Source organism: Hyaena hyaena, unplaced genomic scaffold (genome assembly GCF_003009895.1).
Source record: "Hyaena hyaena isolate Hyena2069 unplaced genomic scaffold, ASM300989v1 scaffold_585, whole genome shotgun sequence".
In the NCBI taxonomy this organism is placed as follows: Eukaryota; Metazoa; Chordata; class Mammalia; order Carnivora; family Hyaenidae; genus Hyaena; species Hyaena hyaena.
Genome location: NW_024081217.1, coordinates 1132903 through 1277081, shown reverse-complemented (window position 1 = coordinate 1277081; position 144179 = coordinate 1132903). Strand labels below are relative to the sequence as shown.

Here is a 144179-nt window from a genome sequence, read left to right as displayed (position 1 = left end):
GAGATGTGGTAAGCTGGCCAGGCAAGGCAGGCTGCTGGACTTTTTTAAGCGCAGCAAGCAAGGATCTCGCCACTGTTTCAAACCTAATTCACATCGACCCAGGTGGGTTTTCCCCAAAAGAGAAGTTATCAGTATGATTTTCCTTGTCTTTTCCTTTAAAGGGCTCTCTGTATGGCTTTATAGTAAGTGGAAAATCCCCGCACAACTGGGTGATTCCAAGAGAAAAGTACCTCCATTTTCTGAATTATTCAGGTGGAGTTATCTGAATTCTGAGTGTGATGGGAAAGACATTGTCCCTGGACCAGGTCCTGGCTCTGAAATGTGAGCTCACTATTGCTAGAGGGAGAGGTGGGAGTCCCAATCCCTAAAGCGACATATGTGCGTGTGTGTGCCTGTGTGGGTGTGCAGTGCGTATGACACAACGCCAAGCAGGGCATTGCCCAAGAAACCTTAGAATGTCCACAAAGCCTAGAACTGATTTATATTTGTTTTTCGGTTAGACTGACTTAACCAGAGATCAGGAATATATGCCTAGATCCCTTTTGCTACCAACTTCTGCAAAGAACAAGTTTGAAGTCACAGAAGAAATTCTAGGGCTTCTGCTCATGATACATAAGATTTTTGTAGAAAATAATTAACAAAAATGGATTTGGAATCAAGTTCAGTAGAAGATACAGTCCCTTTGATCCTAGTATCAAGCCAGGCTTTACCTGGTGCATAAATATAAGCATTTTAAATTCCTGTCCTTACCTAAGAAAAAGATTTTAAATATTTCCCTAGAGGTTAATGTACAGGAAGATACTTTTGGGGGGGAGTGGGTACATAAGAAACTGGTTAGAGGAAGACCTAAGGATACTTGCATGCCAAAGGAGATTGTTATCAACAGAAGAAAAAATTTAATTCTTTGGTTTCCATAGAATGAGCCACAAGGAAAGGAATTTTCTCCCTGAAAGGTGTTGATTTGTATTTACTTATTTACTATACTTGTTGTGATCAGATGATCAGTTGGATTCATGTTCTTTACGAGAAAAATGTTGAAGGCAGTGATAAAAACCTACACCCATTCATTCTCACAAATGTTTTTGCTTAAGAATATATGGGGAAATTCTCACTTAAACACACTTAAACAAATATATTTCAAGATTTTTCTGGACCTTTAATATACTGATACATGCTATCAAACTCCAAGAAAGATACATGACATGAGGTATTTTCTACCCAACTTAGTTGATCATGAAAAGCCCTTTGCTCAGTTCATGGGATTCCTTTCTTTATGACATTCTCCTCAAAATGTGGTCTTTGGCCCAGTGCCAGGATAAGGTACCAGAACATGAATCATCACATCACCAAGCCACTGCCTAGGTCAATGGACACTTTAGTTTTTCATAGCTGGACGTTGTCAGCGAATGAAACCATGCACTGATTGGATTCTGTCTTTAGCTTCTTATGTTATCCTAGACATTAACAAACAGCTTGTGGATCTGTTATTTCAAATAGCACAGCTGTAGGCCCTACATTGGGAAATGCCGGCTGAAAAAATTGGGTCGAGCAAGGAGAGGTTCACCTGGTGGCATTTTCACTAAGCTCTTACTGCCTTCCAGTCATAGAATCATGTGATGAGGAAAGATTCTTTTTTTTTTTTTTACAAATAGTTTATTGTCAAGTTGATTTCCATATAACACCCAGTGCTCATCCAGACAAGTGCCCTCCTCCATGCCCATCCCCCCTCCCCCTCCACATCCATGAGTCCTCAGTTTTTGTCAGCATTCAAGAGTCTCTCATGGTTTGCCTCTCTCCCTTTCCCCCACCATTTCCCCCCTTCTTCTCCCCCATGGTCCTCAGTTAAGTTCCTCCTAACCCTCCTATATGTGCAAACATATGATATTTGTCCTTCTCTGCCTGACTTATTTCGCTCAGCATCACACCCTCAAGGTCCATCCATGTTGCTACACATGGCCAGATTGCATTGTTTCTCATTGCCATGTAGTATTCCTTGGTGTAGATAAACCACATCTTCTTGATCCATTCGTCCGTGGATGGACACTTAGGCTCTTTCCATGTTTTAGCTATTGTTGAGAGTGCTGCTGTGAACACTGGGGTACATGTGCTCCTATGCATCAGCATTTCTATATCCCTTGGGTAAATTCCTAGCAGTGCTGTTGCTGGGTCATAGGGGAGTTCTAGTGTTAGTTTTTTGAGGAACCTCCACACTGTTTTCCAGAGGGGCTGTACCAGTTTACATTCCCACCAACAGTGTAGGAGGGTGCCCGTTTCTCCACATCCTCGCCAGCATCTAGAGTCCTCTGATTTGCTCATTTTAGCCACTCTGACTGGTGTGAGGTGGTATCTCAGTGTGGTTTTGATTTGTGTTTCCCTGATGAGGAGGGATGCTGAGCATTGTTTCATGTGTCTGTGGGCCATCTGGATGTCCTCTTTGGAGAAGTGTCTGTTCATATCTTCTGTCCATTTCTTCATTGGGTTGTTTGTTTTTCGGGTGTGGAGTTTGGTGAGTTCCTTATAGATTCTGGATATTAACCCTTTATCTGATATGTCATTTGCAACTATCTTTTCCCATTCCGTTGGTTGCCTATTAATTTTCTGGGTTGTTTCCTTGGCTGTGCAGAAGCTTTTAATCTTGATGAGGTCCCAATCATTTATTTTTGCTCTTGATTCCCTTGCTTTTGGGGATGTGTCAAGTAAGAAGTTGCTGCGGTGGAGGTCAAGGAGGCTGTTTCCTGCTTTCTCCTCTAGGGTGTTGATCGTTTCCTGTCTCACGTTCAAATATTTTATCCATTTTGAGTTTATTTTTGTGCATGATGTGAGAAAATGATCTAGTTTCATTCTTCTGCATGTTGCTGTCCAGTTCTCCCAACACCACCTGTTAAAAAGGCTGTCTTTTTTTCCATTGGATATTCTTTCCTGCTTTGTCAAAGATTAGTTGGCTGTAAACTTTTGGGTCCAATTCTGAGTTCTCAATTCTATTCCATTGGTCTATGTGTCTGTTTTTGTGCCAATACCATACTGTCTTGATGATGACAGCTTTGTAGTAGAGGCTAAAGTCTGGGATGGTGATACCTCCCGTTTTGGTTTTATTTTTCATTATAATTTGGCTATTCGGGGTCTTTTGTGGTTCCATACAAATTTTAGGATAGTTTGTTCTAGTTTTGAGAAGTATGCTGGTACAATTTTGATTGGAATTGCATTGAATGTGTAGATTGCTTTGGGTAGTAATGATATCTTAACTATATTTATTCTTCCTATCCATGAGCATGGAATGTTTTTCCATTTCTTTGTGTCTTCTTCCATTTCCTTCATAAGTTTTCTATAGTTTTCATCATACAGATCTCTTGTATCCTTGGTTAGGTTTATTCCGAGGTATTTTATGGTTTTTTGTGCAATTGTGAATGGGATCCGTTTCTTGATTTCTCTTTCTGTTGCTTCATTGTTGGTGTATAAAAATGCAACCGATTTCTGTACTTTGATTTTGTACCCTGCAACTTGGCTGAATTCTTGGATCAGTTCTAGTAGGCTTCTGGTGGAGTCTGTCAGATTTTCTATGTAGAGTATCATGTCATCTGCAAAGAGTGAAAGTTTGACTGATGAAGAAAGATTCTTCACAGCACCTTCCTCTTGACTTTCAACTTCATCAACATTCACTGAGCACTTCCTAGTGCCTGACACAACACCAGGCACCTTGCATGCTTCCCTATTTAATTTTTACCTTAACCCCATGAGCGTAATACTCCTGTTGCCATTTCAGATGAGGAAACTGCTCCATGTGGAGAAAACAATTTGCGCACCTTTGCTTGCTAGCAGGTGGCAGAACTAGAGTGCACCCTGGCCTCTGACACTAGACTCCCCTGCTCTTAACCACTGTATCATCTGGCTTCCCAAAAGCACTGGTTTTCATTCGTCTGATGATGGAGGTTTTATCCCATCGTCAGAAAAACCTCTTGACGCAGAAATGCTGCATTAGCCAATATAGAAACCATTGCTGTTCACACGTTTCCTTCTGTGTAGCTTAACATCTGTCAAATCTGCATTTATGAAAAGCAGATTCCACATCTGTAGTCATAGATAGACATGTGTCCTCATGGGGCTGACGATCAGTGAGAAACTAGGTGGTTATGCACTTCAGTGTCAGAGTAGAATGGCACCCTTTTCCTGTGTCTGCACCTTGTATTACACTCAGTCCTGTTGTATATTTCAACTCTGCCAGAGCTCATTCTCAGCATTTTTTCTCTGCTCTGTGATTCCACTTCCTCTCATTATTTCAGGGGTTTAGAGTTCTGCAACTTTGAATTAAATAAGGTCATTGTCTGTTTAATGTCAAAAGGGGAGCAAACTTCATCCAATTATCTCATTTCGGTACCAAACAAGCAGCTGTTTAGAAACATCTGAAAGCTTCACTTTTTTAAAAAATTATTTGCTCTCCAAATTCAAAGAGCATCTGAGAAAAGTATTCTGGGGTGGACAGGGAGCAGGGAGTAGCAGAGGGACGTAAGATTCTCAACAGATTTAGGACTAGTAAGGTTAAATATTGGGACAGAAGTGACAAAGCCTTATTTGGTCACCATTGTTCTTTCCCACAGTAAAGTCATGTCTACACATGAACTCACGGTTGACTGCCACATCAGTCCTGATTAAATGTGCCTTTGCTCTATGTGTTGGTCAAATCAACTAAAAACAGACGCACCACCCAGGTCTCTTACTCATTTTCTCCGTAATTCTTCAAGTACATCTCGAGTCCCGGCTGTAAGCCAGGAACTGTGATGGGCCCTGGACTTGCAGTGGTCAACGCGAATGCCCCGTTCCTGCCCTTCTCTTTTGGTTGGAAAGGACATGAATCACATGCCCCCTAATGTGAAACTGACACTGGGCAGGGGCTGCAGAAGAGAGGTGGATGGTGCACAGGAGAACAGACCAGAGAATTTGATCCATTTAGAGAGAGCAGAGAATAAGGCCATGAGGTGGAAAGTTGCACAGGTGAGCAGGAGATGGAACGAAGGCCAGAGTGCCTGGAAGTCTGAGCACAGGGAGATATGTGTACCACCAAAGTGCAGGTGACAAGGCAGGCAGGTCACGGCCAGACTATTGTTGGGCATTGTAGACCTTATTAAGGAATTTGCTCTTTCTTCCCAAAGGCAGTGCAAGCCCTTTCTTCTCTGCAGTGGTCATTTTGGGAAACAACCCTTCTTTGCTCATATAGCTAGAGGTCCTGCACCCAAGACAGGAAATGCATCGTGGTAGAAAAGCTGTCAGCACAAACCAGGAAGTTCCTGGAATATAGGAAGCATTTTAAAAAAAGAAGGAAATGGCATCTTTTCAGTGTGGCCACGTGGCCCTCCAGCCCCATGACTGCCACTGTTTTCGTACATGTCAGGGCATGGCCTCCACGGACCTTCTCCAGTATGAAGGCGTCCTCCCTCCAAGGTGAATCCTCCTGTGAGTGATTGAATTGTTTGGAGGGTCATAGAACGTGACAGCTCCCTATTACACAAAGGAAAAGATAAGCTTCCTATTAGTCCCGGGGCTGAAGGAAGCCAAGACAGAGTGCACCTGTCAGAACTGCTTACAACATATAAATCATTACCTCAATTTTCCATGCAAGAATTGGGCCAGAGAGAAAAAAGTGACTGAGGTTGGTTAGCAATGCAGAACCATTTTTGAAGAGCTCTTGCCTGCCTCCAAAGCACGATTTGCTCTGCTATCCACGCAGAGAGAACAGCGCCCCGTGCCCAGAGGAATGACAGAGACAAATGCCCACTGGCTCCAGGAAGGGACGATTTGCTTCTCTGGCATTTACTAAGGGCTCTTATCACTCCTCTGACAAGATCAGCCACCAAAGCTTTCCCAGACCCCAAAGGGGAGCACATTTGGTACTGTGCCTCTTCTTTGTGTGGGCCTCGATTTCCCTGTTGTCCAATCACCATAGTTATCGTGGCTATTGTCATCATTTTCCTTCTCTCATTCACTGGCCAAAAATCTCCAAGACAGTCAGGGACCAACTGGGGCTAATCTGCTGCCCCATAGTCCAGGATATCAAGTTATATCTAGGGGCAGAAAACAACTAAAACCGAAAAAAAAAAAAAAGAAATAACTGAATGAAAGACAACAAGTCTGAAGATGCTCAATAAAAATGCAAAAGCTTAACTTGATTGGACAGTACCCAAATATTCATTGCCTTTTATGTTCTCTGAAATACCAAGGAACTAGCAAAAGGTGAGGGCCCAGAACACTCCAGTCGGAGAAGCCCTGAATAACCCATGGCACTGAGTAAACCCAAAATACTAACTTGTGCAGCACATCTCTAGAAATGCTATCTTGTGCTTCTTCCGGGCTACCCTAGGCTGAGCATACAAAACTGTGGGGGAGCTCATGCATTGTCCAGGACAGACCCAGTCCCCCGGGCTTTGGAAAGGGACTTGGGTCCGTGGCACGTGCATTGCAAGAGAACCATGTGTGTGTCCAGCTCAGATCCTCCTCTTGCCAGTGGAGCTTTTCTTCATTGCCATCTTCATGTATTTTAAAGAGAAGCAGATCTTCAGAATCACAACACAGCCCAAAATGTGTTGGCTGCCGGTTTAAATTCCCTAGGACTTCTAAATGCAGTTTATTTTCTCTGTGCAAACCCAAAATATGAGTCAAGACAGCACACAGAGGGATGTGGGAGCTGAAGAAACGAGTCACATGGATACTTTAAAATAAAACAGAATAATTGCTTGTTTGTTCAGAATGTGTGAGCAGAATGTTCTTCTTGCCAGAAGAAACGTGAGGCCGATTTAACTTCTAGTTACCCTCTGATGAGGGAAGGAAGCCCACAGTTGGCACTCTTCTGGGAGGGAGTCTAGTATAGGGGTTCAAAGTCTTTAGAGTCATAGCTCTGGATTCATATCCCAGCTCTGTCATTGTATGGCTTTGGGCCTTTTATTTAAGCTCTGAAAGTATTGATTTTATCATCGATAACATACCTACATCATAGTACTTCTTATCAGAAAAAAAATACTAGCATAGGATCTGGTGTTTAGTATTACCATTTGATAATAGGTAGCTAGTTTCATTTTGAAAGTTAGGAGTCCTCACAACAGAGATAACAGGTAGATAGACCCCAGATGTTGCTTTTGGATGGCCACATACAGTTCTGAGGACAGATAGGAAGGGAGAGACCTCTAACCTGATCCAGTGACCAGAGTTCATTTGGCAAAGCCACGTCAACCTCAATAGTTAAGGCTCTTCAGTGAATGTTCATAGCATCGGCCTAAAGGAAACGCCCATTAAAGATTCATAAGTATATGAATACTTTCATACGTGGCAGACAGACTCTCATGAGATGGAAAAAATTTGAAACCCTGTAAATGAAGATAAGGAGATAACAAAAGATAAGTCATCAATTTTCGACTCTGTGGATCAGCCAAGGTGTGTTCCCATGCTATGGTGCCCTTTTCTGAAAGACCAGTGAACTTTAAAGTTGTCACAGAGCTGAGAAAAGTGATGTGCTTAGTAGTAAGCCCTTTGTAGAGAAGAAGCTGTAGCCAACTGATGTGAATGGCCTCTGGAATAATAGCACTAATAGTTCCCCGCAAGATTGCCAAAAGTTGACTCAGGACTCTGGTGGCAAATCTTCTTTTAGATTCTCTGCCCTACCCCCCAACCATCAGTCATTAAAAGTGTAGAACTGTCTACCTAAGTCAAAGGATCCACTGTCAGATGTTAGACCTGCTCGCTTTATTTGCTGTCAGCAATGAGGAAAAACCTTCTGTGTGTGTCACTTTTCCTTAAGAAACAGCCAGAAAAAAAGTTCTCTTGCTGTTTTCTCCTTTCTCTTCACTACTGAGAAAAGAATTCTATTTTTTTTTTCTTCTAGCACAAGCTCATTATTAATCTATTTCACATTCACAAATTCAAATTCAACATTAGACATTAAAATTGACCTAGCAGAAATTTTCCCCTTAATTGGGCTGCTTTTCTATAGAAACCACGCTGCCAGCATCTGTGGTAAGATACGTTCTGGAAAAACAATGTGCCAGGCCAAATGATCAGGTGGAATTAGATTGCTCTCTCTTTCTGTTTGCTAACAGCGCTATGCCTTTGCATAATTCTTACTGATTATCAGAAGGGTAAAAGCTATAACTCAGGCAGAGATGAGCTTTATTGGCATTGGCCCCTTCTAGGGAAGAGAAAAAATATATATGAGCAGAAATATTTGCAAGTGCCTTATATGTTGAGAGATTGAAATTCCAAACAGTCTGTAAACTTAGCTTGCCTAAATCTGCAACCTTAAAAAATGAAAATGCTTCCCTATATTTGGTTTCATAACTCAAGATCTGGGTTTATCTCCTTTTCTATAATTAAAGACAAAAAAATTATATACCTATAAATATATCTGGAAGAGAATGTCAGTTTAAACCAGACAGTTCTCATGAAAGAAAAATAAATAGCTGGGGAGTCTTGAGTCAGATTCCTTCAAAGACTTGGAAATTAACAAGAGAGCCTTAAGTGAACACTCCAACCTGAACGGAGAGCATCAGGTTCCCCTTGTAAAGGAAGGGAGGTCTGTCTGCCACCTTTATTTGTTTATCCGCTGAACCTCCCTGTGGTTCCACTTTCCCTAGTGGCCCTTATGCATCTCCGTTTCCTCAAGTAGTTTCCCCTGTCAAGGTAGATCACGTAACTTTCATATGTAACATTTGTACAAATTCTGCTTAGTCTTCCTGTATCTTTTTTTTTTTTTTTTGTAAACGGTTTTGTGTTGATTTTTTTTTTCTTTGAAAGAGAAAGCGAGCACAAGTGGGGTAAGTGCAGGGGTCCGGGGCATAGGATCTGAAGCAGGCTCCACACTGACAGCAGAGAGCCCGATGCCAGGCTTGAACTCAGAAAACTTAACCAGCTGAGCCACCCACGTGCCCTACCTTTCTGTGTCTTTTGAGGCATCGCCCACTCCAGCACTCTCCTTGTTGAGAAGCTATTCCTTTGCCTCCAATTTTAGATTCCCTTCCTTTCACTGGGAGAGTCCACAGAAAGTCTGCTCCCTGAACAAATCTAGGTCACCTTTGACCCTGTCATTATGAGACTTAGTCTCAGTTTTCTGTACTCCAAATAGCTTCAGGTATCTGTCGGTATCAAAGCAAACTATGTTGTTTGATGGTTTGATGCTTGTTCGTCAACAAAACTGATGCTTTAAAAAAAAAAGTCAGGGCTTTCCTTTGGAGGACTTGAAGAATCTTACTTCGTAATCTTCTTCTCCTGTGAAATTTACATTTTTTGTCTCCTTCGACATCCCCCATTGTGAAAACTGCAGCAAATGATTTTCCTCCACCATGTGGGTTTTTTTTTTTTCCTTTGGCACATTCTTACTTGTCGATCAATAAATTACCCCCTGCCAAGCGCCAGCAGCCTGGCTTCCTTCTTCACCTCTTCCATTTTCTTTTTCTGTTTAAAAAAGAGCTCATTATTTTTCTCTTAACCTCCAGTGAAATCTTCTCTTTATTCTCTGCCTTTGTTTTGCTTATCATTTAACTTAATTCTCAGTCCAACTGTCCGCATCTGCACCTGCCTTGGTTCTCTGCATTTTCCCCTTTAATAGCCAGACGTTAATGAGACCATTGGAGTCACACACTCCTTTTCTGATCACGCCATGATAAGGAAATGGGATTTAAATCGCAGTGACAGGTGACACAATAGCAGCAAAGCCTTAGTAGGGTCATAGGTGGGTAGTTCTGTGCTTGCTGAGATGGATAGGGCCTGGTGTCAGAGCTGTGCCTCCATGTCCTCATCTGCGAAGTGAGGTTACCCCTCACGTATTGTTCTTGTTGCATTCGGCTGTTGCACAGATTAAATGAGATAAATCATGTCATGTGCTTGATGGAGTGGCATATAGTCAGCCCTCCAGAAGCATTAGGTGCTATCATGATTATAGAAAGCAAGTGCAAGACACAGTATCTCACACCTACCTGGGTGTAGAATCTGCAGCTACACATGGGTGAAGGAAGGATACAGTAATGGCCAGCCAGAGGTACCAGCTCTCTCTTTGTTTATACAAAGAGCTTGTCAAAGAAAGCATTTAGCACTTCCCAGCTGCGAAAAGACACAGAAAATAGCATTGAGTAGCCTAAAGACAGAGACTGTCTTATTTGTTGTCCTGTTACAAAGACCCAGTATTGTACCTGACACACAAAGTACATTGCCTGTAAATTTTTGACATCAATATATATTAGTCACGTAACATGTCCCCAGTACCATGCTGGTCACTGTCAAATATCACTGTGTTCCTCAAAGTCTAGGCTATGTTTTTCTGTTGGTACAAGACATAGCTTTAAGTAATATTGAATCACAAAGCAGTTTTTCCTTTCTCGTTTCTTTCTCTCTCTTTCTGTTTTGGAGAGTGAGAGTGAGAGAGAGAATGAAAGAGAGAGAGAGGGAATCTTAAGCAGATTCATGCTTAGCAGGGAGCCCGATGCAGGGCTCAATTCTACAGCCCTGGAATCATAAACTGAGCTGAAATCAAGAGTAAGACCCTCAAGTGACTGAACCGCCAAGGTGCCCCTCATTTCTTTTTAAAATCATCCTGATTACATCAAGCCCAAAGTCTTGGTTTTTCCAACCCCTCTAAATCTTGATTATTTTAAGATTGAGGGCTAACTAAGTCTTCAGGTGACCCTATCCGGCTAGAATGTAAGAACCTTTTTTTTTTTCATTTGCTAAGAGCACACCTTTAATTCCCATCACCTGTCTCAACCATCCCCCTCTGGTACCACCTCCCCTCTGGTAACCATCGGTTGGTTCTCTGTAGTTAAGAGTCCCTTTGTTTGTCTCTCTTTTTTCTTTTCCTTTTCTTATTTGTTTCTTAAATTGCAGATAGGAGTAAAATCATATGGTATTTGTCTTTCTCTGACTTACTTTGCTTCACATTATACTCTCTAGCTCCATCTCTGTGGTTGCAGATGACAAGATTTCATTCTTTTTTATGGCTCAGTAATATTCCACATCTTTATCCATTGCATCTTTCAGTGCACCCTGGGGCTGCTCCCATAGTTTGGCTATTGTAAATAAACAAAGGAGTACATATACCCTTTGAATTACTGAGGGTTTTTTATTTTGGGGGTAAAAACCCTGTAGTATGATTACTGGATCATAGGGTAGTTTTATTTTTTGAGTTTTTAAGCAACCGCCCTACTATTTTCCAGAATGACTACACCAATTTGCATTCTCACCAATAATGCAAGAAGGTTCCATTTTCTCTACATCTTCACCAATATTTGCTGTTTCTTTTCTTTATTTTGGCACTTCTAACAGGTGTGAGATGATAACTCATTGTAGTTTTCATTTGCATTTCCCTGATTATCAGTGATGCTGAGCATCTTTTCTGTGTCTGTTAGCCATCTGCCTGTCTTCTGTGGATAAATGTCTGTTCATGTCTTCCACCCATTTTTAATCAGATTGTCTTTTGGGTGTTGAATTTTTTATCAGTGTTTTCTGCATTTTGGGTACTAATCCTTTATGAGATATGTCATTGGCAAATATCTATCTCCCATCCAATAGGTTGTTTTTTAGTTTTATTGGTTGTTTCCTTCACTGTGCAGGAGCTTTTTATTGATGTGGTCCCAATAGTTTATATTTGCTTTTGTTTCTCTTGCCTCGAGAGACACATCTAGAAAAATGTTGCTGAGACTGATGTCAAAGAAATTACTACCTGTGCTCTCTTCTAGGATTTTTATGGTTTCAAGTCTCACATTTTGGTCTTCAATCCATTTTGTGTTTATTTTTGTATATGATGAAAGAAAGTGGTCCAATTTTGTGTTGCTGTCCAGTTTTCCCAACCCCATCTGTTGAAGAGGCTTTTTCCCATTGCATATTTGTCAAAGATGAATTGACCATATAATTGTGGTTTTGTTTCTGGGTTTTCTGTTCCATTCCATTGATCAGTGTGTCTTTTTTAATGTCAGTACCCTACTTCTTTATTACTACCACTTTGTAATATAACTTGAAGGCTAGAATTATGATACCTCCAGTTTTGTTTTCCTTTTTCGAGATCACTTTGGCTATTTGAGGTCTATACAGATTTTAGGGTTGTTCTGGCTCTGTGAATAATGCTGTTGTTATTTTAATAGGGATTGCATTAAATGTGTAGACTGCTTTGGGTAATATAGATGTTTTAACGACATTTGTTCTTCCAACCCATGATCATGGAATGTCTTTCCATTTCTTTGTATCATCATGAATTTCTTTCATCAGTGTTTTATAGTCTGCAGAGTACAAGCCTTTTACCTCTTTGGTTAAGTTTATCCCTAGATATTTTATTGTTTTAGATGCAATGGTAAATGGGATTGCTTTTTTAATTTCACTTTCTGCTGCTTTCTTATTAGAGTATAAGAATGCAATACATTCCTATACACTGATTTTGTATCCTGTGACTTTACTGGATTTATATGTCAGTTCTAGTAGTTTTTGGGTGAACTCTAGAGTTTTCTATATGTAGTATCATGTCATCTGCAAATAGTAAGAGTTTGGCTTCTTCCTTAACCAATTTGGATGCCTTTTATTTCTTTTTGTTACCTGATTGCTGTGGCTGGGACTTCGAGTACTCTGCTCAATAAAAACAATAAAAATGGATATCCTCGTCTTATTCCTGATCTTAGGGATAAGGTGCTCAGTTTTTCACCATGTGAGGGGTGTGGGTTTTTCTTATAAGGACTTTATTATGTTGAGATATGGTCCCTCTTGACCTACCTTGCAGAGGGCTTTTATCATGAATGGATGTTAGGCCTTGTCAGATGCTTTTTCTGCATCTATGGAAATGGTCATATGATTTTTAGCCTTTCTCTTTGTGATGTGATATATCATGCTGATTGTTTTGCAAATATTAAACCACCATTACATAACTGGAATAAATCTCACTTGATCATGATATATGATTTTTTTAATGTATTGTTGGATTTGGTTTGCTAATAGTTTGTTGAGAATTTTTGTATCTATATTCATCAGAGATATTGGCCAATAATTTTCTTTTTTGTGGTGTCTTTAGCTGATTTTATATCAGAGTAATGCTGGTCTCATAGAATTAATTTGGAAGTTTTCCTTCCTCTTCTATATTTTTGGAACAGTTTGAAGAGAATAGGTATTAACTCATCTTTAAATGTTGGGTAGAATTGTCTCTGAAGGCATCTGATACTAGACTTCTATTTGGGGGGAAGTTTTTGGTTACTGACTCCATTTCATTGGGGTAATTGGTCTGTTCACACTGTCTGTTTCTTCCTGCTTTAGCCATGGTAGGTTAAGAACAGTTTTTTTTTTCATTGTGTTTATTTTTATAACATTCTTTTGGGGTTCTTTAGCAATTCACAGAATACGTTTTTCATGCACTGATGTGATGTGAAGTTTCCTAGCAAAATTAATATAGTTAACTAGAGAGTGGACCCATTAAAGAAAATGGTAAGAGTTTGGGTAAAGCAGATAAGATTTTTTTAAAAAGAGGAGAAAAAGAAAAAGAAAATTGAAGGGGAAGATTTTTCAGAATCAAGACACTTAAGGCCTACCCCAGACTAGCTGAGTTTCAGTCTCAAAGTGTAGATGTAAGCAATCTGTAGTTTCTAATTCTCTTTAAGAGCTATTTGGTGGTTCTGATGAAAAACTAGTTTAGAAATTTCTGAATGAGAAGATCTCCAGCTTTTTTATGTAAAAAGTTTTTTCATTTGGTCACCATTTGCTGAGTACCTACAAATGTGTAATACTCCATTTCCTGGGTGCTGAGAATAAAATGGAAAACAATATAGAAGTAGACCCTGACTCCATGGAGCTTACATTCTAGTACAAGCTCGTAAATATTGTGTTCCCTGGTTTTTTCTTGCTTAAGAAAGTTGAATCTATTCTAAATCACAAACTGAGAGAATATACAATTGTCATAACTTGTTGACACTGGTTCCGTTACTGGTGTTGAGTTTACTGGGGCGGGAAGTCTGAAGTCAGTCTTTATTTTTACTTCTCATATATGAGTCAATTTAAAGATCTGCATAACCTGTAAATATTCTTTATGCCTAAAGTAACATAACTTCTCTAGGGTATGCCTTTGTACTAAATTTTCTCTAACAGTTGCTCTTGGATTACTATCTTCACTCTTTTCAGTCTTTTCCATCTTTTCAATCGTCGATTGAAGTCTCTGTTTCATGCAACTTTTATAAATTTTTTTTCAGAATTGCTTCTTTTGGTCATTTCATAACTAACAATTATACATACATTGGATCCTCCTTGTTTTGTGTATATATAATCTGTTCTGCATTGATTTTTAAATCTTAGTACTTTTTCATTTTGTTTTCTGTGATTTCCTCAAGCCTATAAACCATGTTGATAACTCTGATTTCTACATTTTCTGTTTTACTGTTGTTGCTACAGTGCAGCTTATATATGTAATTGCTTTATTTTCTCTTCTGTTTTGCCTTTCTGTGTTCTGCTAGTTTGTTTCTAAACCTGTATCCTCCACTACCATGTTAAAAAGCCTTTCAATTGTTCTTCGTACATTCATGTACCCCCCACCCTCCCATCCCCAAACCCCCAACCACAAAGCACTTAGAAAGAGCTTTTAAAAATGCAGATAAGGTCTTTCACTCCCCTTTTAACAGCCTCGGGTGGTTTCCTTTACCTTTATCACTTAGAATGAATTCTCAAGCCTTATCATGACTTATGAGGCCTATTATTGGCTCCTGCCTGCAAATTATTTGATGATTTTCTTATATTATTTGACTCTTTGTTTTCTCTTCTCAATTTGTTATCTCCTTTAGGAAAAAAGCTGTTCCATACCTAAAATATACCAGTAGCACCTTGCATTTAGTAAGTACTCAACAAATATTGCTTGGAAATAGTTATAATAACTTTTTAAGTATTAGAATATCATCCTCTGTGCCAAGGAAGAACTTGAAAATTATCAACTTTAAATTCCTTGACATAGTATAAAACACGAATTCAGACTGTGTTTGGATCCTATCTCTGCTGATCCTGACTGACCTCATGCTTATTACATCATTTAACTTCACTAAACCTCAGTTCTTTAAAAATCTATAAAACAGTTGTAAAACAATATCAACCATGTGGGATTTTTGTGAGACTTAAAGGAGGTAATGGCACATGGAAAATAGTAGGTATTTGTAAAAGGATCAGTAAAGTGACACTTTCATAGAGGGAGGGTTCCAAAGTCATCCCCTGCCTCTATCAAATTTGTTCAAAAATATCCCTGAAAAATCCCTTAATCACCCATGAGAGATCGTATAAATAGTTTTTGTAAACTCCTTAGAAAATAATATGTATATGTAAATAAGCACCATATAAAGAGTAGTGTGTAATATAAAGCTATACAAAAAATATGAATGGCCATTTCTGAAAAACAGACTTCTTTAAACCTTAGTAGCTCATTCAACATATCAAGATGCTAGGAGATGAGATCCACACAGACAATCTATCTGAGGAAAGAGCAGACTGACTCCCCTGATCTCATATTTGTGTGGGGGCTTCTAACCATTGAGTGGAATGCAGTTGCCACAGTCAACATTATTTAAATTTGTTTCCTTCTTTCATTTTTCTGTTTTATGCTAAGCACTTATAGTTGAATCCACATATTAATGCATACGTGATGCACTTCAGTCTATAATTATTACTCCTAGGTTAGATGCAAGATGGGTTCTCAATAGAATGTGAAATAAGTAGAAGTCAGGTGGAGCGACTTGGTGTTCAACTACAGTGATTTTAAATGAACTGCATACTTGTCTTTTTTTTCCCTGTGTATGATTAGTTTTCCCTTCCTTTTAACTGTTAGCCTGAGAGATTTATGATTTTTAAGCAGGTCCCCTGCTTTGGCTATTTGAGAAAATAATTCATATTCCTCCCTTCAGGAAGAAAAGAAAATTAATAGAGTTTATAGTCCTATGAGCCAGCCTCAAAGTCTATACGCTTCATCCTTACACCCTTCTTCCTCTTCCCCCCATTGTATAGGCTCACATTTTGCAAAACTAGGGGATAAAGAAGAGGTCAGGAATGAGTAAAGAAATGGATGGCAACCGTACAAACTTGAGGGAAACAGATAGGATACAGAGTTCTAAAAGGACAAAGCATAACGCTGAGCGAAGTCAGTCACTCACAGAAAGACAAATACCCTCTGATGTCACTCATATGTGGAATTTAAGAAACAAAACAGATGAACATAGGGGAGGGGAGGAAAAATAAGATAAAAAGAGAGAGGGAGGCAAACCATAAGAGATTATTAACAGTAGAGAACAAGCTGAGGGTGGATGGAGGGAGGGAGGTGGAGAATGGGCTAGGTGGGGGATGGGCATTAAGGAGGCACTTGCTGTGATGAGTCCTGGGTGTTCTATGTAAGTCAGGAATCACTAAATTTTACTCCTGAGACCAGTACTACACTATGTGTTAACTAACTTGAATTTTAATAAAAATAAAAATAAATCAATAGATGACAAATAAAATATAGTGCTGCTAGCAGCATGTGGAGAGAAAAATCAAGCATATATACGGAGAGTATGAAAAGAGGAAGTGAATGTGTGGGAAAACATCCCAGAGTCTTAGTGAAAAATAATTTAAAAGTGTTAGAACCAGAGCAGGCATAAGTCATCCGAAATAGTGTATTGTTCCAGAGGAAATAATTATCAAGTTTTATTCAGGATAAACTTTTATTCTAATACACTTTAACAATCTAGTCTTAAGAAGTGTGTGATTGCCACAGAAAAGTCACAACGTATAAGATTATTAGGGAATAGGAGGGAAATTATAAGAGAGAATTAAGGGAAAGTATTCATTGCCTGAAGAAGATTGAAAGGCAGTAATAGTGGCCAGTTGTGTTTCAGTCTTCTTGAACAAGAGACCGTTAGAAGTCTGAATTATAATGCCGGGACCTTTAGTCAGGAAATGATTCCAAGAAGGCTGTCAAAATAGTGCTAGGCTAAAGGAGGAAGCTAGAAAATTCATTCCTTTCTAAGGGACTCTTAAAATATCAGATGTTCCACTGGATTGAGTACATACATGGCATGAGAAAGGCGGGATGGGGTGGAGTTCTGTTAACTGGCATGGTCAGGATCTGGGGAGACTTCAGGAAAGAAGGTGGTAATTAGAAGTGAAGCATGGAGGTGATTATGAATGTGATATGTTCACGGGAACAGAGGAGACTTGTTTACAAGGGTTTGACTCTTCCATTCATCCTGCTTGGTTCTCCCCACTACTTGTTAACTTGTCTCCTTTCTAATAGTGATGAGCACTTGGTTTGAAAGCATAATGGAGATAGAACTAGAGAGACTCGCTGGAACCCACGCTCACACTCCTCAACAGAGAGAATTAACTTTCTCTGGTAAGGGGAGGAGAAAGGGCCACAAGTCCAGGAAGAAGCAAGTTAGGAGACCAGGTGGCCTTAGAGAGCCACAGAGACCACAAGACAAAGCATAGTCCCCGGTTCCTCACAGCTTGCCATGTCCCTGTTCTATTTCACACACTCCACTTCCAGGCCTGATAATCCCCCAGGTTTTTCTGTCTTACAATAATCCTTTTGGGTTTTTGTTTTGTTTTTGTTTTTTGTCTTTTAGGAGTTTTTTTAAAAAGTAAACTTGAGGAGGTTTCTGGTTCTTGACATCTAAACAGTCCAGACTAGATGATTACCTGCCTCTCACAACCCCTCCCACCTTCTTCTCTTTCCCCTTTCCTGTTTTGGAGGCTTGACGTACTTTTTCTCTTTGAAGTCCTGTGCGCTGCTGCTTTTCTCAGATACCCTCTTCTCTTCCTTGTCCCCTTCCTTCACCTCTTTCCTATTCCCGCTCTCTCTCCTTGGAACTAGCAAAACTTCTCTAGAGATACGTCTTCCCTCACCCACTTCATGTAATAGTTTTATTTGCCAGGAATATTATATTTCAAATTTAGCCCTGACATTGGGGAATGGAAGATTTAAGGTACCTTCCACTGTGTAGCCGGACTACAGGACACTATCCTGTCGTCTCCACGTTCCTAACTCATTCACCCATCTTCTTCATTATACAGAAAAATCCAGTTAGCCAGAATCCATAATTCATTCATTTCACACACACACATACTATTTCCCATTCCTCCATTTCACTCCTAAAAGGAAGGGAGAGGAGCTTCCGGATGGCTCAGTCTGTTAACCGTCTGACTTCCGCTCAGGTCATGATCTCGCGATCTGTGCATTTCAGAGCCTGGAGCCTGCTTCAGATTCTGTGTCTTCCTCTCTCTCTGCCCCTCCCTCGCTCACTCTCTGTCTCTCTCTCAAAAATAAATAAATATTTAAAAAGAAAAAAAAGGGAGGGATAAATCTGGGGAAGAACTGGGAGAGAATAGTCAGTAGCATAGAAGATATTTGACTTGACATTCATTTATTTGGGGGAAAAAAAAGACCTGAGAATTTTAATCGACCACATGATATGGACTCTGACAGAGGTAAATCAGTTTTAAGCTACATAAGTAAGAAGCACACATCCTGTATAGAAGAATGTAGGTCCCTCTATGTTCCGACTGGCAGATGTGTTCCATAAAGCAAAGCATCAGTAGAGGTGAAACAGCACTGACCATTGGTGGGGTATGAAGATTGGAGGCCAAGTATTGGTATAATTTGCTTAATGAGGAATGGGGTGGGTTGAGAGCTGTCCTCAAATATCTCAAGTGCTTTTGCATGGAGAATGGGGGTAGACTGGCTCTCTGGTCACCTAGGGAATTAACAGGTGAACAGTTCAAGAAAGCAGATCTGAGCTCATAGGAATGAGGAAGTCATGCTCATTAGAGCCACTTCAGTTTTCCCAGGAAGAATCCAGTGCAGACAGAAGAATCCTAAGAATCCTTCCCTGGCAGGACATTAGACCTAAGGATTTTGCCGCTTTTTCTTTTATACTCCAAAATTAATGCATGGTTACAGCATGGTTACAGCAACAAGTCAAATAATACAAAATTGTGGACCCACATCTCGATGTAATTCATGCTACTAGTTTGGTATGTGTCTTTCCATACCTTTCTCTTTGCCTACACAAACACAAAATAGCATTAATAGATGGATACGATTTTGTTTTGTTTTGTTTAATTTTTTTTATGTTTAATTTATTTCTGAGAGAGAAAGAGAGAGAGTATGAGCAGGGGAGGGTCAGAGAGAGAGAGAGACGCAGAATCTGAAACAGGCTCCAGGCTCTGAGCTGTCAGCACAGAGCCCGACACGGGGCTCAAACCCACGAACCATGAGATCATGACCTGAGCCAAAGTAAGACGCTTAACTGAGTTAGCCACCCAGGCGCCCCTGATTTTGTTTTGTTTTTACAAAATGGAGACCATACTATATATTATTACTCTGCTTAGTAGTATTAGCACCTTTTCAGGTCAATTCATCTTCTTTGAAATAGCTACAGATATTTTAAAGTATGTATGTACTATAGCTTATTAAATCATCCCCCCATTGGTAGGCAGTTGGGTTGTTTCCAGATTTTGCTACAGTACAATTATAACTAACTGCTGCAAAAAATGTTCTCAAACATATACGATCGCAAATTAATGTTTTGTATGTGTTGAATAGTTTCCATTAAAAGTGAGATTTGCTAAATTAAAAGATGTGTGCATTATTTTTGTTTTAATGGCTACTTCCAGATCACCTTCTGAAAATCTTGTTGCCATTCATAATCCCACCAGAAAGTGCCCATTTCCTCACACCATTTCCAGCATAAGGTGTTGTTAGTCATTATAATTTTTGCCTATTCATAGCGAGGTACTCCTGACAAGGCAGCGTAGTGTAGTAATTAAGGGTGAGGATGCTCTTACTACCTCAGCTCTAGCACACACAACCTGTGCAACTTTAAGCTACAACACATAACTGCTTCATGCTCCCGTTATCCTCATTTGTAAAGAGATATAACATGAATACCTACCTCATAAAATTGTTATGAGTATTACATGAATTAATAGTTATAAAGACTTAGAACAGTGACTGGCATATAGTAAAATTTTTATAAGTAAAAATTAAAGATTCATAAGATTAATGAATCTTATGAATTTAACTTGCATCTCCTTGACTACTAATAAGATTGGGCATATTTCTGTATATTTCTTCATCATTTGGTTTTCCTTTTCTCCCAATTTTCTGTTCCTGGCCTTTGCCCATAGTTTTACTGATTTGTGTTTTTATCAGTTTTTAGGAACTCTTTGTATATTTTGAATAGTAACCTTTTTCTTGTCATTTGTATCTTCCATAAATGATTTCCTCCTTCTTTGTGTATTTTAAAACTCGGAGGGTTTTTTTTTAAGTTATCATAAAAACCTCAGTCTACACAAAACTTTAAAAATGATTTTAAACTCATATAATCTCATACCCTGAAAGATATCCACTATTACAAGTTTGCTGTATGGAAACCATTCCATCTACCCCCTCAGATTCATTGGCTGTCAGCCTTGAATTGGCTCTACGTATTGGTCATCTAGGGGGCTTGTAAAACCCAGTACTTGGGTTCCACTTCACAGGCATTCTGACTTAATAGCTCAGTGGTCAGAGCCAGACATCAGTTTTTAATAAGAGTCCTCATTTGATTCTCATGTGCAATCAGGAATGGGAACTACAGGATGCAATTCCACAGGTAATTCAGAAGTCTATTTGTTCCTAAATTATAGTGTCATTTGTAATCACTACCGCCATCTGTTGGCGGGAGGCAGAACTGATACCAATGAGCTTTGTATAGCTTTGTTCTTATGAAAGGTCATGCTTCAAAGTTCTTTGTAAATTTCTACATCTTTTTAGTGTCTTGACTTCTCAGATGTACTTTTGAACCCTAAGATTCTTGAAGCAAATACCAAGTTTACATTTATCTTCTGGGTTCTGTATATTCTGTAGTAATAAATGACAGGTATTCTTGATCCCTGGTCATCGAAGATTCCATATTTATGCTAATCATTGATAGGAGAACATGTGTGGACAGATTTTAGAAATACGTTTATCAATAGCAGTTGAAAAACAAAACAAAAACAATTTCATGGGATTAATCCTTCCCAAACTAACCAAGAAATTAAGCCTCTGCCTCTTCCCATCCCATCCCCTTCCCCACCTATAGGCGCTAATTGAAATTTTCTCCTACTGGGATATTTTAAGATGTCTCCTTTCTTCCTGTAGAATTACACAATGTGAAACATCAAGGGAAATAACAGGAAAGGCAGTGAACAGGGAAACATGCTTTGAGAAATAGCAATGTTGGCAGAAAATGGAAGTGTCTGGGAGGAAAAAAAAATAAGATAAAACCAGCAGAATTACAGGCTGCTGCATGGACTGGTAATTAGATAGTGAGTTTATGTTCTGAGGGAAAGATATTTTTCCTCTCTTTTCCATAGAGAGGCCAAAAGAAGTCAAAGATACCGAGAGCATGAAATTGTTCCTCTGCCATAAAAACTATCTTTGATGCATTGGGTTTAAAAATATATATATTAATTCCTCAGGCAGCTTTTATGGGCTGTGTGTTGCAGTAGAGGATAAAAGTATTGCATGTGTGTTGCATGTGAATAAAAGTATTCATGTACAAAATAAAGATGTGTGTGTGTGTATATATACATATATATATAAAATATATATATATATATATGAGTGTGCATGTATGTGTGTGTATACATACATATACTCTTTAATTCCAAACATCTCTATGAACAGGAACTCTTTACTGCCTATTGTGTACATGAACAGTAGGGTTAATTTTCTCTATCCTAAATTTAGACATCTGTATCTGAAGGATTTCCTTCATAGCCTGGTTTCTTAACCTCAGAACTATTGATATTTTGGGCCAGATCATTTTGTCTTGCCGGGGACTCTTCTGTACCTTGTAGGGTAGTGAGCATCATTCTTGGCCTCTGCCCACTGGATGCTGGTAGCCTACACCCACTTGCAACAACTAGAAATATCTCCAGACTTGTTAAAAGGCAAAATTCTCCCCAGTTAAGAACCCACTGATTTAGAGGATGCTATGCCCCTGCTTTTGGGAGGTGAGTTTTCACTTCCTTAAAAACGGTTCACCTAAATTCCCTATCTGCATTAGAGCCCTTATATTTTTTTTAATGAAACAGTATTCTTTCCTCTCTCGAAACAATATACATCTCTTTATAACATCACTGGCAGTTGCAACAATATATCTGCCTTGAGACCTTAATGTCTTTCTTCTCTATTAGACTTTAAGTGCCACAAATCATCTGTTTTGTTCACTCTGTACACGTACCACCTAGAGCAGTGATTGGCACTTAATAAATGTTTGTCAAATGAAAGAATATAATTCTCAGATATTTAAGAACCTGAAGCACAAAGCCTGACTTGGTCCAAAGGGGTTTTTCCTCTAAGGCTTATTTCAATCTCCATGACAAAGCCAGTAAAAGAAATCAGGGACATATTGAGGCTGTTGAAGGGTGTGATCGGGAAATCTAAAAATTATATTATTTGGATAGGATTCCCTGGGGTTTTTGGCGGGTTGCTATTGAGTGGCAGTTTCATTCTGGAAACAAGAACTCTGATATGTCACTGTAAGCCAGAGCCAACCCATCGCTCTCGCTTTTTGAACTCCATCCACCATTGGTCCATGGAGGAAACAAGTTTTTTGACCAGGGTGAGACTTAATGCTTCATTAATTCTCTAAAAGAACATGCCTTAGAACCAGGAAAGAGGTGCCCGTGGAAAATAAACCTCAGTGCAGTCAGCACAAGAAACCTGTAATTCTTCTTTTCATGTTTTTTTTTTTAAATAGAATTAAGATGCATATTTTTTAAAATGAAAAATGACTGGCATTCTTCCCACTGAAAATGGGAAGTAATTTAATTTGTTAGTGGTTTATTTTATTTGACAGTCTTTGTACATACTCGATTTGGTTTGTTACACTGAATTACCCTTTAATAATGGGCACACATAACGCTAGACTCTGCCCCCCAGGTTGGTTTGATAATTGGATGAACAATCACATTGTTCCAAGGCTTTCATGACAATGTGGACAGAAGCTATTTGGAAAACTCCTAACCAGAAAAGCCTTCAGCTGTTTATTTATTTTTTCTGATGAAGTTAATTGCTACCCAGTGAACAGTTATTCCACTAGCCACTTTTCCTGAGCAATGCTGAGTTGTGTAATCACAGCTGAATTCCCTGGGTGGATAGAAGGGACGCCTAAACCAAGAGAAAAAGTCTGAAAATCTTCCCTAGGCAATCTCTCAGAATGTACCGTTTTTCCACAAAGGGTAGCTAATGGTCAAAATTCTAAGAATAACAACCGTAGAGACAGAAGCGAGACAGCCAAGTTCAAGGGCAGCTTCAGAGCTTAGTAGGTGTACATCCTTGAGCAAGCATTGTGACCTCCTTTGCTTCAGCATCCACATCAGGGAACTGGGAACAGTATCAGCACCAACCTCTTAATTAAGATCATTGTGAAGATTCAATAAATGGTATGCGTAAAGTGCTTAGCACAATCCTGGCCAAAGTAGGTTCTCCATAAAAATATTTTTTCTTAGTAGATGGTATGTATCAGGCCCTGTGCTAAGTTTTCTCAAAAAAAGCTACTCAGAGAATTGCTATCTTTAACATCATGGAAGGGAGCATTGACGTGACGAAAGGTAAAGTTACAAGCCCAAGGCCAGATAGCTAGAAAATGGCCCCCCTATGATTCAAATCCAGTTCTGTTTTAAAAATTCTCAAACACCATACAACTTCAGAATTTTTGTTTGCATACCCTGTAGAAGAAGGTTGAAAACTCGTGTGCCTTTCTGAGCATTTATAAGTAGATGAGTAATCATTTTCCATTGTAATGGTAAATAATTCCAGAAGATGATTTCAGAAGTATTTGGAACATAGGCAGTTTAAAATAAAACTTTTACAACACCTTGTTAATGCATCTCTTGGAATTTAAATACCATCTTAAGTGAATACCCACCAATTACCATTAAAAGAATATGTGAACAACTTCTTTAAAAAGTCAGAACTTTACATTGTTTCTTTTTCTTCTTAAAAAATGTATTTTCATTTAACTTCCCCCAAATAAATGTTAAAAGCTTTCTTTGATCATTTCTGCACCAAAAATAGACTCCTACCCCCACCCCATGTGTGTGTGACTGTAAAGGTTTAAAATTCTCTTGTGGATGTAATCGTTGCTAACAGTATTAATAGAACACAATTGGCCTGAACAACATAAATATGTAATTCTTACAAATAATGATTAAACGCAAATAGAAAAACTTTATTAGAAATTCATATTGCATTGAGCTGGGGGTGGTGGCATTTATGGGGCATTGATTAAAGTCATCATCCAATTACCCCTCTCAGAAGTGTTTATACCTTGGATAGTGCACCATCGTAAGATTTGAATATGGGTTAATGAATGTCTTCTGTGTTTTTCTTTCACAAAGAGGAGAAGGATAACTTAGGGTGTAGGAATCTCCTGAGACGATTTTGTTTCAGAAGGGAAAATATTTGGAAGCTAGAGATGGGGGAATGGTTTCCTTTAAAACTATCCCATATAGTTCTTGGGAAGCCATCACATACTCCTGTTTTTGAAGATGGCTTCTCTGCCACAAAGCTGTGTTGCTTTGGAATAAAGATACTTACAGGAGGACCCAATGACTCTCCCTTTTTCAAGACGATCTACTCTCTTCCTTGGCAATGAAGTCTCAGTTCTCTTTAGCTCTTGGCTTTATCCTTGACTTAAAGTAATTGTCATTGGAGTGTCATGACGGATTTTTGTTAAGAAAGCCCAGAGAAATGCATGGTGGCAACCTTGAAGTAAGGCTGGAATTTGTGACTTCCTAGCTTCCGCGTGTCCTTAACCGTGTATTGCTTCTAGATGGGATAGTATAATCACCGTAGATCCTCCACTGGCCTTATACCTAGAGCACCAAGGTCACCGTTTCCTTGCACCAAAGAGGAGGTAGAGAGCTCTCATCTGTTTCTTTTCTACGTTAAACGGCCGTGGTTTCAGCATCCCAAAAGGGCTTGTTAGTAGCAGAAAGAAAGGGTAGGAAGTTGTGTGTTAATTGGTCTCCACCAAGCTTCCTAAGGACCAACTGTGTGGTAAATGCTTAGCATGTAATAAATACTCAATACATGTATTTTTTTAATGTTTTATTTTGTATATGAGAGAGAGACAAAGACAGAATGCGAGCAGGGGCGGGCAGAGTAATGGAGACAGATTCTAAAGCAGGCTGCAGGCTCCAAGCTGTCAGCACATAGCCTGACACGGGGATCAAACTCAAGAACCGTGAGATCATGACCTGAGCCAAAGTCAGTTGCTTAACCGACTGAGCCATCCAGGCGCCCATTAATACATGTTTATTGAAGATTTTATCTGGGGCCAGTATGTGATCATAACATTCCTACATATACTTCTTAATTGATGATATGGAGACCACCTAACCCGTGACCTTGATATAGCCTATCAGTCAGAATGTAAAGTAATCTCAACTACTGGGAGAGTGGTGGAAGCACCTTTCAAACAATGACAAAGAGATATGGAACAAGCATGGATTTAAATGGACAGAAATTTTTTCAAAAGGCTCCATAATGTCACTTACATTCATTGTACTAACAACCAAGGGTATTCAAATGTCTCTCTGCCAAACTCAAACATGTCTGACCCAGAGTTGCTGAACAGCTAAAATCCATTCACATCCTTCTATGCATGATCATCTCTCCCTCTTCTTTCTCCATGACTCCATCTTCTTTCTGTTCTTTAGCTCCCTATCAGGCCATCTCTTCTCTCTCAGCCTTGCTTTGAATATGTCAACTTGCTGGGGCACTGGAGGTTGCCATGGTAAACACAGCTGTTGTTTTTTCTCTGTGAAGGAAGACACTTGAGTCCTCACCTCTAGCCTCTTCCTGCTGTGCATTTTCACAGATGTCGTTTCAAGTGGGGCCTCAGGGGCTTCAGAATTCTGCACAGCTTTCCTTGTGTATCTCTGAGTGGGTGGAGGGGTGGTGATTTGTGACCCACTGGCACCTGCTTAGGTGCTCTGGAAGATTGTGAAGAATCGCCCGCATGGCCACCAAATAAGCCAAATGACAGCAACATTCATTTTGTTAGTAAATGGGTTCTGGGAACTGAAAGATGATCTTGTATTTTCCAAGGGGAAAGGCAGAAAAGATAATGAGAAAGTAGCCGAGGCAGGAAGACTGAAGGAGGGGTGGGGAGAGACAGAAGGGGTGGTGAGAGGCAGAGGGAGCAAAGGGTTGCTGAACCAGAAGGGGAGTCTACATTGGACAGCTACCCATGCCTCCCTGAATCTTCCCTGTCCTCACAGTCACATCTATCATCCATTGCTCACTGCTGAGCCAACATCTGCCGCTGTTCGCTTACAAACCACTGCAGCCACAAAGATTACTTGCTGTTCTTCCTATACTGTAAGCATGCGCCACCCTCAGGTGCTCCAAGTTTTGCACTTCTTCATCCCTCCTCCAGGAATGCTCTTCCCCAGACAGCCATAAGACTCTGTCCCTCACTGCGTTCAGACCTGCACTCAAAAGTCTTTCCCTGAGAGAGGACTTCCGTAATCACCCCACCTCAAGTAACAGCCCATCTATGGTCTACCCACTTGCCCAATTCAGGTTTTCTTCATGTCTGGGCCAGAGCAGGGACTTCAGTATTTGTTGAGTGAATAGTTAAATCACAGACACCCTCCCCTAGAAATGCATGGAATCACACACTTCCATACTTGTTCTTTGCTCTCTTCCTCCTGAGTTTTTGCATGTGCTGGGCCCTCCGACTAGAGTACTCCCCACTCTGCCTGATGGGGTCCTACAAACCCTTTGCACCCTGCCTGCTTTCATAGCCCTCTCCTTTTGAAGTCTCCCTTGACCTTCCCAGGTAGACACATAACCCTTTTGACAAACACAGCCTGGGCAGTGCCCAACGACCTCCATTACAGCACAGATCCCCTACACTGAAATGTCTCTTTACTTGTCTCTTTCCTTCATACCCCAGTGGGCTCTTCCAGGGCCCAGAATAGAGAGCCACCAAATGCTTAGACCAGAGTCAAGAGTGCCAAGTGTGTATACCAACTGTGTGACTTTACACAAATTACTTAACCTTTTAACCTTTCTGGCCTCAGTCCCCTCATCTGTGCAACAGGGGTCATAATATCTACCAAGATAAGTCACAGGATATTGATGAGAATTCTCTGATGAGTTGATAAAGTGTTTATATTTTTTCATCTTTTTAAATTTATTAATTGTCAAGCTAGCTAGCATACAGGGTAGTCTTGTAATTGCTGAAGTGTTTTAAAACATCCTAAGCTGTCAGCTGGTTAAGGGAATAGTGAGTGGAGGGTGTCCTATTTGAGGTGAGCTGGGCACAGAAGGCCTCCCTCAGGGAGTGATCATTGAACAGAGACCTCAGTGCTGAGAGAGAGGCAGCCATGAGGTTCTTCTCTAAGCTCTTTATATCCCACTAACATTACAGATGAAACATATCTCTATAAGCTTTACGGCAAGTTAGACTCTGAGACCCCTCTCTTGGACCTGAGACGCTATCAGCTGATTTTCTAACACGATGCTGGTTGTCTTATCCACTGGGCTAATGTGTTCATCCTTTGGAATCAGGCTTGGGGTGATGAACTGAAACTTAATCAAGGTACCAGAAGGAATATGAGGCACCTGAGGGAGGGACATAACCAAAACCCCACAGTGCACTGCAGAACCACCTTTGAAGTCCAAAGACTCTCTTTTCATTAAGCACAATGCAGCACCTGCCCTTGTCTCAGAGTTGATTCTAGCCTCATCAACCACTGCCAACGTAGATCAGAAAAGAGGCTTTGAACTACAAGCTAAAGGTCCTGGCTTGGTCCTGGGTTTTGTCTAGTTCTGGTCCTGACGTTTGGCAAGAAGGGGGCTCTGGTCCTATGGAGAATGGTTCAGGCACATAGTATGGTGCTGGCAGGTAGGTGGGCAGAGGAAGCTCTGGGTTAAGAGGCAGAAAGCTGGGTGACCATAGATAATGCTCCTCACCTCTGGGGGGTCTTGATTTCCTCATCTGCCAATATTAGGTACTGCCTGGGCCAGTAGTTTTCAAACTTTCCTTATCCACAGAAATATTTATTTAAGCATGAAATGACTGAGAATCCAAATGTACTACCAAGAGCAATGAAGAGGGTAAAACCTAGACAACCACAGCTTCCCATTAAATTCCCCATCCCCATCACACACACGCACACACACGCACACACACACATGGTAGCCCTCCCAAGATTCATTGTTCCATGATTCAGTGTCATATGTCTATAGCACAAAGTCCTTCCAAGGTATTAGGCTGAACCAGAGGCAGTAGCTGAGATTTGGTGATTATTGACCTGCAAAAAATGGCAAGTTCACATTTCACTCTAATAGTTTCATCTGTATCAGAAACCAAATAGCCTAGGTTCAGCTCCTCAACGTACTCTGTGTGTGACATTGGACAGGATACTCCACCTCCTTGATTCTCTCCTGCAAAATGGGCAAGCAGAAGAATCTTCCCCAGTGCTTTGCCCAGAGAAGGCGGAGGGCTGAATGAATCAGAGCCCTGGAGTCGGGTCAGGGGAGCTCTGACACAGTGCCTGGCCCATAGCACGGAAGCCTCCATCAGTGTCTTACAGAGAAAGCCCGAATAGGGCCTGTGGGCCCAACTCAGAGAACAGCATCCTATTCTTCTCCCTGCCTGACCTTGAAGGGAATATGCAGCCAGAGCAGTTGGAAAACACAGTCCCAACAGGGCTTCCTAATCAGTCATCCCATCCAGCTTGAATCAGACCCACCCCCACCCCCGATCTTCCTTCCTTTGAGGGGCATCACTAGGCAGTGGACAGGACTTGACCTGGGCATGGGAATGGTGCTGGCATACCATGAATGACATTCTCCCTCTGCCTTATCTGAGTAAGGCATTAGAGGCCCCCTCCCCAGACACCTGCACGGAGCCTTCCCTATTAAGTGGTACATCATGGAATATGTCAGCCTGAATTAGCAGGCAGGCCCGTCACGTTAATCTGACGCTCTGGACTGGCAGTTCCCACTTTGTAATGCCTCTTGATCCTGGCTGTCATGCTCCTTCCCTGTCACCACAGCCACGGGAAGCCTCTGCCTACAATTCTACAATGCGGGGGGGGGGGGGGGGGGGGGGGGGCGGGCGGTAATGAAGGAGGCTCAGGGGGGAGTTTAGGAGGAGCCACAGGAAGTCCTTGCAAATTCCACTTCTTCTGGGGCCCTGGGGAGCTCGCTTTGAGCTCTGCTACCTCTGGGGTGGGGGCGGAGAGGGGTGGTGGAGGAGGCAGAGGAAGCATAGGTAGCACTCAAAAGCTCCAGGTGGGGCGTTCCTTTCTGACAGACTACAAAAGCATGGCATGTGTTTTTGAAAGTACGCAGAATAGTCACCCCTATTCAAATGCCAGGAATACCTACATCACCTAATGAGGTTTGTAGAGGCAGCTCAACTACAAAACTTTGTGAGTACCACTCCAGTTACTGTTATCAGTAATAGTGTTGATTCCTTAAATTCTTCTGGCAGCTTATTTTCATGTCATTTATAGAGCATTTATCACTTCCTGCCATGCAGGTATTTGAGTGTGGTGTGATACTTGGGAAGGAGCACTGGGGTTTGCACTGGGGTTTGCAGTCAGGTAGGCTCTGGTATTAAATTCTGAAAATGCCTCATAGCTCAGAGCTGGGCATCCCTGGGCAACTGACCTAGCCTCTCTGAGCCTGAGCTTTCTCTTTGTGACAGTACTCACGCTACTACCAATTTCACAGAGTGGTTGAAAGAATTGCCAGACATAACATCCTCAGAATGATTGACACAGAGCAGTAAATGCCCAGTAAATACTTGCAGGCAGAGTTCTCAAGAGCAGAGTTACTTTGTTTATCCATTACAAAGTCTTAACTCACATGCACCCTTAACTGGTGTTGGATGGTATGTCACCTTCCTTTCCAATTTTTTACCTCATTTGTCCTCTAACTTGTTTTCCCCAGTACATCAAAAATGAACTAATCAAATTTTATCATACCACAGTCATTGAAAATCTTTTTAGTTCTCCCTACTTCTCTAAGGATAATAGCCAAAATTGGGGGGAGGGGGTAAGAGCTTACCTGTGACCTACCCTATTCATTTCTTACCATGATTCCCATCACTCTTTCTGTCTCAACCACATTGACCTATCGATCCTTCATTTTTGCCTTACCCGCTCTATAGGACCTTTGCACATGCTCTTTTCCCTGACTGGAACATTCTTTCCTCCTGGTGCAGTAAACCCGTTCTCATCCTTCGCAGTCATCCATCCAGTACTCCTTCAGCAACCGCTCTCCAGGGCTCCCTGACCTGTTAAATCCTCCTTTGCATCACACCCTCTCTTTCTGGGCACTTAATGCATTTTATTATGACGTGACTTCATATCTCCCTCCTCCATCTCGACCAGCGCAATGAAGGCAGGGAGTGTCTGGTTTGGTCCACCAGCTGGATTCCCCAGAAAGTTGTATGGAGCCCAGTAAATGTCGCTGAAGGAATGAGAGGGCAGGTGAACCAGAGAGCATGTCATCTCCACAGATCTCAGCCACTTTTCCTGATAACTAGGGCACAGTGGATATTAGCAGTTTTTCAGATAGTATACCCAAAGCCCAGAAGGGCTAAGTTAATCACCCATGGTCACACAGCCTTTCAGTATGTGGTCAGTCTGTGATGAGAACCAAGGTCTTCCAGTTCTCTCCATTCCTGAGCTTCTGCTTTAAAGCCGTTATCCATAATTGGTGTGGAGGGCACACAAAGACTTGCTTTCCCCTCCCTGTTCTGGTATTCAGAGGATCCCTGCCATCCGACATCCACATCTCAAGCCACCTCTGTCTTCCAGGGTATCTAGCGCCAGAGCTGTGTAGGACTCTGAGTCCTCTGAATTGCTTATTTACTTAAATTATTATATTTAAAAACTCCCCAGAAGTGAGCTAAGCTCCCTTCAAGATTGAACTGGAAGAATGATGTTTTGTAAAAGGCTGTACCGTTGAAGTGAGTATACTTCACAAAGCGTAAGCTTTGTTTCTGCCCTCTTCCCCTCCCTGTGGGTTGAAACATATTCAGAAGTTGAAGCCTTAATCAACCACCTGGTAGAAAATCAGTCATCAAGTCAGCTCAGTTGCAAGAGGTGACTTCCTTATAAAGGAAATTTCAGTCTGTTTATTTTCTTCTTTCTCTTAAAGGATGACATCTGTGTTTTGTGTTTGTTTTTAATCTGTCCCCTGTCAGGCATTGCTGTTCTCTCTCACTTTCTCAGGAACCAGTTCACCCAGGTGTTGTCCAGAAGTGCCCTTGAATTCAAAAGGAGAGTCGGGGGGTGAGAGGTGGGGGCGCCTGGGTGGCTCAGTCACTTGGGCATCCAACTTGGACTCAGGTCATGATCTCATAGTTCATGGGTTCAAGCCCTGGAATGGGCTCTGTGCTTACAGCCCAGAGCTTGGAGCCTACTTCAGATTCTCTCTCTCTCTCTCTCTCTCTCTCTCTCTCTCACTCTCTCACGCACATGTGCGCACACACACACACACACACACACAAATACATAAACATTTTAAAAAAGGGAAAAAAAGAGTCAGAAAAGTCCTGAATCTTCTTGTTCATATTTGCCAGGAAGACCTTCATGTGTAGGAAACTATTTAACTGCCTGATTCTTTGACCTGTGGAGAACAAAACATTTTCTCACATACCCTTATTCACTCATTCAGCATACAATCACTGAGGACCCTTTAGATATCAGTTAGATGACCATAAAGCTTATTGTCCGTATTAGGATAGTTTTGATGTGAAAGTGGACACTACCTGGTTGGTACACCATGACAAGAAATATAAACCAAGATTTCCCAGGTAAAACAAGTTGTCACTAAGTGCCATATATACTCATACGTATATACTCATAAACTATATATAGTTTAGAATGAACTATTAGAATCTTGGGCGGTTATATATTTTCACAAAATACCCTTAACGATCGAGAGAGAAAGCCAGGATGGGTTCTAGGCCTCCAAAGCCATGAAATATATAGTTAGATCAAAGTTGAACTACATACTTCTAAAATTTGCCCACAACTTCCTTTTTAAAGTACATTTCATGTTTAAAACAAACAAGCAAGCAGCTTGGAACAACAGCTCCAGAAGCTAATGACCCATCAGTAGCTTCTAAGTGCAGTTTTCTGAAGATGAGGTCACCTAGAGGGGCCAGGAAAAAAGCTTAGAATCTATAAAGTATGAAATTGCCCATGAGGGCTAAGTGGTGATGAAGTCTTTTGAGAAAGAAAGAAAACTACAAGAAATAGAGGGAAAATAAATTTTTTAAACAAACCTAAAAGGAACAGAGGAAACAGGAATATGTGATTTACCAGTCTGCTTCTCTTAACTTCAAGCTTCTTAAATGTGGTTGTGATTTTGTGTTGTGATGATAAAGGGCATAAACATGCAGACTTTTTCCCTGATAAAGAACTTTGGTTCTGAAGTGATTTATTCCTCTTTCATCCCAGGTGCCTGTCCTGAGACCCATGGACCTGATGGTGGAGGCCACCCCACGAAGAGTATTCGCCAACGCACACACGTATCACATCAACTCCATATCAGTCAACAGCGACTATGAAACCTACATGTCAGCTGATGACCTGAGGATTAACCTATGGAACTTTGAAATAACCAATCAAAGTTTTAGTATCCTTTCCTTGGGGTAAATAGCCAGTTGGATTGAATCCTAACTATTCAGGTATGAGCAGGCGTGGGGGGAAATAGAAGAGAGAGAAACAGTTACAACCACAAACTCCTAGCACTTGTGGAGAACTAGGCTCTTTTAAATTATGTTGGCGTCCAATTTTCATCGTAACAGAGTTAGAGAAGTATTGAATTACTGAAGTAGGTGGTCCAGGACCAGCTCTGGATTGAAAGTCTGAATCACCTCTTTTAGGCATTGGCACCTGTGTGTCATGAATTAAAATCAGTTGTGACTTTATCAACTATAAGACCCTAGAATTCAGTTAGGGTTCCTTTCTCTTGTTAAAGGATCTATAAATGGCCTGTATGGACAGCATGGACCACAGGTACACATGAGATGGTTTTCATCGTATCATGATGGTGAAAATAATACTGGCTGCCATGTATTGAATTCCAGGCACTGCAATAGGAACTATATGCATAGAATCTCATTTTTTAAAGTATTATGTATTTATTTTGAGAGAAAGAATACATGCAATCAGGGAAGGGGCAGGGAGAGAGAGAGAATCCCAAGCAGGCTCTACACTGTCAGTGAAGAGCTCAACGCAGGGCTCAAATCTATGAACTGTGAGATCATGACCTGAGCCAAAATCAAGAGTCAGATGCTCAGCTAACTGAGCCACCCAAATACCCCACATAGAATCTCGTTTTGAGAAGTACACATATCATAACATTAGGGCTTGATGAATTTTCTCAGAGCACCTGTGTAACCAGCATTTGGATCAAGAGATACTAAACTATTAGCAATCCTCAAGTCCCCAACCCTTCCTTCTAGTCTGCGTACACCAAAGGCATATTTGATATAAGAAACCCTAATGTAAGTATGACTATCTCCTCTGTTACCTAAAATCCACAGACATCAAGAAAATTGTTGAATGAGTGTCTGAGCCAGCATTCTTACTCCATTATAATGACCCAGTTTTTAATAATACAGATCGGTCGTTTATTCACCCCCTGTCCTGTGGTCTGTGCTACCACAAACCTGACTCTTCTCTTGAATTCCCATTCTGTTCATGTTTTCTCTACCCAAGTAGCTGACCAGAACTCAGTATAGGTTCTTTTCTCTCCCTCACCAGCCTCCATACCCCCAGCCCAATCTGTCCATGAGGCCTATCAGCGCTTCCTCTGAAATATATCTTAAATCAACTCATCTCTCTCCATTTTACTCCTACCCATCTGTGCTACCATAAGCCATTATTTCTTCATCTGTGTGACTGCAGTAATCTCCTACTCAGTCTCCATTTTTTCTTGATCCCCTACATAGTTCATGTTCTCATAATAAAGTGGATCTTTCAGTATTTAATTTATATATCATTCTCCGCCAAACACACACACACACACACACACACGCTTAAAACAGTCTAATAGCTTCTCAATGAATTTGGAATAAAATCCAAGTTCTTTATCTTGAACTGTAAGATTCTCAATAATATGGGCCCTGCCTCACTCTTTTTAAAAAAAATTTTTTAATGTTTTTATTGTTTTAAGAGACCATTAAAGAGCGCTAACAGGTGAGAGGCAGAGAGAGAAAGAGAAAGCCAGAAAGGGAAGCAGGCTCCAGGCTCTGAACTGTCAGCACAGAGCTTGATGTGGGGCTCAAACCCACAAACTGTGATATCATGACCTGAGCCGAGGTCAGACACTTAACCGACTGAGCCACCCAGGTGTCCCTCTGCCTCCCTCTTTGATATCCTATCATGTCACTCTCATTGAAATCACTCTGTTTCACCAACTAACCTCTTTTCTGTTCCTGGATAAACTTTGTTCTTATGTCTCTTCTTTGTATTTGCTGTTCCCTCTTTCTGGAATACTCTGTCCCTGGAGTTCACATGGCTAACTGCATGCCATCATTCAGACTTCAGTCTCATGTTACCTCCTCAGAGACCCTTTCCCCAGTAATTCGCAAGTCATCCCCAACAGCCCTCTCTCCCTCTTCACAGCACTTATCACTATTTGAAATTGCTTTTTTATTTGTGTACTTGGGGGTTCCCCATATTCGAGTATAAATTCTATGAGAGAAGGGACTTTGTATGATCCATTCCCGTATCCCAGTACTTGGAACATTCTGAGACCCAGAAAATACCATTTTGGTTGGACACGTCAAGTTTGAAATGCAATAGGTCACCAAAGTGCAACAATCCAGTACATAGTCGGTTGTGAAATTTAACCAGGAAGTCTCACTTTATAAGTACGGTGGTTATAGTAAAGCTCTGAATGTTTTGATATAAATAGACCTCATAGTGGCTCAAACACTTAAAAGATGACTTCTGTTATAATGGAGCCGTTATGATGATTGCCACCAGCAAACAGCCTCCTCCAGTCAGTGAGTCAGAGAATTAGGTCCTTCCACCTTCCAGCTCCCCAGTGTCACCTGCAATCAGGACACCAAAAGGAGAAGATCGTAGAGAACCACACATGGGAGGCTCTTTTGAGCCAGGCCCTAAAATAGCATGGATTCCATTGGTTAGAAGTCAGTCACATGGCTACCTCTAACTGAAAAGCAGGCTGGGAAATGTAATATAGCTCGGTGTGTAAGAGAAAAATTACCCCGGTTTTGGTACACAGCTAGCTAGCCTCCACCAAAGAAGAGTGCATGATACTTGCACTTTTTTTTAAGTTTTTATTTAAATTCCAACATACAGTGTAATGAATTTCAGGTGTATAATACAGTGATTCAACACTTCCTTTTTTTTATAATTTTTTTTAAATGTTTTATTTACTTTTGAGAGAGAGAGAAAGCATGAGCAGAGGAGGGTCAGAGAGGGAGACACAGAATCCAGAGACAGGCTCCAGGCTCTGAGCTAGTGTCAGCACAGAGTCCGACGTGGGGCTCAAACCCACAAACTGCAAGATCATGACCTGAGCTGAAGTTGGACGCTTAACCACCTGAGCCACCCAGGTGCCCCAGTGATTCAACACTTCCATACATCAGCCGGTGCTTTTCACAATAAGTGCCCTCCTTAATCCCCAGCACCCACTTAGCCCCTCCCCCACCTCCCTCCCCATCCTCCCTCACCTCCCTCCCCATCACTTTGTTCTTGGTAGTTAAAAGTCTGTTTCTTGGTTTGCCAGGGCTTTTTAAGGAAGGCAGCTTTAAGCAAGTAGTGGCAGTGATGGAGGCACTAAGACCTGACCCTCAGGACCATGACTGGCATCTGTTGTCATTCACAGAGCAGACTCTACATACTGTCTGAGCCTCCGAGAACCTGCCCATAGATTGTGCATGGAGGTGTGGCTGCTAATAGAATGAATGTGGGTGGTGGTTCCCTTTCTCCCTTCACATCTTTTCTGAGAGCCAGAAGTCTGCTCAGACTCAGCTGCTGTCACTCTGGGCACCTGCTGTCCCCAGTCTAGATGACATGTTTTCTGGATTTGCCTCTAGGCCTTCAAGAGGGAGGGGGGTTTCTTTAGGCATTTTGGGAGACAGATGCCTCAGGGAGAATGCAAAGGGGAAATATTAATAGCACAATTTAGGTTATATTCTGCAGATGTGTGACAGCCTGCCAGATGCTGGCATACAAATGAGACTGTGCCATTCACCCTTAAAACAGCCATATGTAAAATAATCATTGTCATCATGAGGACAATGATCACTGATATCTATATAGTTCTTTTCAACCAAACTGCCATAAGCACTAAGCTGACTGTACAAACTGGGAACCTTTTGCCTCTCATCACTGAAGTGAAGCCACCTCTGGGGTATGAAGCGGCCATCTTTCAAAACACCTGCAGAAAAACACCAACCACCAGGCAGGTCTTATGAAATCTTACATTGTTTTGTACTACTGCTATATTGCCGCTTATCCACTAAGAAGGCTGACAAACATAGTTCAGGACAGAATAATGTGGGGTTCCCAAAGCGTGATGTGAGTACCACCAGGGTGGTAAGCGAGGTGCTTCTAAGCATTGCGTGGACTTGTTTCATTTTCATAGTTAGGTATTTGCAGTCATGAATACTAGAAAATACAGTTCTATCAGTCTGATGATCTCCTAGATACTGAAAACACTTAAATTACAAAGTAAGTTATATGTGAAGAAAAGTAGATAGTAAGACAAGTGGTCTTGCAGTCTGGTTAAAAACTAAAGTCACAACTTCCGGTTCCTAGCATTTGGTGTGACATTAGCATCATGGCTGAGAACTCAGGCTCTGGAGTCCCAAAAGTCCTAGAATTTTTGAAGGTCCTAAAGCCTGAAGTTCACAATCAGCTCTACTGTTTACCGGCTGTGTACTCTTTAATGTGCTTCTTAACTTATCCACGCCTCTGTTTCAGGATCCTGAGAGAGAAGCCTTGCAGAGAGGATTGTGAGACTTTTTAAAGGTGTTTCATGTAAACATAGTTATCCATATATATAAAAGCATTTATATTTTAATATGCATATGTGGATAAATTCTGTATATACACTTGACTCTTGGATCACGGGTTTGGACTGCATAGGTCCACTGACACGGAGAGGTTTTTTGATAAATGCAGTATAGTACTATAAATGTATTTTCTCTTATGATTTTCTCAATAACGTTTTCTTTTCTCTAGCTTACTTTATTGTAAGAATACAGTGTGTAATATATATAACATACAGAATATGTGTTAATCAACTTATATTATCAGTAAGGTCAACAGTAAGGTATTAATCATTAGGTTTTAAGAGAGTCAAAAGTTATATGTGGATTTTTTACTGCGTGGGAGTCAGTAACCCTAGTCCCCACATTGTTCAAGGGTCCACTGTACATAAAATATATCCATATATGTATATAGAGAGAGAGCCCACACACATATGCTTGTGTGTGTATACATATACACACATAAATATATATGCTTAGGCCAGTACCCTGCTAAATAAATTATAAACAAGTTTCAAAAGAAGCATCATTATCCTGGAAAAGATTAGGAAACTAGAAAAATTGAGTCTTAGTGTGTGGATGCTATTCTGCTGAATTCATTATCTGCGTCATCTTCTTTCTAGATGCCTCCTTTGGTTCTGTAGTTGTATGCTCTTCTCAAGATGTTGCTCTTTATACCCTAGTTACCACATATTTGCAGGATCTCTGAGGTCCAGGGTTTTGCATTTAACACCAAATCAGATTGAGGCATTCCTAGCCTTGTGACACATGGTCTTGAATCCTACCCCTTCTATCCATAGCTCGTCTGTCTTTGTCTTGTGTAACAGGTTCTGGCTTAAAGTGGTCAAACTTTGGCCTTAATGGGTTAACTATTTCAAGACAACAATAATGATTAGTGATATTCGAAGGCAAGAAGCAGCCTAACTTTTCAAACTGTTTTCTATTGTATATTTAGGATCCTTTGAACTCCATTCCCAGGACTAAAAACGAGTCGACCTGGGCTCTTACGTAGTCCAATATGGGACCTATTAAATAGGCTCCTATCAAGTAAAAGTAAAGGTACAGCTCCCGACAACTGTATACTGAGTGCCTAGTCTGTGCCAGGCACTGCACTAAGCCATGGGGATGCAAAAGTGAAAAGAAATGTTCTGCTTTCAGAATGACATTCATCAAATAATCACACTAATGAGCATATAATTACAAACATAAGTAAGTCCTTTGAGGAAAGGAAATACAGTCCTGTGTATGCTTCTTTTTTTGAACTCTGATACAGATTTCAGGGAATAAAAGACTTTGCAGCGGAACTGATGACTGAGTTCAGATCTGAAAGAGGAAGAGTATGAGTTAACTTGGCAAAGAGATCGGAGAGATCGGTCTAGCGTGTACAGAGGGCATGTGGCAGGAGGGAGAGTGGCAATGTTGGAGAAACTCTAAAGAGTCCATTGTGACTAAACCCCAGGGAATGTGGTGGAGCATGGTGTAAACAGGGCTAGAAAGGTTAGCCATGTCTTACACAGGTCTAGTCTCTGGGCATGAGACGGATGATTTCTCTGAGAAAGAACATCTGAACTCTAGAGGCACTTCATCACTGACCTTGGTCTTAGCACCCCTGTGCATCAGCTTCATTTGTCAACTAAGCTAAGGTCTTTGGAACTTTTTCCTGAGGAGGGGACCATAAAACCTCAGCTTTTGGCTTCTGTCTCTTCATAGTACCATGGACAGTGGCCTTGTTTTACTCTGTGGGATTCTGCTAGGCAGGCTTTGAAGGAAGTTGTGGGGCCTATTACAAGTTTGTCTCCCTAGTTGGTGCTGGGGCTTTCATCCACAAATGTGCATACCAGTCTGAGGCTGGCATTTAGTGTAAAAGGAGAGTATGCCACTAACACATCCAGCACATTGGTCCGTGTGTCCCAGGGCAGCCTCCTCTTCTCCATGTTAAATGTAACCTTGGTAGGTTTTCCAGGTTTTCCAAGGCCTAGTGCTTTGCTTATGTGGAAGCTGACCTTCTTTGCCTGCCAAACCTAAGGCCTCTTGAGACAAGGGACTTCTCCATACACAGGGAAATCCCTTTGGACCTCATGTTGTCAGGGAAGAGGGCAAGAATGCAACTGTGCACACTTCTTGGGCTTTTTGAGCTTCCTCAGAGCAGTATGTATAGCTTAGTAGTTAGTAGTAGTTAGCTTAGTAGTTAGACTCTGGGGTCATATTCACAGGATTGGAATCCAATTTTATCTCCTAAAATCTTTGTGACCTTGACAGGCTGCTTAACATATCTCTGACCCTCCATTGTCTCATCAGTTAATGGAGATAGTAAATACGATCTATCTTATAAGATTGTTGTGGATATTAAAGGAGATAATCATGTAAATTTCTTAGCCAAGTGCCTGGCACAGAGAGAAGTCCTAGTAAATAGTAGCTGTTATCTTTGAAATATTTCCCCAGCCCCCTATTCTTCTAACATGGTTGCTTGGTTCCCATTCTTTCCTAAGAAAACCACAAGCTGGGTTTTACAGTATCCAGGCCTGGCAGCTTGACCCATTACTGACCTACTGTGGATTTTCTGCATTTAAAAAAACTATGCCTGCTAAATCACAACGAATTAAAGTAATTTATTAAAATTCAGTAAACTTAAATTTATTGAGCACTTACTATGTGCATGGGAAATGCCAAGATGAATAAAACTCCATAACTGATATTATAACTTTTGTAATCTAAAAGAGTGGATGTATCATTCAGAGTTCAACCAGAGAAGCAGAACTATTGGGAGAGGTGGGTGTTTGTGAGACAGAAAGGGGGGATAGGAGGGAGAGGGAGAGAGACTGACTTATTACAGTGACTTAGCCTTGCAGTCATGCGGCTGGCCAAGCAAGTCCAGGGTCTGTTAGGCAGTCAGGTAGGAATGGAAAATCACAAGTAAGCTGGAAGAGCGTGAGCATCAGTTGAGGCTTGTCCACATATGGACATCAAGAAGGGAGAACAGTTGTGGACCCAGCAGCCTTTTGGAGTCTCTTCCTCTAGGAAAACCAAAGCTTTCCTTTAAATGTCTTCCAACTGATGAAGTCAGGCTCACCCAGGCTCATCTTCCTTTGATTAACTTAGTCAACTGATTGGGGCCTTTAAGCACATCTGCAGAACTTCTTACAGCACCTAGATTACAACAGCATGTACCTTAGTGTTTGATTAAATACATGGGAGAAGGTGTGTGTGTGTGCTGCACAACAGTTGCTTTCTCCCTTTTGTCTTCCAACCCTCCTGAGCCCATGTTAACCCATGGTAACCAGACAGAAACATCCTAGAAAGGGAAATCTAAGGACTACAGTTCAGCCTGACCACGTTAATGTTCCACAAAACCAGCAGAGTGAGTAGGTGGACAGAGGGAGACAGACATGTGGCCATACTAGGGAAGACGAGACTAATAATTTTTGGAGCCTGTATTAAATACCAGGTATGTGATACACATCACCTACTGTAGCTTCCTTCCTCTTTTTGCAGATGAGTTCACAAATCTAAAGGCTCTCAAGATTATGTAACTGGTTACAGAATGTGGGATTAAAATCTGTCTCTCTTATTCCATACTCCAGTATAAATAATATACTCTATCACACCATGTCAAATTACTCAAATAATTCTAGTAGTATGGGTTACGTGTTAGGTGTATTCAAGGTTCTGTGGATGCATGAAACAGGAAGAATCATGAAGGAAAGGCTAGAATACTTTATAAAGAAAGTAACATCTGAAGTGACCTTGGTCTAAGGAGTATTGGGTGTTTCCTAATCGTGTAATTCAAGCTCTGCATCACATGAATAGGGAAGGGTCTGTGGTTATGGGATTTTCAAGTGCCCCCTTCCCCAAACCATGGATGCCATCTCAGCCCAGTGTCATTTGTAGCTCAGTACATCCTTTATAAGCTGTAAGTAAGGTGGCACCGTGACCTATTCATTATCAGCCTCTCCTGTTAAGCCTAGCAGTTGGCAAACCTTCCATAAATATTTGCACATTGGCTTTTTTTTAAGCTCTTAAAAGAGTAATATCCCTTAGAGTCCTCTTCAGAGATTGCCAGTATCTTACCATCAAGTGACACGTCCCTTCAGCTAACAAGGTCTGGATGCTTTGTGATCTGTACTTAATATCCAAAGATTACATTCAGACTTTGGAAAGGGAAAAAAAAAAAACCTCAAAGCAATTCATGTCCCCTAAAAGGAAATCTGACTCTATTATGATTAGTTCTCAGGGCCAAAATAAGTCTGCTCTCCACCTTCGTATCGGCAGACTCTAAGTGCAGAAACATGAAAAGCCTCACCTGCTCTTGAAGATAGGTATCTTTCCCAGGCAAATACAGATTTCACTCACCAGCCTGGCCTGCAGAAAGGCCTCTTGTTTGGCTTTCCTGTACTTCATTGTTTTAGGCAGTGCTTAGAAAGGAAACAAAACAAAACAAACAAACAAAAAATCTCATCAGTATCAGCAAAATCAGCATGGATAAAGACAGAAGCATATAAGGACATCCCCTTCAAAAGCCCACAGAACTAATGCATATAAAGCTCTCTGTGGAAAAATAGGTGCTTTCTGTGAGAGATGGGATTATCCAGTCCACTATAAACCCTTTTAATAACTTGCTCCATGAAATGATCTCATCATCAAAATTCTCAGAGGCTTTTGGAGTAAATAGAATGATGCCCATTCAAAGGCTAAACAAAATTGAAGGCTAGAGAGAGAGAAAATGACTTTCCCACGGTCTCCAAGCAAAACAGATTTGGAATCAAAATTGACACTCAATCTTCTGACCCAATTTTGTTATAATCACAGTATCAGAGTGTTATCTTCAACTTGACTCATGGTGATGAGGCTCCTGGTCTCTCAGCTCTCTCACAGATGGTTCTAACACAAGGAAACTACCTTTTTATGTTTATTACTTAAAAATAAGTATTTATTGTGGAGATTGTAGAATCCCCTAAAATCTCAGCACCTAATTTTGGTATAAATACAGGGGCTTTACATCACACTTTTAACATCATGCTAGCTAATTTATAAAGGGCTCAGAAAAATAAATAATTAACAAAAGGGGAAAAATTTATTTATCCAGGAAGTCTTCTCCTTTTCAGTTTAAGACCTACACATACCTTGTCCTCACAGACATGTATCATTTCTCTCTCTCTTCCCTGCTTTTTCTGCTTTGCATTTATTACTATCTGATTTATATTGTATTTATCTGCCTTCCTCATTGACCGTGTGGCCTGCTGGAATATAGGCTCCGTGGGTCAGGGAGATTTGGGTCTGCTTCAGCCACGGCTGTACCCCCTATAGTCAGAAAGTGTTAGCAGCTTCTTGGTGAACATTTGTGAATTACGTGAATGAATGAATGAATGAATGAATGAATGGATGGATGGATGGTAAAGGTAAGTTACCCTTTATAAACTAGAGATCCTAAAGGGTAACTTGCATGCTAACTTTCCATCTCATTCCCTGTAAGATAGTAATCATGTCTCCTTCCATTCTGTTTTCTCTGTCTCTCTCTGATTGTTTTTACATGACTCTGGCCAGACTATATATATATATATGTTGTATCTAACTTATCTCACTCTCTTTCTATATATATATTATCTTTTTCTATTATTAAATACTACTTGATTAAAAGAAATTGTGTAAATGATAACTGATAATTGAAAATTTAGAGACCCACTCAGAGCTATTACTAACATTTATTATCTTGCCTTTCAGCTCATTATTTTCAGATTGTAAGTTCTAAACATTACAGTCATACTATAGATACAGTGTTCTGTGGTTTTTAACAGAATTGGAATTTCATTGCGAAAGCAATTGAATGAGATTGATCCAAATTTACAGAATCATTTCCCTTTTTCTGTATATGTAGGTTATTAGTATATTTCCTTTCTCATGTTGCAGTAGACATTTTTTTGGTAGAAAGCTTTTTCCAAATTGGGGATTAAGGGAATGACTTTTGAATGGTCTCCATGCTACCCCTTACCAGGCTGCCATTACCCACTCCATACCCTCACCCCACTGCTGATGTAATTTATGACTCTGGCTTCTTATTTGTTTGAAGCCAGTCCCTTAAGGAGTGACCTCCCAGTGTCTTCAATTATTATTTTAAATGACGCCTTAGGCCCTGCCTGGCACAGTGATGCCCTCACCTTCCCTCCTGCCTTCCAAGCACAGAGCTCAGCTGCCAAACTAGCTATGCCCCCTCCTGTCCTCAGAGCTGCCTCCAGAGTCCCAGCAGAGAAGCAGATTAACCCCTTTTGTTAGCAGAGGTAATTTGTCTGGGCTCAGCATTAATAAGGAATGCCATAAGCAGTTGGGGTCAGGAAGAACAGATCTGTCAAGCCCCAGGGTTAATTTAATAGCAATCTGTTGGCTGTCTGCCTTGTATATTAGCCGTGAATCCATTGCTATGTTTTGCTTTTGCCCCTCAGTTCTTTGGGACAACAGGGAAATAATTTGGATAGAGAGCTCTGAAGGATAGGGAAGAGAAAATTGACTGTCAAAATGCATCATTCTGTTTCCAAGATAATACAGTGCTTATCTTTTTTTGCTCTCCCTTCCAGCATGAAGGGCAAAACCACATATGTTGAAAGTGTGTATCTCTCTTTAGAACAGAGGGAGAAGAAAGGCCTGGGTTTCTAGATGACACAGATGTGAAATATCCTGTTCCCATCATCCCCTTAAAGCCATTGAACTTGGTAACTAGTCTCCTCCCAAATGATTTTAGAGCTCAGCAAATCCTCCGTAAGTTAACAATTCAAGACATCCTGTATGTTTTTGTCCCAGTTTATGGTTCAAAAAAGAAGAAGATAATTATCAAATCATAGGACATAGAAGTCCCGAGTCAGATGCTGTGTCCAAATTCTGATTCTGAAAAATGTGGCCACCAAAGTGGTCAGTGAATTAAAAAAAAACAGGCTGCTCTCTCGGATTCACCCAGGAAATTTCAAGAGAGCCAGAATTACTGCACTCAGAAAGGCTGGCCCTGGAAAGGCCTTTCCTCAGGGGAGGAGAGTAGCATGTGGTCAAGAACCCAGGCTCTGAAGTCAGACAAACTGGGTTCAGATCCCAGCTCTGCTCCCTGCTAGTCCTACGACCTTGATTAATTTACCTCCGTTACTGAATAGCACTGACCTACTAAGGCTGAGATGAAGGTCAAATGAGATAATAGAGCGCACTTGGTGAACATTAACTGCTGGTTATTATTATCGTCCTTTTCGTCTTGTGATCATGGTTATTAAAAAGAGGATTAGAGTCATCCCTGAACCTCAGAGTCAGATATTCTAGTCAAAAGGGAGATGCTTGGGGATGACAGATGATGGGGAGGCTTGGGCAAAAGGGAGGATGGATCCAGAGGAAGTAGCCCTATGCAGACCCAGTGCTCATATCCCCATGATGGTGTTCTTGATGGTGGGGGATGTTCCTTCCTGCTTTCATAGATATCTTTAAGCACTTCGTTTTCACAAGTTCTGACTCTGGGGCTTTATTTTTAGGTGAGAAAAAAATAACCGTAGATGTGGCACCTCCCCCTCCCACACAGCCAAGATCGCTTCCAGTTAAGCTTGTTTTTAGAGCTATCCTGGTAGAGGTTGAGAAAGCTGACACCAGATTTTCTTTCCCTATTTTAGGAAAAGAGAAACATGCTCACTGTCATGGTAGTCTTTGGAGGCTCTTTCTGGAGGAAATCTGACAGCCGCTGAACACTAACTTCTGCTTACCCTATCCCATGCTGTGGCCACACAGCCCAGGGCAAGGGTCAGTGGGGCTGGAGGGAACATCAGAGATGCAGCTTGGGGCCTCCCAGAAGACTCAGCCTCCTGTTCCCCAGCATATGGTGCTACATGCAATAATATTTATAACTCAGGCAGCAGTTGAGTTGAAAGATGGTATGTTGTGACTCCAGGGGAACCACATACTCTGGAGACCCAAGTAATATTTACATCTGGGTTTGGTGGGGGAAATTGTAGTAAAATGTAGTGTCAATTCAGTCGCAAACTAATTTTAGAAAGAACCGACAGGACTTCTAAGAGATCATTGAAGGGGAACAAGGCACAACCAGATCCAGAGCCATTATCGCCCCAGAGTGCATGCTGGAGCACAGTTGATGTTTGATAATAGATGCCTGTTGGTGCTGGTATGACCAAAAATACCAGTGCACTCACTTGTACCTCATGTAAACTCTAAAGAGGGAACTGTGAAAAGCATAAGAAACTTTCATCCATCCCAGACTAATAGCATGGTCTGTTGGATCAATGCATTATTTCCCAAAATGGGATACTAAGCTCCTGGCACAGATATAAACATGTTTATTTTCATTGGTATGCGTTTATTACATGTACATTATTCAAAATGTAACTAGCTCATTAAATCCATGATTTTATGAATATTGGATTACAGCTTAAACAAGGCTAAGGAAACAAAGTGAGTCGATATAAACCAATCTAAAGAAAACATGTTAAGCAAATACCACCTGGTGATATACATATGGGGCCAAAACCCAAAGCGGCTCAGAAGTGATGAAGTCTAGGAAAAATGGGCAACATTTTAAATGGTCAGCTTTTCTATGTAACAGCATCCACATCACGAGGCCTGTTCTTCTGCAGGAAGTTTTGGGTCCTCAGACAACACATCAGCACCAGTCAGATGCCTCCCATCTGTACGTGGGTCCCCCAAGCTCTGGGTAAGGTATGAAGGAATTGACACAAACCCACAAACCCCTCATATATGCCAGACCTCCTCCTTGTGTCCTTGTGTCCATTGAGTCACCTCCATACTTAAAGGCCAGATGTTTCATTTCAATATACAAATATGTGGTCTTTAAAAATAGAATTATAATAAATCTTGATCAGAAAGGAAAATACTGAGGAAGAAAAAAACAGATGATAAAGATATATTCCCTGGGAGGCTAAAACTGTCCCACCATATGACTGGATGGCTTTTTTCAGGTGCTTGAACTCCCACACAAGCTCTACAACAAATCACAGCTTATAGAAACTTGAGATCCTCTTTATCTTCAATAAGAGAAATTTTGCAGTTACTCAGGAGCACAAATTTCATGCCTGAGATAAATCCTAGTGCTTCCACTCTAGCCATGTGATGAGGCCAGCCTCAACCTCCACCCCGATATATGGGGATAAGAAAAAGACTGGTTATAGAGCTGTTCTAAGGATTAAATTAGATAAAGTATATAGTGTGCCTTGCACAGCAATTGACCTGTTAGGATCGGTGTTCACTAAATGGTAATAGCTCTTATTGTCACCCACATGTTATTAAAGAAGATCTCAGTGGGCACCTGGGTGGCTCAGTCGGTAAGCATCTGACTTCAGCTCATGCTGTGATCTCACAGTTCATGAGATCGAGCCCCACATTGGTGAGCTCAAGCCCCATTTGGGTACAAGCCCTGCTTTGGGTAAAACAGGAGCCCCGCTTCTCTCTCTGCCCCCCCCCCCACTTGCACCCTCTCTCTCTCTCTCTCTCTCTCTCTCTCAAAACAACAAAAACAAAGATCCCAAGGATTTTGTAGAAGAGGATTCATAGTGTGTCATAGATAACTTTTATCAGCCCAGGAGTCTGGGGAAAGATTCACATAAACTGAACTTATTTCATTGGAATGGGACTAGTTTCTTCACCAGTGTTGTCAAATGAGAAATGAAAGTCTTTCATAAAATGCAGCTCAGCACATTTTAGCATGATTGCACAAGCAGATAACTTTGATGGTCGATGGGACATGTTCTATATGTTATGGAGGATGAAATGCTCCTAAAGGGCCAGGGAGACCAGAGTTCTAATGATGCATCTGTGTCCTGGGCATCCCTGGGCCACGTCTGCCAAGCCCAGTAGTACCCTCGTGTTTGCTCACAGAGTTCCTGGGAGGGTCCATTGTGTGTGGTAAACACTCACCTGTTACACGAAATGCAGGCAGCGCTGCTACGAGTCACCCCAGCAGGTCTGCCCCCTTCTCCCGGTCCCTTCCTTGACTCGTCCGTGCCAGATATCGTTGACATTAAGCCGGCCAACATGGAGGAGCTCACGGAGGTGATCACAGCAGCTGAGTTCCACCCCCATCACTGCAACACCTTCGTGTACAGCAGCAGCAAAGGGACAATCCGGCTGTGTGACATGAGGGCATCGGCCTTGTGTGACAGGCACACCAAATGTGAGTAGCAAGCAACATGGAGTAGCTGGGGGAAGGAGGGGGACACTGGGCCCTGACATGCGGGAGGAGAAGCAGAGAGCCCAGGGGATGTGGATCTCCTTCCCTGCCTTCCACACCCCTGCAGCCGAGCGCACACGTTGGCCTGACTCAGGAGTCAGCTCCATGCCCCGTGTTTGGGTACAGATGGAACGTCATGTTCAATTCCACAAATACTCGCTTAAGGCGAATATGGAATCCAGAGATGCATGAGACACGAGCTGTGTCACATCACATTATGACACGATCTGAATGATGTCTTGAGATCACTCTCACTGCTGTGGGGAGAATGTGGGGAGAATGAATCTGAGGAGCTCCCTGAAGGGAGGCCAGGTCGGGGATCATTGCACTATGCTGGCAGGAGATGCACGTGGCCTGCACAGGGTGCCGGTAGGAGGTGGAGAGGTGCTGGTACGTTCTGGACAGACCTTGGTGAGAGAGTTAACAGGGCCTGCTGGACTGTGCGAGAAGCTGAGAATATGCAAGCCATCATGAAGGGCACCTGGCGATGGTGGCTAAGTTAATAACACTGCAGTGTATATTTAAAAGTGGCCAAGGGAGTAGATCTTAAAAGTTATCATTGCCAGAAAAAGAATTTGGAACTTTCCGTGCTGATGAATGTTAACTTGGCTTATTGGTGATTATTTTGCAACATATACATAAATCACTGTGTCACGTACTTGAAACTACTGTAATGTGTCTGGGTTATGTATCAGTTAAAAAAAAGAAGAATAGCACCTGCAAGAAGGAGTTAATGCCTTCCTGGTGAGGTTGTGGCTCTGGGAACCAGAACTCTAGAAGTCCCAATGGCCAAAGTGGGCACCATAGAAAAGCTTCAGAGAAATGGAATGGGTTACATAATGTGTAGCCAGACTCACAGGCTCTTGGGCCACACTGGTTTTCAGGCCACTGTTGGAGAGAGAAACAGTTCCAAGCTAGTAGGGACTGAGTACTTTGAAGCCAAAGGTCTAAGAGCCATGTCACTAGGTAAAGCCTATTGGCAATGACAGCAAGTGCTGTGGTAGAAGGGATGGGCCTGCAGCTTTCTCGAAAAGAAACAGCTCCCCAGAGTAGGCGTGCGTGAAGGCACTGAAAATCCATGTCTAGTGTCTGACTGAATAACGTGCAGCTGCCAAGATATTCATGAGCGACTAGGGCTCTGTTTGTTTCCCCGCTACCGTCTGCTCCGTGTTATTTAGCATCTGCGGTTTGCTGTGGAGACCCAGGAATTAGGACCTTTCTCTCCAATAGTCCCACTTTCCAATTTCAATCCCTGTGAGACATGAGTACTGTGATGACTGTCAGTGTATGGCAAGGAGAGGGGTGAATGTCTGGGTCATTTGGATAATCTTTGTTCGCTCATTTGGTGTGAGAAGTATCGCACAGGGGAACTGGTTTGTAAGGTGCAGTGCTGTGTACACTGTCTGCGTTCTGGAGCTCCACAGACCCAGGTCAAAGCCAGAGGCAAAATGGGTAAAACAATAACTTCCACCTCAAGAGTTTGTCATGGGACCGAGGTGAGGTAACTATTCAAAACTGTTAGTGTGCGGGGCGGCTGGCTGGCTCAGTGGATAGACATGCAACTCAATCTCAAGTATGAGTGGGAGCCCCATGTTGAGCCTAGAGCCTACTTAAAAAAACTTGTTAAGGTTATGTTTTACTTTTTTTTATGTGTGTTTTACACTTACAGCCAATCCCACTTAAGATTATCTACATTTCACATGCTCAGTAGCCATATGTGGCTCATAGCTCTCCTGTTATTATACCTGTGTAAGACCTTTCCATCATGGCAGGATATTCCTTTGGAGAGGACCCGTCTAGACTATTTACTCTGTGGACCTCTTTTGTTTTGCTCATAACTGTTTCCCCACACCTAAACCAGGGCCTGGCACATCATGGATTATGAATAAGTATTTGCTCGTGTGTGTGCACTGACACCTTTGAGCAGCACTTACTTATGGAGGCCAGCAAGAGGAGAAGTGTTCAATGCAGAAGGATCAGCAGGTGCGAAGGTGCTGAGCTCCAAAAGATCAGAATGTTAGTGGAACTGCAGGGCGAATGATACAGATGGTATATAGGGAATGACTTGGAAAAGGAAGTGATTTGAAGCTGAGGAGGAATGCAGGAGCCTGATCATGTGGCCACGATGAAGAACTTGAATGTTTTCTCAAAGTCAGTGAATAGCCACTTAGGTAACCGGTACAATAACATCAGAATTACTTGTTACAGAAATTTCTTAACAGCAGCACCGTTGAATTTGGGGCACACAGTTCTTAGGGGAAAGGGGGCTCCTTTGTATTACAGGACGTTTAGCAGCATCCCTGGCCTCTCCCCTAGATGTGAGTGCCCAAGACAAGTTGTGACAACTGAAACTATCTCCAGACAATGTAAAATACCCAGGAGGAAGAAAATTGCTCTTGGTTGAGAACTACATATCTAGACTAGTCTCTGGCCATACCAGCCTGAATGGCCCCGATCTCATCTGATCTCGGGAGCTAAGCAGGGTTGGGCCTGGTTACTACTTGGATGGGAGACCTACGTATCTAGACTACAATTCCTTATCAGTCCTTCAGCATGATTTTCTTCTATCTTCGATGGTTCTCTTCCCTTCCACTGGAAAGGGAAGGAATCTTCTACATTCACTGCATTGAAAATTTGGCTCATGACTTAAGATGTATCTGGGAAACATTTCGGGAACAGTGTGTAAGGCAGCGTGTTAACACCCACATGAGCGTTGGTGATAGTCAGGTGTTAGGATGTTCTGAGGAGGGTGGGACACTTAGGATAGACGTCACAGGGAAAAGCCGAGGCTGAGGAGTCGTGTTGAACATCAGTAGGATTCAGTTAGGTGGGAAAGAGAGACAGAAGGGTGTTTGGGGCAGTGCAAACAAATTGGGCAAAAGCCTGACGTTAGGAAGTTACATGCAATCTTCTTAGAGTCTTAGTAAGAGGTGTCATTTGCGTGAACAGATATCAAGGAAAGGGTGAAATTGGGGTGACGATTCCTATCAGGTTGGTCCTTCATGATCAGAGTCAGAGTTTACGCTTCTTTGTATTCATTCATTCATTTGTGCATTCATTCATTCATTCATTCATTCATTCATTGAGCACCTACTCTGTACTCACAGTCTGGCTCCCGTGGTACCTGGTGTTTCATAAGCTTTTCAACTGAGGACACACAGTACTCTGAGGGCAGTCCATGAGCCTGGGTGCCATGGAGGAAGAGCACCCAGACGCAATGCAACCTCTCCTGTGGGCCCTCATGACCCAGCCCACCAGCACAGACAAAAAAGCAGTGAGACCTGAGGCCCCGGGGGAGGTGCCGACCACAGCAGATTTTCTTTGGAGTCTTTTCCATCCTAAAATTTCACATGAATTTTTTATTTTACTCCCATAAAGTGTTTATTTTCAGTTGAATTTAATAATCACATTTCTACCCCACTCCCAAGTTTCAAGCAAAACTGATGTTTCCAAAAGATGCAGTGTTCATGGGGTATTTGGGTGGCTCAGTCGGTTAAGTGCCCACGACTTTGGCTCAGATCATGAGCTCACGGCTCATGAGTTCAAGCCCCGCATCAGGCTCTGTGCTAACAGCTCAGATCCTGAAGCCTGCTTCAGATTCTGTGTCTCTGTCCCTCTCTCTGTCTCTCTGCCCCTCCCCAACTCATGCTCTGTCTCTCCTTCAAAAATAAACATTAAAAAAAAAAAAAAAAGATACAGTGTCCATCCTGTGGCTTGCTGTACAAATACCCATGCCCCAGTGTAAGAAACACAGTTTCTGATTTATGGAGAGTGATTGGAAATCATCTGGTGGGAGAACAGAGTTGCAGAATTTAAGTTTTGTGGAAGATTACAGTGGTGTTGGGAAGAAAGGTAGGAGAATTAGAAGATTTTGAGGGTGCCTGGGTGTCTCAGTGGGATCAGCGTCCAACTTCAGCTCAGGCCGTGATTTTGTGGTTTGTGAGTTCAAGCCCAACGTTGGGATGTGTGCTGACAGCTCAGAGCCTGGAGCCTGCTTCAGATCCTGTATCTCCCTCTCTCTCTCTGCCCCTCCCCTACTCACCATCTGTCTGTCTCTCTCTTTCTCTCTCAAATATAAATAAACATTAAAAATTTTTTTAAAAAGAAGAATTAGAAGATTTTGCTTTAGTCTCAATATAGAAGAAATTCATAACCTATAGAAGGATGGTGGCTGTGGAAATCAAAAGGAAGAAAAGAGGAAAAGGAACATTTGTTTAAAAATAATTACAGGTGCTATAAGTGTTATCAGACCTTGACAGATATCCATGTTATCACACGTGGATATTAGTTGTTCATTGTCTTTCCCCTCTGGACCACAAACTCTCTGATGGTAAGAACTAAATCAGCTTTGTTCTCATCATATTGCAAAGCCTAGCACATAAGTAGGTGCTCAGTAAATACTTACTAAGTGAGTTAATGCCTGAGGGTTGACATAAATGGCATATGGAACAGGAGCTGGTAAGAAGCAATACTGGGGCAGAGGGAAAGGTTGGGATTCAGCTGGGGACATGCTCTGTGTGGGGTGATGTGAGCTGTCTAAGAGCTGTCTAAACTGGGAGGGCCATGGATGCAAAGTGGGTGCCAGAGAGGGCTTGAGGAGCCCCAGGGTGTCCCCGCCCACAGTGGCAAACACGAGCCTGTGCTTTGATGTCCAGCCCAGATATTGAAGAATAAACTCACGGGGAGTCTTGAGGAACCCAGAACTCAGGATGGAAAAAGGACAAGGCCTTAGAAACTCCCAGAACTAGCAAAGTTTAGAGCAGACACTTTGGAATCAGAACTCCTCTCTGAAATTCAGTTACTGTGTGGCCTCGGGCAAGCTCTCTAATCCCTCTGAGTACCCAGTTCCTCATTTGAAAAGTAGGAATAATCAGGACAGCCTCCTTGAGCCAGTTGTTTACAAGTAAATGTCATCTTATGTGTCAGAACCTGGCATCTGCCGGGCACACAGGAGGCAGTAAATGGCAGCAGCAGTTACCACGCTGATTCCTCCTCATTCTAGGCCTGCAGCTGCACAGTGCTAAAACCCCACCCCCTTTCCAGATGTAGGAAGCCCCATTATTCATTTATGTAACTAGTTTTTGTTGAGCACATACTATACTTCATGTACTTTACCAGACAGGGACACAATGGTGAGTGAAACCATACCTGGTTTCCTCCCTCTTAGAGATTACTGTCTTTGTTAGTGACAGAACGAATAGAAGATAGGTAGATAGACAGATAATCTCATTTATATATACATGGGTGTGTATGAGAGATTTATTTTAAATATTTGGCTCCTGTGATTTTGGAGGCTGACAAATCACAAGAGCCACAGTGGCACTGTAGGAGACCCCCAAGAACCAGTGATAGATTCCCAGTCCAAATCCAAAGACCTTAGACTCAGGAGAACTGATGGGGTAGTTTTAGACCAAAGGCCAGCAGGCTCATGACCCAGGAAGAGCCAGTGTTTTCAATCCAAATGTGAAGCCAGGAAGACATGAATGTCCCAGCTCAAAGGAGTCAGGTGGATGAATTCCCTCTTACTTGGGGAGGGCCAGCCTTTGGTTCTATTCAGGCCTTCAGCTGATTGGATGGGACTCACCCACATTAGGGAGGGCAATCTGCTTCACTCAGTCTTTCCATTTAAACATTCATGTCATCCAAAAACACTTTCTACAGGAATACTTAGAATATAACATTTGACCGAATACCTGGGTACCCCGTGGCCCAGTCTAGTTGATACATAAAATTAACCTTGGCACGAAGGGAGAAAGACCCACTCATCAGAGAATCGCAAACACATATGACATTGCACCTGTAATAAGCCTAATGAAAGAGAGGCACGTGGTGCTATGACAGAATGGGACAAGGAGCCTATACCCCAGGCAGGGAGCTCTGAGCTGTGACCTGACAGCTGAGGAGTCCCTGTGAGACAACAGGGAAGGGTCACGGGACCACAGAAACAGGGAGTCTGTATGCTGTACACACATATGTAGCCCAGGGTCACATAGCCCCAGAGACGCAGAGCCCAGGGACCGCCCCTGGGGAGGCCCAGGAGCTAGCAAGTGGCCTGAAGGCCTCTGCCACAGCCTTGCCTTCCCAACGCCCCCACCTGACGCTTGCAGTGCCCTGAATTGCCAGCCGCCAGCCTCCTGATCTAATTAAGAAGCGAACAAAATTCATTTTCCTGACGCGTCCAAAGTGCCGACCTTCTTCGGCACACATCTCCCTTTGTTCGGCTGCTGCAGGCGGCCGCCCGGGCTCCTGCTGGCTGGGAGAGCGAATTCAATCTGACCTCTCGCCTGACATTTCGTATTGATTTTCTCCATCCTCCTCGAACGCCAGCCTTCAGTCGGCGACGGTGCAGCCCAGGTGTGTGCACGGAATTGAGACAGTTCATCAGAGTTCAAAATGAAAAGCAACATTGGCTTTCGGAGATGAGCTCCGAGGAGGAGGGTATTTAATAAACGGCCGCGTTTAATCAAAATGCCGAGGAGATTCGTGTTATCAGAGCTGCATATATTAATTTCCATATGTCCCTCACTCTGCATACTCAGCAGGGGTTGGAAGGGATGATTCTCTCCCTCCTCTCTAACTCTTTTTTTTTTTTTTTTTTTTCCTATCCCTTCTGGCGGTAGTGACAAGGGTTGTGTTTGCAGTTTGAGATTTTAATGCCTGAAACAATAGGGTGCTGATGGCAGCAGCGATTGGCCCATAGGCCGGGCTGAACTATGCTTTTCCTTTTCAATGCTTGACTGTCCGCAGTTGGGTGAAGAAACTGGTCAGGTATGGTGAATGACAACCTCGGATATGAAAGAGCAGTTACATCGGAACTCCTTTCCAGTGCACTGCGTGAAGTCTGGCCCCTCTTCACCTCTCCACCCTTGGCTCCCCAGAGTCTGGCTATGTGGGCCTCCCTTTAGGTCACATGGACCTGGACGTTTCCTGCCTCAGGACTTTTGCACAGGCTATTCCTCTGCCCTGAATGCTCTCCCACCATGTTTCCACTTGTCTGCACTGTTCTCATTTTTAAGGTGTCTGGGAAAACCTCACCTTCTCAGAGAGAACTTCTCTGGTTACCCCCATTTGCACCCTATTTTACTTCTTTATTTTTCTTTTTTTAAATTTTTTAAATGTTTATTTACTTTTGAGAGCGAGAGTGAGCATGAGTAGGGGAGAAGCAGAGAGAAGGAGACACAGAATTCAAAGCAGGTTCCAGGCTCTGAGCTGTCAGCACAGAGCCCTATGCAGAGCTCAAACCTGTGAACCATGAGATCATGACCTGAGCTGAAGTCGGACGCTCAACCAACTGAACCACCCACGTGCCCCACTTCTTTATTTTTTCATAGCATTCATTTATAAATGTTTGCTTTTCTTTCTCTGCACCCTCCCTCCCCCTCCAGCTAGAATGTAACCTCCCCGAGGGCAGGGACTTTTATCTTACCAACCATGGCATTACCAATACTTAGCATAGTGCCTGACTCACAAGTTAGGTTTCACTGGACATATGTGGCAGAAAGGCAGGCAGATGGGAAAAGAGGGTGTCTTTGCTTACTGGAGTCCCTGCCACACACTGGGTGGCTTCAACAACAGAACCTAATTGTCTTGCGGTGAAGGCACCAGATTTCCTAGATCAGAGCATTCACAGAGTTTGCTTCGTCTGAGTGCTGAGCAGAAAGGATCTATACTAGGCCTTTCTCCCTGGCTTACTGATGACCGTCTCTCCCTGTTTCCTCACATCTTACTCCCTCATACGTGTCTGTGTCCACATGAGGGTCCACCCTAGTGACCTCATTATAATTTAATTATCCCTATAAAGACCCTACCTCCAAACAGAGTCACATGCTGAGGTGCTGGGGGTGAGGGCAGCGAGGAACACAATTCGGTGCGTCACTGAAGACATGAAAATAATCGAGCCCACAAGCCCCGGAACCTGCAGTTTCAGGTGTGGATCCCAGTCTCACTGGCTGCCGGCAGGACAGGCAGCAGGTGAGATCCTCAGACAGAAATGGAGAAAGGGGTCCCCTGAAGGGCCACAGAGGTTAACTTGCCCACAGCATCTGGATGTAGTTCAAGGTGGAGCAAGTGGGAGGGGATTCCATTAAACGCTAAGGCAGACCGCAGCTACGGCCCCGCCATGAGTGCAGTGCTGTGAGCAGAGCAGGTATAGACAGGGAGACTGGTGGGCCTGTGGACAAGGGATGAGGTCACAGTGTGAAATGCAGGCAGCTTTTCTCTTTTCCAGATTTCCGCCCTCACGTTGTATTTTTACTTCTATAATTTGACATCTGTGGATAACAGGAGAGCCCCACTGCGTGCCTTAGCTTCAGAGTAGAAACAGGATTCCCTCCACACACACCCTTTGATGGCACCTGTCTTAGGTACTGGGATGGGCAAGGCAGTGCCAAGTCTGGCACGGGGTTCCTTGTCTTCATCCACTTAAGCTGCTATGATAGAATACATAGACTGGGTGGCTTAAATGCCCAACATTTATTTCTCTCAGTTCTGGAGGCTGGGAAGTCCATGATCAAAGCCCGAGCAGATTCAGTGTCTGGTAGAAACCTACCTCCTGGTTCATTGGTATGTCATCTTGCTGTGTCCTCACATGGCGGGAGGGGTGAGGGAGTTCTCTTTGGACTCTCTTTTAGAAGGCACTAATCCCCTTCATGAGGGCTCCACTCTCAAGGGCTAATGACCTCCCAGAGGCCCCACTTGGAAAGACCATCACAGTGGGGAGGGGGATGCGACATGTAAATTTGGTAAGGGGGACCCAACCATTCAGTCCATAGCATTCCCCATGGGAATGACACCCAGCACAGCCCAGAACATTTTCCCTTTGTTTCTTCCCTTCCTCCAGACTAAACTGACAGTAGTGAATGAGTTCAGAGACAGGGCCAACGTAGGGGAGAGAAGTCCACATGGTATCCACTGTTAGTCTGTGTCCAGGTAACTGGGAGACCTGGAACAAGTTACTTAACCTCTCTGTGCCTCAATTTCCTTGTCTATAAAATAGAACCAGTGGGAGTGCATACTTTAGAGGGTGCTTGTGCTGATGAGACCAGAGAACCCCATGATGCCTTAGAATAGTGCCCAACCAGCTTCTGCACAGCAAAGGAAACAACCCAGAAAATTAATAGGCAACCAACGGAATGGGAAAAGATAGTTGCAAATGACATATCAGATAAAGGGTTAATATCCAGAATCTATAAGGAACTCACCAAACTACATGCCCGAAAAACAAACAACCCAGTGAAGAAATGGACAGAAGACATGAACAGACACTTCTCCAAAGAGGACATCCAGATGGCCAACAGACACATGAAACGATGCTCAGCATCCCTCCTCATCAGGGAAATACAAATCAAAACCACACTGAGATACCACCTCACGCCAGTCAGAGTGGCTAAAATGAGCAAATCAGAGAACTCGAGATGCTGGCGAGGATGTGGAGAAACGGGCACCCTCCTGCACTGTTGGTGGGAATGTAAACTGGTACAGCCCCTCTGGAAAACAGTGTGGAGGTTCCTCAGGAAACTAACAATAGAACTCCCCTATGACCCAGCAATAGCACTGCTAGGAATTTACCCAAGGGATACAGAAATGCTGAGGCATAGGAGCACATGTACCCCAATGTTCATAGCAGCACTCTCCACAATAGCTAAAACATGGAAAGAGCCTAAGTGTCCATCCACAGATGAATGGATCAAGAAGATGTGGTTTATCTATACCATGGAATACTACATGGCAATGAGAAACAATGAAATCTGGCCATGTGTAGCAACATGGATGGACCTTGAGGGTGTTATGCTGAGCGAAATAAGTCAGGCAGAGAAGGACAAATACCATATGTTTGCACGTATAGGAGGATTAGGAGGAACTTGACGGAGGACCAAGGGGGAGAAGAAGGGCGGAAATGGTGGGGGAAAGGGAGAGAGGCAAACCATGAGAGACTCTTGAATGCTGACAAAAACTGAGGACTGATGGATGTGGGGGGGAGGGGGGGATGGGCATGAAGGAGGGCACTTTGGGGATGAGCACTGAGTGTTATGTAGAAACTAATTTGACAATAAACTATTTGTAAAAAAAAATAAAAAAAAATAAAAAAAAAAAAGAATAGTGCCCAACCCATATGAGCTCCATGTCAGATATGGTGGGATGATGGTGTCAGCCTGCTTGCCTCCCACGCATGTCTTTTATGAGTGGGAACAGCAGCAGCAGCAACAGTTGTAGACGTGGTAATGTCAGCAGCCATGATCACAGCTAATTTCTGTGACATTTTATGACATCCAGAAAGTAAGCCAAGCTGTGAGCTCATTTAATCCTCCTGACAGACTTGTGAGGCGCCTACCACCATTAGTCACCTGTTGCAGTTGAGGAAGAGGGGAAATGATACTCTTATAGCCATCAAATGTTCTTTTTGTGACAGAGAACCCCCAGTGTTCCCCAGCGACAGAGCTGGGGTTTGGTCCATACTTGTACTCCTTAACTAGCATACCAGAAGTCACTCCACTAAGAGTTATTCAACACCTACTCATTCCTGCCTTTACAGAGCTTACCTTAGCAGGGAGTGGGGAGAGAAAATTCACACCAATGAACAAATGAATGCATTCATTTCACACAGTGATAAAAGCTGTCAGATTAAACAGAGTTAAAGAATACCCGGGTGGAAGTGTTTACGTAAGGTGGTGAGGCAAAGTCTTTGAACTGAGATTTGAATTGTCAAAAGCAGACAGAGGTAACACCTAAGAGTGAAGTCCCTGACACAGGAACAATGTTGTGTGTTCAAAGAATAGAAGAAAGGCCAGTGGATGCAGGCTGGTGCACTGAGCAGTGGACTGGAGGATGAGGCAGAAAAGGTAATTGGGGGCCAGATAACATAGTCTTGTAGACTAGGCAGAACATCTGGATTCCATTCAAAGTGAGGTGGAAGCTAGTAGATGGTTCTAAGGAGAAAAGTGACTAGTACTCTACTTACGGGCCTAAAAGAGTTCTCAGGAAGCCTAGGTGGCTCAGAAGGTTGAGTGTCCAACTCTTGATTTCAGCTCAGGTCATGATCCCTGGATAGTGACATTGAGCCCTGTGTTGAGCCACACTCAGCATGGAGCCTCTTTGGGATTTTCTCTCTCTCCCCCTCTCCCTCTCTCCCCCTCTCCCTCTCTCCCTCTCTCCCTCTCTCTCTCTCTCCCTCTCTCCCTCTCTCCCTCTCTCTCTCTCTCCCTCTCTCCCTTTCTCCCTCCCCCTCCCTCCCCCCTTTCTCTCTGCCCCTCTCCTCAGTGCAAAGGTATAGAAAGAGATGAGGGTAAGCTAACTCATTGGTTTTGGTCTTGAGCAACTGAGGGCATAGTTCACTGAGATTAGGAGACTGAGGAAGGAAGAGGTTGATATGGAAAAACCAAGTGTTCTCTGTCAGATGTGCCAGATTGAGAGGTCTCCCATCTGCCCACTTAGAGAAGTCTGCACCAAATGGACACCTGAATCTGGAAGTCAGAAGAGAGGTCTGGGCTGAAGGTAGAATTGAGGAGCCATGAGCTGTTATAACATTTAAAGCCCTGAGATGGGATGAAGTCGCTTAGGGATGAGCGTGTAAATGGGGAGGAATGGACAGTACAGGACCGAGGCACACCAACATTTACCGGTGGGGTGGGGGGAAATCAAGGCAATCTTTTACAAGAGGCTGAATATGAGCTGCCAGGGAGATACAAGGGAAATGGGGTAGGGAAGTAAGGGGTAGGGGAGAACAGGGGTTGGGAAGGAGTGGTATATAAGCCAAGAGAACAGAGAAGGCAAGGGTGAGGAGCCAGGGCCCCTGTCCACAACAGTGATGGGGGTCTCTGTAGCCCCAGTATCCTTGCATTGGCCCCACCATCGAGTCCGCTGGCCTCAGTCATTCTATTCCAGGAACAAGGCCCTTCTGCACTGGCAAATCTGCAGCTTGAGATTTGGCCACCAAAATTCCCTCCATGTGCAGATAAGACAGTCTGTCTAGGGATGGTGGGCATCAACCCTGCAGTGCACTTATATCTGCTCTCATGGGGTTGGTATGAAGATAATCTGATCCTCACATGTTGTAGGATAAAGATACAAGTACTTATGGCCATAAAGTCTGAGGTGTTTTAGTGAATAGTATAGTCATTGGGAAAATAGCCTAAGTTCCATTGCAAATGGGGTACAGTTTGATGTCCAACCTAAAAATCCACATCAGAAATTCCATTTTCCTCCAAAAGTGTGTATAATGGAGGGGTGGATGGCTATCCTGTTTTAACCCTTCGGTATCTTATTTAAGCCTCACAACAACCCATAAAGATTGGTACTAGTAACTCTAATTTACAGACAAGGCACAGAGAGGCGGAGACACTTGCCCAGAATCATAATGAACGAGTCATCATTTGAACACAGGTCTGTCTGCTTCCAGGAGAAGAACTGACTCTTCTCCTTCTTCTCCTGGCTCTTTGGCAGCTGGAGAAGGCACATGACCTTTTGCTAATATGCAGAAGGATTATTTATTTGATGGAGCCCCGTTTTATATAATCCCCATCGGCAGGATCCCGCAGCCTTACAGTTTCCCATTGCAGAACTAATCTTGCCCTTGTAGAGGGCGTGAAATCCACTGTCTCATTATTCACCCTCATCGACAAACTTAATTGCCAAGTTCTGCTTCTCTAGACCACGAGATCCCTTCATAAAGCTAAGGTTCAATCTCCAGGTCTCTGATGGAGTGTGCCATCAGAGTGGACGTCAGCGAGGACCACAGCTGCCATGAATCTTAAAGTCTCTGAGGTTTGGCACAGCTTCCAAAAGGGGTCAGTGTTGACTGGGGACATAATTAACAATATTTATTCTAGGGAGGGTTACGTTTAAAAATACAAGGCCCTTTATTAACATGCTTTTGCCTAGTGACAGGATTACAAACACACAGACACCACCCCCTTCCGAGGGAAAGCCAGACTTGCTGCAAGGAGTAGAATTCACTAAACCCAACCCTCCCCATAGCCCAATCCAGTGTCTGCCCCACCCAAGCTTAGCAACCACTTGCAACAAAGCAAGCAAGACCCAAGCAAGCCACAGAGTAAAAATAGAATCCCTTCTCCCTTCCCCCATTCTCATTTCCATTTTTGATTAATTTAACCAGTTCTGTCAATTAGTCATCCTGGAGACTCCAGTTGAGTGGATTGTCCTAAGAATTGGAAGGCTTATTAATTTTGGAGGCAAGTGTTATTCATTAGCAGTTGACACCTTCCCCGGGCCCTGCCCTCTCCCCACCTAGGGGTCTTGGCTAAGAAGTCAGTGAAGCCAAAACTGGCTCAGGCATGTGGCTGCAGCCCCAGAGACACAGAACAGAAAAGGCTGGCCATGTTGTCCTAAGTGGCTCTGGCTGCTTTGGGCTTGGGACGTTTCAAAGGCAACTTGCCTGTCCTCCTCATCCATGACAAGCCATCACTGGCAAAGCAGTCTCGGGCACTGGGTAAGCATCCCACATTTGAGGTTCAGGAATACCTTAGTCAAGAGAATACCTGGAGGAAATTTTCCTTCAGAAGAGGCATTGGCCCAGGTAGAATAGGTCTTACAGTAGCCTGTCCCTTCCCACCACAGGTGACATCAGAAAGTTCAGCTCTTCCTCTGTGTGTTAGTTTCTTATGACTGCTATAGCAAATCATAACAAATTTCATGACAAAATACAACATAAATGGATGATCTAATTGTTCTGTAGGCCAGAAGTCTGGTGTGGGTCCAATGGGCTAAAATCAAGGTGTTGGCAGGGCTGTGTTGCTTTGGAGGCTCTAGGGGAGTATCCACATCTTGTTTCTTAACTTCTAAGAGACTACTCCCATTCCTTGGCTTGTGGCCCCTTTATCTGAAAGCCAGCAACAGTGGAACAAGTCTTCACCTCATCACATCACTCTGACTTTGCTCTTCTGCCTTTCTCTTCCACTCGTGAGCACTTTTGTGATTCATTGCATCCAACCAGCTTATCCAAACTAATCTTATTTTAAGGACAGCTGATTAGCAAACTGAATTCCATTTGCAATCTTAATTCCTCACCATGAAACATTAAATATTCTTGACTTCTGGGGGTTAGGATGTGGACATCCTTGAGGAGACATTATTCTGCCTACCATTTCATCAAGTCTTCACATTTCATCAAGTAAGCCTAAGCGTCCTCCATCTGACCACCTGATACTTTTGGTTGAAATTAACTGTTTTCATTCCTGTCTCTCCCATTAAATGGTTCCTCCATTATGGCTGAAGCTCTTTATTTGTCCCTTTTGCACGTAGCATAGTGAAGTGCTAAACACACACTTCTAGAATAGCGCTACAGTCATGCTGTTCAATAAATTTGTACCTGGGTCTTCTCTTTATACAACTGAAAAGGTTCACACTAAAGAGTGGTTGACTCCATCTGTGTTGACTCAGTTCTAGTGTTGGGAATACATTGGCATTTGTAGGTAGGCAAAATAAATGGAAGAGGAGGAGTCGATGAAATGATGGTAATCAACCCACTATTCATTTATTTAACAAATATTGAGTGCTACAACTCTATGCCAGGCTCTGTTCCAGGCAGTAGGAAGATGATGCCTCCTGCCCTCATGGCACACTATCCAAGTAGGTGGATCAACAAGCATAGACAAAGGCAAATGAGATATTGCGAGATTTGGTAAAAAGTGTTTCTAGAGAAGCAGAAGCAGCAAATGCTCCTGAATGACTCTGAATCTGAACTGGGCTTAGCAGGTTGGGGGGAGGGGAGGAAAAAGCAGGCTAACTTGTCTGTCTGTGGTGTAAGGGAGCAGCATGAGGGGAACTAACTGGAAGGAGCTGGCTGGTAGCCCGGGTCCCTGAGGACTCTAGTGAGAACTCACTAGAGATCCCTGGGGGATCACTAGGACTCAGGAATCACCCCACACTACTCCCGGGAATCACTCCCAATGTATTCCAGGCACAAGACTCAGGAGTCAGGCAGCTTGATAGCCCTGTAGGGCAAAGGTAAGGCATTTGGCTTCTTTTTTTTTTAATTTTATGTTTTATTTATTTCTAGGAGAGAGAGACAGCGTGAGCAGGGGAGGGTCAGAGAGAGAGGGAGGCACAGAATCTGAAACAGGCTCCAGGCTCTGAGCTGGCAGTCAGCACAGAGCCCGACACGGGGCTCGAACCCACGAACTGCGAGATCATGACCTAAGCGAAAGTCGGACGCTTAACCGACTAAGCCACCCAGGCGCCCCATGCATTTGGCTTTTATAGTATGTAGGAGGGGGAAAATCTAGGAGGGCTTGCACAAAGGAGCATCATGTGTGGACTTGTACATATATCACTGACTACGTAAAGAATGAAACATGACGAGGAAGAGTGGATGCTGAGAGAAGAGTTAGGAAGGCAGTAAATGGTCCAGGCAAGAGATAGTAGGGGCTTAATGAAGACTGGCCTGATGTGGGCTGTGCTTTGAGTGTAAAGTGAGCAGGACTTGTTTGAAATCTAGATATGGAAGGCAAGGTAAAGGGAAGAATGCAGAATGTTGCCCAGCTTTTTGGTGTGAGCACAAACCCTGATGGAGGGCAGTGAATGAGCTGGCTTAGACTAGTGGAAAGACAGTTTTGGGAAGAAACTCACAAACTCTGTGGACTCAAATATTCATGTAAGAAAAAAAAGGATAAATGATTATATTGATACCTTCTGCTCTTTAGCACTTCAGCATTTACAAAGCTGTTTCTATTTGTTACCTTATTGATCTTTATACAACCCTGTGAGTTCAGACTATTTCTTCCTTTTTGCAGCTGGAGGAAATGAGAACCCAGAAAAGTTAAGGCTAATACACTGACAAAGACTGTAGGTTTATCACAGGTTTATTTCTTCCTGTAATGAATACAGCCTAGCACTGGAGGATAGAGAAGGGGATGGGGAATCTCTCGCATGTATAATTGACCCATGTTTAAGTGTATTGGCTAATTCGAGCCCCCCTGTGCAGTTCACATAATTCTATTTTGACAGCTCAGTAGGTGGCATCAGTAACTGAGTTGTGAGATCTGCTGTCCACTCACGCAGCATCCGGCCCCATCAGTGCGGGTCCCTTTATCTGTGGAATTACCAAAGCACCTGCTGGCCTCCCGTTGTCCTCAAGCACAACCCAGAGGCAGCCAGAGTGCAAGGGAAGGCTCACCCCCACAAAGCTTGTAATGATACTTGCTTATATCTTCTCTTACATCTGTAACCTGAACATAAGGATTTAAGTAGGATTTTTCTTGTGGATGGGCATCGTTAATCCTGGAGTCAACTAATTCATCCTGAAATTTTGGTATCATTTCAAAATCCCCATAATGTAACGAATTGTCATTGAAAAGCTTCCATATGAGAATGTGGGATCACCCAGCTTAAGAAAAAAGATGTGAGACTCAAAGCAAGGAACCAGTCAATAAATGTGTGTAAGGTATTGTGCCAAGTACAATGGGAAAGAAAGCCTGTAAGATGACAGTCTCTGGCTCAGTGTACTTCTCTCAGATGAGAGGATATGCAACTATGGAATGTTTCCAACATAGAGTTCATTTGAAATTGAATGTGAAATGTAGGCTTCCAATGTCCAAGAGAGAAAATGCTGACTATGCAGTATTTATACTGAATATCATGTTACGTTGTCAAAAGGAACTGCGACGCCAGATGCCATCCTCAGTGTATCTGGGTGTTCCCTCAAAGTTCCAAATCATAGCAGGTTTCAGTCCCTGTTTACTGAGATTATTCTGTGTTTGTGGTGTTGCCGAAATACAAATGTATATTAACATAGCACGTGATTTCTTGCACCTAAGGAGGTCATTAAGTAGCAGAAGCATTCTTGGAACATCACCTGACATATACTGCAGAGTAAATCAGTGAATGAATGAATGATATGAGACCTGTTTATAAAAGAGCCAACATCAGCTAGAATGCAGTGTGTGTCTCACAGGATACTAGAGCTATGGTTCTGAACCCAAGGATATAAATGAAGGGTGTTAGAAAATCAAATGAGCTAAAATTCAGAATTCTCTCAGTTCTATGCTTTCCTCCTAGAAGTTTTCCTGAAACATTTGTGGTCTGAATAACAGACTGTAGTACAAAATAATGTATTATTTAATACCAATTGCATATAATAAGCAGCTTTACGGGTGATATTGTAAGGTCTTGTGATGTTCTGACTTTTATGTCCTGATCAGAATGTAAGATCTCTGCTCTCAAAGTTCAGGGAAAGAAGTGATCGTTTCTGAATCGGCCGTGTGGAAGGAGATGCGGTGTGGGGTGCTAGTGTGAGGGAGAAGAGGGGACAGGGAGTGGCCACCTAATAGCTTTCTGACATCAAGTTCCCAGCTCTTGAGGTTCATAAAGGCTTTATGATAAATCATAAATGCTAGTTATAGGTATTGGTGAGAATCTTGTGGTTTGGAAACTGGGCTTTAATGATGATAGAGAGAGGATGTTCACTAAAGCCTTGGCTCTAGGGTCAGTCAACCCCAGTGTGGATAATGTGGACCTAACATTTTGCACTTAACCTCTGTAGGCCTCAGTATTTCCCCCTACCAAATGGGACAGTAACGGAGCATGCATTCTGATTGTGATGAGGATGTAGTGAGATAATGCCTGGACCACAGAAAGCACTCAGTATTTATTAGTATTTTCTTATCCCACCAATTCATGAGCTCAGACTTATAGTTGAGAAAATACTCCGAAAAGCAAGTAACGTATGCAAATTCAAAGATCTAGTCATAGGTAGAGCCTAGATTCAAACCCAGGTCTGCAGCCCATGGCTGAAGTTGTTGATAAAGGATATCTAGAAATACATTCTACCATTGCGTCACCAGGCCAGAGCGGGTGGTGGCTGGGTAAGCTGGGTCCTGGGACAGGAGGGAAGGGCTCAGGCATTCCACTGGCAAGGTCTGGCTTTCAGGAAATCAACCTACCATGGTTCCATGCTTCCTGCGCACCTGCTGAGCGGGAGCCTAGAGTGCCTTGCAACGAAGAGCATGAGTAACAGTGCAGAGATCACTGAGTCTTCGGCCCAATTCAAAATGAGAACAGGATGCAGAGTGTCCCTCGTTCCCCATGACCAAGTCATTAAGCAGAAGTACTTGCTGAGGGACATAGCCTTTGTTTTCTACAGTGATTGCAAAATCTGTTCTCTCTCTGCATCAGACCACAGAGGCTTCCAGGTCCTGGAGGCTCATTGGAGGGAATGGGAAGCCCATGTGTGATGGTATGTGTGGAGCCGGTGAGGAACAGGAGAGCAGGGCAGCTGGCAGGTAAAGAGGTGCTCCGCAGGGGCTCCTGGGTGGCTCAGTCGGTTAAGCCTCCAACTTCGGCTCAGGTCATGATCTCACGGTTTGTGGGTTCGAGCCCCACGTTGGGCTCTGTGCTGACAGCTAGCTCAGAGCCTGGAGCCTGCAGCTTGCTTTGGATTCTGTACCTCCCTCTCTCTCTGACCCTCCCCTGCTCACGCTGCCTCCCTCTCTCTCAGAAATAAATTTTTAAAAAACATTAAAAATTTTTTTTTAAAAAGGTGCTCAGCAAATTGGGTGACTATTCTCCATATTGCCCCTGGAGTGTGTTAGGCCTATAAAGAGACATCTCCACTCTGGGCAATACTCTGTGATTGGTGAGAGCACACAGTGATTGGTTAGGCCATTCTGACTCATTTTACTGGGCCCCTGTGCTCTGGTGTCTGTCATCTGCAGATTGAAGGGGCTGTCCTTTCTCACCATGGACCCAGAGAACAGTAGTAGTCTGGACCAGGAGTGGCCCAGAGACCTGAGGCTGGTTTTACATTCTAGCTCTGCCTCTGTGTGGTCTACAATAGGGACAGATGATATTCGGGGCCTCATTCTTCATCTGTAAAACAGAAATATCAGGACAATGGAATGGGACATCTGCATATGTAGAGTTTAGCACAGGGCCTTGCAGATGTACTCCAACACGTAGCTATTACTACATGATGTTTGCATGCTCCAGGAATGTTCAAGACACGGGTCTGACTGTCAGTGGGTTGGGAACATTGCTTTTGTTTCTAAAGCAGTGCTGGGAACACAGGTGTGGCACCGGAGCCATGAGAATATCATGAAGCAATAACCAGCCTATGCTAGGTTTCTCTCCCTGTGCTGCGTGGCCCATGTCCGGCTGACCGCCCTGCTCAGCCGTGAACCCCTCACTTTGCTCTGCAAGGAGATTACTGTCAGCGGGGAGCCGCCCCGCTCTCCTTCTCCGTGTTCATGCCTCTCATTGCAGTGATTATGTATCCAGCCTGGAAAACGGTGACATCTTGGGAGTGCACCCCTGGCGTCTGTGGTGCCATGACAACCAGCTGTGTGTCATTCACCCCTACTAACGACCACACACCACACAGTCACAGTCCCTTCCACTTGGGTGGAGCCTCCCCAGGGAGCTCAAGCTTCTCTTGGAGCAGCTGCACCAAGATTCCTGCTGGGAACAAATTTTGAGAGAGAGAGAGAGGAAGAGAGAGGGGAGACAAGGAGTCTCTAACCTGTCATGTATGGAGTGAGCCCAGGGACCTGGGGACACTGTCATTCTGTTCCAGGAGCCCAGTGGCTAGAGGAATGTGTACTTCTACGATGGGAGGCAGAAGGACCCATAGATGCCTTTGCCACTCACCCAGTATAACCCAGAGAGCTTATACTGGAGAGGAAAAAACAAATACAAGCACTTGTAAAGCCGGGCCTCGCCGGTAGCAGATTTCTTCATTAGGCTCCTGTCGAGACACCCACTGCCAAGTCATCATCTTGTCTGGACGGGAGCCGCCTCCTTTTACTGCTGCGGGCTGGAGAGAATGTGCTCAGAAATCTCCAGTCGACATCTTTCCAGAATGACAATTCTCAGAGAGGCAGCAGCCGGCTTGGCTAATAAGTGATTATTCCTCACAAAGGAAGGGCAAACAGGCCCAATGAATAAACTTGTGTGTGGGTGTTATCCCAAATCCAGCCCTTAGATTGGCAGGTACGCCCTCAGGCAAACACAGGTTCTCACCTCCCCTCTCTTTAGATCACAGATTCCGACGGAGGACCATTCATGATAAATGTCTAACCCCAGAGCTAATGAGGCTATAAGATGCTGTCCTTACTCGGGAAGCACGTGGTCCGAGTCTCTCTGGTTCCCAGTTCCTCAGCTGGGAGATGCACACCATTCTTACCCTGGACAGACCTGGCAGGTACGACATGCTGCCATCACTACTGCCTCCCTTCTGTGGGGCCTGCCCCACCCCCGCACTAGGATTGCTTAGCTCCTTGTGAATCCTGAACAAATACATATGTTTTTTAAAGAACAGGGGAAATAGAGAGGGTAGCCAAATTACCCAGCAAGAGAAGGAAAGTACATAGTGGACTGAGGTGGTCGAAGAAGGTTTCTTGGAAGAGACATTAAGCCCTAAAGGTGGAACAGGAAGCACAGTAGGGGCAGAGAGAGGTGGTATTCTGGACTAGATGTATTCCTTCAGAGTTTATATGTTGAAATCTTAACCCTCATTGTGAAAGGGGGCCCTTAGCAGGTAATTACATCACCAGGATAGAGTCCACACGTATGGGATTAAGGCCCTGATAAATGAGCCTGCCCCCAGAGAGCCCTCTCACCCTCTCCATCATATGGATACAAGACCGTGGTCATCTGCAACCCAAAAGGGGGCCCTCACCAGAGCCTGATAATGGTGGCACCTTATTCTCAATTTTCAGCCTCTAGACCTGTGAGCACTTGGGGCATCCTGGGTGGCTTAGTGGGTTGAGCATCCAACCCTTGATTTTGACTCAGGTCATGATCCGAAGGTCATGGGATCAAGCCCTGCATCAGGCTCCCCACTGAATGTGGACCCTGCTTAAGATTTTCTGATTCTCTTTCTCTTTCCCTCCACCTCTCTCCCCTGCTCATGCACTCTCACTCTCTCTCTCTCTAAGAAACCAAAACCAAAACAAAAACAGAGCTGTGAGCCCTTTGTGTTATTAATAAGCCTCCCATCTATTCTATTCTGCAGGAGCAGTCCAAACTAAGGGAGGGGTGAGCGTGCATCAAGTGCTAGCACCTGCTGAATGCTTCGTAAACATTGATCATTGTTACAGCGTGTAAACCACGGGCCACAAACCACAGCCCATGTGGTTGAAATGTGAATTTTGTTTGACCACACACTACAGTTTTTTAATTGGTTGCTAACATGGAAACATCTAGATTCCTCACAAAAATCTAGACTTTACAAATGAGATGGTCTGGCTCTTCTGGACCCACATTCCCGCATGGCAGCCATGAGCTGGAGCTGAGTGGAGACTGTCCTCTTTATAGTTGTGGACACTGTAATTTGCCACAGTCCCTGCCATTCCTGGTTGTAAGCCCACACGTGCTTCATCTGTATCACTGTGTGCCTGGCCATGGGAGGGAGGCACTCTCTGACCTTGGTGCAGATGATGAGTGAGACCACCGTGGAGTATCTGAGCAGAAGAGAAAGGGTCAGTAACATTGTAGCTGATCTCAGGCTTGATACGAAGGGCCCGAATGCCAGGCTGAAGAGGTGGGACTACTGGCTCTTGGCAGCGGGCAGTTACTGTCGGTGTCTTGCAGTGAAGTGGCATTGCTTTGGGAAGAACTGTCCAGCACACACTGGGACCACATTATGTCTCAGATTCTGCTAACTCCTCATGGAGTCTGGGCCACCTGACTTGCTACCTTCACAGCTGGTCTGTTCTGGTTTCCCTGGACTGTGTCAGCCTGTGGGTACAGCAGCAGCAGAGCCGTGGCAGGAACGCAGGGGGAGATGGCGGCTCAGCAGCTCCCTTGCAAGCAGCAAACCCATCACCGCCCACGCCGGCTTGCCTTCCCGCCAGCTGTGGCAGAGTAGCTGCTGAAAGGGAGCGGGCTCCTCAGGGACCCACAGGGAGACAGAGAGCTGCCACCAGGCTCAGGGACATCAGACCGGCTTCCCAGGGACGGGTCAGGCAAGAGAGCATGCCGACTCTGTCCCCTTCCGTTGTTGGTCATTTGAGGAACGCGGGGTGTCAATTTTCTACTGCTGTCATAACAAATTACCACAAACATAGTAAATGTAGTGCAGTGACCCTAACCAATAAAAACTTAGAGTTCTGAAGGTCACAAGTCCAGAGTGTGTCTCACTGGGCTAAAATCAAGGTGTCTGCAGGGCTGTGTTGCTTTCTGGAGGCTCCGTGGGGAATCTGTTCTCTTGCCTCTTCCAGATTCTAGAGGCAGCCCCCAACCCTTTGGCTCCTGGCCCCTTTCCTCCAGGTTCTGAGCCAGAGGTGACAATGGAGGCTTTGTTCTACTGCATCCTTCTGACACAGACTTTCCTGCCTCTTCTTTCCCTTATAAGGACCCTTGTCATTACATGGGGGAGCGTCCAGATAATCTAGCACATTCTCCCCTAGTTTACCGTCAGGTAATTATCCACCTTAATTCCCTTTGACCCTATAAGATCGTCACAGCTTCCAGGAATTAGGGTGTAGATGTCTTTGGCTCAAGGAGCCTTTTCTACCTACCATAGAGCAACAAGCACCTTTTCTTTCTTTACTAAAAAGCTCCCAGGCATGATAAGGAAGTGGGCCCCTTCCTTGTTGAAGAAAGAAGCAACAAGCACGGGGTCCCCATCTCTCTTACCCTCTAGCCCCTCCACCTGTCAAAGTGGCTTATACCTGTCGGCACTCAGGGCACATTTGTTGAATGGTGTGTGACTAGTATTTATTGACTTCTGGGTATGTGCCAGGCACTACTGTTGGTGTCCTGCCTGCTTTTCTCCCTTGTGATTCTTAAAATAATATTTGCATTTTATTTTTTGAGGTTTATTTAGAGAGAGAGAGAGCACATGGCAGAGGGGCAAGGGAGGGGGGACAGAGGATCTGAAGCAGGCCCCCAGCTGACAATAGAGAGCTTGATGTGAGGCTCAGACCCACGAACCGTGACACCATGACCTGAGGTGAAATCAAGAATCAGATGTTTAACCAACTGAGCCACCCAGGCGCCCCAATATCTGCATTTTAAAGATAAGAAATCTGAATCTCAGAAAGTTATAGAAAATCGGAAAAGACAGCACGGCCTATAAAATGGCAGGGTGTGGGTGCTAGCTCAAGTATGTCTGACTCCAAAGTCCATTTGCTTCTCTAGTCCCAGCCTGGCAGACAGACCCTAAGGAAAGCAATTTGCAGTTACTAAGCCATGATCCATCTTCCAGGCTTTCCACATGATGTTTCTCTGCCAGCAGGGGTCCTCAGATCCCACTGTCCCCCTGAAATGCACTTGCTTCTGCTGATTCCCCTGTCTAGCCTAGGAGCCTCCCCCACCCCCCCTCAACGTCAGCCTCAGGGGTCAGCAGCCTATGGTCTCCAGGCCAAGTCTGCCCCACCACCTGTTTATGGAAAACTCTTGCGAAGAATGAGGATTTTGCATCTTTAAATGGTACAATGAAAAAGAACCATACTGTTTTATGACATGTAAAAATTAGATGACGGGCGTCTGGGTGGCTCAGTTAAAGTGTCCAACTCTTCGTACCTGCTCTGGTCATCATTCCACAGTCATAGGATCGAACCCTGAGTCAGGCTCTGTGCTGTTAGCTTGGGATTCTCTGTCTCCATCTCTCTCCTCCTGCCTCATTTGCATGAGTGTGCATGTGCACTCTTTCTCTCAGAATAAACTTTTTTAAAACATTAGATAAAATTTAAATTTCAGTGTCCATAAAGAGAGCTTTATGGGAATACACGGTCATCTGCATATGGTGTGTGCTGCTTTCACGCTATAGTGGCTGCCACGGTGACCAAATGGCCCAGATTTCCTGAAATCCTTGCTATCTGGCCCTTTACAGGAGAGGTTTGTTAACCTCTGAGCTGCCTAGTATTTATGATCCCTCAAGCTTCAGCCTGTTGAGATGCCTTCCACCATCACACCAGCAGATCAGGTCCCATCAGACTCTCATCATTTCTCTCTCTCTGAAAAAAAAAAAAAAAACTGCAACTTTTTGACTCATTATTTCTTAACCCTGGATGATTATTTATTAGAAGATCTATTTGTGAAGTATCATATATGCTGAAGTATTTTGAAAAGGTATACAAAAGTCAGGAACCAATGTAATCGCTTCTAGATTCATCACTTAGTCTCCATGATGCTGTGCCTTGTGTTGCTATGGTGTTCACTGTTGAAAAAATATTTGTAGAATTAACAAAGTGCTATATAGAAAGCAAATTGCTAGGGGCACCTGAGTGGTTCAGTCAGTTAAATGTCTGACTTCGGCCTAGGTCATGATCTCACGGTCCGTAAGTTTGAGCCCCACATCGGGCTCTGTGCTGACAGCTTGGATCCTGGAGCCCGCTTCAGATTCTGGGTCTCCCTCTCTCTCTGCCCCTCCCCAGTTCATGCTTTTCCCATTCTGCAGCCCAGGTCTGGGGACTGTGTCATTAGGCCCAAGGTAATGTAGTAGCCACTAATTAACTCTTACACTTCTTTTCTCACTGGCCTCAGCTGGATGAAGGCCAGCATTATTAGTCCATGGGCATTCTGATCCTCCATAGGAAAATTATTGGACATTTCTCTCGTTGGGCAAAATCATGGGATGTGTCTTCTGTATAGGAAAAATTACTGGCTTGCATCTCAATTACCGAGCCTTTTCTCTCTGGGGGCCAAACGGTTGCCTGCATATCTCTGAAGGAAAATTGCCATCTGCCTCACTCTGTAGCTGTGTCCCCATTATGGGGACATTGTCAACTGTGTTTCCACACAGAGCAGCATGCCAGCTGCACTTCTCCACAGAAGAAATGTCAGCAGAAGTGAGCAACTTAAAACCCCGTGCGTGATTCTGAGTCTGTGCCTCTCTCATCGCGAACAAACCTTCACGTCTGCCTGCATTGCTTCCTTTATTCTCTGTCTCCTCTGCCCGAGTTATCCATCCCAAAGTGGTGGTGAGGCTCTTCAGCACCATTTCCCAGCCATCTGTGCCGAGGAAGGCGTGTTCCAAGTGATAATTCCTACAAGCTATCGTGTGTCTGTGTTCCAGCCCAGTTAGAAGACCTAGGAATCGATCTCACGACTGGTGGTGCTTACGATCTGACCCCAGTGGGAAAATACATACTCCCTGAGCACCACGCCCACCCTGAGCACCACCTGCTGGCGTCCCGCCATCTTCCCCGTTATTCTGGGTACAGGCACGGTGCTGTGATCCTCAGGAAAGACCCATCTCATCTGTCCCACAGCCACCTACCAGGTAGCTAGCTCCTCTTCTCTTCCCCATGTGACAGATAAGGAACAGGAAGCTTGGAAGAAGGCAGGCCACTGGTCCAAGGCTTCATAACTTATAAGCCACCGAGCTGTATGTGGGCCCAGGCCTGCCGAGCCTGGAACCATCTGTGGTCATAGCCCCTGCACGCTGACTGTGGCTCTGGCTGTGAGCTCCTGCGCAGTGGCCAGTGTGAGGGCCCTTGCAAGGAGCCACATGCGGGAACCACCTTTTCAAACTAGTCCTCTCTTCTCTTGGCCCCAGAACCCACCACGGCACCTGGCATGCTTCCCGCTTGCTTTCCTCCCCGTTGAAATGCAGGTGCTCTTAGCTTTTAGGTTCCTCCAAACTTAGCAGTTTTTTTCATTCTTTTTGTTCTGTTTTGTTACATCACATCTTCCCCAGGATTCTGATACCAGCTTCAGTGACTCTGTAATCTGAGCTCTGTCAGGTGAACAGCACTGAGCCATGCAGTGCTTCATGCACCATGAAGAATAATACTCTCTGTCCCATGCAGACATATTTGTATCTGCACATGTTGTAACACAAACTCTTTCTGCATGGGACACTTGATACACCCTGTAGAATTTAAAAGAAGTGTTGGTTACTTTTGCCTATAGCATTGTAGTTCCCCAGAGGAACTCTGTACTAGAGAAACTCTGATCTGCAAGAGATTTGTGTATATGTATATGTGTGTGTGTGTGTGTATGGAAAATGGGGAGAGATTTGTCTCTCTCTCTCTCTCTCTCTCTCTCACTCTCTCTCTCTCTCTCTCTCTCTATATATATATATATATATGGAAAATGAGGGAAGGGAGATGGTGTGATCCAATAAGATGTAAAGGCAGGACAAAGCAGTGTTTCTTAACCAGGAGCAATCATGCCAGCCCAGGCCACAGTGGACAATATCTGAAGATTTTTGTTTCTCCCACTCATGACATGGGGACTTAGTGGGCAGAGGCCAGGGATGTTGCTAAAACATCCTGCCATGCCCCAACAAAAGAGAATTATCTGTCCCGAAATTCAATAGTGCGAAAGTTGAGAAACCTGGATTCCTAAAGAATAATAATTTTTTTTCTGCCTGCAGGACTTCTCAGCACCTTTAACAGGCTAATTGCAATGTCAGCCCCCAGAATTGAGTAGGAGGTTCCCAAGCTCTTTTGACCTCAGAATCTGGAATCCCTGACACATTCCTGAGTGTTGTGCTCAAGTCACCTTGGGAAGGTTGGTCTAGAATACTGGGCATTGGTCGAGGGAAATTAAAAGACAATTTGCTAGAATTTGCATTTCTTATTATCTGAGAGGTTGGAGGTGCCTGGTAGACAATCCTGACTCTTTCATATTACAGACCAGAAAATAGTTCCAGAGAGCTGACGGTGGTCCAGCCATCGAAATCAGAGACAGATCCGAGGTTAAAAGCATAGGCTAGCAACACACCAAGTGAAAAATCCTCGCTCTGCCTCCTATAAGCAGTAGAATCCATAACTGAGTTGACTGACCCAACTGATTTGTCCAAAAAGGAAATAACACCTGTGAATATTGAGTAGGTTAATATATGCAAAGGTATTATTAGGAGCAGCTAATTTGTGTCCAGCCTGGTTTCCAGCATAGCAACCTCCATTCCCAGGCTGATGTCCTTTCCAGTATCCCACGATGGTTTGATGGGCACATGAAGAGGTAAGGAAGAGCCGACGCACAGAAGTGGGAACTCACAGAGATGTACAGAACATTAGAGAGCCCATGACAGAGAACACTAGAGAGAAATGATATTGACAGAGTGAGCGAAGTCGTGGTTTTGCAGCGTAATAGTAAAGCCCGTATCTACTGCTCACTAGCTGTGTCATCCTGAGTAAGCTCCTCAGCCTTTCCTGGTCTGTCTCCTCAATAAGTAAGGACAGGGAGAGGGCCTTCCTGAGAAGTTTGAGCAGTAAATGGGATAAGGTATGCAAAGCATGAGGACCAAGAAATGATAGAAGATGTCGTTACTGTTGTGAGTGTTGTCATTGGGGTCTCTGAGACACCAGCTCCCTGTTGGCAAACGTGACGTTTCCTAGTGCCTCAATCTGGACTGTTAGGATTGTCCAGAGTGCTTCCTCACCAAGGGAGCAAGGTTCTTCTTCTCTCTATCACAGGTCTCTTGTTTCCTGCTCCTGATGCCTTTGTCTTCTAGAAGGTAGCTGGAACTATGTAGGTCAGCAGGATTTTTTTTTTAGAGATTGAGAAAAAGCATGAGTGGGAGAGAGGGGCAGGGGGAGTGGAGAATCACAGGCAGGTTCCACTTTCAGTGTGGAGCCTGATGCCGGGATGGATCCCATGACCCTACGATGATTACTGAAATCAAGAATTGGATCCTTAACTGACTGAGGCACCAAGCGCCCCCAGGTCAGCAGGATTTTTAATGCTAAGCCAAAGGTCTCCAAGAGAAATACTCAAGCACTGGATCCTTTTGCATCATGCGTTTAGTAAATCACAGGGACCACACAGTGATGTTCTGTTTGTATTCCACTAGCTCCTTTCTTTCCCTCTGATAATGTGGTAAAATCTGACTTATTCAGGTCTTAGCTAAAATTGTGTGAGTGTGTAGTATTTGTCTCTAGCATGTGAGTTCCATGAGTGTAGGATTGGATCTGTCTTATTTTTTGTGTCCTTGGTATGTAGTACAGGGCCTGGCATGTATCCACCCAAAAAAAAATTTTATTTGAATGTTCTAGGTAATGTACTAAGTACTCTGCACATGTGTGCATGCATATCAAAGACAAATAGCTGACAAGTAATTGTTCAGAGTGAATTATGAAAACCTTGAATTACAGATGACTTCCTATGGAATGTATTTTTTCATACTTTTCAAGGAATTGAAACAAATTTGAGGTAAATAAGGCATTGCTTTGATAGGTTCCTTTCAGGACCTGTTGAATTGATAAGTATTATTTTCCTGTAAAACTTAAAATGACTTACCAATATTCATTCATCTAATATATTTACTGAGTATGTCCTATGCTTTAGCCAATACAGCAGAACAAAATGCACAAAAGTCCCTCCCCCTCATACAGCTTGCATATTAGGAGACACAAAGTATATTGAAGGCGAATGCATATAAACTGGAGAAGCTGGGCAGCAGGAGGAAGGGTTGCCTCACTGCCATCAGGCTATAGACATTAGAATGAAAAGGTGAGGGGTGCCTGGGTGGCTCAGTTAGTTAAACATCTGGCTTTGGCTCAGGTCATGATTTTGCAGTTGCTGAGTTTGAGCCCCTCTTCATGCTCATTACTGTCAGCACAGAGATCCTCTCTCCCCTCTCTCTCCTCCTCCCCTGCTTGTGCTCTGTTTCTCTGAAAATAAACAAACTTAGGGGTGCCTGGGTGGCTCAGACGGTAAGCGTCCGACTTTAGCTCAGGTCATGATCTCACGGTTCATGGGTTCGAGCCCCAAGTCGGGCTCTGTGCTGACAACTCAGAGCCTGGAGCCTGTTTCAGATTCTGTGTCTCCCTCTCTCTCTGACCCTCCCCTGCTGATGCTGTCTCTCTCTCTCTCTCTCTCTCTCAAAAAAAAATAAAAAAAAAAAAAAAAACACGTGAAAATAAACAAACTTAAAAAAAAAAAAGAATGCAAGGGTAAGAGATGGCCTGAGGCTCTGGGCTTCTTGAGGGGTAGGCATCTTCACAGGGTGATACAAAGTCCTGAGGTCCCCAACCTATGCTTGCCGATGATGGTGTAAGGCTTGAACCCGTGAGCCCGTTGTGTAGAAACCATGTTCCATAAGTATTTGAAAAGAGTGTATGTTTTTGAGCACTTTATAAAAAGGATGGAATAGGACCAGGCATCATTAAGAGCCCCTCCACTCACTGTCCTCTAATTAATACACAATTTAAAATATTTAGTGTCATAACTAGGGGGAAAAGAGCCTTTCAGCTTTGTGATTCCATGATTCTATGTAGATTCTAGCTTGGTTACCTTCTTCCAGCTACTAAAATAAGGCCTTGTACATGATACAAGGCAGAATTGAATCATCATGAAAAACAAGAGCTTGGAAGTCAGGTAGATCTGGGTGCAAAATGCAGCTGTACCTCAGTCTAGCTGCATTGTCCCCAGGTGACAAAACCTCTCTATGCTTTAGTTGTTCACAAGAGTAATTAATTATCAGTACTATTCAGTGTTGCTGCTGAATGAATGAAAATCAGTCACGGACTTGGTATTAAGACTTGAGTATGCATGGACATGGAATTAGGTGCAACTGGCCAGTACATTATCTATAGCCTGCCCTGTGTTATATAGAAGAATTGGCAGTGGGCTGATGAAAGAATTGTCACCTTTCATTTCACCTCCATCTTCGGTGGCTGTCATTTTCGGGCTTTACAAGGTTGCTACAGTGGCATTCCAATATGCCATGTGTGTGGAGAACAGATTGCTAGGTATAACCTTGTAAACATTCTTTACGTCATTTCAATAGCCCGCAAGTTCTGTAGTCCTCAGCCCCAGCGTCTCAGTCTCAAATAAAATGTGATTGGCTGATAGAGAAGCAGTGCATGCTAATGAGGATAAAAATAGCTCCTGACATTTATTGAGAACCTACAATGTGCCAATCATATGTTCCCAGCAATATGCATCCCCCTTCTGCAGCTGGGAAAACTGAATCTCAGAGTAGTAAATAAAATGTGAACAGCTGCTAAGTGACAGAGGCAGAAATTGATGGACTCCAGAGCACAGTTTGCTCATCCCTTCCCATTTACTGCAGGTGCATCAGGTGGAGATGACCAAACCTCGAGGCTCCCATTTGTCTGTTGAGATGTTGGCATGGGGCTTACCTGCTATTTGTAAAGTCCGCAGTCCTAATGAGATTCCCTTGGAGGGAAACTAATGTGAAAATCTAGTTCTCAAGGTCAGGGGCCTTCATTAATGCTTGATTAAAATCCAAGAGGTTTTTCTGTTTCCTTGGATTTAATTCTCAAGTTCGGTTCTGATTGATGAGGGGTTTTTTGTTCTCTTAAATGGTTAGGTGAAAATGAGGATTTTGCTTTGGCTATTCCAACAAGATTTGAAAGAGAACTCATTGTAGTCTTGAGTTTTCTACACAGAATTTGATACGGACTCTGACAGTGTGGAGCAGGTAGGAAAGAAAAATCTCTGGAGAATGTGTTGTTTGGTTGGTTGGTTGGTTTTAATTCTTTTTATAGTTTATTTTTGAGACAAAGAGAGACAGAGCATGAGCAAGGGAGGGGCAGAGAGAGAGAGGGAGACACAGAATCTGAAACAGGCTCCAGGCTCTGAGCTGACAGCACAGAGCCTGACATGGGGCTAGAACTCACAGACTGCAAGATCATGACCTGAGCTGAAGTTGGGCCCTTAACCGACTGAGCCACCCAGGCGCCCCTGGAGGATGTGTAACCTGCAGGCTCATGTTTGGTTTAGCCTAAAACTGTGATCCAAACACTTGTTAATTTAAACCATACTCAGTTGCTATTGTTATCGGTTAAAATTAAGTATGGGCAATCGTGTGTAACTGTGCATCCCAGATGGCAAAGAATTCATTCATTTAATCTAGCTTTGGTTCTAATCAAGCAATACATGTTTATTGAACATTTGTGTGCAAGACTTTAAGTACAAAGAAAAACCAAAAACAAGCTCACACTGCAATTGCAGTAAGACAAACACGTGGATTATTAAATAGCAATGTGAGAGTACCAACGGTCTTGTTAAGTAAGTGGGCCAGACCAAGTGGGGGGTTGGGGCTTTCACAAAAAAATTATTTAAGGCAAGATGGTATGTGGAAGATGAGGCATAGGAGTCCAGCAGAATTTGAGTCAGTGAAGACAGAATAATCAGGCATAGAAACGGCAACACTCAAAATATACCTAAGCTATATTCTATACATTCTATTTGAACCAGAGAAGTTCAAAATCAGGATTGATACATTAGAGCAGCTTTTGATGGGTCTTGTTGTCCAACTGAGGGGCTGTGCCTTTATTCCTCTAAGTGGAAATCAACTGAAGCTACTGAGAGGTAAGAGGTGCCTGGATATCAGAGCAAAGGGACAATATACACAAAAGACAAGACTGAGGCTCAGCAAAGCGACACTGTTAAATAAAAACCATGACCCAAGAGACAGAAAAATCAATGTCCACATAAAAGTTCATACATGAATATTCATAGTAGCATTATTTCTAATAGCCAAAAAGTAGAAACCCAAGTATTTTTCAACTAATAAATCCATAAACCAACTCTGGTATATCCATACAATGGATTTTATTCACCCATCAAAAGGAATGAAGTACTCATATCTACTACAGCATGGATGAAGCTTGGAAAAAGAGTATTAAGGGGAAAAGTAGCCAGTCACAGGAGAACCCTACATCGTATAATTCCATTTATGGGAAGTTTCCTGATTAGATAATTTCATAGAACAAGAAAACAGATTAGTCATTTCCTAGGGCTGTAGGAGTAGGGAATCAGAAGTAACTGCAACTGGGTATGGAATTATGGAGGGTGGATTGATGAAAAGGTTTGAAATTTAGATTATTGTGATGCTAGTACAAGTATGTGATTATACGGAAAAAAAACAATGAACTGTAAACTTCAAATGAACAAATTGGACGGTATGTAATTTTATATCTAAAAAAACTGTAAACACATATTTAAGCATCTCAGATGACTCCAAGTTTTGATATGTGAGGTGACACACAAAGACCAGGGGAATTGTGGAACAGAGACCATAGACCTGGAGTTTGGAAATTCTCAGGGCTAGATTCATGGGTGATACAGGTCCCATGCGAGACCTTCCATGAGAAAGAAAACACAGAAACCAGTAACCACTTTTTCTGCTTCCAGGGAGTTGATGGTTCTCTATTAGTACCTTATTCACATTCTACAGATTCTACTCCAAGTTAGACCGTTGACTATCTAGCTGGCCCATACATGGTAGAGATAGTTGAAAAGCATGTGCTCATTTTGTCTTGTTTTGTTTCTGTGGTGCAGTTTTTGAAGAGCCCGAAGATCCAAGCAACAGGTCGTTTTTCTCTGAAATTATCTCTTCAATTTCGGATGTGAAGTTCAGCCACAGTGGGAGGTATATCATGACCAGAGATTATCTGACCGTTAAAGTCTGGGATCTCAACATGGAAAACCGCCCCATTGAAACTTACCAGGTATGGACCACTACCCACCCGTAGTTACATAAGGCACATCTTTTGTGGACCTCCAAGTCAGCTTCTGCCTACAAAGGCTTACAGTGCACAAGAGTAAAAGACAGTACATCATCATAAATTCAATAAAATGGTACAGCCTGTAATGGCTATAGGATTTAGACAAGGGTACATAAGGAGGAACTTGAATTCAATTTAACGCGTATATACTGAGCATTTAATGTGGGATGGGTACTGTAGATACAGAGATAAACAAGACAGACATGGTCCTGCTCTCCTTGAGCTGACTGTGTTGGTGGGGAAGCCAGATGATGAACAGGGGATTGAGTAGGCAGTGATGCAAGGGAACACACGCAGGGAGGGTCAGCCTGGTGAGAAGAAACCCTAAGGCTGAGTCTTGAATGACAGAATCTAGCCAGAAAAATCATACTGTTAGAAGGATAGTCTGTTCATAGGTGGTGAGTTCAGAAAGGAGTTCTTTATATCTTCCTTCTGCCCATGTTCCATATTCAAGATTACCAAGAAGAGTCTAGAAATGTAAGCCCTGGCAAAGAACATTAGGTTATTTTGTCTTCAGGCTGAATACAGTAGAAAACCATTAAAAGGTTTTGGAAGAGATGATGACAGTTGGGGCTCTGGAATTGGCAGCAATGTAGATAGAGGGAGAAGCAGGAGGAGAGTCTGTGAGTCTTGCTTGCTGATTCAATGTTAAGGGAAGAACAGTCAAGAGGGTGTACAGATTTTTGGCTTAAGCAACAGCTAAATGGCTGGTAGATTTATGGACAAAAGGAACAAAGGAGAAGGCAGGTTTAGAATGGCTTATTTTAGAAGAGGAAGAACAGATTTTGAGGTAGAAAGAATTTGAAGAAGCTCATTTCAGGTAGGAGTACAATGGAAGAAAAGATATTTTGAGTTAGATTAAAAGAAGTGTGAGAATTTTAGATAGGGATTTAACTTACACGTTTTTTCTTGAGACATAACTCACATAGCGTAATATCCATCCTTTTGAACGGTTGTGCTAGGGAGGAGAGGCTATAGGGGACATGGTAGCAAACACAACGGTTAAGAAGTTATTGCAACATTCTGGCAAAGTTTGAGAGTAGCGCAGATGAACATGTGAGCAATGGAAGTGGCAAAATTCTTGTAAAATCAGTAGGCTTTGACTACAAATTGGATGTGTGATGTAAGAGGAAAACAACACCAGGGATCATTCCAAGGTTTTTTGTCCTAAGCAATTAGGAAGATGGTGCTGCCATTTTATGCACATGAGGAAATCAAGAATTTTGTTTGGGGCATCTTGGGCCAAAAAAATATCCAGAAACTGCAAATAGACAGCTCAGTTTGAATTTGGGTATATCCTAGCTTAGAGAAAAGAAGAGGTCAGGACCATGTCCTGGGAACCTGGTGTTTACAGGTTAAGAAAGGAAAACTGGGATGAATGTTTTGGAAGCCAGAAAGACTATTTCAAGGAGAAGGAATCAGCTGTTGCTGAATCAAATAGGAAAGGATTGAAAATAGGCAAATGGATATAAGTGTAGGTGAATGGTATCAATGAAGGTCTGACTGAGTGGGTTTCAAGAGAGACTGTAAGTGGAAGATGTGAGTGTAATGAGTACAGGTAACTCTTTCAAGAAATTTAGTCTAAAGGGCAACAGAGAATTGGGGTGGTTTCTGTAATGAGGGATACAGACATAAGGAAAGTATGTCACAGTATACTTTATGCTGATGGGAATAAGCCAATAGAGAAAGAATCATTCAAGCAGCTAAGTGCTTGAAGGAAGTCAGATGGAACAGAGTCCATTGCAGAACTGGTCTTAGATGAGAAGATGGACAATCCATCCATCAAAGGAAAGAGGCTTGTAAATTTTGTAATGGGAAAAATAGATGGGTTTTTTTTTTATTGCTTCTGTTTTCTCAAAAGAAGCAAGATTTATTGGCTGAGTGAGAAGTATAAAATACTCATTATGAGTGAGTTGAATATGGAGGTGTCTTAGAGTTGCTCAAGGATCCTCTTGAGTACAATGGAAGGAGAGAGAGTCAAGTTTTTTGAAGGTACATACTAAGGGTATGATTATAATGATGGACTAGTGATCCTCAGGTAGTAAGGAGGGAAATAATGGGTGAAGGAAACTAGACAGGAAAATGGATTTAAAGAATTGATAGAATCAAGATAGTAAAGGGAGTGAACTAAAAAGATAGGAGGTAGCATAGATTAGTACTTATTAAACAAGTACAGTCATGCCAAGTCTCATAACATGACCAAGGAGGTGAAGGGAAAAAATCCATTAAGAATGATGAGGCCACGTAACTAGGAGACCAGAAGAATGATGGGAGGGGGATCTGGGTCCTAAAATTGGTTCAAGGAATGTTGCAGAGTTCTGAGTCCTGTTGCTGACTGTAACAAGGTAGACAGCAGGGAGATTAGTTGGCAATCTGACTTCAAAAGAGCTGAGGAATCATGGTCTGGAGCAGCAAGGAGCCCACCTACCCCACCTTGACACACATGAGCAAAAGTCCTGCTACTGCCATGGCTACAAGAAAAGCCAACATTTTAGAAGAAATTGAGAGAGAAGATTGAGAACCCCCAGAACTTTGGCCAACTGTGAGTAACACAAGGTGCTATGAGGTTTTGAGACCAGAAATCAGGACAACATAGGTAATTGAGATGGTTTGTGGTTGCAGTAGCCTGCCCTGTATATTTGGGGTCTTACTGTTCTCCAGATCCAGCCGGACTTCAAGGCCCCTCTTCACAACACTTTTCTTCAGCGCAGGGCTACAGCCAACTGGAATGTCCTCTTCCAGCTGCAGAGACAAACATGTAGTGTTACAAATCCTTAATACCAAACAGAGGGCAATGTCAAGTAGAACCTGAGCGTGGGTGGTATTGACAGAGGTGTGGCCTGCTGGCAAGCCTGGAATAGAGAAAACTGGATTTAGGCTCTTCAGTGGCAGGAGCAATTAGTACTTTCATTTTAGAGAATGGCTTTAAGAACAAAGCTAGTTTTAGAACACAGTGAGCTGTGACATAGAATAATAAGCATTTTAAGAGCATGCTTCTCAAACCAAGTTCAGCTAGTGGTGGATGTGGAAGTGTTCTTTGTCAAAGGCTTTGAAATTGTACTGAAATGCAATGTTACAAAAGTTTATTTGAACTTTAGATAGCATATTTTGAAGCAATTTAAATTTAAATGCCAAACCAAAAATGGTAACATACAGTATAAAAGATGGTAAATAAACTCTGACCAAATATCTAGAACACTGTTGACGAGGACTACAACGGCTGGCCCAAAGGGAAATAATTCCATCATCAGTTACGGATGCCTTCCCTGGGGAGGGAAGTAAGTAGTGTTCCTGCCATGTACTTTCATACTTGCATCCACTGTTCTCAAGTATCTTTCCAGGAATAACAAACTGTAGACTTACCAATCATCAGCTATTTTCAAGTTTTTCTACAGAACAGAGGTTGGCAAGCTGTGGCTGGTGGGCCAAATCTAGCCTCCATTTGTTTTAGTGCAAGAAATTTTACTGAAACACAGCCACACCTGACCATTTATATATTGTCTGTGGTTTCTTTCATGCTTCAGTGGCAGAGTTGAATAGTTGTGGCAGAGGAATTATAACCCATTATAGCTTTAGCAAAGCCTAAAATATCTGTTACCTGACTCTTCACAAGGCAAGTCTGTCAACCTCTGAAATGTAAGAACCAACCACTAGAGTTGACTCTTGCTCAGCCTCATGAGCAGTTCATTAACTGTACAACACCAGGCTTCCATGAGTTTGTAATTTGGGAACCTCTATGTTGGGAGGTTCAGTTTAGTGTCAAGAAAGCCATACACAATAGGAACATGGACAACAAGTATTTGGAACATCATGAAAAAAACATCAAATTGGGTGAGTCTGAAGTTTTCTTTTGCTCTGTGTTTTAGATATTTCTAATGAACCTACCTTAACCTTCTTCTCTCCTCTGGTGGAGATTGGTCCACCTTGTTTGCCTAAGGTTTTGTTTCTTGTTTTAGCAACAGAACATAAAGATAACGTACCTTCACACCCAATGTTCTTTTTCTTTGGATGACTTCAAGCCAAGGCAGCAGGAGCAGCTCAAAATTTAGCTGTTGAGGAGGAGAAAATACTAGTTCAGACCAGATTTTCCTTTGTACTCATGACTTTTGTCTTTCAAGAACTATTTATAGAGTTATTGGCAATGTGGTTTCTACTAATAGATTCACACTTCCAAACACACATGTTTTGGTACTTATTATTGACTTATGTTTCTATAAGAAAAAAATGCCAAAAGTGAAATTCAGAGGTCAAGAAAAGCTTACAAAGAAGAGCATAGGCCGAACTAAATTTTTTTTTTTTGAGTAATTGCGGTGAAATAAAATAGTAATCTATCCCTTTCTTAGAGATTTACAATTCCTGACCATTGTAGGATTCTGAGTTCTGTATCATAGAAACTGCTTAACTCTGTGTTTTCAAAACCATTTTCTCCATTCTCAGAACACTCACATCCGTGCCTTGTCTACAAAGTGCTCCATAGCATATCAGAGCTATGAGGAACCTGGAGATAAGGATGAAAATAATAAGCTATTTGGCTCATCTTTTTTGCTAAAAAAAAAAAAAAATTGGGAAAACTAAAGTACAGGCATGTCTCATTCTATCCCACTTCCCAGATACTGCCTTTAAAAAAAAAAAACAAAAACAAAACTTGAAGGTTTGCTGCAACCCCACATCGAACAAGTCAACCAGTGCCATTTTTTCCAACACACTGGCTCATTTCACATCTCTGTGTCATGTTTACCGTCTCTAAGCTTTATGACATGTTATGATGATTTGTGATGAGTTATCTTTGGCTTTACTATTGTAATTGTTTTGGGGTGCCATGAACCATGCCCATATAAATTGGTGAGCTTAATCAATATATGCTGTGTGTGTGTTTGCCTGCTCCACCAAACAGTCTTTCCCCCATCTCTCTCCTCCTTTACTGGCCTCCAGAGTCTCTGGACACAACAATATTGAAATTAGGCCAAGCAATAACCCTAATGCTTCAAAGTGTTCATATGAAAGGCAGAGTCACACATCTCTCACTTTCAATCATAAACTAGAAATGATTAAGCAGAGCAAGGAAGCCATGTAAAAAGCAAGGTAGGCTGAAAGCTAGGCCTCTTAGGCCAAACAGTTCACCAAGTTGTGAATGTAAAGGAAAAGTCCTTGAAAGGAATTAAAAGTGCTACTCCACTGAACACACGAGTGGTCCAGAAAGAAAAGTCAAATGAGCCGCAACATCCCCTTAAACCAAAGTGTAATCCAGAGCAAGGTTCTAACTCTCTTGAATGCTGTCAAGGGTGAGAGAGAGGAGGAACCTGCAGAAGAAAAGATGAAAGCTAGAAGAGGTTGGTTCCTGAGGTTTAAGGAAGGAAGTCAGCTGCAGAACACGAAAGCTAAGATAATTCATGAAGGTGGCTACCCCAAGCAACAGATTGTCAATGTAGAAGAAACGGCCTTCTTCGGGGGGGGGGGGGGGGGGGGGGGGGGGGAGGTACCGTCAAGGAGTTTTATAGCTAGAGAGGAGAAATCAATGCCTGGCGTGAAAGGGTCAAAGGACAGGCTGACTTTCTTGTTAACAGCAAATGCAGCTGGTGACTAAGTTGAAAACAAAGCTCATTTACCATTCTGAAAATCCTAGAGCCCTTAAGAAATATGCTATATATACTCACCTGTGATCCACAAATGGGACAACAAAGCCTGGGTGACAGCATGTCTGTTTACAACATGGTTTACTGAGTATTTTAAGCCCACTGTTGAGACCTGCTGTTCAGAAACAAAGATTCCTTTCAAAGTATTATTGCTCATTGACAATGCACCTAGTCCCCCAAGAGCTCTGATAGAGACATACAATGAGATTAATGTTGCTTTCATATGTAGTAACACAAATTTAGAATATCACACACAGTTGATAAAGCAGGGCTTGAAAGGGTTGACTCCAATTTTGACTTTTGAGTCTTATTCTTGAAGAAAGACACTTTATGAGGCGATAGCTGCCCTAGATAGCGATTCCTCTGGGATAGGTGTAAGCAAAGAAAATGCACAGCCTTCTGGAAAGGATACAACATTGTCAATTCCATTTAGAACATTTGTGACTCATACAAAGAAGCCAAAACATCAACATTCACAGGAGTTGAGAAAAAGTTTATTCCAGCCCTTAGGGAGGACTTTGAGGGGTTCCAGACTTCAGTGGAGGAAATCATTGCAGATGTGATGGAAATAGCAAGTGGAGCCTGAAGGTGTGACTAAATTGCCATAATCTCATGATAAAACTTGAAAGGGTGAGGGGTTGCTTCTTATGGAGAAGCAAAAAAAGTGGTTTCTTGAGATGCGATCTACTCCCAGTGAAGATGCTGGGAAGACTGTGGAAATGACAACAAAGGATTTTATTTATCACATAAACTTAGTTGATAAACCACCACCAGAGTTTGAAGCATTGACTCCAATTTTTACAGCAGCTCTGCTATGAATCAAATGCTGTCAAATAGCATCACATGCCTCAGAGAAATCACTTGTGAAAGAAACAGTCCATCGATGTGGCAAACTTTACTATCTTATTTTAAGAAACAGCCACAGCCACACCAGCCTTCGTCCCACCACCACTGTGATCAGTTAGCAGCCATGAACACTGAGGCAGGACCTACTACTACCAAAAAGAGGACAACTTGCTGGAAATCTCAGACGATTAGCATTTTTTTTAGTAATTATTTGTTACTTAAGGTATAGACATTGTGTTTTAGATAATGCGATGTATTGCATGCTTAATAGACTAAAGTACAGTGTACACATAACTTATACATGCCCTGGAACACCAGAAAGTTTATTTAACAGACTTTGCTATGATATTCACCTTATTACAGTGGTCTGGAACCTACAATATCTCTGAGTTGTGTCTACACAACAACAACAAATTTGGCTTCCAGTAACCACTGGATTAATTCCCAGCTTGGCATACTTCCCTTCAGAAGCCCCAGCCTTCTATTTCCTCTAGGACAAAGAACCTAGAAACAAGTCAATGAAAAGTCCAGAAAAGGCATGAAAGACCTCGGGTAGACAAAACTGTGACCCAGAGGCAAATCTTGTCCCCCACCTGTTTTGGTAAATAAAGTTCTGCTGGAACACCACCTGCACTCATTTGTTTATGTATCACCTGAGGCTACTTTTGCATTACAAGGACTGAGCTGAGTGTTTGCCACTAAGGTCATATGGCCCACAAAGCATAAATATTTACCCTCTCTGGCCCTTTATAGAAAAGATTTGCCAAACCCTGGTCAGGACCAACAGTCAGTCCTAATTTTACCCTTAGGCTCTCTTCTGCTTCTTTGCTCAGTGACTCATTTAACAATCACTAGAGATCTTCCACCCTACAAACAGAAAAGGCCTTCTACATCAGACCTGTACCACCTCCGGGATGCCCAAACCAAGGCAGGAGAGGAAGGGAACAACAGTGAGTTGACATACAGCAGAGTTATCAAGCGTTGCACACGGATTCTCTGGTCACCAAAGCAGTTAAGTAGGTACCCTGACCAGGCCCAGGACTGACTGCAAATGGCCATTTGCAGAGTTATAAATACTTACACTGACCGAATGACTCCTAGAGCTTCCGATACCCAGAACACCTCATGGAACATGGGATGAATGACCCAACCATGCTGGATGATCTCATGTAAAATTCACATTCAACAACTTCATGGGGCCCCAGTGCCTTCAGGCAACTCAGCATTGACTCCTAAGCCTCCCCTGCCCTTCCTCACTCTCAAGTAGTAACCTGGATTCTTAAAATGGAAACAGAGGAGAAATGCTGCATACTTCAGGGCTGCAACCTTTACATCAGAGCTTCCTTGACAGCTCCACCTGCATGGGCATCTCCAAATGGTCATACCCAAAAACGCACATAGCAACTCCGTCCTTCCACTTGCTCAAGAGAAAGGGCAAAGAGCCATCTCGATTCCCATTCTTCCCTCCACACTTCATAGGTGCACCATCCCCAAGTCCTATCCGCTCTCCCTGCAAACAGGCCAGGGAAGCTGACCACCTCCCACCACTGCTCTCACCAAATCCAAACCAACATCTGTCACCAGGTTATCACCAGCCTCCCTGCCTTTGCTGTCTTACATTATCACAATACAGACAGCTCAGCAATCCTTTCTGCGAGGTCTCCTCACCTTCCTCAGAATAAAAGGCCCATGTGAATGCACACCTGCCCCTATGCTGGGATGAAAACACATCAAGAGTATCCTGTTCACTGCCTAGCCCAAGCTCATAGCAGGCAAGCAATAAACATCTGTTGAGTTAAAGACCAAGTGAATGGTGTCGTCTAATGCCTACTAGTAAATCAGTTTAGAAAATGGGATTCTACCACCTCCTGGGCCCTTCTTTACGCTACTGGCTCCCTAGGTAGCCACACTCACCATGTAAGCAGCTCACCAACCCATCCTGATATCCCACTGCTCAAGAAGGTGAATCTGGAATCAGACCTGGGCCATCTGATTCAAGGCACACTTATACTGGAAGAATTAACAGCTTCCGTCAGAAGAGGAGGTCTTCACAGAAATAATCATTTTTAAAAATAAATGACCCTCTTGATTTATTTCCCCAACAGGTGCATGACTACCTCCGCAGCAAGTTGTGCTCCCTCTACGAAAATGACTGCATTTTTGATAAATTTGAGTGTGTGTGGAATGGGTCAGACAGGTAAGAGAGGCTCTGCAGCTAGGGAACCTTCCAAAGGTGGGTCCTGTACTGGCCGAGGCCCTGGACAGTCAATCCTAAAGAGGTCACCATCAAAGGGTGATGAGAATCCAGCCCCTGGGCCTGGCAGGAGTCCACCGTGTGGGTCACTGGATTTCCCTTGAGCTCAGACCGGGCAGGAAGGGCAGGATGTGTTGAGACCCTCAAATCCTTTTTCAAGACTGGCACAGGTGACCGTTTAACATCAACGAGAACATCCTCTGTTATACATATCAGACACCCCCAGAATTACGTCAACATGGCTCAGATGAAGAACGCTAATAATCTGCCCGCAAATTCCAGTATAAATAGCTCAGATTTTTGCAAAGTGCACTTTCTAGGTTGAAAATCATTCCTGGCCACTTCTAGCATAGACCTGGCCAAAGGCCCTAGTCATTCATTAGCCAAATTCTTGTTGGCCTCATTCATCATATCCCCTCAAAGTGATTTATTATTGTTTTAAGGCCTTTTATTTCAACAATACATCATATTACCTTCTAATGGTTCATTTTTAGTTTGACAAATACAGATGATTCCCTGACTTTCAGAATGAAGTACAGGCTACCAGGAGCTGATTTCGTTTGTTGAGGAATGCAGCACCCGCAATAGGGCTTGGAAGCACTCCATTCGATCATGGCAAGGCACTCAGAGGTTGGAGCTTTTTGTAAAACACCAGCTTTTCTGACCGTTACTTGGCTTGCTTTGCCAGTGAACCAAAATGTGCCTTCCTTTTAGCAGGCCTGGAAAGAGTCACCATGTGGCAGAGGACCCAAGTCACGGCACCCAGTTGGTCTAAGGGCTGAGGGAAGAGACTACAGATGTGATGTAGGAACCAAAGCTCCCCAGGGGGAAGCATTTTACATTCTTCTTTGTATATTTATATCAATGCGTTGATTCATATATTGTTAAGAGATTTTTCCTATTTGTTACTGATTCAATAACCTCTGTTAACGTAAACTCAAAAAGTACCTATTTGTCATCCTCTCACACGTCATGTTCTAGAATTCTGACCACAGTCTGACAAAGTTGGTTTCATCATCCCCATTTTATAGTTGCAGAAACTGAGGCTCAGCAAGGTAAAGTAACCTTCCCAAGCTCAGGAGCCAGTATGTAGTAGAGACAAGAGTAAGAAACTTTCAGTTTGAATCCTAAGTCTACGTTCTTTTTCATAACGTCACGGTTTCTTTCCATAACCAAGACAATTCTTGGTTCAGGTAAGATTGAGAGTTTTAAAAACACAAACAAAAATCAACAGACAGACAAGAAGGACTCTCTCTGTTGGAAAGGAGATCAAGTCGTGGTGGGGGAAGAAAATGGCAGTTCATGGGAAGCAGTGAAGCCGAGTGGCTACGTGCTAGGCCTTGGGGGTCAGGCACATGTGGGTTGGAGGCCTGAGTGTGACACTTCATCACAGTGTGACACTGTGCTAGTCACTTGTGATCATGGGTAAGTCCCCCATCAGGGATAACATAAGGCAAAATGAGATTTTAGTGATCAAGTACTCTGCACCCTTCCTGATAAGGTAACAACAGTTTATTCTACAGAGACCAACACATTTCATAACATCCATTCCCTGGGCCAGAGTAACCAGATCTCACCCTTGATCGATTTGCCTGGCACAGGTGACCCAGTGTTTAAAAACCTTTTCCCCCTGGCCATGGCCCCATGCTCTCAGCTTCCCCCTCACATGACTATGCACTGACACCATGTGAGCACAGCTGAGGTATATTCTCTCGCACTGTAGCTAAACCATCAGGGCTGCACCCTGAGACAGGGCCACGCCAGCCTGTCCAGTGCAGCCCCTGTGGGATGTTACTGAGGCAGCATTATCCCCCTCTCACCCTGCCACTGTGTACAAAGCATCACCAGTAAAGACTGAATCCCTTGCTTTTGTAAAGCTTTCACAGTCACTGCTCTCGGTAAATCATCAATACGCTTGAGGATGGAGAAGTCTTATAAAAATATGGAAGCCATCTGTCAATCCACTAGCAGGGCTTCTTTCCCATCCCAAGTTCTTTTAAGATTTGAATTTGTTTACTGTCTTCCTGAGGGAGAGACCATGATGACATCCATTTTTTTTTCTTTGTAACTTTTCTGCAAGGCTGAATCAAGAGCTGGCTCTCAGCATGGGGAGGACGCGCCAGGGTCAGTGCACTCTACACTCGGGGTGTCTCCCCCCATGCTGACTGTTTGGGGAAAGACGTGGAGGTTGGGCAGCATGGACTCCCCACTACTGCGACCGTGCTTTAAATGTGCACAACCACTGTTTCCACGTGGTCCTCCTGTCCTGACCTCTCTCCAGCCTCACAATCCCAAGGCAGGTCAGGCTGGGATCATTAAAACCACTGGACTCATTTACGGACCCAGATAAGGGATCTATCCAACAGAATTAATAAGGAGGATTATCACAGCCCTTCATTTCCAAACCAGCCAAAGAGTTTGTTGCTTTCAGTGATTCAAAACCTAGACCACAGTCACACCATCGAGCCTGTTTGGGTTTTCATCTTTTTTGTTTTCAATACAACTTAGGGTATCATAAGCTGGCCACGATGTGATGTCATTAGCTCCAAAAAGACACAACGGGGATAGATTACTGCCTCTCTCCAGAGCACTCAGTCACTCCCTATTTATTTCCTCTCTCCATTGCAGCGTCATCATGACAGGCTCCTACAACAACTTCTTCAGGATGTTTGACAGAAACACCAAGCGTGATGTCACCCTTGAGGCCTCGAGGGAAAACAGCAAACCCCGGGCTATTCTAAAACCGCGAAAAGTGTGCGTGGGGGGCAAGCGGAGAAAAGACGAGATCAGTGTCGACAGTCTGGACTTTAGCAAAAAGATCTTGCATACAGCTTGGCATCCTTCAGAAAATATTATAGCAGTGGCGGCTACAAATAACCTATATATATTCCAGGACAAGGTTAACTAGGAAGACAAGTTATTACTTAATAATCTCACATACTGAATACTAGTCAAACATGTTTTTAAATGTTTCTTTGGGTCTTCATTTGATGCATTGACATTAATTTCCCTATGCAGAAAACGATTGGAATAGCATTAAAAGGAGTCCAACTTTCCCAGATCCCCAGTTCTAAGAGACTTTTGTCAAACCCAATAGGTTCTGAGACACTTGTGTTTAGAATTGAGAGCTGCCAGCTAACACTAATTCTCCATAGTTGACTTGAATTTCTGATGCTTTTATTGCCCGGTTTTCTCTGGTGGGTCCAGTGTTTTGTTTCTAGGTGTCTGCTGAGATAAAATGAGGTTGTCTGTAGTATTTAAAGAGAAAAGAGATAAGTTTTTTTTTTAAGTAAGCAATTCCATTTGATTGAAAAAAATCAACAAAAAATAAACACCGTTTACTCTTAGAGAAATTCTCCTTCTTTGTGTGTGAGAAATCCCAAACAGCATCTCCTGCCCCCACAACACTTTTTATTAACAGTCTCATTGAACCCGGAGATTTATTTTACGAGGCCGCGAAGAGGACGCAGAATGAGAAGGGAGGGGACACGTCGCTACTGCTCTACTCTTTTTCTTTGTAAGCGCCATAGAGACAGCCTGAGAATTTGGCTAGGAAACCCCATGAATGCTTCAAGGGACATAAAGAGAACACTTTCTACACAGTGCTTCTCAGAGTTAGCTTGGCGAGGCCTTGTGGGGCCAGATTCCATCTGCTGCCTTGTTATTCCTGCTTTTTGTAATTTTAAATGGCTCCGTATAATCCTCTACTTACACGTTCTTTGGCTTTTTCTCTTCAACCTTTTCCAGTTTATTTATTCCATTGACTTCTAAAGGCCGCGGCCTAGTTGTTGATGACCTGGTGCTCTAAATGATGGGACGGCACCGCCCCTGGCTCCCGCTGAAAGCCTGCTCTGCTCCTCTTGGGTGTGTCCCCTACGCAGCCCCCTCTCCTCTTCCTGGGTTTGGTAACCAAAAGTCACAATCCATCAATCTCTACTGCAGCTAGAACAAAAATGGCCAATAAAAAATCCTAATTTGTGAAGTCTAATCAAGTGTTTCTAATCCACTTCAAGCTCACTGTTTGCAAAAATACACCAAAGGGCTCTCCTCCTACAATAATGGAATATGGGGATTCAAGACTCTGTCACAGTATAGTGAAATCTGCTTGAACCTGTGGCATCTGGTTCATCCTTCCCCCTCCACGTTTAGAATTTGGACTTTGAAGTTCCAGAATGTTCTGTGAGGCACAACTCTGGGAAGAAGACTAAATCAATTCACATGATTTATAAATCTGAAGGAGGATGTGGGAGGACCCAGAAAGCTGGGTCTCAGCTTAGTGTCTCCATACCTGTCCTGGTGACTCATTCCCCTTCTTACTCACGAACCTTCCATCTTGTGAATAAGAAATGGCTTCAAATGAGCACTTTTATTTTAAAGAGAAATTCTCTTTCAATTCATGTATTTATTAGAAGTCCCAACTTCCAATGTACTTTGCTTGGGAGGAGGGAAAAAATAGGAACGTTCTTTCCATTCTAAGGTACTATTCATTTAATAACATCTTTTGGCAAGGCAATAGCTATCTAGAACTCAAGGGAACACCACTTTATTAGATGCATCCCAATTTCGGAAGCACTAAAATATGAGAACTACTTCTCAAAATTGAAGGAGCATGCGGATAAAGGACGTGACTTGTTTTCTCAGTGTTTCTCGTCTTCCCTCAATAGAAGCCTCTCTTCAGGCATTGCCCAAAAAGTGGCCCAGGTGGAAACTTTCTGGGCAGGATTCCTGGCCCGACTGGGACAATGTTCTTGGAGGAAACTTCAGAGAGGATGAGAAACTTCTCCAGCTCATAGAGAATTGTCATACCAGGATAGATAGAAGGACCAGTGAGCTGTTGTCCAAAGTTTACTATCAACTTCCTTACGACCTTTTCTCTGCTCCTCTGAGACTCCACTCCTCTCTCTGTACCAGGTGGGGCTTAGGAGAGATCACTATTGTTCAACCTTAGGCATCAACTCAGCTCTGTGCCATTGTTCATTTAAGGCACCTTTTTTAAAAGCAACACTTAGCTGCCTCCAAAGAAATAGTAATCATGAAATGTCTGTTTTAATATTTTTGGAACACTAAAATAGTCACATATCAAGGAATATCATGTACCCAAGTACCACCTATCATCATCTTGTGAACTGTGAAGAACACGTTTATCCAACCTTAGGACGTGGAGTAACTGCTATCAGAGTATATTTAGAGGCATCACAGACTCCCGATGAACAATGCTTCCTCACTACAGTCAAGAGTGCTTCCCACAACACATACATCAACAGTTTTGGTCATGGTTTTCAGGGACTCACAGGCCCCCCTGCAGGCCAACTGTGGATCCTCAAAAAATCCCCCATGCTTAGTCCTACACCCTCGGCACAGAGATGTACACTCAGATCCAAAGAGTGGGAGGAATTTGCCAGAGATCTCAGAGTTAAGAGCAGTGAGCAGCCACTTGAACAAAGAATGCATCAGGGTGGGGGGCGGGAATCAAGACTCCTGGACTGGAACAGGAGAAGAAGGTGCTAGAGACTGGACCTCAGGCAGCCATCACCACCACCGTGTATCAGCAATGACTTGCTCTGTGCCAGGTACCGAACTAGGTATTTTACAGTCGCAACTTCCTTCTGCCCCCGTGCTGGGGAGGTTCATCTTGAACTCAGTCCCTGTTCCAACTGACACTAAAGGCTACCTGAAAGCTCACTTACCTCACTGTCAACAGTGTGTTGGATTCTCAGAGCTCTGCCCTGCCTCATAGTGCAAAGGCTGCTGCTTGGTATGAGCCATCACCTTGCACTAGAGGATGGCAGTCAACCGGGGGAGAGGGAGCCACAGCTTCCCAAGCCTTTAATGAAATGATCCAAATGAAACAGAGTTCCTGACATTTAAAAAAGGTGGACTTGGGCATACATCCATGCTTTCTTTTCTGGAAGTGGCAGAGGGTTTTGAAGCAACAGAGAAGACAGACATAAATGAGCATCAAGTAGTGGGGTACACAGAGGTGAGTGGGCAATAAGAATCCATTTGTCTCTTAAATCCTGAAAGTCTCGCTCCTGTCTTCACTCTGTATCGGGTGGCTGGTGGGGGTGGGGAGAGAGTGGGTAAAGCATCTTTAAACCTCTCACTGATCTCATAATTAACCATAACAACACCTGTTACACAACCAGCATATGAAAGGCAGTCAGGTGGAACAAGGATGAAGCTAAAATTCTTTTGGCTCAGTACCCAGTGAAGTAAGTCAGCCATCTCCAATGTATCTCCCATATTTCCAAGTGAAGCCTCAGGAGCTGCTTTCCCTTGGAATGACTCACCTACTCAAAGGATTAAATAAGTCAGCCATCTCCAATGTATTTCTTTTCAACACTTGAGGATGCATTATCCTAAAAGGTGACCCTAAATTGCTCAATAGCTGACCAAGGAAGAGACCACAATTTCCCTTCCTTCAAATTAGAAAAGCAACTAGCTAAGGCTCCCCTCCTACCCACTCTCCCACCACTGTGGATGCATGCTTGTTTATTCCCTCTGCTGACTGCCTGCAAAGCTCAAGAGTGCCCTGGTAAACCTAACAGCAAAACTTTGGGGAAGACACTATAGTCCACAGCCTGAATGAGGGGACTTTTCCTAATCTGTCTCCATCATGGACATGTGTAGATGAGGCAGGTGTGGGGGGAGGGGAGGTAGTGGGTTTTTTATTATTTATTATAAGAGAAAGTGAGAGTGTGAGTGGGGGAGGAGCAGAGAGAGAGACAGACAATCCCAACCAGGCTCTGCAATCTCAGCACAGAGCCCGACACAGGGCTCAAACTCACAAACTGTGAGATTATGACCTCACTTAACTGACTGAGCCACCCAAGCACCCCAAGGCATTTGCATTTTAAAGAGTACCCCCAAAGATACTGCAATGCACCAAATGAACCCTAGGTAACATTCAGAATGCCCCCTGAGTCACTGGGTATCTGTCAGAGCTTAACCCACCGCTTCCTCCCATATTTCTAATCAAACCTCAGGAACTGCTTTCCCTTGGAATGACTTGCCTGGTCACAGAAAGACTGTGGAAATGGGAAACAGGAAATGTGGATCCTGCCCCTGGATCCACTGCAAAGTAATTAAGGATCTCACCTGTGAAATAGTCAGAAAACAATCTGTGCTAGTTCATGGAATTACTGTGAGAAGCACAAGGAATATATTTACTTATAACTGCTTTGTTAACTTTAAAGCACCATAAAAAATCACAATTTCAACAATACTCACTATAAAAACATACTAGTAATTTCTCATTATCTTCCTTCTTTAGCCTCATGAGATTGATGCCAGTATTATGTTCATTTTGGAAATGAAGGAAGAGACTTAAGTTGTCAACCTAGCCAAGGGCATATAGCCAGTAAGAGACAGAACCAGGACTCCAACTCAAGGTGCCAGATCTAAAGCCAGAATTCTTGAAATACTGTTTCTAATCCATGATAGTAGCTAACATTTACTGAACGTTTCTTATTATGGGCCAGGTCATGTTTAAAAATTTCACATCTATTAATTCATTTATACCTGAAAGTCGAGATGCCACTATTATTATTGTTTCCATTTTACAAATAAGGAAATGGAGGGAGACTGTGCAACTTCAGTAAGTTTACACAGTGCACAAGTGACAGAACCAGACATTTTGGTCAGCGTTCTTATCCTCCATCTCATCTCACATTATACATATATAGTTGGAAGTTACTGTTGCGAGTCCCAACATTGACCCATAAGTTCATCAGTATTAATCAGGAAGTCTGGAGGGGCTGGAGTCATGGAGATATAGAAGCCACTCGTCCCCACCCTCCAGGAGATCACAGCCATATTGGAGCACCATGTACATTGTTAACCTATTTACAATACAATGAAGTATGTATAAAGTATAGAAATAATTCAAAGGAGGAAATAATTAGTGAGAATGGGGACAAAAACAATTTTTCAGAATACATGCCCTCTAAGTAGAATGTTGAAGTGATTCAGTCAACACCCAAAGCATAATATGGCATTTCCATTAGAGGGAACAATGTATGTGAACAAGAATGGATATGGCATGGGAACAAGAGGCTGAGGTTTCCCTCATTCTGTCAGAAACACATTTTCAGTTTGCCAGAACTAGCCTTGCCCTTCTTTCTTTCACTCGTTCATTAACAAGTATTTGTTTTCTAATTGAGGTGGGGGGGGTGCAAAGAGCACAAGCAGAAGAGAGGGACAGAAGGAGGGGGGAATAAAGAGAAAATAAAAGAGAAAGAGAGAGAATCCCAAGAAGTCCCCACATTCAGCATGGAGCCCAATGCGGGGCTCAATCCCACAACCCTGGGATCATGACCTGAGTGGAAATCAAGAGTCAGACACTCAACCAACTTGAGCCACCCGGGCACCCCAGTAACAAATTATTTATTAAGCCCTCATATCCAAGTACTGTTTAAATGCAAAATGGATGGCAAGAATAAAAGGATACTACTATTAATGGGTACTTATTCTATAACAAGCACAGTATAGGCACTTTTTAAAATCATTATCATCACCTATGGGTCAACATGTATTTCCCTTCTCGCATTCCCATAGTGAGTAACGCATAGCTACTTTGTCTTTTTCTTTTTCCACTAGTGAGGATACAAGCAGACCATCTCTCTGCAAACAAATATTGCCTGACAGCTGACAAGGAATACAAATTTGGTCTGTCACTAAAGCAGAGAGTGAAGTCAAGTGACTCACAGAGGTCTCCAACCCCTAACCCTGACCTTATTATTACTGTTTAACTGTCCTCCAATTTAGATCTTCCACGCACCACTGGTTAAACTGCTGGTGGCCAAACAAGGTGATCCGCCACCTCTGCTGATTCCTGCCTGAGACGCTGTCAAAACAATGATCACGGCCAGGCCAGTAACAAGGGCATAATAACTGCCACATTCCAGATCCACTCCCTATCCCTAATTCCCTGAAAAGTCAAGGTTGGTCCTTTTCATGGACAGCTCCCTTCCTCCCAACTCGTAACTCTTTGTTGTGGCCCCATTCAGGCTGCTGCATTTGGTTTGAATCAGAGAGGGGACAGCACTTCCCCCAAACTGGACCTTGTACAGAAACCAGAGACCACAGTGAAGTGAGACCAACAAGTACTGGGGTTCCTGCTCTGACTGGCTAGTGATACACCCCCTGGTGTAGAAGGGATGGGAGGAGGCTGCTTCACTGGTAGAAGGAAAAGCACTGTTAAAACATTCTAAACAGCTGCTCGGTTTGAGTCATGTTCATGCATTCATTCATTCACTCAATAAACACTGAATGACTGATCGTGTACTATCTGCTAAGACCATCTCCAAGGTGGTCTGGGGAAGCGGTAGTAACAATCCCTGTCCTCAGAGGGCTTACCGTGTTGTGCGGGATACAAACTCACATCACAAGCAGTGGTAACAGGTACAATGTCATGGTTAAGAGCCCAGGGTGCCTGCCTGGATTGCAACTGAGTTCCCACCACTTGATAAGCTGAATGACCCTTGGTCCATTACTTAACCCCTCTAGGTTTCAATTTCCTTATTGGACAATTTCCTCATTGGAAATAAGGACAAAATGGCACCTATCTCATAAAATTGCTATGAAGACTGAATGATTTAAAATATTTTAGAATGGTTCCTGACCAACAATAAGTACTCCATGCATATTTCTTGCTATTGTTCTTTTAGGACTATAAAACAGCTCTCCTGGGCATCTCCAGGTCCTAGGAGAATGCAAAGTAACAGCAGTTCACCCAGATTGGAAGCTACCAAGAGAAGGTGATTCATAAAGCAAACCTTGAAAGATAAATAGGGGATAAATTATCCAGGGGAAGAGAAAGCAAAAGAATGTTCCAGGTATCAAGACAGTATATATAAGGATGAAAAAAAAAACCAAAAAACAGAGCACATGGTACATCTGAGGAACTTACAGTATTCTGGTATGATGGACTAGGAAAAAACAGGAAGGTGGACCAAGTGGAGGAATAGTCATGCAGTATATAAGAACTAATAATGATCAATAGTGAGTTAACACATCAGAGATTCTCTAATGGGTATGCTATAAATGACTCAATTGAGGAATTATAGTTTCCAAAGCTTAGCAAATATTCATTCCAGGAACAGGGGATATATTGAAAAATTCAGCTCAAGTGTCAACTTCTTAGAGATTCCTTTCTTGATCACTCTAAGTTTCTCGAGGGCCAAGGCATTATTTAGTCCACTTATGTATCCCCAGAGTATAAAGAAGTCTCTGGTTCATAGTAGGTGTTCAATAAATTTTTGTTGAATGAAGAAATAAATGAGTGAAGAAGACAGACATGGCCTCTGTCCCCAGGAAGCTTACCAGATGAGCCGTTTGCCACTGGGAGTCTGAGTAGAAGGGGACCTTGGGATATGGCATCCAAGGACTGCTCAGAGGAGTCAAGAAATATAAAAAAAAAAAAAAGAGAGAGAGCCGGCGAGCCAAGATGCTTTAAGAGTAAGTCACCAAGCTTAGATTGCAATGTTAGTTAATAGAACACATATGTCCCTGCCTGATGCATTACCTCCCAGCAATAGCTAGCCTTCTGGGACCCTGCAGAGCATGCAGAAAGGTTGACAGCTTACAATCAATACTATGTTCACTGATGCAGGGAGCAACATTATCACATCCAAGATATTACCCCCACATCCCAGCTCCAGCAGTAAATATTCCCTGTAACAAGGCAAAAGGAAGTGACAAGAGCTATTATTTTCAACCCTTCCACTTTGAAGCAAGAGGTGAGGCAAACCTTCCCCTGGATGTTCTTTGGAAAGGCGAGCAGTTCCCCAAAGAAATCACTGAGAGCTGAATCCATGCCTAATACAGCAAGACAAGGATGCACGAAGATTGGCATTTTCATTTGCCTTGGTGCCCACAATCTAGAAGGGGAGACTCTGTGGGCAGCCTAGAGGCACAACAACAAATTAGAGGTGGGTAGATGGTCGGGTTCGTGGGGAATGTGTGAGCTGTGAATGCTGGGATTTATTCTCCATGCCCAAGTCACACTAATAAAAAAAAAAAATTGACTCCCCCCCACTTCAACTTTTTTATTTCAGCTTCTTTGTGGCATAATTGAAAGTCATATTTCATCTAGGCCAGTGGTTTCCAACTGTAAGTGGAGGTGGCTTACGAACAGTCAGCCTGAATTTATCAAAGACAGCAGCAAATAAATGCATATTAAACAGCACCTATCTCTTCGCAGGAGAGAAAGTGGGGTGGGTCATGTTACATGGCAGCCACAAAGCAGTACTGGTCAATACCCTGCAGCATGGTTCTTTAGCCCATGATGGAACTCTTAACAGGAAGAACACCAGGGCTAGGACACCAGAGTTGTTTTCTTTATTCCGTGGGACATTTATTCAGTGGCAGCCTCTATTTTTCAGCCTTTCATTTCCTGACAAGATGAGCGATATTGCTTATTTTTCATATTCTTTTTGAAAAGGCGGAAAGGTTAATTAGTTATATCTGACATGCTTGTTGATGAAGGAATCAGTGGACTCTCACAGATGGGTATATTCTTTGAGGATGTGACAAATGTCATAGAAAGCCGAAGTGTCTATCATGGAAAATAAAGCTCAGTTCCAAAGCTAATGTCTTCCAAAGTACAAAAAGAATGTGCCACTTCATGAATGGAACATGGCTCAAAGCAGCTCTTCACTTTGACCAGCACAGGCACAGTTAACTTATTCTCATCAGTCTCCGGTGATGTCCCCAGAGGGCCATAGGGTTGAATCCTACAAGAATGGCAATTACAGCTTTTCCCTCTTCTCCCACATTAAACAAATGATGGATTCTTTTTAACCTATCACACACATGCATGCACACATGCACACACATGCATAGCCTCAACGCCCCACTAACAGATCCTTCTCTCTCAGGGAATCATCTCTGAATTCATGATTCTGCCTGTGAGAATGGTGAGTGCTTCCCAGCTGCTTAGGCACACAACCTGGAAATAAAGGTTGTAAATTTTTTTTTACAGTATTTTATATCTGAACTGGGGATTCATTTACCCATTAAAACTCTGCTGCCTTGGTTGATAATAAAATTATATGGCTCCACGTAAGAGTGTAATGACTTCCTTTCTCACCTGCTTGTTATACTGCTTAGTCACAACAACATTTTGGATGGAATAACTATCCTAGTGATGGGCAACAATTGACTTTTATAGTTTGTGATGACACTTCAATTTACTCAGCCACTTTCATGACCAGGGAAGTCTTGTTATCTGCCCACATTTGCACAACAAGTTACTCCAAGATGAAGACTGAAACAAGGTCATATGAATCTCCAAGATCAGACTTACTTCATTGTGGTTTTTCCATCCCATGTGCCTAAAACTCATGTGTCTACTCACACTTAGGTGGAAAGTCTGAACAACAACTTTTAATTCGTACTCCAAGAGCTTTCAACATTTCTGTCTGTGATACCAAACACAGTTCTGCAGGTGCCGGGAGAAGTGCCCCATGCCGAGTCTCACTAGTGTCACACTGGCACAGATTCACACAGGTAGGCCATTACATTTACTCACTACATTAATTATCTACCCACAAAATTAAATGCTGTATTATTTGCCTTCCTATAGGTATTTGACCAAACCATCGTTCATGTTTGATTTTGTCTCACTAGTTAAGCTACACAGATAAACAAGATATGATCCCTAACCTCAAGGAGTATAGTCTAATAAAAAATGTAGTTTCAATAGGTAATCTCAATAGAGCATGGTTAATGTAATGGCAGAGATATATGTAGTTTATTATAGGTGTAAAGAGCTAAAGCATCTCATCTCCTGGAATAGATGAAATGAAGTTCAATCCTAAAGGAGGACAGGGGTAGTCAGATAAGCATAAACATGAGGAAAAGTCCATAGCTGAGAAGCCCCACCCACCTCTAAGAGCCACTAGTAGTTTGATTTTGCTGAAAGACTCTTGGCTAGGATTGGCCACATGCTGGGGAAAGAGTGGGGCCAAGATTGCAGAGGGCCATTTAGAGGATTTAGGTGTCACTCAGCAGTCAATGGAGTACCACTGGAAGATTTTTAAGAAGAGAATTGACACAGATGGAATTGCATTTTCAAAGATCATTCTGGCAACTGTACAAATGATACATGTGAAGTAGACAAGATTGAAAGCAGGGACCCTACTTAGGAAATTGTTTAAGTGGTCCAGGAAAGAGAATGAGGGCCTGAACAGGGGATGCAGGAAAAACTCAAGAGGTGAGATCAGTATAACTTAGAGACTGGCATGAGAGCAAACAGTTAATAGCTAAGATGATAAGCAATGGTATAAAAAGAGACAGTGAAGGAATGAGATTAGAGTTCAGGGGGAGGACAAGAAAAAGATAAGAGGTTTACTTTGGGACATAATGAGTTTGAAGAGCCAGTAGGGCAGCCAGGTAGAGAGAGAGAGAGAATACCAGCAAGCAGCGAGAGAGGGGGAAAAAAAGAGTACTATTACCTAGGTATTACTGGATATGATGGTGAGTTAGTCATCAGCATGTCCTGGCCTTTAGGGAGGGGATGACACACGGAGAGCATGACACAGGGAACGTGGAGACCAAAACTCTTCCAGCTATGGAGAGGATCCTGAAAGCAGACTCAGGGGTGAGGGGGCACACCCCAAGCAATAAAGAAGGAAGCATTAGAGTCACAAGAACCATAGGCAAACCATATTGTGGAGATAAGTGAGTAGAATTCCCCCAGTGAAAAATACAGTTCCCAGGCTCCTGGGTGGCTCAGTCAATTAAGCATCTAACTTCCACTCAGGTCATGATCTCACAGTTCATGGGTTCAAGCGCCACATTGGGCTGTGTGCTGACAGCTCAGAGCCTGGAGCCTGCTTCAGATTCTATATCTCCCTCTCTCTCTCTGCCCCTCCCCTGATCTTTCCCTCTCTCTCAAAAACAAATAAAACACTAAATTAAAACAAGAAAATACAGTTGCTATAAAGGACCAAGATGGCAACATAGAAAGACCCTGAAGCTACCACCTCCAGGGACACACCAAGTCTGCATCTACTTATGGAGCAATTCCGCCTGAAGAGCAACTGAGGGCTGACTGAACAACTTCTGCACAACAGAACACCACAGAGCATGACAAGAGGGTATGTCTCAGACAGGGTAATGAAGGGAGGCCGCCCCACCTTCCACACAGCAAACTCCAATGAGGAAGGATAGTACTAAGAGGTGTGAGTGGATTCATCCGACCTGGGGCATAGAAAAAAAAGCCTCAGTTTAAGAGGGCAACTAGAATATTAAGGAAAAAGCCTTAGATTCTGCCAAAGGGTAGAGGAGCTGCTAGAACTCTCCACAGGTTGGAGGGACCAGTGAGCACCTGATTTAAATTCCCTGTCTACCTTAGTAGTGCACGTGGGAGCAGGTTCAAGGCATTATAACTGGCCATCTCTGAGGTCCCTAGCCCACACCAGCCCAAGTCCTCCCACCAAGATGGCCCCAGTGCATGACACACCAGGACACACCTGGTCAGCACTCACTACAGCTCCAGCCATCTCATCAAGGGGATACAGGTGCAAAGCACCTCCAGAACATTCTAGGCCCACAGCACTTTGGCTCTGGAATAATTGCTAGAGTACCCTGGACTCAGATCACTTCTGGACCTCTTGGCTTGTGCCTTTTTCAACTCCATTCAGCCCACCAAGGCACTCCCTGCACAGAGTACCCCAGGACAGGCCGGCCCATACCTGTCTGGGGTTCAGCCAGCCTGCCATGTGGAGAGCCCCAGGACCTCCTGGCTTACACCCAGTTTAACTTCAGCTATCCTTCCAAGGCACCCTCTATATGGAGAGCTCTGGGAATCCCTGCCATGCACCCACTTCAGCTTCAGCTGTCCCAGACAGGACACTCTTTATGTAGAAAGTCCTGGAATCCACCCAGCCCATACCAACTCAGCTCTGGCCATCCCAATAGTGCAGCCCTAGCACAGAGTGCTCCAGGACCCTTAGCCCACACCAACCACAGCTGCAGCCTGCCAGCCAACATCACCAGACATACAGTCTACACAGGGGATGACCAAAAACAAGACCATTCCTTCAAGTTTAGGAGAAGTAGCTATTCTGTCTAATTTATAGAAACAAGCACAAAATGTCGGGCAAAGTGAGGAATACACTCCAAACAAAAGAACAAGATAAAAACCTCAAAAAAAATGAAATAGAAATAACGAATCTGCTAGATAAAGAGTTCAAAGCAATGGTCATAAAGATGCTCACTGTACTGGAGGGAGGAGGGGATAAACTTAATGAGAACTTCAACAAAGAATGTATTAGAGTTGAAAAATGCAATAACCAAATTGAAAAATCCATTAAAAGTAATCAACAGTAGATTAGAGGGTAGATTAGAGGGGTCTCATAAGGTAAAGAGAGAAAGAAAAGGGGAAAACACTTATTTGAAAAAATAATAGCTGAAAAGTTCCTTTACCTGGGGATGAAAACAGACATCCAAGTTCAGGAAGCACAAACAAGGTAAACACAAGGAGATCCAACCATGGCACACAATGATAAAATGTCAAAGGATAAAGATAAAGAATTTTAAAAGGGAAACTCTGTAATATCAGCTGATTTTTCACAAGAATCATTGTAGGCCAGAAGGGAGCAGAGTAATACATTCAAAATGCTGAAAGAAAAAACCTGCTCTACCCAGCAAGCTTATCATTCATAATTAAAGCAGAGAAAAGACTTTCCTAAACAAAAGTTAAAAGACTTCATCATCACTAAGCCAGGTTTATAAGAAATGTTAAAGGAGCTTCTTTAAGTGGAAAAGAAAAGGCTGTAATTAGAAGAAAATTATGAAAGGAAAAATACTTCATGAGTAAAAGCAAACATACAGTAAGAATAGAACAATCCCCTAGAAAGTTGGTATGAAGGTTTAAAGACCAAATTAGTAAAACCCATTATATCTTAAAAATTAGTTAAGGGGACTCACAAAATACAAAGATACAAAAATATGACAACATATACATAAAATATGGAGGGAGAGAGTAAATATGAAAATCTTTTAGAATATATCCAAATTTGGGGTGCCTGGGTGGCTCAGTCCATTGGGTGTCAGACTTTAGCTCAGGTCATGATTTCATGGTTTGGGAGTTCAAGACCCATATTGGGCTTGCTGCTGTCAACACAGAGCCTGCTTCAGATCCTCTGCCTCCCCCTCCACCCCTTCCTCTGCCTCTCCCTTGCTCACATGTTCTCTCTCCAAATAAATAAATATATATTAAAAATTTGTCCAAGCTTAAGTGACCATCAACTTAATACAGACTGCTATACACTTAAGATGTTATATGTGAACTTCATAGTAACCACCAGTCAAAAACCTGTAATACATAAACAAAAAAATAAAGAGAAAGACAAGTGTAACACTAAAGAAAGTCACTGACCACAAAGAAAGAGCAAGAGAATAAAAAAAGGAACAGGGAAAACTTTAAAAACAACCAGAAAATAATTCAGAAAATGGCAATAAAATATACATATCAATAATTACTTTAAATGTAAATGGTCTAAATGTTCCCATCAAAAGACACTGAATGACAGTATGATGCCTACAAGAGACTCACATCACACCTCAAGACATGTACAGACTAAAAGCGAAGGCATGGAAAAAGACATTCCACTTTAATGGAGGTGGAAAGAAAGCTAGGTTGGTAATACCTGTGTCCGCAAAATAGACTTTAAAACAAAGACTATAACAAGAGACAAAGAAGGGCATTACATAATGATAAAGGGGCAATCCAACAAGAGAACGTAACAATTACAAATATCTATGCACCCAGTATAGGAAAACCTAAATGTGTAAAATAAATGTGATCATACAGAAGGAGAGAAACTGACTGTAATACAATAATAGCAGGGGAATTTAATGCCTCCATGTACTTTAATGGATAAATCATTCAGGCAGAAAATCAAGAAGGAAACAGCATCACTGAACAATACTTTAGACTAGATGGACTTAATAGACCTACACAAAACATTTCATCCAAAAAAAAAAAAAAAAACCAGAATACACATTATTTTCAAGCACACATGGAACATTCGACAGGAGAGATCACATGTCAATTTACAAAACAAGTGTCAATAAATTTAAGAAGACTGAAATTCTATCATGCATCTTTTCCAACCACAATGGTATAAATTTAGAAATGAATCACAGGTTCCCCTGGAAAAAAATGGAAAAACTTGAAAATAAACAAACAAGAAACACATGAAGCTAAATAACAATCTCATTGAAAAACTTCAAAAGGAAGTAAAAAAAATTCATGCAGAGGAATGAAAATCAAAGAACAACAGTCTAAAACCTCTGAGATGCAGGAAAAGCAGTTCAAAGACAGAAACTTATGGCAACAGAAGCCTACCCCAACAAATAAGAAAAAGCTCAGCGTGCCTGGGTGGCTCAGTTGGTTAGGCGTTGACTTCAGCTCAGGTCATGATCTCACAGTTCATGAGTTCAAGCCCCACATCAAGCATTGCACTGACAATGCAGAGCCTACTTGGGATTCTTGCTCCCTGCCTCTGTCTCTGCCCTTTCCCACTTGTGTTCTCTCTCTCAAAATAAACAAACTTAGAAGAAGAAAACAAAAAGTTCAAATCAACAATCTAAGCTTACAATTAACAGAACTAGAAAAGAAGAACAAAGCCTAAAGTTAGTCGACAGAAGGAAATATTAAAGTCAGAATGGTAACAAAAGACATAGCAACTTGAAAAAACAATACAAAAGACCAATGAAAGCACGATCAAAATAGATGAACACAGATGCAAAAATCCTCAACAAAATATGAGCAAAATGCATTCAACAATACATTAAAAGGATCATTCACCATGAATGACTGGTATGTATTCCAGAGATTCAAGGATGGCTCAGTATTCACAAAATCAACATGATAGACCACATTCACAAAATGAAGCAAAAAATAGTATGATCATCTCAATAGATGCAGAAAAATGATTTCACAAAATTCAACAACCTTTCATTATAAAAACTCTCAACAAAGTAGGTTTAAAGGAAACATACTTCAATATAATAAAGGCTGTCTATGACAAACCCACAGCTAACACCATTCTCAATGTTGAAAAAGTGAGCATTTCCTCTACGATCAGAAACCAGAGTCCACTGTGGCCACTTTTACTCAACACAGTACTGGAAGTCCTACCCATAACAATCATACAAGAAAAGAAATAAAAGGCATCTAAACTGGTAGCAAGATAAAAATGTCACTATTTGCAGATGACATGATACTTTATAGGAAGCCCTAGTGACTCTATAACAAAAAAATATTAGAAGTAACAAATTAATTCAGTGAAATTGCAAGATAAAAAATATACAAAAATCTGTTGTATCCCTTCTAATCCCACCAAAAAGAAGAAAATACCTAGGAATAAAGTTAATCAAGGAGGTGAAAGACGTATACACTGAAACCTAAAACACAATGAGGAAAGAAATTGAAGACAACACAAATAAATACAAAGACATACCATGCTCATGAATCGGAAGGATATTGTTAAAATGTCATTACTACCCAAAGCAATCTATAGATTGCAATCCCAATCAAAATACCAATAGTGGTTTTCTTAGAATTAGAACTAATACCAAAATTTGTATGAAACCACAAAAGACCCCAAAAAGCCAAAGCAATCTTTAGAAAGAACAAAACTGAGATATCAGCACTCCAGATTTCAAGATATACTACAAGTCTGCAATGATCAAAACAAAATGGTACTGGCTCAAAAATAGACATAGAGGGGTGCTTGAGTGGCTCAGTTAAGAGTCAAACTCTTGATTTCAACTCAGGGAATGATCTCACTCTTGGTGGGTTCAAGCTCTGTGTGAGTTTGAGCCACTGTCTGTACTCTTGGTTTGGAGCCTGACTGAGATTCTCTCTCCTCTCTCTCTGTCCCCTCTTCTCACCCTCTCTTTTATTTATTTATTTTTTATTTTTGAGAGCGAGAGAAACAGAGCATGAGCAGGGAAGCAGCAGAGAGAGAGACAGAGACACAGAACCCAAAACAGGCTCCAGGCTCTGAACTGTCAGCACAGAGCCGGACACGGGGCTTGAACTCACAAACCATGCTATCACGACCTGAGCCAAAGTGGAATGCTCAACCTACTGAGCCACCCAGGTGCCCTGTCTCCTTCCCTCTCTCAAAATAAGTAAACATTTTTTAGAAGCTTAAAAAAAATAAACATACAGATCAATAGAAGAGAGTCCAGAAATAACCCCATGCATATTTTGTCAATTAATCTACGGCAAAGGAGGCAAGAACATATAAGGGGGGAAAAAACAGTCTCTTCAATAAATAGTGCTGAGAAAAGTAGACAGCGACAATCAAAGAATGAAACTGTATCACTTTCTTAACCCACACACACACACACACACACACACACACACACACACCTCAAACTGGATTAAGGACCTAAATGTGAGACCTGAAGCCACAAAATTCCTAGGAGAAAACATAGGCAGTAATCTCTTAGACACAGGATTTAGCAACATATTTATGGATATGTTTCTCCTCAGGCAGGAGAAACAAAAGCAAAAATAAACTATTCAGACTACAACAAAATTAAAAGCCTTTTCACAATGAAGGAAACAATCAACAAAACAAAAAGTAACATAATGAATGGGAGAAGCTATTTGCAAATGACATATCCGATAAAGGATTAACATGAAAAATGCCTAAAGAACTTCTATAATATCAAAAAATAATACCAAAAAATACCCCCAAATAATTCAATTAAAACTTGGCAGAGAACCTGAATAGACAATTTTTCCAAACAAGACATTCAGATAGCCAACAGACACATGAAAAGATACTCAACATCACTAATCATCATGGAAATGCAAATGAAACCACAATGAGGTATCACCTTATACCTGTCAGAATGGCTAGAATAAAAAAGACAAAAAAATAATAAATGCTGGAGAGGATATAAAAAAAGAGGAAACATCATGCAAGGTTGGTGGGAATATAAATTGTTGCAGCCACTATGGAAAACAGTATGGAAGTTCCTCAAAAAAAAAAAAAAAAGAATTATCATATGATCCAGTAATGCAAACTACTGGGTATTTATCCGAAGAAATGAAAACATGAATTCAAAAAGATACATACACTCTTATTTTCAACGCAGCATTATTTATAATGGTCAAGATATGGAAGCATATCTTTATATCTATACACACAAAGACGCACAATGGAATATTATTCGGCCATAAAAAATGGTATCTTGCCATTTGCAATAACGTGGATGGACCTAGAACATATTGTGCTAAGTAAAATACATCAGAGAAAGACAAACATCATGCTTCACTTATATGTGGGATCTAAAAAACAAAACACATGACCAAACAATAAAAAGCAGAAAAGCAGAAACAGACCTGTAAATACAGAAAACAACATGATAGTTGACAGAGCCGAGGCAGAAAGAGGGAATGTCCAAACGGGTGAAGGGGAGTTGGACATACGGGGCTTCCATTTGTGGGTTAAATAAGTCACAGGATGAAAGGTCCAGCATAGGGAATCTAATTAATCATAGTGTAATAGCGTTGTACTGTGACAGATGGGAGCTACACTTGTGGTGAGCACAGCATAACATAAAAGATGTCGAATCACTATACTGTAAACTGTGCACCTGAAACTAAAACAAAAGTGTGTGTCAGCTATAATTCAATATAAAAACTGGTTTTTAAAAAAGGAGAAAATACAGAAACCAGCTTGACAATAAACTATTTAAGAAGAAATAAAAATAAATTAAAAAAATAAAAAAGGAGAAAATAACGTAGGAACCTGGTCTTGAGGAAACCTATTCCTTCTCTCTCTTTCTCTGTCTCTCTCTCTCTCTCTGTCTCTTTCTGTGTCTCTCTCCTCCTTTCCCCTTCTACCCCTCCCCCAGAAAAAAAAAAAAGAAAAAGAAAAAAAGGGGAGAATATCTCAACAGACACCTCACCAAAAATATATACAGATGGCTAATAAGCATATGTCATTAGATAATACAGATTAAAATGTGAGGAGGAACCCTGTAAAACACCTACACACCTTACTGAATAAAATCTAAAATACTGACATCTGTGACAACACGAATGGACCTAGAGAGGATCATGCTAAGTGAAATAAGACAGGAAAGACAGATACCAGATGACTTCATTTATATGTGAAATCTAAAAAACAAAACAAATGAATAAACAACAAAAAAAATCAAATGGACTCTTAAATACAGCACATAAACTAATGGCTGCCAGAGGGGAGGTGGCTGGGGTGAATACATAAAGGAGATTAAGAGGTACAAACTTCTAGTTATAAAGTAAGTCATGAAGATGAAAAATACAGAATATAATAATGTAATAACATAATACTATAATATATAACAATAAATACTGATATATCATATTGTAGTAACATTGTATGGTGACAGATGACCACTATCCTTACTGTGAGATCAGTGAGTTATGTATAGAAGTGTTCAATCCCTGTTATACACATGAAACTGATATAACATTATATATCAACCACAACAATAAACTTTAAAATAAATAAATAGGATAAAATACTGAGAACACCAGGAAAAAATGAACTAAAATTTAAAAACCAAGAATAAACAAAACAAATAAAAATCAGAAACCCAGTAGAAAAGTGGGTTGATAGACTTGGAGTTAATTCACCAAAGAAGATATCCAGAAAATCAGTGAACATAAAAAAATGTGCTCTTCTTAGTCATCAGGGAAATGTAAATAGCACTATATAGCCAAAAAATGAATGAAGTTAGGACTGACACTAACAAGTGCTGACAAATATATGGCCCAGTCGGAACCCTCACATACTGTTAGTGAGACTATAAACTTCAAAAACAAGTGTGGCACTATCTAGAGATATTCATGCCCTATGGCCCAGCAACATATTCTACCTCTAAGTATACACACAACAAATACGTGCACATGTCCACTAAGTGACAAGTTCTCAGCAACACTATTTCTAAATGCTAAAATTAGAAAACACGAAAGACCACCAGCAGAACAAAAGAATATGCTCATCTCACAAAAATGGACTACTATCAACAAAAATGAGTGAACTACAACTAAGGACAAAAACACGGATAAATTTTACAAATACGATATTGAGTATTAAAAAACAGACAAAAGAATAACTTCTTCATGACTAGAATTAAAGAAAATTCACACACAAGCAAAACTAAACTATAATGTTTAAAATGCATACGCAGGTGATAAAACTGTGGAGAAGAAACCAGGAAGTGATTACGGTAAAATTAATGATAAAAGTTATGGTTATGAGAAGGAAGGTAGTAGGGTAGGAGCAGGCATTCAGAGGGCTTCTGGGAAGCCAGCACAAAAACAATTTATTTCCCTTTATAATAATTCATTAAGTTCTACATTTGACCTCTTCAAATTTCTGTGTATTATATTTCACTTTTTTTTTAATCTTGGAGGGAAAAAAATGACTGCAAATCAAGATCCCTCTACAAGGCAAGGAACAATAAAGGAAGTTACAGAGTGCACAGCACCTGTAACTAAAAAAGAGCTAATTCTCAGTCTAGGAGTTGGGTGTACACTCTGATTCTCTCCTCTTTCAGAATTTTTCCTCTTTTTCCCATCTCCTTTGATGGGAAGGTCATCTTCCCATCTTCCCATGACCTTTCTTTAACAGTCCCCCCCAAAGAATAGCCTCTAATTAGTGTCCAGCTTCTCATGAGGAATAAGCATTTGATCAAGAAACTGGGGGTAGAGATCTCACCTTCCATGTATCTGGCTACATTACTGCAATTTTTCCATCCAGTATTTCCATTTAACTCATTAGATGGGAAAATACACTAAACAGGACATTATCAGTGCACCAGCATCTGCTTTCACTACCCAGAATTCTGCCTTCCTTCTTATAAAATCTTTCGATGTTTCTTATGGTAGACTAGTCTCCCTCAACCCCAGACCATGGCCTCCAATAAAAATGACTTCAGTCCAAGTTACAAGAAAGGAGCACAGGATCTGAACCTGCCACAGTTCACAGAGAACCTAAAGTAGGCCAATCAGAATCAACAAGGCTCAGTTTTAAGGCTTTGTTTGAGCAATTGGGGAATTGGATACCCTCTTCCTTGATGAATATGAACAAAAAAAGGATAAGAGAAAGTAGTGTTTGCAGCCATACTGCCAGCATTTGAAGCCTCAGAAAGGTAGAATCCAATGGATCAGAGTGATTTAGAGCAGAAGTCAGCCTACCCTTGCTGTATGAAATAATTTAGGCTTTACAGGCTGTATGGTCTCTTTTACCTACTGAACTCTTTCATTGTAGTGCGAAAACATCGACTCATAATAAATGAGTTTGTCTGTGTTCCAATAATACTTTATTTACAAATATGGATGGGAGGGCTGTTACAAAAACAGCCATGGTTTGCCAGACCCTGATTTACAGCATGGGCTGTAGCAATATCACACAGACTCACAACTTGACTCCGTTATTTGCAGGGTCCTAAACAAGTTAATATATCCACGCCTCGCTTCCTTCATCTGTAAATGACTCTAGCCATCTCACCTACTTCATACACTCATTACTTTAAGTAGTAAATTTAAATTGCTTAAAACAGTACCTGGCAGGGGCGCCCGGGTGGCTCAGTCAGTTAAGCGTCTGACTTCAGCTCAAGTCATGATCTCATGGTTTGTGGGTTCGAGCCCTGCATCGGGCACAGAGGTGCTGAATGTGTTGGTTGCTATCACCATTATCAAACTGATTACTGTGTTTGGTGCTGAGAGAGAAATTGAGCCTTGTATCATTTCAGCCCAGGATCAAAATGCACCCAAAGCCCTTACCCTGTCTACTCCACTATAGGAGGTAATAAATACTCTGTTTTGCTTAAAACAGTTTGAACTGGATTTCTGCCTTATAAATGAAGTTATTCCATTTGACTAAAAGTGAAATTAGGGCACATGTCGTAGTTAACTAACACCCATGATGTAACTTCAGTCTTTTCTGCAGCCATTTACAGATATTACCAATTAAACACAGCTTTCTCTCTCACTAAACCAGAAAGGGGCCTCAGACATGATTATGGACTGAGTTATACCCACTGCCCCAAAATTCCTATGTTGAAGCCCTAATGCCCTCAGTCTGATGCTGTTTAGAAAATGGAGCCTTTGGAAGGCGACTGAGGTTAGCTGAAGTCATGAGTGTGGGGCCCGCATGCCGAGATTAATGCCTTTTTAAGAAGAGACATCAGAGAGGTAGTTTCCTCTCTTCCATCTACATGCATGCCGTGTGAGGACACAGTGACAAGCGGCCACTGCAAACTAAGGAGAGAGCCCCCACAGACACTGACCTTGTTGGCACGTTGATCTTGGACTTCAGTCTCCGGAACTATGAGAAATAAATTTCTGTTGTTCAAGTCAGCCAGCGTGGGCTGATTAAGACAGACATGTTTTCTTCCCCAAACAGGACATAAGCAGTCTCTACCAATCAGTCAAAGTCAGCATGTGAAATGAAGCCTCTTTATTCCTGCTTCAGTTCATGAATTTTAGGGGTGATCTAGAGTTGTACTGATGGGCTTTGTAAATGTTCTCTTAGTGTCTGCTTGTGATAAAGAAATTTGCCAAAGAGCTGTTAATTTTAGGTGTGTAGTTTTCATTTATGACTTTTCATTCCATTTTAAATCCATATACTTCAAACTTCCTACAGAAAAAGTTGAAATCATCCTACATTCTGCTTTTCTTTACCAAGTACCTTTTCTCTTAGGAGGTTCGATAAATGCTGTGTGCATGAGTGAGGTCAGCAAAGGCTGCAAAAGAACAAGTTTCTTCTCTAACCCAGGAAGTGATAATTAATAGACTTCAAAATGTACAGTGTCACTGATGAATGTAATGTCCTTAATCTACAGTGGAAAACAACAATGGCATAATTAATTTGATTTGCTTTACATTGGTAGAAAGAAGGTCTTTTGAATTCAGAATGCAAATGAGCCAAGAACCTGGACACTTTCCTTTCTTCTTTAAAATGTAATTAGCTTATTGCTAACAATATTCCATACTTCACAAATTCTTAACTCACATGGTGTGAATACCATTATTACCTCCCTGAAAAAGTATTCTGATCCATCCCTTCTTCTCAAATAAATGATGCCATTTGTTTGTTAAGAAAAAAATTCCCAGGGCACCTGGATGGCTCTATCAGTTCAGAGCTCTTGACTTCAGCTCAGGTTATGATCTCATGGTACGTGGGATCAAGCGTCTAGTCTGGCTCTACGCTGACAGCACAGAGCCTGCTTGGGATTCTCTCTCTCCCTCTCTTGGCTCCTCCCTCATTTGTGCTTGCTTCCTCTCTCTCTCTCTCATTCTCTCTCTCTCAAAATGAATAAATAAACATTAAAAAAGAGAAAAGAAAAAATCCCCCAGTAATTTTATAGCTATCTGTGAAGTGTCTAAAGCAGTGGCCCTCCAAGCTGAGCATGCATCAGAACCTGAAGAGCTGATTAAAGCCCAGATTGCTGGGCCTACCCCAGAAAGGTTCTGTTTCACTAGGTCCAGGTGGGAGCCTCAGAATCTGGATCTCTTATCTACTTTCCAGGTGAAGCTGGTGCTATTGTATTAGGGACCACACTTCAGTTAATAGCAGAGTTCGTCCTCTAGACCAGTGGTTCTCAGTCAAGTAGACAAAAATCTACTTACAGTAACCTCTGCTTTGCACCACTCCAATTTGTCCTTTACACCATGTCTGTAGTGATTTTTCTATTGCTCCTGGCTGCAAATAAGAAAACCCTGACTCAAGTGAGTTAAGCAATACTGAAAATTTATTACACCACATATCAAAAGAATCTGGAGATACGGTGGTTCCAAGAATTGTTACTTTAGCAGCTCCAAGAGACCATCAAGAACAAAAGTGGCAATGTGTCAGTTTGACATCTTCAGCCTCTTATTCTTAGGCTAATTCACTTCAAGCTCACTAAGTTAATTTAGCATGAGATAGCACATCCAGTTAAAAACACATCTAGCAAGAGAACTGGGGAGCCTTCTTAAGGGCCTCTTTTGGCCACTAAGGAAAGTCAGCAGCTTCTTTGGCCCATTCTCCCTGCCAAAAATTGTGTCTCATTTTCATTCCTAAATCAGGCTGGAAAGAGAATAGGAAATACCATAATGAATTACATCAGATGTCAACAATTTTTTTTTTTTTCTGTAAAGGGCCAGATAACATATAATTTAGGTTTTGTGGGCTATGTGGGCTCTATGACAACCAATGTGCTCTGCCTCTGTAGTGCAAAGCAGCCATAGACCAAACAGAAACTCATGAGTGATTCATCCCAATAAACTTTATTTACAAAAACAACTGTCACACCAGATTTGGCTGTTAGCCATCCTACAGATTAAGTAAATCAGAATAAATTTGTGAGTCACACTGAGGAAGGATAGTTTCTTCAAAAACAACAGGATTCTTTCAGCAAAGAAGCAAGAAAATAGCTTTTAAAGAGGCAACCAGCAGCATCAATGGAATATCCTTCAAGTTCTACTCCAAATCCACAAATGAAGCCTTCTCTAGGTCATCTCAGACTGAATTCATTAGGACTCTCCACTGAGGCTCCCCCAGTAAATTGCTTAGGTCTCCATTTGGAATTGCAGACAGAGAGACAGGATTCAAACCCTACACTTGTAGCTCTCCATCTATAATACTTCACATCTCATCCATGGAATTACCATAACATAGTAACTTTCTGCAATTTAAAAATTGGAGCTAGGAGTTTCTGGTTCAAGATGATGATGTAGGAAGACCCTGAATTTACTGCCTCTATGAACATACTAAATCTACACCTATTTATAGAGAAATTCTTCCTGAAGAAGAACTGAGGGCTGACTGGACAGCTTCCACACAGCAAAAACATAGACCACAGGGGTTCATGGGTAGCTCAGTCTGTTAAGCAATCAATTCCTGACTTCAGCTCAAGTTAAGATTTCATGGTTTTTAAGATCAAGCCTCACATCAGGCTCTGTGCTGGCAGCATGGGATTCTCTCTCTCCCCCTCCCTTTGCGCCTCATAGAGAAAGGCAAGAAACAGGAGGGACAGTAATGAAAGGAAAAACCCTTTCCTCCTGATGCAGCTAACTGCAGTGGAGAGGGACAGTACTGAGGGATTGTGGGCAGATTCCTCTGACCTGGTGCACAAAAAAAAGAAGAAGAAGAAATTTTCCCCAAAATGGCCAAGTTGCTGCTGGAACTCTCTGTGGGTCTGAAAGGCTGCTGAAGATAATGGTTTATGTTCCCTGTTCACCTTTGTATTGCCAACCAGAGCACATTCCAGGTACCATGGCCAGCCTGCCACCTAAGTGAGTCCCAGGCGCCTAGCCCATACCAGCCCTGGATGCTCTAGGGCATAGGAAAAAAAAAAAGGCATAGTTTTAAAAAGCAGCTAGAATATAAAGGAACTAACCAGAGAAGCCTGCCAAATACTGGGAAATCTGCTGGAATTCTCTCTGGATCCAAGGGGCTGGCAAGCAGTACAGTTTATGTTCCCACTCCACCTTAATATGCAGGTGAGAGCAGGTCTGGGTACCCCAGCCAGCTTGCCCCTTCAGTGGGCCTCGCCCCTGGCCCACACCATCCCAAGCCTTCCCACCAAGGTGGCCCCAGTATAGCAACACAGGGACATCCCTGGCCAGGGCTCACTACAGCTCCAAAAGTCTCATCACTCCTGGATGAGTGCAAAGAACTCCAAAACTCCAGGCCTGCACTACTTTGGCTCCAGCTGTGCCACCAGGACATCCCCTACATGAAGCACTTCAGGCCCTCCCTGGACAGTGGTCCTCCTCTGCTCCAGTAATGGAAAGCACCCAAGCTGAGTAACAAAAGGAAAAAGGAATTTTAAAAATGAGGGTATAGGCACCTAGCTGGCTCAGCTAGTACAACATGTGACTTAATCTCATGGTCAGGAGTTTGAGCCCCACACGGGGCACAGAGCTTAGAGAAAGGGTGAGAAAACTTATTTGAAAAAAACAGTAACTGAAAACTTCCCAACCTGAGAAAGGAAACAGACATCTAGGTTCAGAAAGCATACAGAGTTCCAAACAAGATGAACATAAGGAGGCCCACAACAATGCAGAATAACTAAATGTCAAAGATTAAAGATAAAGAATTTTTAAAACAGCAAGAGAAAAGCAGATACTTATAAACAAGAGAAGCCTCCAAAGCAGAAGCAACTTTGCAGGCTAGAATAGAAGAAGGTGTCTAATTATATTTAAAGTTCTTAAAGGAAAAGCCTGTAACCAAGAATACTCTTCTTAGCAAGTTTATCATTTAACACTGAAGGAGAAATAGTTTCCCAGATAAATAAGTTTAAAAAGTTTACCATGAAACCAGCTTTCTAAAAAATGTTAAAGGGACTTAAGTGGACTGGTATATACTTAAAATGTTATATATGAACCTCATGATACATACAAACCTCAAGCCTATAATAGATAACACAAAAAATGTTTAAAAATTTAAAAAAGAGAAAACTAAGCATAACATTAAAGAAAGTCATCAATCACAAGGAAAGAAGAAAGAAACAGAAAAGAACTACAAAACTACCAGGAAACAATTAACTAAATGGTGACAAGTAAATACCTGTTAAATGTAAATGGTCTAAATACTCCTATAAAAAGACATAGGGTGGGGCACCTGGGTGGCTCAGCTAGTTAAGCATCCAACCTTGGGTTAAGTCATGATCACACAGTTCATGAGTTCAAGCCCCACATCAGGCTCAGTGCTGATGGCATGGAGCCTGGAGTCCACTTCAAGTTCTGTGTCTCATCTCCCTCTCTGCCCCTCCCCAACTCACATACTGTCTCTCTCTCTCACTCAAAAATAAACATTAAAAAAACTTTTAAGACATAGTGTGATGAAACGGATTAAAAAATTAAAAAGACCCATCTGTATGCTCCCTACAAGATACTGACTCAAGACCTGAAGATACATGCAAACTGATAGTGTAAGGATGGAAAAAGATTTTCTACACAAATTGAAGTGAAAAAAAAAAAAAAAAACCTGGGGTAGAAAAACTTATATTAAGAAAATAATCTCTAAAACCAAGACTGACTGTAACAAGCAACAAAGATGGGCATTGCATAATCACAAAGCAACTTCTTCCAACACAAGAAGAAATGTAATTGTCTATGCATACAACAGGGGAACACCTAAATACATAAAGAAAATACTAACAGATATAGAGGGAGAAACTGACACTAATCCCGTAAGAGTAGGGGACTTTAATATCCCACCTACATCAATGGTTAGGTCATTCAGGCAGAAAATCAATAAGGTGGGGGAGGGGCAAGATGGCAGAGAAGTAGGGAGCTCCGTCCATTTCGCTTGCACCCATCTCTCAGAGAAGGCCTGAAATCATAGGACACTGAGCCACAGGAGTTTGGGAAGAGAAAGAGACAGAATACACTGGAAAGGAAACCTCATAAGTGGGTGAGTGCGAACTGGGGAAGATAAAAGTGGGAAAGATGAAAGTGGGCCGGGACCCAGATATAGGAGTGAAGGGAAGGAACCTGGCTTGCGGGCAGCCTCAGTGAGCCATGATGAGCTGCAACGGGTCGAAGGGAAAGGAAAGAGAAGCCAAGACTGTTCATAGAACCGTCCCTAGAGAAGAGAAAACCCTTGGCTTGGAAAGAGAGTGTTTTTTAGTTCTGGCTGGGGTGCTGACTTTGAAATAGGTGCCTCCGGACCCAGAGGGCACCGGGAAAAACTGCTCTGCTGCGCTCCCGGCACCATCCGCACCATCCTCTGTGGCAGTGCCAACGCTGCGGGCCTGAGGCTGTGTTCCCTGGGATTGACCCCTGGGATCGTGGAGGCGGCCAGCTGAGGCTGAGTTCCCCGATAGGGCCCCAGGCAACACCGGAGCATCAGATCCCATGTTGTACCCCCACTTGACCCTAGCGAATCTGAGGCTGCAACACTTCCCTCCACCCTCCCCCTCTCCCTCCTCCGCCCCACTCGACCCCAGGCAGCAGGGAGGCAGCGACCTCCTGGACTGTGTTTTGGTCAGTATAAACAACGCGTGGACTGGGACCTAGAAAGGAGGCTGGGAGTGAGACATAGAACTCAGCCCACCTTGACTATATCTGCAGCACAAGGAGATCGGACCCAAAGGAGTGATTTGCAATGCTTGGTTGAGAAAGGACTGGGGCGGTGCCATTTTTCTCCCTACAACCACCAGGGCATGGTCTCAGGGAGAGGCCAGAGGGACACAGTGGAGGCCAGACCTGCCTACACCAAACCACGCCTATCCCCACCAAAGAACTACTTTTTTTCTTCTTTTTTTTTACCTGACCCTGGGGCAAGACCAACATGGATACACTGCTATGATTAATCCTAGATAATTCTTTCTATTCAGAAATAATTTCCTTTTTCTCATTCGTAACGCTTCACTCTGCTGGTTGGGGCACTCTGGTCACTGGTTTGCTTAAACAGTCACATTTAATCCATTCTCTAGATGTACACTCTATACCTCCACTGCTGCATTTTTCTCTCTCTCTGGAGTAATCAGACTGTATAGTTTCTCTGAGTAACAACTTTTCTTTCTGATCGCCTCAAAACATATTCTACAATTTCTCCCTCTGAATCAAGCCTCTTAGTCTCTCTGCCTGGTCATTTCATTTCCAATTTCTCTTACTCCCCACCCTGTCATCTCTCTCTTTGTATATGCTCTTCCATCAGCACTGCATACACCTAGCTCTTTATTTGTAGCTAGGAATTCTGGTTTTATGCCTTTAGACTGTCCTTTGTCTTTTGGGTTTTTTCTTTTCTTCTTTTTTTCAATTTTTTGGTTTTTTTCTTTTTTCTTTTCTTTTTTCAATTTTTTATTTATTTTTATTTTTATTTTTATTATTTGTCTTCCCTCCTTTCTCTTTTTTTTCTTTTTTGTATTGTTTTGTTTTTTGTCCCTTCCTTTTTTTCTTTTTCTTTTCCCCTTTCAGTTTGTGTGTTTATTGGATTTGTCTGTGTGTTTGTATACCATTGTTTCCTGTGTGGTTGTCTGTCTGTTTTCTTTTCCAGGGCTACCTCAAGAAACAAGCCAAAGTACACATGGTGGAGAGTCCCAAATACCACTATGAGTAGGGAAACAAAATAACAAAGTCTCAACAAGAGAAACCAAGAGACACCATTCAAAGAACACTTCCTGAATGGACAGGTCCTGGACAGTCAAAGAGCCGTCTTTAATACAGTAGCAACCGCAGGGGCAGAGTCCATAATAAGCTTTTAAAATCAACAAGAGATAGAAAGCTAACCAAAATGATGAAACGCAAGAACTCTCCTCCAAAGAAATTCCAGGAAGAAATGACAGCCAAAGAACTGCTCAAAACAGAAATAAACAACATAACTGAACAAGAATTTAGAACAATGGTCATAAAATGAACCACTGGGCTTGAAAAGACCATGGAAGACATCAGAGAAACTATTGCTACAAGGACTATGGAGCTTAAAAATAGTTGTGATGAATTAAAAAATGCTATAAATGAGATACATAATAAAATGGAGGTGTCCAATGCACGGACTGAAGAGGCAGAAATGAGAGTAAGTGATTTAGAAGACACAATTATAGAAAAAGAGGAAGCTGAAAAAAATAGAGATAAAATGATCCAGGAACATGAAAGGAGAATTTGAGAGCTCAGTGATAGAACCAAACGGAACAATATCCGTATCATAAGAATCCCAGAAGAGGAAGACAGAGGGAAAGGTGCTGAAGGAGTCCTGGAACAAATTATAGCAGAGAACTTCCCCGACCTGGAGAGGGAAGTATATATCTGAGGGCTGACGGGAGTGGGGGAGGAGAAATGGGGGGGTGATGTGCATGGAAGAGGGCACTTGTGGGGATGAGCACTGGGTGTTATATGTAAACCAACTTGACAATAAACTATTTAAGGAAAAAAATAATCAATAAGGAAACAGCGTCACTAAGTGACATATTACACCAGATGGACTTAAAAGATACCTACAGAACATTTCATTCAAAGCCAACAAAATACACATTCTTTTGAAGTGTACATAGAAGATTCTTCAGTATATGTCACATATCAGGTCACGAAACAAATCCCAAATTTAAGAAGAATGAAATGACATTATGCCCCTTTCCCAACCATACAGTATAAAATTAGAAATTAATCACAGAACCAAAACTGGAAAAATCACAAACAAGAGAAGTCTAAACAACATGCTAATAACAACCAATAGGTCAATGAGGAAATAAAAGAGCAAACAAAAAAACCACATGTAGACATGTAAATATAAAAACATAGCAATTAAAATATTTGTGACATAGTTTCTAAAATGGAGATTTATAGCAAGACAAAAAACAAGAAAACAATACACGAAACAAGAAAAAGTTCAAAGAATGTCACCTTACATCTAAGGAACTGAAAAAGAAGAATGAACAAAGTTCAAGGTTAGAAGGAAGGAAATAATGAATATCAGAGTAGAAATAAATGACATAAAGACCAAAAAGACAAAAGAAGAAATGAATATAAGAACTGTTTCTTTAAAAACATAAACAAATTCAATAAGCCATTACTCACATTTATCAAGAAGAAAGAGACACCCCAATAAAAAAAATGAGAAAGGAGGAGAAGTAACAACCAACACCATAGAAACACGAAGGTTTATAACAGACTACTATAAAAAACTATACACCAACAAATTGTACAACCTTGCAAAAATGGATAAATTCCAAAAACATAAAATCTTCCAAATATGATTCAAGAGGAAATAGAAAATCTGAACAGATCGATTATTAGTAATAAAACTGACTTTTTAATTTAAAAACTCAAGAAACAAATGTCTGGGACCAGATGGATTCACAAGTGAAGTCTACCAAGCATTTAAAGAAGAGTTAATACCTCTTCTCCTATTAACTATTCCAGGGAGAGGGAAGCAGGGGGGAAGGCAGAGGGGGAGGCTTCCAAACACATTCTACCAGGCCAGCATTATCCTGATACCAAAACCAAAGACACGATCAAAAAAGAAAATTATAAGCCAATATCCCTAATGGACATGTATGCAAATATCCTCAACAAAATATTAGCAAACCACACTTTATCGATGCATTAAAAAGATCTTTCTCCACTGTCAAGTGGGATTTTTTCCAGGTATTGAAGAATGGTTCAACATTCACAAATCAATCAATATTAACAAAACAAAGGATAAAAATCATATGATCATCTCAATAGATTCAGAAAAACCATTTCACAAAATTCAACATCCTTTTATGATAAAACATCAATACCTCAACATAATATGGGCCATATATAACAAACTCAAAGTTAACATAATTCTTAATGGAGAAGAACTGTTTTGTTTTTTTTTAATCTGAGATCAGGAATAAAACAAGGATGTCCACTCCTGCCACTTTTGTTCAACACAATATTATAATTCCTAGCCAGAACAATCATACAAGAAAAAAATAAAAGACATCCAAATTGGTAATGAAGAAGTAAAACCATCACTATTGGTAGAAAACATGATACTATACATAGCAAAACCCCCAAGACTCCACCAAAAGACTATGTGAAAAAATGATTACAGTAAAGTTTCAGGATATAAAATTAATGCACAGAAATCAGTTACATTTCTATGCACTAATAAAGAAGTAACAGGAAGAGAAAACATCTCCATTTACAATTGCACCAAAAAATTAAAATACTTAGGAATAAACTTAAGTAGGTGAAATACTTGCATTCTGAAAACCATAAAACATCGATGAAAGAAATTGAAAACAACACAAATGGAAAGACATTCCACACTCACAAACTGGAAGAAAATTGTTTAAAATGTACACATTATCCAAAACAATCTACATATTCAATACAATCCCTATCAAAACATCAATAGCATTTTTCACAAAATTAGAACAAATTATCCTAAAATTTGTATGCAATCACCAAGACCCCAAAAAGCTAAAGCAATCTTGAGAAAGAAGAACAAAGCTGGAGACAGCACAATCCTGTATTTCAAGACATACTACAAAGCTGTAGTGATTCGAACAGTTTGGTACTGGCACAAAAACAGACACATGTATCAACAGAACAGAATAATGAGCCCAGAAATTAAACCCATGCTATTATGGTCAGTGAGTCCACAACAAAAGAGGCAAGAATATCTAATGAGAAAGATGGTCTCTTCAACAATGATGCCAGAAAACTCGCGAACAGCTACATGCAAAAAAATGAAACTGGACCACTTTCTTAAACTATACCCAAAAATCAACTCAAAATTGTTTAAAGACCTAATATGAGATGTGATCCCACAGAATTCCTAAAAGAAAACACAGGCAGTAATTTCTTTGGCACTAGTTTCAATAACAGTCTTCTAGATAGCTCTCCTGAGGCAAGGGAAATAAAAGCAAAAATAAACTATTGGAACTACATAAAAATGACAACCTTCTGCACAGCAAAGGAAACAATCAGCAAAACTAAAAAGCAACTTATGGGGGCGCCTGGGTGGCTTAGTCGGTTAAGCGTCCGACTTTCGCTTAGGTCATGATCTCGCGGTTCGTGGGTTCGAGCCCCGCGTCGGGCTCTGTGCTGACTGCCAGCTCAGAGCCTGGAGCCTGTTTCCGTCTGTGACTCCCTCTCTCTCTGACCCTCCCCTGCTCACACTCTCTCTCTCCTAGAAATAAATAAAACATTTTTTAAAAAATAAATAAAAATAAAAAGCAACTTATGGAATGGGAAAAGATAATTGCAAATGACATATCCAATAAAAGGGTTAGTATCCAGAATACACAAATAACTTATACAACTCAACACCCAAAAAACAAAGAGTCTAATTTAAAAATGGGCAGAAAACATGAACAGACATTTCTCCAAAGACATCCAGATGGCCAACAGACACAAGAAAAGACTCTCAACATGACTGATCATCAAGGAAATACAAATCAAAACCACAATGAACTATCACCTCACACCTGCCAGAATGGCTAAAACCAAAAACACAAGAAATAAGTGTTGGAAAGGAATATTATTTAGCCGTAAAAAAGAATGAAATCTTGCCCTTTGCAGTGACATGAATGGAGCTAGAGAGTGTAATACTAAGTTAAATACATGAGTTAAAGACAAATACCAAATGATTTCACCCATATTTAGAACAAACAAGCAAAATAAAAACAGTGAGAGAGAGAGAGACGGAGGGGGAGGGAGGCAGGAAAGAGACTATTAATTATTGAGAACAAACTGGTGGTTACCAGAGGGGAAGGTGGGTCAGGAATGGGTGAAATAAAGGATTGGGATTAAGGAGTGCAACCGCTGTGGTTAGCACCATATGATATAAAGAACTGTTGAATCACTATATTGTATACCTGAAACATAACAGATTATGTTAACTATACTGAAATGAAAATAAAATTTTAAAAAATCTTCTTTTCTGACAACTTTTAATGTTAAAGTCAGACATCTGATTTAAATTAAAAGTACTTTCATTTTGCCATGGATTCAGCTTTCAAATTGTATAATAGTGTTACATCACTTATAAAGTGCTGCACAGGGGTACCTGGGTGGCTCAGTCAATTAAGCATACAACTTCAGCTCAGGTCATGGTCTCACGGTTTGTGGGTTCAAATCCTGCATTGGGCTCTATGCGGACAGCTTGGAGCCTGGAGCCTGCTTCAGATTCTCTCTCTCTGTCTCTCTCTCTCTCTGTCTCTCTCTGCCCTTCCCCTGCTTGCACTCTCTATCTCTCTCAAAGAATAAAAATAAAACAATTTTAAAAAGCATTGCAGAGAACCCACAAGTTCAGCAAAGATGTATTTTTAAAAGCCAGCAGTTCACACAACCAATTTAACATTGAGAATTTTCTGATAAAATAAAAAATAATTGGGAAGAATTATTTGTTGAGTTATACACAGTATGCTAAAGAGCATAAGTATGCTTAAGAGCCTAAGTTACTCATTCCATTACAGTTTTCTAAGTGATTATTTTGCTGCTATCCAAGGTTGCTGTGAAAATAAATGAGATGAGAACAATGAGAATCGCAATTAAATCTTAAACTGTTGAGCAGACTAATGCCTATCTGCCGAAGAGAAGTATCCAAATACTCCTTTTCTGATGGGCATTAAAATAAAACTTCAAGAAATCTATCATAGGTAGATAGATGACAGATTGATAGATCGATAGATAGATAGACAGACAGACAGGTTTAAATTGGCCTATATCTCTTAAACCAAAGTCTTTCTTTGTGTAGACAAGTCTCACAAAGAGGACAAAGATGGAAAAGAGGAGCCTTAATTATAACCAAGGCATATGCCCACATACATTCATATTCTTACACCCTTTTCTTAGATAAATCAAGGAAGGACACTGACAAATTCATTTACGACTTACTCTAGGCCAAATGGTTGTTAAAGTTATCGTCTGTACTGGAAAGATACAGACCTTTGCCTGACCAAATGTCAAGTGTGGATTTCACAAAACAGAAAGTTAATCTACACACACACACACACACACACACACACACAATCTGAAGTGTCAGTGCCAGGAAGTTACATGCTGAAAAAAATACTGGGGTATAGAAATAGGATCAGGCTGGCAGGAATTGTATACATAATGGAAACAGTTCCCTTCTACCAAGACCCTGGTGAGAAGAGAGAAAGGAGATTATGACTTTTGTCCTCCGTACTCACACATTAAGACTCACCTTTCAGAGTCCCTTATGACACGTTTTCAGGAGAAAAAGAAATCAGTGGCGCTGCAAACCTCCCTTTAGAACACATTCCCAGGTGTTTGCTCCACTCACCCCTTCTCTGTGTTCCTACCCACAAGGACACTTCTCTGGTCGCCATATTTTCACTCTGTGCCTCCACCTAGTGGCCACAGCCACACAGCCCAGAATATTGCGCAAGACCTTTAAGGAAAGCCTGACCCACACTTGGCGGCTCCACGATGACAGTCCACTTTGGTCTGGCTTCTTGCAGAGGGGCGCAGGTCTGCTTGTTGAGGGGAGGCACTCTATATTTGCTATGTGAACCATGTCTGCCCACAAGCTAGTTTTTAGCAGTCTGGCAAGAATCGGGTACAGATATTAAGAGTAAGTAAATACTTAGGAACACTTAGAGCACTTTGACAGAGTGATTTCAGGACTATGGAATCTAATCATACACATTAGGGCTTCTTTTTTTCATTCGGATGTAACTCATTTTTTCCCCGTGTTTCAGCACATACAATTTGAGAAACACCAGATTTCAGAGAGACAGAAGCAGATCTGCAAAGGTACAAGACAGAGGCAGATGTTTGTGAAAGGGTCCCAGGTTCCAGTCCACTCCTGAGGTCTGATGATATACATACCCTAGATTCCAAAAAAACATTCATGAGTCCTTATACTGAGGGTGTCTTTTTTTTTTTTTTTTTTTTTTTTTTTTAACTAAAACCTGCTCAGGTGATTTTATAGGTGTTGGAACTAGTCCTAGTGAATATATTCACATCAGTGTCTGAGGAGGAAAAAAGCCCTCCTGGTCTTCATCCTTCTTTCTTCCAAAGTTCTCCGAACCCTAGACCCCATCAAAGCAATCCAAAGCAAGTGTCACCTTTTCGCTCTTGCCCTTGGTCAGACCCTTAACTCTAAAATAAGATGGTCCTTTACGTGGGAATCATGGAGAAGAAGTAAAGGGGGAAGGACTTAAATGAGTGAGAGTTATGCATGGAGAGCCCATAGTGTGTGCCCACCGAACGCACCAGTCTGAGAAGATGCACACAGGCTCGTGCATGCAGATCCACACCAGATGGAGCTTCTGCCACAGTGGGAGGAGAGAGTCACCCAACACCTCAGCAAATCAATCAACAAGTTTCAGAGAGCGATAAAGGCAAGGAAAGATATTATACACAACAAGGGAAACAGATCAGCCACTCCAAACTACAAGCTAAGGCAAGGAAAAAGGGGAGATAGAGAACAAAGACAGATTAATATAATAAACATCATTTACTAAATGCTAACTCTGGGTCAGCCCTGAAAAATATTTTAAGTATCCTCATAATATCCCTAGGAGATGCTATCGTTATCCCTATTTTAAAGATGGGAAAGAAAAGTTCAGAGTTCTTTTGGTTGCCCAAAGTAACAGTTGGCAAGATATCAATCTAAAAAAAAATCTTACTTTGTAAAGCATACTCTTAACCACCCATGGAGAGTCAGAGAACAAAAAGTGAGCTTCAAACACATGAGGATTTTTTTGGTTACCCGGAACAGGCAGGCTCAGTCATTCTTTCTCCTTGGCAAAAAGAATCAAGAAATCCCTTCTGAAAATCAAATGCCAAGGCCCCCTGCTCAGGGAGGCTGGTCTGCATTGGTTAGGAGAAATCAACAGTAGCCAAGTGTTTTGGGTCAGAGAAAAGCTATTTTTTCACAAAGCACCTCACAAAATGAAATAAAAAGGAGTTTGGATCTTATGATATTATTTCCTCGAGCGATGGCAGGGAATGGCTTTAAAATGTCTCATAAAATCCTGTCAAAAGTACAAATGGCACAGACCTGCAACCAGTTGAACAGCATTGAATGAGTTACTGAACATCTACACTGGCTTCCCCACAGCCGGAGGAGCCTGGGGCTCAGATCTTTGTTTACAGGTTCTAACCAATCCATCACAACCCTCTGTTTGAGCCACACCCTCCTTCTCTGTAGGGCAAACCTATCTCTCCCACCCTCTCATTCTCTTGATAGGTTGGTGTGTGTGTTTCCTAATAACAGTTTCAGACGACTGAAGTCATCCATCTTTCTGAAACTTACAGGTAAGCAGATTCTGAATTTAGGCCTCCATAACCAGCTCCAGGCAGTTTGCTTCATGTCCAAGCCGTGAACGAAGATGAATGCAAGAGCAGAGCATACCAGGAGTTATGAAATAGATTTATGGATTGGTTGCTCTGGTGCAGCTAAGAAAAAATACAACATCTGTTCCAACCCCACTATTGTAGAATTCGCAGCAATTTAACATGATTTTTATTGACTTTACCTATATGCCACCAATAAAATCAAAGTACACTAAAACAATTAGTATCTTCAAGTAGTTGAGTAGCTTCCAACAAACATACCATGTGCTACTCATCTAAGAGTTAAAGTTGACCAGATCTAACTGACAATAATATTAAGCACTAAATAAACATCAGTCAGGCCTCACCTCAGACCCCATCAGACTAAGAGTCACCACAACCCTACGGTATAGGTAGTATATCATTAACACATTAACAAGAAGAATAAAATTGAGGCTTATGAATTAAGTATTTTTACCAAGGGTAAGAAAGAAAAAAAGCAAAAACATGAAGAGGCAGGATTCAAATCTGAATCCAGAGCCTTCAACCTCCACAATCCTGCTAAACTGCCCAGGTACCCATTATGTGAAGCTGTGAGCAACACTTACTTGGAAGGAATCAGATATTTTTCAAAGTCACCCCAAAATCCTCACCAGACTTGTCTTCTCCTAGTCTGGAACAAAAGCCGAGTTTCCCTGTGGTTAAAAGGCTTTGTCAGCCACAGAATGTTCTCACAGTTTACTGGCAGGGCTCTGAAACTCCCCTCAACAGTTACCACATCCTTTGCCTGGGGTCCATTCACCCAGTGTGATCAGCATTTCCATAAAGAGGATGGGGCATCAGAAAATGAGGGCAGAAGAGGCTAAGTCCCACCATGGCCACCACCCAAGGAAGAACGTCCTTATAACTCCCAAGGGTCAATTCTTCCCTCAAGGGTCCTAGTCCAGATGAGGCCCACCTCCATACTATCTTTGCACCAGGTTGACCTCAGTTTCCCTGGGGCTGCAGAGTTCACAGGCACCTCATCCTTTCTGCCTTCTGCAGAGCATCCCTTTTGCTGGGACACATAGGCCCTGCCATGGCCCCATATGTTAAAGAAAATTCTTAAAGTAAGATGTTCTAGTGCCTGTGGGAAACAAATTCTAGGTTTTACTGATTAGGAGATTTAAGGTGTCGGGTCAGGTTAAGTAAAGTGAAACCTTGGTGCCTTGGGGAAAATGATGGTGATCCATCACAGACTAGGAGTCGGGAGTTCTCGCTTGTCCAACAAGAGAGTGGATGCACAATGGTGAATGTGAAGAAAACAAGATCTTACACATGTGAACGTGGAGAAAACAATTAGGTAGCAATCATTAACCAGGGTGAATAAGAAGCTAAGGGTCTGGGGGGCAAGTGGAGTTTGTGATCAAAGTATACTGGCATCAGATGGAAAGAAATTTTACTCACTATCCCATTCTAATAATATCTCTCTAGCTCACTTCAGATGCTTTCGCTCCATGGTGGTGGCTTTACTCTCTAAGATTTTTTCTAATCCATTTATATAGGTAGAACCTATTTCCTCACAGTGACCCAAGGAGCTGCTCATCCCAGGGATTCATAGTGACCTAAAACTGGAAGCTGAACAAACTGCTGAAAACAAAGCCTATGCAAATCTCCTTTTCACGCTCAATTACAGTTCCTCTCCCTCATCCTACCAATGCATGAAAGGATTTTCTCATTGGCCATGGTATCAACCACAGGCCAGAGTCAACTGTGAATCTCTAGAACCATCCAGCAGATCCCAGAAGCCTGGAGCACAGGCCAGGATGCAGCCAAGAGGGTCCTAAGTAGGGTGGAACATTAAATGAGATGATCTCGGAAGTCCTTTACATAATATAAGTCTCAGTATTTGGTAGATGTTTTGATAGAAACTGTTTGATCCTCATAAATACCCTAATGCACGTGCGTGCACGCGCACACACACACACACACGAGCAAGTGCATATGCACACACACAGAAAGAAATATCACCTACTGTCTATGAGCTTTGAGCTTTGGAGTTGAATAGTCCCAGCTTCTGACACTTTACAGGTTGTGTGAGCTTAAGCAAATCACTTAACCTCTCAGAGACTACCTTCATGTGTCAAATGGAAATGTAATGGAAGCTGAATCCTGAAGCCACTGGGAGAATTAAGTGAGATAGATATACATTAAGACCCTAGAGAAGCTCCTGGGTGGCTCAGTCAGTTAAGTGCCTGACTCTTGATTTTGGCTCGGTCATGATCTCATGGTCGTGAAATGAAGCCCCACATCGAGCTCCACACTGGGTGTGGAGCTTAAGATTCTCTCTCTTGAGAATCTTAACAGAAGACCATGGGGGAAGGGAAGAGGGGGGAAATAGCTACAAACAGAGAGGGACGGAGACAAACCATAAGAGTCTCTTAAATACAGAGAACCTGAGGGTTGATGGGGGATGGTGGGGGAGAGGGGAAAATGGGTGATGGGTATTGAGAAGGGCACTTGGGATGAGCACTGGATGTTGTAGGTAAGTGATGAATCATGGGAATCTACCCCCAAAACTAAGAGCACACTGGGTACACTGTATGTTAGCCAACTTGACAATAAACTATATATTTTTTTAAAAAACTCAGGTGTGTAGGCACATAAACCATTTTCCTCACTGATGTGTTTGCCATTGAGTTAGTATTCCCATGCCCAACTTAAGCCTCCTCATGGTATATCAAGAGTCCTTGGGCCCTCTAAGAGAAGTGCCCACTTTTTTTTTGTATGACTGATGCCTCTGAGCCCATATTTATAACTGCACATATGTCAAACAGCATTGACACCAGTCATTTTGGGTTAGTAATTTGTGCCCAGTTGACCAAGGTCCCCCTCTCTTGGTAGAATCAGATTTCTAACCAGTCTTCATTGGGGGAGTTTTATGGGTCAAAACAAGTGTATTGACTTTCATTAGCAGATAGAATAGGTGGTTTTATTGTGTCTGCAGGTCCCCAGAACCTTTCCCTGAAATGAGAAGCGAGTATGGTAAAGTCCAAGTGACTCCCTGGCCTCATCTGGTTATGCAAATACATGGGTCACATGATGAGGAATCTAGGTCTACAGAAAAGGTCCAGATTAGAACCAAGCAGTACATACGAAACATCTTATACACAAAGGGAAGGTGATTGCTGACAGAAACCTCTCGCCACACTGTTAGCCACCCAAGGTGGCCTCTGCCAATACTGTGGCAAAAAGTAGGGCAAAAATCACAATAACAGCAAGAAATGAAGGGTCACAGTGCATCACAGTAAGGAAACAGAATAGAAAATAATGACCATCTATTTGTTCCAACAGACCATCGATTCCTCAAGATTCTTCTGCTGTACATAGATGAGTCAGCTTCCAGAGCGACTAAAGCACTGCCGAGGCAGCAGGAATGGACAGTGTGTCCAATTGCCGTGGCCCCAACAATGGTGGCTTGTCTCTGTGAGAGGAGACCCACAGGTTGTGTCACCACTGAGTGCTCTGCCCATGAACTTGATGGGTCGGCCCCCCACATTCATTCGGACCATAGGCGTTTGGGGCCCTAACAAAATAGAGCCTGGTCTGTCCTAGTCTTCCTCAGAGTTCTCCACAGCAGTTAGCCCCACGAAATCATTTTTGAGGGCCCCATGAGACTGTGATACTGGTTGGTACTGGCCTTGGACCACATGGCCTCTTTCTTTCTGCTCCGGGCCCTACTGAGAATTACCTAGCCATAGGGGGCGCTCATTATTCCAGTGGCTCTCCTGAGGACACTGAGCACACTGGTTCTGTCCTAACTTTCATCCTGGGTGAGATGACCATCCCCACTGTTCCCCTTTTTGGCCCTGGCCCTATGCCTGTGGGGTACCTTTCCAGGATCATTCCAATCTAAGGCAGCAAGCTAACAAGTCTACCTTTTTCTGCATCTTCCAGTGTTCTTCCCTCCAGGCCACCTGGTCACAGTTGACAAACACCTGAGTTGCTACTTTCAGCAACTGACTGGCATTCATGCCAGTGAAACGCTCTAGCTTTTGCAGCTTAGGCCTGATGTTCCCTTGGGCCTGACCTATGAAAGCCGCATTGACGCATTGACCATCCACTGGTTAATGGGGCACCTCTGGATCAAAAGGGATGTAGAGATGAAATGCCTCACACAGTCTCTCAAGTAACTGGCTTGGGCTCTCTTCAGATCCCTGGAGCACTTCTGATGTTTTACTCATATTTATGACCTTTCTCCCACCTTCATTCATGCCATTTAGAAGGGTTTCTTGGTATTATTCAGTCCTTGGGAGCCCTCCATCTACACTTGATTCATTTGCGTCCCATTTGGGGTCCTCCACAGGCAAGTGAGCCCAAGCATAAGCCTGAGTGTCCAGCGTTCCAGCCAAGGCATTCCCCTCTAACCATTTTAGGGCAAGGTGCCTCTGTGTTGAAGAGGGTCAGGAGGAGTTGCCCAGCAATCAGTCCAGGTAGGTTTATGAGTTTCAGTTATGGAGTGCGTTAATCCAAACATAGCTTGGGGCTTCTCCGTATAGGAGGGAGTATGGTGCTTCCAATTTAGGAAGTCTGGGGTGGTAAAGGGTTGCTGTACAAAAACCAGGCTGGCATCCTTGGATCTGACCTTCCTGATCATAACAGAGGGGTCCCCTAGTTTCCTTCAGTGATATCTGTAGGCCTCCCCGGTGTTGCTGCAGGGAGGGACTGTCTCCACTGGCCTGATCTTCTGATCACTTTCTGGGAGGGGCATATGGGGTTAGAACTGATGGTCCGTGTGAGCCAGTCACATCCGGAGAGGCCAATGGTGGGGAGACCTTGGGGCTAGGAGCAGCCTCCAGTAGGGTTTTGACAGCTGGGGTGGCTGGAGGCACAAGTGTCAATGAGGGGCACTGTGGGGCATATGGCGGTGGAATCCCCTCAGACTCTCCCAACAGTATGGGTTTTTCAGTTTGTGGCCAGCATTTGGAGGAAGCCAAGAAATGAGCCATCCGAACTTTACAGTTCTCTTTAATACAGACTTTTGCCAAGGCAGCTGGGATAGGACCAAGTTTTGCCAACAGTCAATGTCAGGGTGGTCTGGGTCTCCCTCAATGACCCTGAACACTCGGCCAACTAGTTCCCTATCAAGTGATCCCTGGGAGGGCCATCCCACCCCAAACGATGGCCAATTTCACAGAATGTCCAGAGCTTTCGGGGAGTTAATTTCACACATAATCTCCTCAATATCCCTTTTTGAAACTCCTCAACATATACTCTAGTGTAGTTGGTTTACTCTACTTCCCACCCATTTCCTCCCCCCTAACAGACAACTTTTATGTCCAAGAGAGGAAAAGGAGGGAAGGGAGAGACTAATATGGAGAGGACACACACTCACTTTGTCCGTTTCTGGTTGCCCTCCTCAGAGATATTTCAGCCACCTCTCAGCACTGGCAGCTTCAGTGTCAAGCCCTGACCTGGATCAGACTCATTGAAGAAGTCTGAAGCCACCCTAAGCCACATGAAGTTGCCAAGGAACCGTGGATTGGGACCCAACACTCGCTTTGGCCCATTGGTCAGGTCGAAACCTTTCTGCTGTCTGTCTCATTCACAGTCACACGGCAACTAACCCGCTGCTCAGCGCCCAGCACCTTAGAGTTGCAGTTTCCTTCCTTACGGAACTATTAGGGCAACTCTGGGAGGTGACCAGAGTCCCTGCCTCTCAGGGGCAGGTCTCCCAAAACGAACCTGGGCTCTTCACAGCCTGATGGGCAGTGCTCCCTGAGCTGTTTCCTGGGCCTCACTTGGTTCCTTTGTCCATGCCGGGCCCTGCTGGTGCAAAAGGGGCTGGTCTCCTACAGATCAAGAAAGAGAACCACCGGCGCCCGGCGAGGTCATCTCTCCCAGTGCCATGAGGTTCATGCCCCGGCAACAAGGGAGGTGAAGCAGCGTCTCCACCTCCCAGGCGAGCCCCCACCGAATGTAGTGGTGTGTCACACACGGAAAGTCAGGACACTGAGGCTTTTCTTTCCAGGAAGCAGCTTTATTCGTGTCAGCACAGGCTTAGCGGGCTAAGACCCAAAAGGCTGAGACGAAAGTGCAGTGATGGGGGAGGGTGCCTTTTATACAATTTTTGCTCCTTTGTGTTCCATGTATGGTAGCATACAGTCTTAATGGGCAGTCTATGTTACAGAGTCATGAAGAATGTCACTCACACACACACAGCCAGGTTATTTTCCCTTGTCTTGAGGTTTTCACCACATTCCTTGGGGTGGGGGGGCTATACCACAATAGATGCAGTATATTAATGTTTGGAGGGTTTTAAAAAGAGAAGAAGAGGGGTGCCTGAGTGGCTCAGTCAGTTAAGTGTCCGACTTCAGCTCAGATAATGATCTCACAGTTCATGGGATTGAGCCCTGCATCAGGTTCTGTGCTGACAGCTCTGAGCCTGGAGCCTGCTTCAGATTCTGTCCTCCTCACTCTCTGCCCCTCCCCCATTCAGTATCTCTCTCTCTCTCTCTCTCTCTCTCTCTCAAAAATAAAAAAAAATCTTAAAAAATTTTAAAAAGAGAAGAAGAAACCCTACATATATATGCATTTATATGCTTATACGTCTGAACTAGCTCCCACTAGGAAAGAAAATTAAGGTACTAAGGTCCTGGAGAAGACATTATTTTTTTACAGATTACCTACTCATAGTATTTAAATTTTTGCCATGTATGTACATTTATTTTTCAAAATTGTTTGAGGTAATCAGAAATAATTCTTTAGTTCAAGCATCTCTTTCTCAATGAAGCAGTCCCAGTCTACTCCAGAACCTGGTTGTCTCTCCTTCTCTAAGCTTCTAGAGCCTTGTAGGCTCCCTGATCTGCTCTCCTGGGGAGATGCCTTGAGCAACCACCTTGGATCACAGTCATGCCAACTTGATTACCACTTATAAAATCCTAACACAAAATTACAATGTCATATGGAAAATACTACAATGTAAATTCATGAATTTTTTAACGTGCTTTCTGAAAAGCTGGAAAGCTGACAGGCCTTTGGATTAATCACCCCTGATTTAAAGTCCTGTGCCCTCAAGCTCAAATATTTGACACTCACCCTAAGACCTTATGAAGCAAAAGTGAATGATACTTGTAGAGGTATCAAGTACCTCTACCTTCCTTAATAGGACTCTACCTTCAAGGGCACTGTGGTTACCTTCTCTTGCCTACTCTACATTACTGACTCACAATATAACCATGCAGAGAGAAGAAAAAAAGAAAGAATTTCCTTCTGCCTTTCCATGGCAAGACCTGTCTTGTCAGTAAACTGATGAGAAGGAACAAAGATCCTTTCCTGGGATAATAGCCTCTCTTCTGCTGTCGTGCTATGACACAAAAACTCCAAGGAAAGTTCTCCAAGAACACAAGAAATTGACACCCAATCTGCCAGATCGTTATTATCAAGACAGTTTTGTAGTTTCTCAAACTATTCTGTGAGGGGTTTTGTTTTGTTTTCTTTTGTTTTAAGGGAATTCTGGAGCCCCTAGTGGCTCAGTCGTTTAAGCGTCTGAGTCTTGATTTCAGCTCAGGTCATGATCTAACACTTCATGAGACTGAGCCCCACTTCAGGCTCTGCACTGACACTGCAGAGCCTGCTTGGGATTCTCTCTCTTCCTCTCTCTCTCTCTCTCTGCCCTTCCCCCAAGCACTCACTCTGTCTCTCTCTCAAATCAACTAAAAAAAGGTAATTCCATTTTTTATCCTATTTCCACAGTTTTTGGTCTTTGTTTTCAGGTCCATCCAAACTTCCCCCCAACCTCCACCTTCCAACCACATGCTGATTCAGAGGACAAAGTTCTCCAGGACCAGGGTGGGAGAATACAGGAAGGGTGCAGGATGAAGTACAATTTATTTAGATCTGAAGTTCACCAATCAACCTTGTCAACCTTAAAAATAAAACAGCCAGCTATTTTACTAGCAAAATGAGCTTATTTGGCAACAGAGGAATTGTAGTTCGGGACATGCATGCTATGGTGAATCAAAGCCAGGTTCAAAGAGACAAAAGGAGGTCAGATTTTTTTGAGGTGTTAGGAGGAAACTGGAGAGTGGATTGTATTGGAAAAGAACAAAACTTGGAGGTTGTGGTGGTTTCTCATTTAGCTGCAAGCAGTGGTTAGTGTCTAGCTACTGGGCAGGGAGGGCTCTTCCTTCTTTTTCTTAAAAGCAGGAGATGAAACTCACATGTGAAGATGTCCATCCTTGTCAATGTAAAAATTACCTTCCTTCCTCCTGCTAGCTATGCAGGCTGCAAAGAGTGGTATGTGCATCAGAGCCCCATCTAGGGCTTCTCAACTTCATTTTAAATGAGGTTTCTGGTATTTTCACAACCTTCATGGGCACATGGTCTCTCCTCATTTGCAAAAATTCCTGGAGTCCCAAGAGGTTCTTCTTCCTAAAACTCAGCACCTGCTGTTCAGAGCTTGATGAGAATGATCTTGTCCCAGGTAAGTAGAGGCTTGAAGTCAGAGGGAACCCAGGTGCTGCTGAGGAAGAGGAGGAATGATCCTCAAACACCAATTGCCTCTCTGCAACAGCCTTTGGGCAGGAGAGGTTGCTGGCATCCCTGCTCTAGGAAATGCCTCAGGAAACCAAACCTGTTTGAAATGTGGCTTCCTTTAGCTGAACTAATGTCTCCAAGGATGCACCAAGAAGGAACACAGTCTACAGGATAAAATGGCTTATGGACAAAAGATTTTTTAGTCAAAGCCGTGGGAAGTGCTATAATAAACAAGGACTAGCAGACTTCTTGATTACAGGACTCAGAGCTTTTATTATACAGTTTATGAATCTATAAGAAGGAAATGTCATATGCAATATATCTTGCTTATTGGGCCAGGAAGTCCCTCAGCAGATCCTTGCATGGCTTGTATGACTCAAAACACCCTCTGAGAGTATGCAGCCTCAAGAAATCAAAGGGTCTTTCAAATGTGTCTGTTTACATCAAGGGACTGAGGAAAATGTTCTCTCAAGTCCTTGTCATCTCTGATTCTATGGCCAGCTGAACACAGCAAAGTATCAGAATCCAGCGTTTGATGTTTCATTATAATGGGTCCAGGACTTCTTTATTCAAGTCAATAAAAATAGTAGGAACAACAGCAGGAGTAGCCGGCTTATTTCCTTCTTATTGAGCGTGAATCTGCCAGGTCCTACACACTGTCTTCTAAATTCGTCCCCAGTGGCCTAGGAAGGGGGGTTCCTGTTTTACAGATATGAAAGTAAGCTTTCAAGATGTGAAGCAACTTGCTCCAGCTCCTAAAACCAAACAAGGGCAGAACCAAGAGTCTGAGCCTAAAGCTCCTAATCAGAATGTGTTATGCAGAACCAGCACTGTGTCCATGGAAACACAAGTCCCTCTGAGAAAGTCCTGGTGGCAACGAGGAGGAGGTGTTCTTCCAAGGGGCATTAGCATAATGGATATAAGCATGATAATGGCTTTCAGAAGTCTTTCCACATTTCTATAGGGATTAGCACAGGTTTGGGCACTCAGTAGACTATAAAAGCTCTAAATAAGGTCACCTTCTGATCAAAAATTTTTCAGCCTTCAGAAAAGAGCACACACAGAGAGAAGGAGAAAGCCAGGGAGAAGGAAGAGGGGGGACAGGAGACCATGGTCTATACATACACATAACCAGAGAAAAACTCCCCCAGGCATGGAAAGGCTGATAGATTTTGGGAGCGAAAATTGCTTTTCTTTGTAGCTTTGGAGATAGTCAAAACCTAAACCCTACAAAACACTTTAGAGCCATCCTCTCTATCCCTCACTCGACCCTCACTCACATTCAGTCCATTGGAAGAACTTTTCAATATTCAGAGGAACTGGTACCAAATTCCAGAGTCACCAGAATAGCTCCTGAGCCCATCAATTTACTGACACCCACCCAATGATACTACCCTTTTTGAAGCCACAACCATCTCCTACCTCACCTACTATACCTACTACTCTTCCCCAACATATCCCTGCCTCGCAATCCATTCCACACATAGCTACTGTTGTGACTTCCCCATCACAACCACAAATAAAAATGTGCCATGCTTTCCTTAAAATCTTCCAGATGTGCTAAATGCAATTCAAATTCCTTAATATGGCCTTCAAGTTCTAGATCTGCCTACCTCTCTCATCATCTCAGATCTCACTTTCCTGTCACACAGTCTTTCTGTTTCTAAAATGTCCACCTGTTTTTCTCATGTCAGGCTCAAACCTGCAGCCCCCACTGCCTGAACTCTGTTTCCTGAGATGCCCACTAAACTGGCTCCTTCCTACCCCTCAGGTGGTAGCTTCACCCTCATCTCCTCAAAAGGTCCTTCCTTGAACTCATACCTCTCCATCACTTTCACAGCACCTGTTACGACCTGAATTCCCTGCACACTTGCTGGTGACTCACTTTTGGCACATCATTCCCACCGGGATGTAGGTTCCATGTGAGCAAGGCTACCCGTCTTGGTCACAACTGCTACTCCACAGCACCTTCTAGGAACTCAACGAGTATCTACTGAGTGGAAATACGGAGAGTGGAAGGATGGCCCCTGTGTTAGTATTTTTCTGAGGGAGTAAAATGAGGGATTTGTGGTGGGAACGAGGTTGCCAAGTCTCCTCCAGGAGACACTGTGCACAGCATAGAACCCTACACAGGCATAAATGCTTCACCCCAGGAACCTTCAGAGACCTGTAGAATGAGGTGGTGGAGCTCCCACAAAACGTGGCCTCCAGAAATGGCAGCTTCATGAGATTGGGGTATTTATAATTATGGGACTTAGGATATCTAATTTATTCTGAAGCTGGTATGATCCCTAAACTCACAAAATGAGTTTTTGGAAAGGTTGAATCATGTCATAGCCTAGTGGCAGAGTCCTTGAACCCCCACATTCTCTCTGCCCCCTGCTCTGTACATTATGTGGAATCATTTTTACCTGTGGCATTTGCCACCTTCTCAGACACCCATTTTTGATATCATCTAAGGGTAGAGTAAACACCTTACTGAGGAGTCGACAAAGAGAAAAATTTCATTTGTCAAACATATCAAAGTCTTGGTGGTCAGAATCAGAAGGAGCTTAGGAAGATTATGTCTATAGACTTATCCAGCTCTTCTCCCATCAAGGGAAGTTGCTTCTTTGCTGGTGGGAGGTAAAGCTGGAAAACAAACGTTTCTAAAAGGAAGCTTAAGTCTCCTGCATTCCGACCATACCCCACACAGGAGCTGGCACTGAATTCCAGAGCTTCTAGAAACTATGCCGGGTAGGAATTTATAACCTTTAGTTTTCCTGGCTCCTCTTAATGTGGTTTTTCCCTGCAATGATATTGCTGAGTGATGAATAATTGACATAATATTCAACACGTTCGAAGATCAATGTGATCTTAAGGCTATCAATCTATCCATTTTAATGCTTCCTTTGCCCACATCCCTGATGGGCCCAGAGATGAATGGGGGAGGGGAGATCCTGCAAAGCCTGGGGGTGAAGGTGACAGAACAGCATCAAATTATCGTGTTCCCAGGATTGTTTGGGGGTGGGGAGAAGAACTTGGACTCAGCGGCACCTTGTTAAGACTCCCTGGAGAGCCACTAGTCAGGCACAGAGGCAGACCCCAGTGATGAATGGACTTCTCATGCCCTTATTCTTAGTGTCTTTTCTCTTCTGAGCCACAAGATTACTGGAAAAGAATACAAATGCAGAAGCATACACAGATGCATTTGCACAGGCATGCACAGACACGCGCGCGCGCGCGCGCGCGCACACACACACACACACACACACACACACACAGAGGCTTGGCAAAATCCTGCTTAGATTCAGAAGCCCTGCTAGACTATTCACTATTTAGGTTAAAAAAACAATAAATGACTGTAGGATGAGTTTTGTCTTTGGAGTAAGAAAGGGAGAATCTGTCAAATTTGGGAAACATGGTTATTTTCAACAAATCTTGAGTGAATATGAGTACTTCTAAGCCTCCTTTTAATTCTCAGCAATCAAAGACCAATCCAAGGACAAGCATGTATTATAATGTTAGGCAGTTTATAAGCTTGCGTTTATGAATGGGATCCCATTAAATGTTTTAACAGTAATAATAAAAACGTTCTTAGATTTGAGAAGACCAACATGTATAAATACAAGATGCTGAGGTTGCCATTACAGTAATTATTCTGTTCCATAAACTTTAAAATTTCTAGTAATCCTATGAAACCCATGTACCGCAGTGGTCAATGCAACTCCAAGCACATGTTTCTAACTATAATTGTGCCATTTGGCAATCATGATCTTGAATTTCTCAGCTAGTCTCAAGGTGATTAGATCGCTTATCTTTTAAAATAATCATGAATCAGATAGAGATTCATCTGATACAATTCTGCAATAGTAAGAATCTCAGTCATTGGATAGAACTGACAGATAATAAGTGATCTCTTATTCACACCAGACCCTACTTCATACACTGTCTCAAAGAACCCTCACAGCAAGCCACAAGGTAGAGTGTTAACTCTACTTTATAGTTTAAAAGATGAGGCTAACAAGTATCAATTGTCATATACTAAGTAAGTGGCAGACACAGTTTGATCTTACTCCTTTGCCTTCTGTCATTCTGACATAAAGCTCATGCCCTTGACAACCATATTTTTGCATATAATTTCTAAGTAGCCGAATGCAAACCCATTATTTTAAAATTGCTTTAATTTTTTTAAAATTTTTTTCGAGAGACAGACAGAGCACAAGCCGGGGAGGGGCAGAGAAAGAGGGAGACACAGAACTCAAAGCAGGCTCCAGGCTCTGAGCTATCAGCACAGAGCCCGAGACAGGGCTTAAACTTATGAACTGTGAAATCATGACCTGAGCCAAAGCCAGACGCTCAACCAACTGAGGCACCCAGATGCCCCTCGAACCCATTGTTTTAAAGGAAATGATGGAAGAAAATCATCTATAAGTTTATACATTCTAACTTGTAGCCCCCAAAAGTTGCCATCAGCTTTTTTATTTACTACAGTTTGCAACATAATAAAAATGATGAGCTCAGTGCTAACAATCCCAAGGGATGGACAACCACAGAACACAATCTTCCATTAATCCCCAGCTATGTCAGAACTGACTGTAAGTCAAATTTATCTGTACCTACATGGAATTTTCTGGGATAAAAGTCCACAGCTTTGACCAGTATCTCCAAGGGCTCTAGACACTAGAGACAGACAGTATTCAGATCCAGAATCAAGAAAAGATATCCAGAATTTCATCTTCCTCAGAATGAAGAAGGTACGCACCAACAAAGTAACACTTAGGGGAATTAAAAAAGAAACTATATGAAACATGCATTACTTTTAACTTAGTAATAACTGCATACCTTTACTCATATAAAAAAATATAGCTCTTCCTTCTTGATTCTCCTCAAACAATGCTTGAAGCACAGCCTCGTTCATAAAGATTCTTCTGCATCACTTTTGGCCTTGGGCAATCTTGTTGGTGTTGTATCAACACTTAGCTTGCCCTAACCCACATTTATATTCTTGACCTTTGTTACTACTTCAGGAGTAGGAGTAAAATTTCAAAGTGAATCAAAGTATATTGTTAAGTAGGAAAAGCAGAGTACTGAACAGTGTGCTTCCTGTGTTTCTGCTGGTCTGCTTTAAAGACAAAGAGGAGGAGGACCAGTTAGTAGCAAGGGAAAATAGATGTATTTCCCTATTTTGTGTAGAACATCTTCTGAAGTTCGCACAAGAAACTGCTAACACTGGACTCTCCCAAGGAAGACAAATAAGGGACATATTTTACTGTTTACTTTTAAAACTTAAATTTTACACCATGCATATGTGTAGCTTAAAAAATACTTTCAAGGCAAATCAAAGAACACTAAGTTTATATTCATTTCCTATTCAGTAAACTCATATTTATACTTTTCTTAACTGAAATACATATTAGACTGGAAGTCTAACTAAAACCCAGTCAGAGGACGTTCAGGCACATGAACTGTCATAACCGCTTCTTTGAGCTTAGAAAACTCTTATCAATGACTCCAAAGCATTTAGAAATTCTGCTGTTAGTTGCAGTGGGAGGCAATCTGTATATATAACACCTTTTGTTTCAACGTTACAGGATAGTGTGATCTTTTTGAAGACATTTCCACCAATAAAGAGATACCCACGTTTAATTTACATTTACCTAAAATGGTGCTACCAAACAAGTCTCTCAGGAGAACTTACAATTGAACAGATTCCTTCTGTGGACTCTACGTTTGAATTTGATGAGTCAAAGACAACTTCTAATCTGCCATTATTCATTCCTCTGCCATGTAAATGTCTTTCTTTTGATATTAATTCTAAAATGTTTCTCAAATTCAGAAGTGTTCAAATGGAGGTGAAGAGAAAAACACAACATACCACCAAAATAAACAAAAACTTAAAGATAGACAGTGTCAAGTGAGGTCAAGGATACAGAGCAATTGGAACTCTCACATACTTCCAGTGCAAAAGCAAAATGGTACAATCACTGTAAAAACAGTTTGGAGGCTATAAATCAAGTTAATTAACACCTACCCACTGACCCAGAAATTTCACTCTGGAGTATATTCCTAACAGAAATGAGTGTATATGTTCATAAAAACACACGTACATGAAAGTCCATAGCATCATTATGCATAATAACCAAAGACAAAATTTTTCAAATATCAACTAGCAAGAGGATAAAAGAACTATGGAATTTCTACACCATAGAACACTTCTCAACAATAATTTTAAAAAAGACTTCTATATGATGATCAGAAATATTATATTGAGTTAAAAAAATCAGAAGCCAAAAAAGAAGTGTAAGGCATATGTTTCTATTTATATGCAGTTCAAATCTAGGCCAAAATCATCTCCAGTGATAGGTAGCATAGTAGCAATTGTCTCTACTGGGAAGGTGGGGGTGTCTGCAAAGGGAAATAAGGGAAGATTCTGAAGTGATGGAAAAATTCTTCGTCTAAATTCGGGTGATGATTACTGAGATGTAGGCATTTGTCAAAATTCATCAAGTTGTACATTTAAAATTTGTGCATTTTTACTCTCTGAAAATTATTCCTCAATAAAGTATTGCTAACATTGAAAAATGCAAAAGAAATCTCACTTTACAATCGAGAGAATGGTGTTATATAGTTATATAGTTTGTGAATACCTAATCCCCCAAAAATGAGACTGAAAAAGAGAAATCTGAGCAATCTTAAAAGCAATGAAATATGAATTCAGTAAATGCAAATATCATCTCAGTTCTGAATTTACTTGACTCTGGCAATTCTCCTTCTTTTCTGTCTTTCGGAACAGCTGGACTACATTAGTAGGTTTGTCTGGAGATCCTAATCTTTGGGAATCTGATTCAAGTGATGACCCAAAGTCTAGAAAAATGATTATATACATATATATACTACTTTTCAAAGGATACCAAAGGGTCATAAATGTTCTGAAGGCCATCTACAGATGCCAAGGTAGGCTAGAGAGATGTGTTTTTCAGACTCTTCAAAATTCAGATATTCCTTGATAAAGCTCTTATCTTCTTTTTATATTAATATTTGTAATCTTTATTTTTTAGAGAGATAGACAGAGCATGAGCTGGGGAGGGGCAGAGAGAGAGGGAGACACAGAATCCAAAGCAGGATCCAGGCTTTCAGCTGTTAGCACAGAGCCCAACGCGAGGCTCAAACTCATGAACTGCGAGATCATGACCTGAAATAAAATCAGTCAGTTAACGGAATGAGCCACCCAGCTGCCCCAAAGCTCTTATCTTCTAAACTGAACCAATGGCTTCTAAAATGCAAGTGAGGGGTGCCTGGGTGGCTCAGTCGGTTGAGTGCCTGACTTCAGCTCAGGTCATGATCTCATGGTTTGCTCTCTCTCTGTCTCTCAATAATAAATAAATGTAAAAAAACTAAAAATAAAATAAAGTAAAATAAAATGCAAATTTATCCATTGAAGTATGGAAATACATATTATTTTAGCTATAAAAACAAGCATTTGTGCCTTACTAATATTTGACCTACATGGAATCAGTAAGAGATATATAATTTATAAACAAATACACATAAGCTAGTTTCCCACTCAAATTTTTCATATAAATAATATGTGATCTAAAAGTATGAAACTTTTGGATCTTTGAATTTTTCAGACCTTTGAATTTCATGACATGTACCAACCTAACCCCAAAATGCAGCTCCACATGTTTGGAAGTTTTTTTTTTTTTTTGGTTGTTGTTGTTTTTCTTTTTTGTCTTGGGGGAGAAAAAGCATAATCCCTTACCTTTACTATAATTTTATTAAAATGATAATAAGGGGCACCTGGTTGGCTCAGTTGGTGAAGAATGCTTGATCTCATGGGTCATGAGTTCAAGCCCCACATTGGGCATAGAGCTTACTTTAAAAATAGATAGATAGATTGATAGATAGGTAGACAGATAAAATAAAAATAAAATAAAATAACAAAGGTAGGAAGGACATAGTCTGTCTAATAATAAAACAAAACCAGAAAGAACTCTTTGAAACAAATTGAGCTTTATTAGTAACTAAAGGTATGTGCTTGATATAGAGGATCCTGGGAAGATGGCAAAGTAGGAGAATCCTAAGCTCACCTTCTTCCAGAGATTTACCTAGATAAGAGCCATATCAGGGCAACTAACCCAGAAAACTGCAAGACTGGCTGAACAGAGTCTCCACAGTTAACTGTGGAGAGAAGACAAGACTGAAAATGTTAGGAGAGGTGAGGACTCTATAGGGAACCAAACTCCCAGCAAGACTAACTACAAATGGGAAGGACACCACAAGCATGGAGAAGGAAGAGGAAGAGACCTCATACTAGGCACCCGAGACACAGGGGACCTGCACTGGGAAGACAAGTCCCCATAATATTTGGCTTTGAAAACGAGTGGGACTTAACTTCTTGAGTTTATACAACCAATGGAGCTTAACTCCAGGTATGTTAAAAATCAGCCATCTTGGCTCTGGGAGAGCTATAGGGAGATAGGAAACAGAGTCTCCATCCTGAAAAAGAAAGCAACAAGCAACCCCAGTGAGCTAGAGCACAGGAACAG

At 42.3% G+C, this 144179-nt stretch overlaps 1 protein-coding gene across 1 annotated transcript; it reads left to right on the top strand.

The window, feature by feature from the left end:
• The first annotated feature begins 32481 nt into the window (after positions 1-32481).
• LOC120248361 (serine/threonine-protein phosphatase 2A 55 kDa regulatory subunit B beta isoform) lies at positions 32482-91521 on the top strand. The gene is made up of 5 exons (XM_039256697.1): positions 32482-32656; positions 47047-47211; positions 79426-79595; positions 88237-88328; positions 91014-91521. Exons 1-5 carry the CDS (start codon positions 32497-32499, stop codon positions 91291-91293), a joined length of 867 nt encoding a protein of 288 aa, XP_039112628.1. The 5' UTR covers positions 32482-32496; the 3' UTR covers positions 91294-91521.
• The last annotated feature ends 52658 nt before the right edge of the window (positions 91522-144179 follow it).

What these genes read in the sequence shown, in the direction of transcription:
- LOC120248361 (XM_039256697.1), top strand. Translation starts at nt 32,497, where the DNA reads ATGGACCTGATGGTGGAGGCCACCCCACGAAGAGTATTCGCCAACGCA. An exon ending in AATAACCAATCAAAGTTTTA is followed by an intron (nt 32,657 to 47,046) that starts GTATCCTTTCCT and finishes CGTCCGTGCCAG; the next exon opens with ATATCGTTGACATTAAGCCG. An exon ending in GTGTGGAATGGGTCAGACAG is followed by an intron (nt 88,329 to 91,013) that starts GTAAGAGAGGCT and finishes TCTCCATTGCAG; the next exon opens with CGTCATCATGACAGGCTCCT.